We start from the raw sequence: 142,376 nt of genomic DNA on the forward strand, positions 1-142,376 counted from the left end.
GTGCCAGGAGGGATGTGGAGGCCATGGGTATATGAAACTCCACGCTCAATTATTCTGTAAATTTAAAACTAATTTTTTAAAAGTAAAAAACCTGTAGTTGGTCATTATGAAGTTTATTTGTCAAAATTGGAAGAGACAACATGTTTATTTAAATTTTTAGTTTGATTTATAACTTTTAAATATATATATACATATATGTATATATGTATATATATGTGTGTGTATATATATGTATATATGTGTGTGTGTGTGTGTGTGTGTGTGTGTGTATATATATATATATATATATATATATATATATATATATATGCATTCTTGCTTTAGGACCTGCTGGAGGTGGGCTTAGATTGTGTAGATGATCTTTTTGAAGAAAAGCAAGTTTGGAAGACTTGTTCCACCAGATGTCAGAATGTATATAAATTAGGGCAATGTGATAATAGTGCAGGGATAGGCAAGCAAATAAATGAAGTTGAATGGAAAGTATAGCAGTATGTCCAATACAGACCCTTGACCTATGATCAAGGTGTTATTACAGAGCAATGGGGAAGGTAGGCCTTTTCAATAAGTGGCTCTGGGCCAATTGTGTATCTACATGGAAAAAGGCTGAATTTGGTTCCCTATTTCACACTATCCACTAAGCATCAACTAGCAGGGCATTATAGCTAAATAAGAAAGGCAGAACTATAAATCCTTTAATAGATAAGATACGGGGATAGCTTCATGACTTGGTGATAAGGAATTTCTTTTTAAACGAAAACTTTAAATCACAAAACTCAAATTAAAAGTGTGATTTATTTTACTCTATTAAATTAAGAAATTTGTTCATCAAATTATACTATAATTAAAATAAAGAGACAAGCCACAGAATGGGAGAAAGTATTTGTAACATAGCTATGAAAGTTCTCTTATCCACAAGGTGAAAAGAGTTTTTGCAAATCAATATAAAAACGGGCAACCCAACAGGAAAGGGTCTATACAAGCAACTCATAATTGAGGAAATTCAGATGGTATATAAACATATGAAAAAGGGCTCTATTTTACTAGTAGTAGGGAAATTACCAATTAAAACCACAATAAGATGTTACTACACACCCAACAGATTGTCAAGCATTTTAAAGTGTGATGGAACTGTAAAAGGTGCACATTTATAGGAAACAGCTTGGCATTATCTAATGACATTAAGGATATGTACTCTCTATGACACAGAGGTGCAAATACATGTCTGTCTGAGCCATCCCTCAGGATAGGCTGGCTTCAGTTTAACCCATGCCAGTGCAGGGATTTCCCTAAATAGTTCAGTTGGTGTATATATCCTGAACCTCAGTAATCTGACCATTGAAAACCCATTTTTAACATTCACAAGCTAATAACAAGCACTAATTTTTCAATTGAAAAGACATTTTAAATGTTCATTATACAAATTAGCAAAGCCTCAAGTGTTGATCAGAGATAATATAGATGAACAACCAGAGTGAGGCCTTTCCGAACAAATGCTAGCTCACTGTCCTTGCTGTGGGAATTCTCAATTAGAACAACTTGTTCTAGGTGTCAATTAAAATCAACCCACCTATGTTGGTCAAAAGGTTCATACTTTCAGTTATGAATAAATTCTGAGAATCTAATGAACAGCATGGTGACTATGTTAATAATACTGTATTATATACTTGAAATTTCCTAAGAGAGTAAATCTTAAATGTTCTCACTATAAAAAAAAAAAGCCAACTCTGTGAGGTGATACATGTGTTAAATAGCTTGGTTGTGGTAATCATTTTGTAATGTATAGGTATATCGAATCATCAGGTTGTATATCTTAAATACATATAATTTTTATTTTGTCCGTTAGGCTTCAATAAGCTAGGGGAGAAAAAACCAACCCACCAATGGTAGACACTCTGATGTGGTACCTAGATCCCCCTTCAAGCAAGGACTTGTGGACCCAGCTGCTGGGAGCACTGGGAACGCAGTCCTCAGCCATCAGTCCCTTCAGAGAGCCTCCTTGCACAAGGCCATGCCCTCCCAGGGTGGTCCCCACCCAGTCATTGACCAATGCGGGATGGGGGTGGGGGCATAAAGGCCTGGCTACCTTCAGCCCAGCTTGGGAAATCTCTGATGGGCCAACCTATCTCCAGAGCTTTCCTGCGTGATCAGCCAAGGCTATACTAGGGACTGCACATAACAACTCGACGTGTCCCTCTGTCCAGTCTGGCCTCTCCACCTCCCCTCCACATGCACCGATACCAAGAACATTCCAGAAAACAGTCTGAACACTAAACTCCATCGTGGGGCCTGCTTATTAGAGAGCCCCACCTGCAATACCACCTTCCTATCTTGCTGCCTATGCTGTCAGGTTTTAAAGGAAATGACAAACATTGCAACTACCAGATCAGATGGATGAGTCTTTGGCTTCAAGGTATATGGTTTCAACAAACTTCTGTATATAACATAGCTAATATTATATAGCTAGAATACACCTCAAGTTGCAAAGCTTCGGCCTACTGTGAAACGTGTGCATTTTGAAGATATAAATGGAAAGAAATCCTTTAACTCAGCTTAGATTTCAACTAGTTTGTACGAATACTAAGGCACTCAGATTCTTGGATTAAACCTGAAAACCTGCCCATTAATTGTTAAAAAAAAAAAAAAAATAGAAGAAGAAGAAGAAAGAAAGAAAAAGAAAAAAACTGGTGATCTAGAAATGTAAGAATTTTATCTGAATTAAAACTTCATATTGAGGATGAAATGTTTTTTTACCATCTTAGCCTTTTTTGTTTCTTATACTTTAGTGTGACATAAATTTTAAGATTAATCTGAACAGAAACATTTGAACTCAGAGCAAAATATTTGCATCTTTTTACAATCTTGTGTTAGTTTCAGATGTATAGCAAAGTGATTCAGTTATACATATATACATATATATGTATATATATACACACATATATTCATATATATATTCTTTTTCAGATTCTTTTCCATTATAGGTTATTACAAGATACAGAATATAGTTCCCTGTGCTATACAGTAGGTCCTTATTGTTTATTTTATATATAGTAGTGTGTATCTGTTGATCCCAAACCCTTAATTTATACCTCCCCGCCCTGCATCTTTTTGAAATAGAAATTTTTAGTGCAGTATAAATGACTAAGTCTCTGTTGAAATCTTTCAACAGTGCCACTAGAGGGCCTGCACCTAAGGAAACACTTGGTATAGTAGAGGTTGCTAGGTTTAGCAATTGCTGGTTTTAAGAGCCTTAAAAACTTTAAGATAGAAAATAACTTGCGTGAAGAAAATGAGAAAGAGGGAGACAGAGAGAGAGAGGTAGACAGTGACAACAAAGCATTAGGTGTTGATGGGTTACAGGAAGGATCTTAGATGTCCTAGGGCCTAACAGTGCCAATACTGCTCTTCAGAATTAAGAAGTACCATTTCTCATGGGAACCTGAACTTTTAAAGAAAAAAGGTTAAAAGAAACTCACCCTTCTGTGGCATTCTTAAAAGCTTTGGCACCGTTTTTAGCATCAATTAAAATTCTTCTAGTATTACGATGCAAATTACATTGTTTTAGGAGCAAGGTTGGGAATAAAGGAGTGGACACAGGTTTAGAGAGCTAGGCTAGGCCCTGCTGGGAAGGGTGGGTCTAGGCCCCCTCATTCTGTCCCTGGCAAGTTCAGCCCCCTCATCCTTAGGACCAGGGAGGGAAGAAAGGGAGTCTGATTCTCCTTACTTGTTCCAACTTCTTTTTTACCAGCCTCTGCCTAGACTGTCTCCACCTTTGGGCACCTCACTCTACATTAATGCCTTAAGACATCTCTTTTTCCTTCTGCATTGGAAGAGGCTTCCCATGAGACAGAATGACCTTTAGACTGGAAAATTAGGCATTATCTATAAAATTGTACAGATTTTCAAGTGAGTGTGCATTTCTGAATGCCAAGAATTGTTATTTTTCAGTGATTTCTCAAGGGAACGCTGATAAGAAGATGTTTTGAATATTTTCCTTCTATGCCCTTTGCTAACATCATCTTTGCTCACATAGTTGTTGAGAACGTGAAACTGAGACAAAAATGTTGTGTAATCTAGAGGAAAGAAATGTTCCCAGATCCTTATCCTTGAACGAGAAATACGGTGTATTTAGCTTCTGGAGTTGCCATAACAAAATACCACAGACTGGGTGGCTTAAACAACAGAAATTTAATTCTCACAGTTCTGGAGGCTGGAAGTCCAAGATCAAGCTGCTCCCAAAGTAAATTTCATTCTGAGACCTCTTCTCTTGATTTGTAGGCGGCTGCCATCTCACTGTGTGCTCACATGACCTCTTCTTTGTGAAGGGGAGGGGAGTGAGAAGAAGAGTGGGAGGAAGGGAGGGAAAGAGGGAGAGAGAAGAGAGAGAGAGGGATAGAGAGAAAGAGAGAGAGGGAGATGGAGAGAGGGAGAGAGAAAGCTCGTGAGCACTTTTTGATGTCTCTTCTTTTAAGGACACTAATCCATCAGATCAGGGCTCCACCCTTATGACCTCACTTAACCGTAATTACTTCCTTAGAGGCCACATCTCTAAATATAGCCACACTGGGGGGTTAGCCACACATGTGAATTTTGAGGGGACGCAACATTCACTCCATAACATATGGTGAAGATGCCTTCATTCTCTTCCATAAATAACGAGCTGAATGTACTGGATGTACTTGTTCCCCATAAATATATTGGTAAAATCTCTTTAAATATTAAAGCTAAAGATGGAATTCCACAGCATAGTAAAATTTTTTCAGAAGGCTCAGAGAATATTCTCTCTATGCCTGAAGGTATTTATGTTTCCTATAAAATATCTGATTGACAGAAATATTGTGCTGAAGCATATTGTATACCTAGACCATTTCTATATTAAGCATTTAACTGCTAACCTAGAATTAAACCCAGGAATAACAGACAGGCCTTTTCAAGAGGAAGGATGCTGTGTGTAGCAAAACTTCTCCTGCCACTGTGAAAAAAAAAAACAAACCCCAAAAGTTTCAGGGAAACAGCAGCTTTTAAAGAGACTTTAGCCAGAGTTATATCATTATTTTGGGAAAAGCACCCAAGGTCTTGGTTTTGGGGATTGTGTGGAGTCATTAAGAAAAGGAGCAGGCACTTCTGCTTCCAGCCAAGATGAAGTAACAGGTAACAGATATAACCTCCCATCTGAAAGAACCAAAATAAATGAAACAATATAAATGACAGTGGACAATATAAATGAAACAATGGTTTTTTAAGACACTGGATATCAGGCAATGAAGGACAATGATCCCTGAGATATGGAAGATAAACAAGGTGAGACCTGTGATTGCCCCAGCTTACCGCCTTGAGAGAGTTTCCATGCCCAGCAAAGCGTCAGAGAATGAGATGAAGCCCAGTAGACTCCTTGAGTTGGGAAGATCTCCTGGTTGTGATAGTGTACTACAGTTTTGCAAGATGTTACCATTGGGGGAAATTTGGAAAAGGGTACATGGACTTCTCTGTATTATTTCCTACAACTGCATGTGAATCTACAATTATGTCAAGATGAAGTTTTAAAAAACTTTAACTTTAAAAATAAGAGAAATAAAGGTGCTTTCAGATATAGAAAAGCTGAAAGAATTAATCACTAGTAGACCTGCAGCAATGAGAAATGTTAAAGCATGTCCTTCAGGCAGAAAGCAAATGATAACAGATGGAAATCAGGACCTACCCAAAAAAATGATGAGGGACTTCCCTGGTGGTCCAGTGGTCAAGAGTCCGCCTTCCAATGCAGGGGATGCCGGTTCGATCCCTGGTTGGGGAACTAAGATCCCACATGCCACGGGGCAACTAAGCCCTCATGCCACAACTACTGGGCCCGCATGCCATAACTAGAGAGAAGTCTGCATGCAGCAATGAAAGATCCCACGTGCCACAACTAAGACCCGACACAGTCAAAAAATAAATAAATAAAATATTTAAAAAACCCCAAAGGAATGATGAACACTGGCTTTGGAAACTACATATGTAAATATATAAGATTTTGTATATTCAAATCTCTTTAAAAGAAAATTGCCTGTTTAAACAAAAATAATAATAATGCATTATGGGGTTTATAACATGTAAAAATATAATGCATGACAACAATAGTATAAACTTCAGGAGGGTAGAAATGGAAGTATACTATTGTAAGGTTCTTATACTATATATGAAGTGGTATATTGTAACTTGAATGTAGACTATGATAAGTTAAATATGCTTACTATGAAACCTAAAGCAACCACTAAAATAACAGTTATAGCTCATAAGTCCACAAAGGAGATAACATGGAATCATCATAAAAATATCAATCCAAAAGATGGTAGAAAAAGAGATAAAAGGGCACAAAGAACAGACGGGACAAACAGAAAATGAATAGCAAGATGATAGACTCGAACCTAACCATATCAATAATCACACTGAACATAAATGGTCTAAACATCCAAATTAAAAGGCACAGATTGTCAGATTGGATAAAAAGGCAAGACACTACTATATGCTTCCTACAAGAAACGCTTTAAATATAAAAACAGAAATAGGTTAAAAGTAAAAGTGTGGGAACAGATACACTGTGCTAATACTAGTGAACACTGGTGGAGTGACTATACAAATATCACACAATGTTGATTCCAGAGCAAAGAATATATCACAGAAAAGGTCATTTCATAATGAAAAGTAGCCAATTAATCAAGAGGACATAACAATCCTAAACATTTATGCACCTAATAACAGTGGATCAAGATACATGAAGCAAAAACTGATCGAACTGCAAGAAGAAATAGAGATTTCAATACCCTTCTTTCAAAAGCTGATGGGGGCTTCCCTGGTGGCGCAGTGGTTGAGAATCTGCCTGCCAATGCAGGGGACACGGGTTCGAGCCCTGGTCTGGGAAGATCCCACATGCCACGGAGCAACTGCGCCCGTGAGCCACAATTACTGAGCCTGCGCGTCTGGAACCTGTGCTCCACAAGAAGAGAGGCCCGCGCACCGCGATGAAGAGTGGCCCCCACTTGCCGCAACTAGAGAAAGCCCTCGCACAGAAACGAAGACCCAACACAGCCAAAAATAAATAAATAAAAATTAAAAAAATAATAAAAAAAAAAAAAAAAAAAAGCTGATGGAACAAGTAGGCAGAAAATTAACAGGGATATAGTAGATGTGAACAACACTGTATTATTCTGTTCAGGCTGCCATAACAAAAAAGCCTGGGTGGCTTAAACAACAGAAATTTATTTTCTCACAGTCCTGGGAGCTGGAAGTCCAAGATCAAGGTGTTGGCAGATTTGGTTTCTCCTCAGGCCTCTCTCCTTGGCTGCAGATGGCCACCTACTCACTGTGTCCTGACATGGTCTTTTCTCTGTGTGTGTGTGTGCTGCTGGTGACTCTCCCTCTTCTTAAAAGGACACCAGTCATACTGGATTAAGACCAACCCTTATGACCGGATTGAACTTTAATTACCTCTTTAAAGGCCCTGTCACCAGATATAGTCACTTTGGGGGTTAGGTCTTCAACGTATGATTGTGGGGGAACACAATTCAGTTTATAACAACACTACTAACCAGCTTGACCAGACTGACACTTATAGAACAATCCACCCAATAACAGCAGAATATATTCTTCTCAAGTGCACATGGAACATTTACCAATATAGACCATATTTGGGGCCATAAAACAAGTTTCAATAAATTTATAAAGATTAAAGTCATGCAAAGTATGTACTCTGACCAAAATGAAATTGAATTAGAAACCAATAACAGATGAATCCACTATCATAGTTTGAGTCTTCAACACCTTTCTCTCATAAATGGACAGATGCAGCAGGCAGAAACCAATAACAAAAAGATCCTTGGAAAATCCCCAAGCATTTGGAAACTAAATAACCCATGGATCAAAGAGAAATCAAGAGAAAAAATTTAAAAATCTTAGAATTTGTGGGATGCTGCTAAAGCAGTATTTAGGAGGAAATACCTATATTAGGAAAGAAGATCTCAATTCGATGAGCTTAGCTTCCACATCAAGCAACTAGAAAAAGAGGAGAAAATTAAATCCAAAGTAAGCAGACGGAAGGAATTAATAAAGATCAAAGCAGAACTCAGTGAAACAGAAAACTGAAAAACAATAGAGAAAATCAATGAAATCAAAAGCTGTCTTTTTGAGATCAATAAAATTGATAAACCTCTAGGTAGACTGACGAGGAAAAAAAGGCACCACTTACCAAAATCAGGAATGAAAGACGTGACATGACTACAGATTCTGAAGACATTAAAAAAGATAATTAGGGAATATTATGAACCACTTTATGGTAATAAATTTGACAACATGGATGAACTGGGCAAATTCCTTGAAAGACACAAATTACCAAGGCTCACTCCAGAAGATAATCTGAGTAGCCTTAAAGAAATTGAAATTGTAGTTTAAAATGTTTCTACAGAAAACCAAAAAACAGAAAACTCCAGGCCGTGGCTTTACTGGTGAATCTACCAAATATTAAGGAGGAAATAATAACAATTCTACACAAACTCTTCCCCCAAATTGGAGAGGTGGCAATACCTCCCAACTCATCCTATGAGGCCAGCATTATCCTCATACCAAAATCAGACAATGACATTACCAGAAAAGAAAACTACAGACCAATATCCCTCAGTAATATAGATATAAAATTTCTAAACAAAATTTTGGCAAATCGAATTCCATAATGTATTAAAATGATAATACATTGTGACCGAGTGGGATTTATCCCAGGAATGCAGAATTGGTTTAACATTTGAAAAGCAATTAATGTGATTCACCACAATTACCACAATGACAAAGTAAAAAAGAAAACCACATGATCATCTAAATAGATGCAGAAAAGCATTTCACAAAATCTGATACTCATTTTGACAAAAACCCCCAGAAAATTAGGATAACAGGGAACTTTATAGGGTATCTGGGAAAAGGAAAGGAAAGGGAAAAAAAGGAGCAGAGCTCCTCAAGCCCGTAGCCCTGGCTGGCGAAGCTGGGTACCTGCAGGCCACCAGGATTGCTAAAACATCTGTCAATGCTGGGAATGAGCCTTCTGAAATGAAACTAGCCTTCGTATTGGATTCTTTGAGATGTTTAATCTCTCGTAATCCTGTCAGCGTCCTTGAACTTGGATCATACATCAAGTTCTGCCAAGGGACATAGATCTTTGCTTTGATACTTTATTAATATCAGAGGTGATGATAGTGATGATAGGAATAGCTAACAGTTACTGCACAGCCACTATGCATCAGGCACTGTATAAAGTTTGATATAGATTAGTTCACAGAATCTTACAACCACCCTATGATGCAAGTATTTAAAAATATATATATTAAAGATAAGGAAACCGAGACATGGAGAAAGGAAACAATTCGTCCAAGGTCATACAGTTATATAGCAGGACATGGGGATACTCACACACTCTAACTAGACAAAAGGTCAACTCTTAAGACATTCTGGGTAACTTCAGAATTGATTTTCTCATACTACATGACGGTACACAACATGTATATGGGCAGCCCAGAAACCATGAGGAATTTTTATATATAAAAAGGACTAAATATAATACATATATAATATCAAGAATGATGTAGCAAAGACCATATGTGGGTCATTTATCCAGAAATAATGAAAATTTATTTGGGGCATATTTGTCTGAAATCTCATGTACAATGGTTTTACAAGTTGAATAAAAACTTATTGAATATGTGTGAAGTAAACCAACAGATATTAAACTTTTTTTTCACCTTTGATGGACCTGTGGGTCAGTGTACATGTGCTTGGAATAAATATGCTAACCTTGAGAAATTTTTTACCAAATGCATTTCTGATCAAAATCAAAAGCAAACATTTCAGAATCACTTCCTTTGGGGAAATTGCTTTTTGTTTGTTTAATTAAAAATTTAAAAATAATTGCTGAACATATTGAATTGCAATCCCTACCAAAGGAGCTACCAGGGAGGGCCAGAGGTGTGTGTCACTGTTCATGGCATTTCAAAGATGGTTCCACTGATCAGTGTGTAGGTTTATATTGATCCCTTTGTTTGACTATTAAATATTTTCATATTCGAGTTTTGCTTTATTTCTAAGAAATAAACATAGCCACCGAAGGATTTCCTCATCAGAGTAAACTTTAATAACAGAATTACAGGACCTGTTATTTGGTTTAATTATTTTTTTCTTTTTTCCCCCAGGTTTATTGAGAAATAGTTGACTTTTTTTTTTTTTTTAACTCATCTGGTCCTTGGGTTTGGAAACTGAAAATATACAAAACCGCACGTTTTATGAAAACATGGAAGTATCATATTTAACATATAAGGAACTTTTAAAAAAATTAATTTAAAACAAAAGAACCCTGTCTGTTGGTTTAATGGTACGTTTCTCATCCATTTGGATCACAGGGATAGCAAATTCAAATTATCACCCAATGCATTTTGTAAGACAGACTTTTTAATAAGGAATATTAATGTTACAGGTAGTGTTTCGGTTCACTTGCAAATTTCCCACACTTCTGACCCCTGGGTTGTATATTAAAAATGTCTTCAAGAAATATTCAGAAGTGGAAACTTCCACACTCTGCTTTAGATGGAACAATTACAGTTGCACTGGCACTCATCTAAGAGCAACATTAAAGCTGGTTTGCAGCAAGTCTCAGGCCCGCACCACCTCTCATTGGCTGGGACAGCCCAAAGACCACCTGGGCTCAGAGTGACTCCCTGTAGACCACTGCAGTGGCCTAGAGGAGCCGATAATTGAGGGCGCTGAGCCAGGACTTGGGACTCCCGGCTAAGTCTTGGTTTGTCACTCAGCAAAATGTGTATACGCAGTCCTCTCCCGCAGTCATCTCTCCTGTAATGGGTTGCTGAACGGGAGGCAGGGTGATGGGGTTTCAGAGGTGGCGTTAACCTGGCGGCCACAGGGGCGAGCCAGGGCAGTGGCCTTGGGAAATGGGAGTGGCAGGTTTCAGAGGGGAGCCTCAGGCACGCAGGACTGCTGGGGTAGATCCAAGATTCCTTAAGGAGGTGCCCCTGGCTTGCACCCTTGTTTAACATTTTTTGTTAACCAAACATTTATTCCTGGGGGTCCCTCACCTCTGTCCAGTAAGGGCAGCCTGAACCTCAATTTGCTCAGCTGTAAAATGGGTAGCCTTACAACAGCAGTCGGTGAACACTTCAGGTTTTGAATGTTTCTCAGAATTTAAAATCAACACTAACAAAAACCAACAATGAGTTTAAAATCTTTTAAAAGTTTTAAGTGGATAATTTCGAGGGTGATGTCAGAAAACCATAATCAGCTAGTTTGGGTTTTAATTTTTGTTTTAATACATGGTGCTTCTGATGATTTTAATGTGATGATGATGATTAAAAACCCAAATCCCTTTAATGGCCTTCATGGCTTGTCAGGTACCTGTGAGATATATGGCTGAAGTCGTGTTAGTTGGGATGGGTTTTGAGTGAGTCTATGAGTCTTTGGAGAGAACGGATCGCCTTTGAGTGAGCCTTGCCCCCCCCAATCCGCCCCCGCCCCATCCTTCCTCTTCCCCACACAGCACTGTGCAGTGAGCTTACCCTGGGATTTTGCTCATCTTTTTATAAACGTTGTGCAAAGGAGTCAGAAATCTGTCTTCAAATACTGTCTAGAAATTAAAGTTTTTAATCAAATTAAATAATATTTAAATGAATTGAAATTTAAAATACACTCTCCCCATCCATGAAATTATTGTTTCTCCTGGTGAGCATTTCGGAGCCCCTCACTGAGCTCCAGCTGGAGTTGTTCCTTACCCCACGTGGCGCTAAGGTGGCCGCCAGGGCTCCTGCACTGGGAGACAGGCATGCCTGGTCCAGGGATCCAATTTCAGAACAGAGAATTTGTTTTTTAAATCCTCTAATCAATAAGAATTCATAAGAAATCAAATGTTTAGAATTACGTTTGAAGCCATTTTTTGCCATGCATTTTAAAAATCAAGGTATATTTTACATACAATAAAATATGCCCATTTTCAGTATAGAGTTCAATGAATCTTGACAAATGCATAGAGAACGTCCCAATCAACCTCCAAAATTCCTTCATGCTCATCCCAATCATTCTCCCCCAAGACAACAACTAGTTTGATTTCCTTCACTACAGATTATTTTTCCTGGTTTAGAATTTCATACAAATGGAATAATTACAGTATTTCTATTTTGTGTCTGGCTTCTTTCACTCAACCTTGTGTTTATGAACTTCACAGACATATGAAGTAGTTTGTCCCTTTCATTTGCTAAGTAGTATTCCATGATCCCATTGTTGTGTTTCTTTGTCAATTCTTATGTTGCTGGACTCCTGGGATGTTTCCAGTTTTTTTGCTATCGTGAAGAAAGCTAATGTGAACATTTGAGCATAAGTTTTTTGTGTGGACATATTGCGGTAGCATGCTGTGGCTGGCTCACCAGAGCCAATTTTGCAAATCTCTTCTCAACTCTGGTTTTGTGACGTCATATTAGTACACAGTTTGAAATAAGCCATGATGGGAGTATTTACATCATAGTTGGCAATCGCTACAAATTAGAGCTTTCTTTCCCCGGAGAGCTGGTTGGTAAACATTTACCAGTACACCATTGGACATACGTTTTCTTTTTTTTTGGAGTGAATACCTAGGAGTGAGATTGCTGGATTGCATGGTATGTCTGTTTTACTTTATATGAAGCTGCCGAACTGTTTTCAAAGTGGTGTAACATTTTACACTCCCAATAGCAACATATGAATGTTCCAGTTGCTCCACATTCTCATGAATACGTGGTATTGCCAGTCTTTTTAATTTTAGCCATTGAATGAAGATCTGAATAGAAGAGGGGTGATGGGAAATGGAGGTTTTATGGCAGCCAAGTAAGCTGTACATTTGTCTCTCTCCTTATAGACAGAGAAAGTCCTCAGTAAATACAAGTTGAAGCATGTTGAGATCCCCTCACATAATGCCCTTTCCCTGATCTTTCCCATTTCATCTCAGAGGAATGCTGAGGCTCCTAATGGGAGAAGGTAATCACTTCAAACACAACAGGCCGCGTTCATACTGTTGGGGAATAATTAAAAATAAAATCTTGTGCCAGCCCAGTGAATTCGCTCCACAAAGGTAGAAAAGAATGAAATAGTTTTATTGTCGAATAAGCATTAAACCAGCTCGTGATGTGCATCACAAGCAATTCACTGAAGAGATTTCAGAGAAGGAAAGAAACCTCATCCTTTTATATAGCCAGGCAGATACAACCCATTGCATACATGTTAAGACAGATGATAACTTGCCCTCAAGAGAACTTGTGAGCACCATTTACTACACACAGGTCATCTCAAATTCCCTGGTAATCGGTGTAGCCATCTGCCTTTAGGCAAAGGAAGAATAAAACACATATCTCTTTGACAAGCAGGTGACAACTTGGAGCCAGCCGCCTAGGTCAAATTCCTAGGGTCGTGGAGATAGGGCGCTATCTCCGCTGACGTCATTCCTGAGTTGTAAAACTGGCAGGAGGCCTATTTAGCTTTTTTTTTAAAGAGTTACATATATCTTGAAGGTACGGAGAAAAAATTTACAAGTTTTCTGAAGGAAATACTCCAAGAAAAGGGAGGATGGAAAGTCTCTTTCACTGGTGACACCAGGAAAAATTCAACTTTTAAAAACTTTGTGTTTACCCTACAATATTTCCACACGCTTCCCTGCGTTATGCCCTACTCCAGGTCCACAATTTCCCCTGACCTTCTACTATTAGTCTTTCAAAATCCTTATCAACTCCATTCCTAAAGGAAGCCTCCCCAAACAGCAGGCCGCCACTCCTAGAGCCACAGCCACGGCCACACTAGAGACTCGCTGTTATCAAAGGCTATGACTACAGTCTCTTAGAATTGGAAAACTTTGCAGATATTTGGTCTGATTCTAACCCATTTCAAAGACGGTAAAACTGAGACAGGAAAATCCCAAATGGGTACTTAAGGCGCCGGGTCACTGGAGCAAAAAGGACGCTTAAGGATCCCCCGCCCAAATTCGGGGATCCCTAAAGTCAGCCCCAGGTGACCAAAAAAACAAACAAACAAAAAAACCCCTGCTTGATTCCACTATGGCACGATTGGGGTTAAAGCCCACGGAACGCAGGTCTCCTCCCGACTGCGCCTGCGCGAGTCAGGACGTGCGAATTTGCCCTAGACCCTGACGTTTCAGGCAGCCCCTCCTAATGCGGAACACGACCCACATTCCGCCGGTCCTGCCTTGACAGGCGTGACCCTAATCCAATAAGAATGGAGGGCTGAGTCCTCCGGAGCCAATAGCCAAAGTCCAAGGGGCGGTGGAGGCGGACTCTGTAAGGAAACAAGAAGACAGGCCCAAGATGGAGGCGGCGGCGGCTGTAGCGGCGTGACAGGTGAGGGCGGGCCCAGCAGGGTTAGGTTTCTGGAGCGACCGCTGGGCTCGGGTAGGGAGCCGGGACCGAAAGCTCAGCTCCAGGATGGCTGCGCCTGGGCCCCGACGCCCCCCGCCCGGAACCGGAGGAGTGGTTTGACCTGGGGTGAGACCATCGTCGACAACGCGGGGGGGGGTAGACTGGAATAGGGGTGCAAGGCTGCGGGGGATGGTTTCGCCCGTCGCGTGTGGCAGCGCGCCTGCGCAGAGCTGGAAGGCCCTCGGTGGGCGGGGCCGGGCCGAATGGGGCTTGGGTTGTGGTGCCTTGTCATGTGCAGTGCCTCTTAACCTCCTTAAGGTATCTGATGACCCTTGCTTACCGACAACGGGGAATGCGTGAAGACGTAGCTCACTTCTCGCTTTCCTTATTCTGGATCAATGTCTAGCCCACTAGGAGAATGTTTGAGGATTCCCCCATTCCTCCTCTTTAACCCTCCCCAGCCTCCTTCCATTATCACCAGTAATATGCCTGCGACCCTTTCATTAGTTGTCAGGGAGAATTTTGGAGCGCCCTCCGCCCCACCCGCGCTTTACCCCCATTTATCTCACCTCAGCCACGTCTGGTGATGCTCCATTACCCTCCTTTCCCCCATGACAGTGTCTGGTGACACCCGTTATCCACTCTTCTTCCCATTACAGTCCCTAGTGACCCCTATTACATCTCCCCTCAGCGTAGTGTCTACTGAGCCTCTATGAACTCCCCATCACAGTCTGGTGACTCCCATTAGCCACCTAACACAGTATCCGTGAACCTACCATCATTAGAGTTCAGGGCTTTGGGATGCCCACAGTGCCCTTACGAACACTGTTTGGTGCAATTCCCATTTCCCTCAAACTAAGGGCAGTATCTGATGATCCTCTGTTAGTTCCCCATCACCCTGTCTGTGACTCCCCCCGCAGCACAGTATCTGGTAACCCCCTTCGCCATTAGAAAGCCAGGGCAGGCTGTTCATGTCCATTACGTACCTGACAGGCCCCAGTGCAGTGCGTGCTGACTTCCCCGTTAGTCCCTAGCACGGAGACTTACGTGCTCCTGTGCCCTCCGGGACAGTGTGAGGTACCTCTCACTATGTCCTACCCCCCACCCCACCCTGCCCTATGCAGTGAATCCGAGACCTTGGCACTTAAGTGTGAGACAAACAACAGGAGCGGCTGAGCAGAGGAGGAACTGGATCCCTTGGGCTGTGTGGAAATTAGGCTACAAGGGGTGACGTGGAGCTGGGAGATTGAATTTTTGTCCCCTGCCACTTTGCTTCCAGACCATCATTATGGGACCTCTGAATTTTCCCTCTGTCTTCTAGGAGCCCCATGGCACCTGCCCAGCCCCACCTTAGCCCGTCTTGACAAAGTCCTAGGCTCCATGGAGCCACCACGGGGCCCCCCTGCCAACGGGGCTGAGCCGTCCCGGGCAGTGGGCACCGTCAAAGTGTACCTGCCCAACAAGCAACGCACGGTGGTGAGTCTGACGGGAGCAAAACTGGCAAGGGGTGGGCGTGGACCCAGTTGTAAATCTTGGATCAGAAAGGTGACAAGGGCTGGGAGAGTCAGCTGGGGACCCCACTGACTGCTGACTCCTCACACCTACACACACACAGGTGACTGTCCGGGATGGCATGAGTGTCTACGACTCTCTAGACAAGGCCCTCAAGGTGCGGGGTCTCAATCAGGATTGCTGTGTAGTCTACCGGCTCATCAAGGGGTAAGTGTGGCACCGCCACCTCCAACTGGGCGCACAGCCTTCCAGCCCCTCCTCAGAGTCATGCGACTCTCCACTCTGCTGTGCAGTCTCTGTTAGTCTTCCCTTCATTCAGTGAATCCGTGAGTGCATCCAGCTTTTGTCTCATTACTTCATTAGTTTATTGGCCTGTAAGGTCAGCAACTCATTTTCTTCTTGGACCCCAGATCCTCACCGTGCTCCGTCATGTCCTCCCAAAATTCATCTGTTTCATCTTTCACTGTTTTATCAATTTGTCAGCTCTCTCCTTCCCCCATTTCCTTGTTCTCTGTCTGCTGTGTGGGCCTCGCTGACCTTCCCTTTATTCCTCCGTTTTAGAGTTCCTTAACTTTTTTGTATTCAATTCACGCATTGCTTTTTATTTGTTATCTCAGTGCCTCACCAGCTGCTTTGTCGGGGGCTTGCTCAGGACTTCTAAGATTTAGTTGTTTCTTCAGTCTCATTTGCTGCTCGTCTTGTGGCTAAGAGCATGGACTCTTCGCACTGTCCTGCCACTCACAATCCCTTGTGGCTCTGGACAAGTCATTTCATCCCCCTGAGCCTCAGTTTCCCCATATGTAAAATGGGGGCAAGGATAGTACTAGTTCCTAGAGTTGCTGTACTAAGAATGAAACATGTCATCTATTATTGCATGGATGGCAGGCTTGGAGGGACTTTTGGGGGGTTCCCTTCTTCCTCATGGCCCCTGTCCACCCTCCCACTCACTCCCTTCCATGCCTTCTGCAGGCGAAAGACAGTCACCGCCTGGGACACAGCCATTGCCCCCCTGGATGGCGAGGAGCTCATTGTGGAGGTCCTCGAAGACGTCCCCCTGACCATGCACAATTTTGTGAGTGCAGGGTAGAAAGTGGGGGCAGACCATGGGTGTGGCGGGAGGGTCCCTGACCAGGCCTCAATCTTCTCTACTCTGTGACAGCAGGTACGGAAAACGTTCTTCAGCCTGGCCTTTTGTGACTTCTGCCTTAAGTTTCTGTTCCATGGCTTCCGCTGCCAAACCTGTGGATACAAGTTCCACCAGCATTGTTCCTCCAAGGTCCCCACAGTCTGTGTCGACATGAGTACCAACCGCCGACAGTGAGCCTGGCCTGGGGTGGGCAGGGGGATGGGGAGGACAGAGGCCCAGCCACAAGGCTCTTACAGACAGCTGACCCATGTTCCCTTGCTTTACACCCTGAATGCCCTCAAGGTTCTACCACAGTGTCCAGGATTTGTCCGGAGGCTCCAGACAGCATGAGGCTCCCTCGAACCGCCCCCTGAATGAGCCACTCACCCCTCAGGGTCCCAGGTAGGGAATGCCTTAGCTGAAGGGCTGCTGTCAGAAGAAAAAGATCTGGAGGCCTCCGTAGAGTACAAGCCATACTGAATTCATTTGTTTACTCCATGAACATTTATTTAGCACCTACAAGTGTGAGTAAGGGCATGGAGCTCTGGGGCCTTGGGTGAGTCCCCTGATCTCTCTGGGCCTTAGTTTTCTCTTTCTGTAAAGAGCGGATAATGACCACAGAGGGTTCTGGTGAGGATTAAATGAGTTAAGACATGTCCAATGCTTAGAACAAGATCTGGTATAGGATAAGTTCTTATTAATTATAATATATATCTATATATATGCATCTAACTACTTAGTTAATTCTTCCAGTATAACCATGCTCAAGCCTTTCCACTTTGAAATACATACTATTTTATCGTAAATTCCCTTTCACTTCTCCTTTATGTTAAGTATTATAATACTATAGTATTTCAATGTTGAAATATATTATTGCTCTAATATATCATGTTCATATGATATGCATTTTATATATCTATATATTTTATAATGTCAATATTTATATGATATATTTATGCTATTGTATTATGTGTTATGTTGATAATATTTTCATATAATGTAGAACATCAAACATTTTTATGTAATATATGAAATAGTAAAGTTAGAGCATTATGTTATTTTTAATTATGGGTATATGTGAATAAATTATCTATGAATTGCATTTCAGGATAGTGAAGGGACCATTAAGAAATATTTTTGTAACATTATATTTAGTATATATCATGTATAACAGATGTGTATGTGTAACATATAACATTATTATAATATGTGTAAACCATTGTAATTTTAATATAGGTAACATACTGTATGTTATATAACACATAATATATTTGAATAGTACATATAGTTATACAATATTATATATTGCTCTTCCCCCACTATCTGCATGGCTTGCTGTCCTTCCTTTAAGTCTTCGCTCAAATGTCACTTGCTCAGAGAAGCCTTTCCTGACATCACCAGGGACACACTTCCTGTCTCCTTATGTTGCTTTATTTTTTGCTTTATTGCACCTATCACCATTGGACATATTAAATATTCTTTGTTTTTTATTTCTCTTTTTTCCTGCTGCAGTCAGCCGCATGAGGGCAAGAACCTTTATTTGTTTTTTGTTTGTTTTTTTTTTAATTTTAAATTTTTAGTACAGTTCAAATCAGCATGCGTGTAGAACCTTTATTTGTTTCGTCCACAGTTTTATTTCCACTACCTAGAATGGTATCTGGCACATGGCAGGCACTCAGTCAGCGCTTCTTGAACAAATGCATAATAGTAATGACAGTGGACGTTTACTCTGTGTGAGCTAAACACACACTTAGGATGGGGCGGGGCGGGGCGTGGGCGGTGGTGGCAGCTCTTCTGGTTCTCTCATTCACTCGACAGTGATTTCACAGCCTTTCCCCTGCCAGCTCCTGCACCCAGCACCGCGACCCCAAGCACTTCCCCTTCCCTGCCCCGGCCAACGCCCCCCTCCAGCGCATCCGCTCCACATCCACCCCCAACGTCCACATGGTCAGCACCACAGCCCCCATGGACTCCGGCCTCATCCAGGTTGGTGTCGAGGCGGGAGGTCACGGGGGAGCACCGGGCAGAGGGGAGGGCCATTCCTGTTGTCTTCCATGTCCTCTCTCTGACGCCCAGCCCTCTGCTTCCAGCTCCCTGCCCAGAGTTTCAACACTGACGGTGAGCCCCCCGCTACCTGCACCCTGAGTCCCCCACCCCACCCCACCCGGCTCCACTCACATCCTCTCCGCAACTGCAGCTGCCGGGAATAGAGGTGGTGGCGATGGAACCCCCCGGGGGAGCCCCAGCCCGGCCAGCGTGTCCTCGGGGAGGAAGTCCCCACATTCCAAGTCCCCGTCAGAGCAGCGGGAGCGGAAGTCCTTGGCTGATGACAAGAAGAAAGTGGTGAGCTCCAGGGGGCACCTTTGGTGGGGGCACCGCAGGCCGAGCGAGGAGGGGTGTGGGCAGGCCCCTGAGATGCCGCCCTTGTGGCCCGCAGAAGAATCTGGGGTACCGGGACTCGGGCTATTACTGGGAGGTGCCACCCAGTGAGGTGCAGCTGCTGAAGAGGATCGGGACGGGCTCGTTTGGGACCGTGTTTCGTGGGCGGTGGCACGGCGATGTGGCCGTGAAGGTGCTCAAGGTGGCCCAACCCACAGCTGAGCAGGCCCAGGCCTTCAAGAACGAGATGCAGGTGCTCAGGTGAGATTGCTCGCGCGCAGGGATGGGGGCAGGGGCGGTGGGCACCGCCTTGGTGCCTCTCTGGGGAAAGGCCATACTGAAGGCACTTCCTGCACGTCCCCTGTGTATGTGTGGTGTTATAACCATAATGGTAAGTTTCTTCTCTATCAGAGAAGCCCCTTTCCCCTCTGGGAAAGGGGTACGTTTAGAGGACCTCTGGTCACATTGGTGTTTGTGTTTGTGTAAATACTGATATTAATTAATGGCTCTGCCTCCAAAATGTGGGTCTTTTCATTTGCCTGCTGTGAAATGGGTATCACTAATGTTACTGTGGTACTTACATCAATGGCATAATGTGAGTTAACTGCATCGCCAGGCAGCCTGGCGTCCTTCCCTCTCCTCTGCTTGTTCTGCATCATTAGTATATGTTTATTGTGTTGCCTTCTTGTTATTAATTATAACAATACCATACTTTAAAGAACAGTATTAGAACTATAATCAGAACCAGAATTTAATCATTGTTTGATTAATGATTGTGGTTGCTCTGCCTAATATATCATTCATACTATATTAACTCATTTGTGCTAAGAAACCCTGATGCTCCCTTTTTGCCACCCTAGTTCCTACCACTCCTGGGGTTGCCAGGGTGGGCTTTCCCCTCTGACAAGTGGGCACAATTATGTTGCAGAGTTGACGTTATCATAATTCCTTGTGCTGTTTTAATACTCATCCTCATAATGGATGCCACAGTAAGGAAATTTTCAGTCTCTGCTCGTCTCTATGAAATGACAGTGATTTGAGCAGGCTGTGAATTTGCGTTGTGTTCGTATTGAAACTATAACCTAACTGCTGTGAAGAATACTAACGTGCTGTGAGCAAAATTGCGGAGCGTTGTTGATGTTCTTTGCGTGTAAGTTACCATTGTAACTGCAGTTAATACTTCTATAAGGAGTGAAAGTTTTCTTCTAAATGAGGGTGGCTCCATTCATACAGAACAGAGTTTCTGTCAGGTAACCTAGGTACCCAGTGGCGATAACAGCAAGGACAGTGATATTTTCAGGGTGGTTGCTTGTGTTCAGCTGTTCTAATAAGCACCTTACAGGTTATTTACTCACATAGTCTTCCCAACACCCCTGTCAGGTAGCTCACAGAATTATCACAGTTTTGCAGTTGAGGAAAATGAGGCACAGAGAAGTTAAGTGTCTTCCCTGAGATTGTACAGTGAGTACCCAGGGAAGCCTGGATTGGAACTTAGGATCTAATTTGAGTCCAAATCCCAAGCTCTTTACCTCTAAGCCTCTCATGGTTAACAGGACATAGTCACACATCACTGATATTTTTACCCGGCATTTATCAATATTCTGTTGATATATCACTGATGAAGGTTGGCATTCCACTTTCTCATCTCATCTCAAATGGTCACAGGCTCAGGTCATGGTCAGGGTCAGAGGTATGGCAGGTATTGATGATTAAGACACTCCTGGTCAGTAGGGGGTGAGGGGTAATCCCTCCCTCCTGCTTTTGTTGGGAGACTTGGATGAGGAAGCCCAGGACATAAGCGCCCAGCGTGGAATCATAGCCCAGCAAACACATCTCACAAATTCATTGAATCTGGCCATAGTCTGGCCCTGAGCCTCCTGAAAGCCAGGGTGGGAATGATGGCAGAAGGCAGCAGTGAACAGCGCCATTCCCAGTGCTCAGAAAGTTGCTGTTTACCCTCCCTGCCCTGATACCTCCCGCCCTGCCTGCAGGAAGACACGTCACGTCAACATCTTGCTGTTCATGGGCTTCATGACCCGGCCGGGATTTGCCATCATCACACAGTGGTGCGAGGGCTCCAGTCTCTACCACCACCTGCACGTGGCCGACACACGCTTCGACATGGTCCAGCTCATTGACGTGGCCCGGCAGACTGCCCAGGGCATGGAGTGAGCGTCCTGGCCCGGGGACTAGGGAGGGGCTGGGGGATCTGGGGGTGGGGAGATGAGGTAGCCCTCAGACCATCTGACACCTGCTTGTACCCCAACAGCTACCTCCATGCCAAGAACATCATCCACCGAGATCTCAAGTCGAACAGTATCTACATGTTCCTCTCTAAGGGCTGGGCTGGGGTGGGGGGCATCAAACAGGATGAGGGCTTAGAGGGATGGCTCTTGTGGGAGGCTTTCTGGGGGCAAACAGGGAGGGGCACATGTGGCATTTCCCTTTGCCAGGTGCCAGAGCTGTGGCTGGGGAGGGGCCTTTAATGGGAGTCTCTTGGTCAGGAGTCAGGGTTTTGGCTGGTGCAGGTGCTGTTCTTCGGGACTCTGGTCAGGGTCTGAGGAGCGGCAGCTGTGGAGGGTGTCAGGGGAGCTCCTGACCAGTGTCACAGGCATGGTGAGTGTGGGTGCCATTAGAGGAGCTTCCTAGTCAGGAGGCACAGGAGGGCCAAGTGTAGGGGGCATTAATTGGAGCTCCCCACCCAAGTCAAGGTTGTGGCTAGTTTGTGTGACATTGCGGGGCTTCTGGTTGGGGTTAGAGGCATGACTGGTGTGGAGGTGTCAACGAGAGCCTCCCAGTCAGGGCGAGAAGCCCGGCTATTGGGAGTCCCTGTAGTGGCCCTTGACCCTGGCGGACATCTTCCTACATGAGGGGCTCACGGTGAAGATCGGGGACTTCGGCCTGGCCACAGTGAAGACGCGGTGGAGTGGGGCCCAGCCTTTGGAGCAGCCCTCGGGCTCTGTGCTCTGGATGGTGAGTTGGGCCAGGCTGGACTGGGGGCATATAGGGACATGGGCTGCTGGGCTAGGATGTGGGAGGCCGAGTGGGGCCGGGGGTGCCTGCACCCCGAGGTGTGGGTGTCTGGACTGCTCATGCTTCACCCCGTGTGGGTGGCTCTGAATTACACCCAGTGTGGCTGGTGGGCTCTGGGCCTATTGGCCAGTCATTTGCTGACCTCCACATTCCTCCTGCCTGGTCCGGCCTATTGAAGGCAGCTGAGGTGATCCGTATGCAGGACCCGAACCCCTACAGCTTCCAGTCGGATGTCTACGCCTATGGGGTTGTGCTCTACGAGCTCATGACCGGCTCGCTGCCTTACAGCCACATTGGCAGCCGTGACCAGGTGAGCCCCGTGCCTTACCTGCCATCTCCCAGGCCAAGGGATCCCCTCAGCCTCCAAACCTCAGATCTCCACCTTTGCACAGACCAAGAACACCACACTTCCCCCAGAAACCCCAAGTTTTCTGAGCTGAGGATTCCCAGATTCCTCTGGGTCTTCCGTACCCAGAATTCCCTCCTTCACCCACATCTACTCCTCTGGGTCCTCAAAGTCCAGAATCTCCTGAATCCCCTATACCCAGAATCCCCCTAGGCCCCCAAAAGCCCAGAAGCCCTCTGGACCCCTAGACACATACAGTCCTCTGGCCTAGGTACTCAAACTCTCCAAAGTCCCCAAAGACCAGAGTCCCATTTCTCCCAGAAACAATCCCTTTGTACTTCTGGAATCCTCACAGATACCTACAACCATTCAGGCCTTAGGTATCTGTCAGACTTCAGGGCCCTTGAATCCATAATATTCTAGGCCCCAGACATTTCTCCAGGTTCAAGGCCTGGAATCTCCCAGACCCTCAGAAACCCAGGATCCTCTAGGCTTCAGGTACCAGTAGTCTTTGGGTCTTGAGCACTCACAATCCTACAGACCACGTGGACCCATAGTCCTGTAGGCCCCAGACCTCTACAGAAATACAAGCTACTGAGGGCTGGAATCCTTTAGCTTCCTCCAGACCCAGAACTTCATGTTTCCCCCAGACTCAGTACTTTCTAGGCCCCTAAGCCCCCTAGAAACCTGTGGACCCTTAATCATCTGGGCCCCGGACACCTACAGTCCTTGACTCCCCCAAGCTTAAATCCTTCTGTTCTGTAAGCAGAGAATCCTTTTAAGTCCTCAGAGACCCAGAATCTCTAGATCCACAAGATAACCACAGTCCTCTGGGCCCCAATACCCAGAATGCCCCAGTTCTCCTAAAAGGAGCCCTCCAGGTCCCTCAAGACCCAGAATTCCCTGGGCTTCCCAGCCCAGACCCCCAGATCACCCCATTCCTGTCCTCCCTCCCAGATTATCTTTATGGTGGGCCGTGGCTATCTGTCCCCGGACCTCAGCAAAATCTCCAGCAACTGCCCCAAGGCCATGAGGCGCCTGCTGTCTGACTGCCTCAAGTTCCAGCGGGAGGAGCGGCCCCTCTTCCCACAGGTGGGCCGAGGAGGAGGGCTGGACACCCTGGGGAGGGAGCCTCTGAGGAGAAGGACTCTGAGGTGTGAATGTGAACTGTGTTGTGTTCAAGGCTCCGAGGTGTACAATGTGTGTGAGTGTGTGCTTCCCCATTAGGCTGGGGTCTGGGGGTGTCGGGGTGCCCACGCGGCTCTGGACACCCCTCCTCACCCGCCCCTGCCCCCAGATCCTGGCCACGATTGAGCTGCTGCAGCGGTCACTCCCCAAGATTGAGCGGAGTGCCTCCGAACCCTCCTTGCACCGTACCCAGGCTGATGAGTTGCCTGCCTGCCTACTCAGCGCAGCCCGCCTTGTGCCTTAGGCCCCACCCCCAGCCACCAGGGAGCCAATCTCAACCTGCCACGCCAAGGAGCCCTGCCCACCAACCAATCAATGTTCTGTCTCTGCCCCGTTACTGCCTCAGGATCCCCCATCCCTGCCCTGGGAGATGAGGGGGTGCCCATGTACTTTTCAAGTTCCTCTGGAATTGGGGGACCCTCGAAGACCGAGACCCCTGCCTCCTCCATAATTCGGTTTCCTCTTGGCTTTGGCGATACTTTTAAATTCGGGAGCTCCTCCATCTCCAACGGCTGGGATTTGTGGCAGGGATTCCACTCAGAACCTCTCTGGAATTTGTGCCTGATGTGCCTTCCACTGGATTTTGGGGTCCCCAGCACCCCATGTGGATTTGGGGGGTCCCCTCTGTCTCTCTCCCACCATTCAAGGACTCCCCTCTTTCTTCACCAAGAAGCACAGAATTCTGCTGGGCCTTTGCTTGTTTATTTTTCTTCCCGACTCTTCTCATGGGGTTCAGAGCCGCTGAGGGGTGAGGGTGAGTCCAGGCAAGGGTTGGAGGTTGAGGGGAGGTGCGGACCACACAAACAGCGCCACTGCACGCATCACCACAGGCGGCACGATGAACGAGGACCACATATGCCAAGCACGGCACGAGAGGAGGCCACGTCAGTCACAGACACAGACATCACTGCAAAGGTGGAGAAGTGGGGGACCACTGGCCTTCTGTGTGCAAAGGATTCTGGGAGGATGGGTGGAGTTTGCATATTTAAAGACAGCTGTCAGAGGCAGGAAAGTGGGGCAGGGGTCCCTGGGGAACTGCGGGGTCCTAGCAGTGGGAGGAGCTCCCAGTGTGTTGAGTGGGGTTGGTTGGGGTGGGGGGTGAAGGGAAATCCTTGGGGAGCTGGGTGGGGGCAGTTGAAGAGGTGGATCTCCAGAGATGTGAGATCCGTAGAAAGGGTCTCAAAGGTAGGGGTTTCTTAAGGATTTGGGAAATTTTGATAGGGAACAAGGTGTGCTTGAGAGATCTGGTACCAGGAGTGGGGTTTTCCAGGAATTTCAGGGCTCCGGGAGGGGTTGCCTGGTGTTTGGGAGCTTCCAGAAAGGAAAATGCATTCTGAGGGCACCAGGAGTGGAGGTCTTCAGGGATTTGGAGGTTCTAAGACTGAGAAGTAGGTCTCAGTTTTTGAAAGGACTTGGGAATTCTAAACATGAGAACTGGATTTAGGACCAGGAGTGAGGTTTCCCCAGGGACTTGGGCATTCTGAGGAGTGAGAAGAGGGATCTTGGAGATCCAGGAGAGGGCTTCTCAAGGGATGAGCTTCCAAAAGTGAGAGATAGATTCAGGGCCCAGACAGGGGTTGCCCAGGGATTTGGGGGCTCTCAGGGTGGGGTGTCAGTCGGAGAAGAGGCTGGCGAAAGACTTCCTCAGGCTGCGGATGGTCTCAGCTTTCACCTCGTCCTGGCTAAGGCTGGGCCTGGGCGGGGCTGGCTCTGGAAGGTTGAAGGCATTGGTCAGAGACTGGGATTTGCTAGAGAGAAACAAGGTGGAGGCGTGGGAGGAAGGGGGGGAGAGGAAGGGAGGAGGGGGAGAGAAACACAATGTTACCCCAGGCCCGGCCCCAGCCCTGCCCCTCTGGTCCTGGGGCTGTGCCTGTGACCCTCCCACCCCCCAGCACGGGCCTGGACCCTGAGGGAGTCTCAGGACGAATGGAGGAGCCCTGGGCCAGGCTGGGAGGACTTCGATCCAAGGTGAAGAAGCCTGGGATTGATGGGAAGAGTTCTGGGCTGAATCTTATAATTCTAGGCTAGATTGGGAGGAGTTTGATATATAGGTGACGATGGGCAGGGAGGTTTCCAGTCTAAGGGTGAGGAGTCCAGAAAAGGGGGGGGCGGTGCTTGGACCAAGGACAGGCTGGAAGGGGCAAATCTAAGGGGGAGCAGTTGGGTGGGGCAGGGAGGACTTCTGAGCTAAGAGAGGAGGTCTGGAATGGACCAGAAGAGGCAGAGAGGATGGTGTGATTTGGGAGGAGACTGAGATGGAGCAGAAGGGAGCCTAGACTTTAGGAAAAGCATGAGGACGACTGGGAAGAGTGAAGTGACATAGGAGGACTGTGGATGGGGCCAGGAGGAGTTTGCGGGTTCGGCTGAGGGGGAGTCAGGTTGGGCAGGAGGAGGATGAGTTTGGCAGGGAAGTACTGAAGGAGGGTCAGCAAGCCGCCTGGGGTGGGCCGAGAGGAGCTGGGCTGGGGGGCTTTCCCAGGACCTACTGGGAGGATTCTGCACTTCAAAGGGGGTTTCTCTGGGATGGAGGGCAGGAGCCTCTGTGAACTGGGAGGGGTCTGGCCCAGACTGGAACTGGAGAGAGAGCTCTCAGGACCCCTGTATAGGACCTGGGTCTGAGGAGCCTGGGAGCTGGGGCTGCCCTCCAGGTGCAGGAGCGCATTCTGTGAGCAGCAAGGCGAGGGCTGCTGTGGGGTCCCCTTACTTGAGCTGGGGGTGTGGGGGTCCCCCGGCAGCGGCGGTGGCAGGTGGTGGCACGTCCTGGCTGGGTTTCTGGGCCAGCTGTGGCTTGGTGGGACGTCCAGCGGGGCCCGAGCCACTGGGTCGAGGCTGCTGCGTGGTGGGTGGCCCAGTGCGGGGCATGGGACCCACCTGGCTGGCCTGGCGTGTGGGGCCGGCAGGGCCTGGGGGTTTCTGGGGTGGGCCCTGGCGCTGCTGACCACCCGGTGGAGCCCCTGAGGCCTTTGGCGGAGCCTGACCAGAGGCCGATGTCTGACGAGTAGCCTGTGGGGGGCCTGCCTGGCGCTGGGGAGAGGGGGAGGCCGGCGGGCGGGCTGCTGGAGGTGCCCCGGGGCCTCCCGCCACTGGCCGGGATTGGCGGCCTTGACCCTGGGGCAGCGGTGTGGCCTGGGACGCAGGCTGCTGGGGCGCTGATGTGGGACTCGGTAGGCGCTGGGGCAGGGGGCTGCCAGCTGGGGGTCCAAGGCCCGAAAGGTGCTGCTGACCCTGCGGGGTCGGGCGCTGCTGCAACGGGGGTCCCTGGCGTTGGGGGCCTGGGCCCGGCTGTGGAGGGCCGCCTGAGGGACAGAGAGAAAGTGCACACGTGAGAGCGAGCAAGTGAGAGGTGGGGGGCTGCCGGCGGGGTCGGGGCCCAGGAAGCTGGCCCCTCACTTACCCTGTGGCGGGGGTCGTTGCTGAGCTGGGGGCCCCGCGGGCTGCTGGGAGGTCTGGCGGCCCAAGGGCAGGGCCCCTGGGGACGGAGTCTGCGGCAGAGGAGTGGAGCAGGAGAGGTTAAAAATAGTTACCAGCCGGTGGAGCATCAGCCAATCAGAATGACATGGGTTCCCTGTGTGCTGGGTGTTGCCGCATTTGTGGCTGAGCTGAGGGGATGGCAGGTTGTGGGGTGCGGGACTCACTTCCAGGGGAGGGGTCAGGAGGCACTCAGGGAAGTCAGGGTAGCAGCTATTTATCATTTTTTAAAATAGTTGGTAACTGCTGCGACACATGTGCATCATGGCGATGCCCCTAGTCTGCTGATTATCAGCTCTGTGACACAGTATGACCAAGGGCTGGCCTGCCCGCCACTAGCCTCCAAGGGCCAGAGCCAGGGGCCTGACCTGGCTGTGGGAGCCCCTGCCGGGAGAGGCATCCCGCTGCCGCTGCCGGGGCAGGGCCTGGGCCATCTTGTTGACCACAAGCTCTACGATGAGTTGCTTGTCTTCATCCTGGTGGTCACCGATGAGCGGCATGGAGGAGCCCACCACCTGGGGGAGGAGAAGGGATCCAGTGAGGAGAGAAGCAGGAAGTGCATGGGAGGGTGACGATGACGAAGTGCTTTAAGTTGGGAAAAGGCATGACTGGCGGCTGCCCAGGAAACCAACTTCAGTATGAGAAGCACCGATTATGCAGTGTGGGGAAGGCTTACCTTTTACAAGATACCTTACAGCTTAGGACAGACTAGCAGGGGTGAGCTAATGAGGGCCTACCGGCCAAATCCGGCCCAGCACCTGTTTCTGTGCAGCCCCAGGCCCCGGAGCTAAGGATGGGTTTTACATTTTTTAATGATTGAAAAAAAATCAAAAGATTTCATGACGTGAAAATTATATGAAATTTAAATTTCATTGTCCATAAACCAAGTTTCGTGGGAACACAGCCACCCTTACTTTCTTGCCGTATCATCTGTGGCTGCTCTTGCAGAACTGAGGAGCTGCAGTAGCGACCGTATGGCCCACAAAGCCTAAAATACGCACCGTCTGGCCTCGACAGAAAACGTTTGCCAATCCCTGCTTTATAGTTTGCTCGGTGCTCTGTGTTTTACAAAGAATTTTGTGGTTTACATGGTACTTTACAGTTTACAAAGCTCCTTGCCCTTTACAAAGGACTGTTACATATATGGCGTGTTTAGACTTTGGAAAGTGCTTTGCAAAGGGCACCACTGTTTACAAGATGCTTTACCACGTATAAAGCGCTACCGTTTACCATGCACTCTGAATTTTCAAGGTATTTTACAGTTGGCAGATTGCTTTACTGTTTACCGGGGACACTGCTGCTTATAAAGAGCTTTAGAATTTTGAAAGCGCTTTGCTTCAATAACGAGGATTTCCCAGTTTACAGAGCTCCTCTTTAAAATAATTTTATGAAGCACTTTGCTGTTCACCAAGCAGTACCTTCCTAAGGTACTTTACAGTTTACAGAATGCTTTAGTATCAACCACCACTCTCTATAAAGTTCTTTGTAGCTTACAAAGTACTTTGCTGTTGGCCAAGTACAAATTCACAGAACACTTTAAAGATTACTAAGTGCTTGGTCATTCACCAGAATGTCTCAGTTCACAGAGGACGTTACAGCTTAACAAGTGTTTTGCGCTTCACTAAAGATGTCCAAGTCCACAGAGCAGTTTAGAATTTAGTAAGTATTTTGCCATTTGCCAGGGATGTCCCGGTTCACAAGGCACTTTACAGTTTTACATTTTGCCATTCGCTGAGGGCTTTCTAGGCCCTGGCGTGCTTCACAGTGTTGCTGCCCTGCACCTGCTCCCCGCTCTGTGCCCCCACCAAATTCTGGGGTGCTCCTACCTCAATGATGTGGTCCCTTCCGTCCTTGCCATGCAGCGCTTCCACTGCGCAGATGTCCAGTCCCCCAAAGATCTCTGAGCACGTGTCCACCCACAGCTTGTACCTGCCAGGACACAAGGCAAGGAAGCCCGTCAGTGCCTGGTCTGGGCGGCCACACTTCTACCCCCCACGCCCGAGTTCAGGCCGCCCACCTGTCAGACATGGCAATCTGCTCGAGCATCGCAGAGCCGGTGTTGGTCTTCCAGTTTCCTGACACTGACGTCCTCCTGGAGAGTAAGAGGAGACAGGAGAGAGGCTTGGGGGGCCTGGGCTGCACAAGGCAGGGCAGGGGACCCCTACCCAGGCCTTGGTCTCCTTACTCACATGTAGGCCTTGTAGTTCTGCCCAATCTTCTGGACGCGCACATCGTATTTGGCATCAATGAAGGGCTCGGCAGTGGCATATGTCTTGGTCAGTGCCACGACACTCGCGATGTCCTGGAAGTCGTGCTGGTTGTCCACCTTGACCTGTGGGAGTGGGGTGGGGAGCAGGGCCCGGTCAGGAGGGGGTGGCAGTCGGGGTGCCTTAGGGCAAATGACACAGGTGCGGTGAGTGCACAGAAATTCGGTGGACACCCCAAGGCACTCAAGCATGCATTAATTCTGGGTCTCCTGGTTTTTACATGTACACACAGACACCAAATTGGGTGTCTACAACTCTGTGAACACACAAAACCCGATTTTTAGACTTGTTTACTTTAAATGGTTAAGTTGTATGGTATGTGAATTATATCTCAATAAAGCTGTGGGAAAATTGTGTGTATATACAGTATATGCATGTGGGCACCCAGACAAAATCAATTGTACACACAATATATAAACATACAGAAGCATGGATGCACTCAAACATACAAATTACAAGTCTGCTTTCTACGGACACACAGACAAAATCAGATGGGTAGACAGCATACAGGACCCCAAGACCCTTGAATGTAAAAGATGATGTAGTGTGTGTTCAACACAGAGGCCTGCCTATATACAGACACAGTGCTGGATACACTAACAAAATTAACAGGACACACAAAACTGGCTGAACGCATGATAGAAAATTGGGCCACCAAAATGTAAGAATATGAGGAAAAATACAAATAGATAAACGACACAATTACACAGAATTATTGTGTGCACTGAATACACAATATACTTCTAACAGGCGTACCTTCTCGGAGATACTGTGGGTTCAGTTCTGGACCACCGCAATAAAGCGAAGGTCACAATAAAGCAAGTCACACAAATTTTTTGGTTTCCCAGTGCATATAAAAGTTACGCTTATACTGTAATCTGTTAAGTGTGCAATACATCTAAGTGTCTAAAAAAAATGTACATACCTTAATTAAAAAATACTTTATTGCTAAAAGATGCTAACCATCATCTGACAACCCAGGGTTGTCACGAACCTTCAATTTGTAAAAAAAAAATGTAGTATCTGTGAAGCGCAATAAAGCGAAGTGCAATAAAACGAGGTATGCCTGTACTTATATCCGCACGATGCCAGGAACATGCATCATTTACAAGCACGCACATACAAAGCCCACCCGGGGACTTACCTTACCCATCCCAGAGTGTGCGTGCCCCATCTTCACAACCACAGGGTACGTTGTGCTGCTGAGCTGGTAGGGTGGAAAGGGAGAGCATGGTCAGGGAAAAAGGGCTGACAGCCATGGCTGGGGGTGGTGCTGAGGGGAGCCCATCCAGCGGGAGCCACACTGAGAGCGATTTTCCCAGAAGAGGTGGGTCAGAGACAGCCAGCCAGCAGCTGGGGGTCACACAGTACCTCGGCGCCCAGAATTGAACCCAGAGCCCTGCCTGCCTGTCCCTCCCTCCACCACCCCCAAGTCCCAGACTTCCCGCCTCTGCTTTCCTGGGCAGAGGCATGGGATAGGGGTGGGGGACTTTTCCGGAAAAGGGAAAGTTTGTTTTTACAGTGAATGGATGATAGAGAAGTGATTGTGTGCATGGGCGTGCGTGGGGGTGTAGTGGCGAGCATGTAGCAACTGGACCCCTCAGCCAGGCCTTGTGTGTGTCTCCTCCACACACATATACAACCCAGAGACACACAAACCCTCAGAACTCAGATCTACACAGCCAAACCCAGAGCTTCCCACACATGCTGAGACCCACGCGATGGAAAGATCCACCACCATCACGGGTTCCGGAGCATGCCTTGCTGTGTGGCTGCACGGAGACCCTCACAGCCAGCCAGCCAGCCAGCCCAGCAGCACACACTCAACACTCGTAGACACGCAATCAACACTTTTGGGCAGAGACATACACACAGCCCTCCTCCTCTCACCCAAATCCACATAACAGAGGGACACGCAACACGAAGGTTATCCATGCAACACAGAGACGAACAACCCTCAGAGGCACAGCCACAGAATGCAGAGGCACACGCAACTCTGACAGGCACACACAACAGAACTGGGCACGTATTCAACACTGACAGATACACATGCAATGCTCCTAGGCATACGCACAACAAACAGAAGGACCCACACCACATGGACAGGTATACACACTTCTAGGTATTCACACTTCCAGGTATTCACAGAAGCACCGAGACCCACAACACAGAGACTCATACTCCTGGGCACACGCAAAGTGTATGCAGGGACGCACACACAAAAAACGTGCCTTGCCATATATACAGATGGAGAGGCATGCACACAACCAGAGACACCCAGAACCACATAAGTACATGGACAACACCCCGGGGTGTGTACATGCACACACACTCACATTCAGGCGTGGGGATACCTCAAGTTTCCCCCAACCCTGGGTGGAGTAGAGGGGACCTAGTTGGCCGACCCCAGCGCCACCATACACGGATGCACATGCAGGGCTTTGCCCTCCCTCCTCTGTGCCGACAGGGGTGACAGGGTAGAGGATGGCATTCCCGGAGGGGCTGCTGGGGCGGTGGCGGTTCCCAGTTCCCGACAGGCACAGGAAGTCCGCAGGGTCAGGGTGACCGATTGACCTTCAGGCCTCACCCTCCCTCTGCACGCCCCCCCAATTTCCTCATTTCCCAAATGACTGGCGTCATGATGGGGCGCTGAGAGGCACTGAGTTGTTACCAGGATGCTCTGATTAGCATTCCAGGGAAACCAGGCTGAAATGGCAGGTGACGTAACACAGGCACACACGCAGCTCACAGAGGTGATAGCACATCCACAATTCCATTTGCAACCCAGACCTGCTTTACAGGGGCAGGCACAACTCCAGAAGCAGCAGAAAACATAATGGGCTCAGGACTTCCCTGGTGCCACAGTGGTTAGTCATCCGCCTGCCGATGCAGGGGACACGGGTTTGAGCCCTGTTCCGGGAAGATCCCACATGCCGCGGAGCAGCTAAGCCCCGTGCGCCACAACTACTGAGCCTGCGCTCTAGAGCCCGCGAGCCACAACTACTGAGCCCACGTGCCACAACTACTGAGCCTGCGTGCCACAACTACTGAGCCTGCGTGCCACAACTGAAGCCCGTGCGCCTAGAGCCCGTGCTCTGCAACAAGAGAAGCTACTGCAATGAGAAGCCCCACGCACCACAACGAAGAGTAGCCGCCGCTCGCCGCAACTAGAGAAAGTCCGTGCGCAGCAGCGAAGATCCAATGCAGCCAAAAATAATAAATAAATAATACAATAAAAAAAAACCACCAACAAAAAAACCATACTGGGCTCAGGTACACTCAAGTACACACACACACCACAGAGGGGCACACACCACCTAAAGGCACACAGGCAACTCTCAGAGGCAGAGACACAGCAGGAAACTGTGTGCAAGCACACACGCACACCGCCCCCCGCCCCGAGGTTTTTAGGGTCTTTTCATAAACCTTCCTTGTTTTCTCTGGACCTGAGCCTGAACACAACACTGTGTATATGTGTATGCGTGTGCCCACACATGTGTGCATGCAGGGAGCTCTGAACACTGGGATCCCCTGGCCAACCCTAGGTTTGAATCTTGGCCTCTCCTCTTCCTAAGGCCATGTTCAACCCCAGGCAGGTCACTTAACCCTCTCTGGGCCTCAGTTTCCTGATCTGTATAAAGGGTACAATCAGGCCCAAGCACTCGGTGTGTGTGGGGACTGTCAGGTGTCTGCTGTGCACACCCAGCTGGACCCCACGCCCCCCACACCCATCCAGCTCGCCAGGTGGCCATACAGCCGGACACCCGTCCATGAAACCCCACCAGTTTCAAAACCTGCACAATAACCTGGGTCCACACAACCCCTCACATGTAGACAGTGGGCAAAACTCTGTGCTGACTCAGGTTTCAAAGTCATGATGCTGCAGCAGGACTTCCCCTGCCCTCACTTCTCCCTTCACCTCCACCACTGACTTAGCCCCCCCCCCCGTCTCATTCACTCTCATTCCCCACTTTCACAATCAGCTCCTCCAAATTCCTGGTTTACTTCTCTTCCCTCTTATGTGGTCCTGCCCGCCCCCCCAACAGAGTCATTTCTTCACTCTCCTTCCTGGGCAGACCACTTGACCCCTTTGTGTATCTCATTTTCCTCATTGGTATAATGAGAACATGAACAGTCTCTAACTCACAGATGTTGTGAGGAACACATTAGTTATTTCGGGCAAAATGCTTAGAACAGTATCTGGCACACAGGAAGCCTCCATCCTCAAAAGGTGTTGGGCACTATTATTATTATTGGTTTAATATCCCTAGGTTAGCCAATATTAATTAACAAGGAGGTTATCGGGATTGACTGACAGATAAAGTACTTCCAAAGATTTTAGAGCCGTGTTTGATACATAGTAATAGTAAGCACTTCGTAGTGCTGGTGGTAGTTTCTGTTTTGGTGGTAGTGTTGGTGGCGATGGTTGTGCTAGCCACTCTGAGTTAATCAAGCGTAATTAGCAAGGGGGTGATGGGGATTGGATGAGAGAACTACACAAAGGCTTCAGGGCACAGTACACAGTAAGCGCTCCATAAGTGGCTCCTATCATCACTACCATCATCATTATTATTATTGGCCTGTCCTCCCTGACCTAACCAAGGATGTTAATCGGCCCTCAGAGCCCTTTCCCAGGACGCCAGGGAAGATTCAAGCAGCATCTGGAAGCTGGTGGACAGAGATTGCCTCACGCTGATCCCCACCAGGGGCGTGGGAAGGTTGGTGGGGAAGGGGCAGGGCAGGATGGGAGGGGATCAGTTTTCTACTGAGTCACTGGCCTCTTTCACCACCATTCAACTCCCCCCACCCCAATGCTCATTCATTCACCAGCGACCTCCCCTCTTGCCAGGACTGTGCCCAGCGTGGGTTAACATCCTGGTGCCAGTTAGCCTAGGTTCAAATCCCAGCCATGCCCTGTGGTCCTGGGAAAGTTCTTCAATTCCTCTATGCCTCGTCTGGGAAATGGGAATAATACCGATAACCATCTCAGAGGCTTATCGTAAGCTTTAAATGAAATAAATTATGCCGAGTGCCGCCCGGTACACAGTTGGTGCTATATAAATGCTATTTGCCTGTGGTTTTTTTTTTTGAGAAGGGTTAAGACCCAGGCTCTGGCTCCATCCAGGTCACCTGAGTTCCAATCCCAGTTCTGCCACTTATTAACTGTGACCTTGGATAAATCACTTAACCTCTCCGTGCCTCAGTTTCCCCACCTTGTATCCTTCCTCCATTCACCTGCCCTATCTCCCTCCACTGCTTCTACTTGTTTGCTCTCTGCCGCTCACCGCCCCCCCCAAAACAGTAGGTGCACAAGAAATGCTTATTGAAGGAATGAACTAATTTGGGCTTTAGCCATGGGGATTTTCGGGGATGTGGGTGATCGGATAGATTTTGGAGACTTTAGGGAATTGCACTGGGTGGAATCCTGCCTGTAAGCCCTCCATGAGACCGCCTGGAGGGACTGGTGCCTGACGTGGAGATGGGGGAGGGGGGTGGTCAGGGCGAGGCTCAGGGGGAGGGAGAGGAGGAGGGTGCATCTCCTTTTCGGCAGCCCAGGGCCCGCCCCTTGGCCTCCGCGGATGGTGGGCGGATGAGTAATGCATCCAGGAAGCCTGGAGGCCTGTGGTTTCCTACCAGCTGCCACCCCGCCCCTCGCTTGGATATTTATCCTCCGCTGCTCCAGCCCTGCCGCCATCGCCGAAGACCCAGCGCCCAGAGAGGCTACACCAGAGGTAGGTAGGGGCTTGGGCGGCCCGCAGGGCCTGGAACTGGGCTGGAGCTTTCCTGCCTGATGATACTCGGCTGCTCAGCCTGGCCAGCGGGTACCGGGAGCCTAGGCTGGTCCAGGGGAAGAGGGTGGGGGGCTGGAACTGCTCTCCCAATCCCGACACTCCAAATTCCTTTGAACCCCTGGCATCCATCCTCAGCTCCCCGAAAGCCATGAGCCCTTAATGTCAGATGCCTCCCAAGCTGCCAACTCCTCTAAATTCCCTCCCTGTCCCCCAGCAACCCAAACCCCTGATGCTCCCTAAACTCCCCCAGCCTCCCAATCCCCAGCCTCCCAAATCCCTAAACTCAAAGCTTCCTCTGAACCCAAATCCCTCAGGCACTCCCACCCCCTTAAGCCCCCAAACTCCCTCAACTCCCTAAATCCCCAACCTCCTCCAAATTCCTCAACTTCCCTCAACTCCCCCACCTCCTCCACCTCTCAATATGCACAACCCCCAAACTCCCAACCTCCCCGAAAACTCCTCCAGCTCCCCAAAGCCCAAATTCCTCAGCCCCAACTCCTCAACCTTCCGACTTCTTCAACACTTAAATTCTCAGCCCCAGCCCCCTTATTCCCCAAACGCTACAGCCCCATAACTCCCCCACTCACCTAGTCCCCTAAATCCCTCAAACTCCACAACTCCTAAACTCTCCTGACTCCCTACCCCGCTAAACTCCCTTGGGCTCTCAAATCCCCAAGCCCCTTAAAATCCCCAAACTCCCCAACCCGGTGTGTGTGTGGGGTAGAATGGGGTGGGAGGCCTGCCCAGGTACATGGATTGGCTGAGCTGGGGGCCCTCTGAACCCTCCTCCCCACCCCCACAGAACGCACCATGGCCCCCTTTGCACCCCTGGCCTCTGGCATCCTGTTGCTGCTGTGGCTGACAGCCCCCAGCCGAGCCTGTACCTGCGTCCCACCCCACCCACAGACGGCCTTCTGCAGCTCCGACCTCGGTGAGTGTATCCACCCTGCCCACACACTCTGGGCTTCGGTTTCCCTCTCAGTCCAGTGGGGTTCACGATGGTGCCTACCTCTAGAACAATTCCACTCAGCCCCACACTGACTCTGCTTTAGCCGCTCTGCCATCCTCACACTTCCGTGATTACTCAAGGCCCAATCCCACCTCAGGGCCTTTGTACTGTCTACTTCCTCTGCCTGGTATACCCATCCCCCCAGGTATCCACATGGGTGGCTGCCTTAAATGTCACCTTCTCAGGGTGGCCTTCCCTGACCACCCTGTTCAAAACTTGAACCCCTGTCCCCTACTACTCCTGATCCCCCTCACCCAGCTCTGAAGTTCCCCATCACACTTAATACCGTCTAACTTCCTATATACTTAATTATTTTGCTTGTGTTTAGTCTCTCTTCTCCTGGCTAGAATGTGAGCTCCACAAGGAACGGATTTCTGTGTTTTGTTCACTGTTATGTCCCTGACACCAAGAACAGTGCCTGGCACAGAGCAGGCGCTGCAAAATATTTGTTGAGTGAACGAACACATGATGAATATGTGAAAGAGGCTTGAAGCAGTGCTTGGCTAAGAGTAGGCACCAACATACAGGTGAAGCAATTAACCAATGTATAAATCGCTAGGGTGCTGTCTGGCATCCAGCAATCCCTATTTAAGTATGTGCTTTGCTAGTATTACTATTGTGATTATTTTTATTGGCTCCTGCAGTCCCTTTGACTCGTTTTTTCCCCCTCTTCTCCTGCAGTCATCAGGGCCAAATTTGTGGGGACTGCAGAAGTCAACCGGACCTCCTTATACCAGCGTTACGAGATCAAGATGACCAAGGTATCCCTCCTGCCCCTTCCCCCGGCAGTTCCTAAAATCTTCCTCCCTGTCAAAATAAAAGCCTTTGGCCACCGGTTTGGCGGGGAAATTAGCTGTGATATCAGAGTGCTATACGACTTCAGGGAAGAACGTGGAGTGGGAGGATTATGTCAGTAAAAGATTCTTCCCCTCATCCATTGACAGATGTTCAAAGGGTTCAATGCCTTGGGGGATGCCTCTGACATCCGGTTCATCTACACCGCCGCCATGGAGAGCGTCTGCGGATACTTCCACAGGTCCCAGAACCGCAGTGAGGAGTTTCTCATAGCTGGTGAGGCCCCGCCCCATCGCCCTGTGCCACGACACCCCTCCGCTGCTGCCTGGCAACTGCAAGGGAGGGAGGAGAGGCTCTGTGGGAATGGTCCCAGTTGAAATGGGGACCGCCCCAATTTCAGCCTATCAGAAGGCTGGGGCTTTGCCCAGCGGGGTCTGTGGTCCTGGGAAACCAATCTGGCACCACTCTGTCCCTGGCCCAGCCAATCAGAATCTGCCTGTTGACCCCCCCCCCCCCCCGCCCCGCAGGACAACTGTCGAACGGGAACCTGTACATCACCACCTGCAGTTTCGTGGCTCCTTGGAACAGTCTGAGCTCCGCTCAGCGCCGGGGCTTCACCAAGACCTATGCTGCTGGCTGTGAGGAATGCACAGTGAGTGCCTGGAACTTGCCCGCCACCTGGAGAGCAGTCCTTGGGCTCGTCCCCAAACCATGGCTTGTTTTTCGTTCCCTCTGACTATTCCTTGTCCCTATGGCTGCTTCCCAAACCCTAGGGATGTCCCTGATCTCTCCTGCTGTTCCCTCAAATCTGAGACTGTTCCCCTGGACATTCTGCTTGTTCCTGGGAATTCACTGTTTCCTGGACTTTCTGGCTGCTTCCTGTCCCTCTGACTCCCCCTTGTGACTGCTCGGCCACTCTGACTGTTCCAAGACTGCTCCCTGATGGCCCTGAATGTCCTCTGACCCCAGTGACTATCTCTGAGCCCCACATCTCCTTATGCTTAAGTTTCGTGCCCACCGGTTGTTCCCTGCTACTGCCAGCTGTTCCCTATCCAATGGGACAGGTCCCCAGGAGGCCTGCCTGACTGTTCCCCCACCACCATTCTGGGAAGCTGATCCTTTCCCTGGACTGCTGTCACCTCCTCAAGCCCAATGACTGTTCCCCACGATGGGAGGGAGTGTTCTTGAGTCTGTACCCAGGTGGGGTGACAACAGGTCTCCCCAGCAGCTCCAAATTAAAAGCTGAGGAGCAGAAAGTTCTCCTCCGGAGGGGAGGTAGGGGCAGGAGGAGAAGCCCTCAGAGATGTGTCTCCCTCCCCTCCTCCAGGTGTTTCCCTGTTCATCCATCCCCTGCAAACTGCAGAGTGACACTCATTGCTTGTGGACGGACCAGCTCCTCACGGGCTCTGACAAGGGCTTCCAGAGCCGCCACCTTGCCTGCCTGCCCCGGGAGCCAGGGATGTGCACCTGGCAGTCCTTGCGGCCCCGGATGGCCTGAATCCTGCCCCTTCAGCGGAAGCTGAAGCCTGCACAGAGTTCACCCCCATTTCCACTCCCGCCTTTCTTTCTCCAAGACAATGAAATAAAGAACTACCACTCAGCAGGCAGTGTCCCTGTGTAGTGTCTGGGAACAAACCTATGTCAGACGACCTGGTGCGAGCACCCTGGGACCAATGCTGAGGGGGTGAGGGGTGTCAAATGCTTTTTATATTTTACATAAAATTTGAGGTATTGGTAATAATTCTCTACATTGGCATTAGTGCTGGCGCCTGCAACATCAGTAATGGTAATTTAACCTGCCTTATCAACCATGGCTTATTGGATAATCTCTCTACTCAATGCTTAAAAGCATTTTACCAGACTAATTTGTAATTCCTATTTGCATTGAGCTTTCTAGTTCATAAATTATCCCACTGCTGCCAAATCACTACCTCGCTGGCAAATTCCGCTATTCACAAATCCCTCCAGTTGACCAGCTCATTGACAGATGCCCTATCAATCAGTAAACGGCTCTCCTCCTTGCCTCGGGTGTGGTCCTGATGTCATCCAGGGAGGATATTTCACCCCATCCAAACCTGTGGGTGTTACTGTCCCCACCCTTAGGTTTTGTACTGTGAGTCTGACTTGAGTGAAAGAGGAGACTCCCAGGGGGCCCAGAGGCCCCCCATCAACATAACCGAGCCAGGGACTCTGGAAGAAAGGGTAGCCCTGGTCTCCCATCCACGGCCTGTGGGAGATTCCTTGGAAGTGTTCGTTTGGAGAAAAGGAGAGATGAGGAGAAGGTGTGATCTGGAAATCCCCAAGCTCTGCCCTTCTTCCCTCTCCCCTATGTCTCCTCCCCTCACTCCTTTGACCAACTCTGAAGCAGTGAAGTACATGTAGGGTTCAAAATCAGGACCAACCAGGCACGTTAGCACCACCCCCCCTTCCCCTACACAGCTGTCCCTTCACCAAAACTGAGGCCTCTAGACTCGAGCCTCACCTTTCTGCTTCATCCTCCCCCATGAAATCTGAGTGAGAGACCCTCCAAACACTCCCTTCCTCAGGCCTTCCTGCTCACACAGCCGGGCCCAGGCCCCTCTGGGCTCTTCCCAGTCCCTGGTGCCTACCCCTTACACTCCAAAGGTCCTGACTGAAGTGGGAACTGGGCTTTCAGATTGGTGCAAACATTCAGTGGAACACTCAAGTGTCCTGTTGACCTGAATCCTCTTTACATAGATCTTTGTTGAAGGAAAAGACCCCCAAATTCCCTCCCATCAGACTACCTACTGGTGCTACCAATAAGAACCCAGGTCTCCTCCAGGACATTCTGGGTCACCAAGCGTGGCCCCCTGGATCCTCTGTGGTCCCTGTCCTTTTGCACTCCTGGAAGGTTCTGCCAGGGTCTAAGGTATGTCCCAGGGATGTGTGGATTTTGAGCACCCAATGGCTGCTTGTGCAGATACGTCCAGCAACAATTTCTATGTCAGTATCTACATGTTGATATGCCCTGGGAGGATCTGAACCCTGTCCACCGAAAGGGGCAAATGGCAGCTTCCGCTGATGGGTACAAGTGTAAGGGAAGGACCTGGGCGCTGGTGGCCTTGTTGCTATTGGCTCAACTGCCTGCAAGAGTCTGGCAGCTCCTGACAGTTCACCATACCCTGTACTCTTACACTGTTCCCTGACGCCAGGGCTTCTTCCCTGAGCGCTCTGCTATTTTAACCCCTGGGAGGAAGGTGAAGGAGAAAGTGGCAGAAGAAGGATGGAGCCTGGTGTGGAGACGGTTCTCCTGCCGACCTGTCCACCTGCAGGTAGTGCCCTGGATCAGGACTCAACGCTTCACGGGGCTGACCGCCAGGCCCAACAGCAGCCCTCTTCACAGAATTTAGAACAACATACAAGGCCACCTCCCCCAGACCCCGGCAGGAGCTCCTGGCAGGAGATCTGTAGTCCTGGGGTCACTACATCCCTCATCACTCTTCTAGAAAATCCACTACAGTGAGTGAAGTGAGTTACCCCTCACCCCCACATTCCATGTGTCTGTGTGTCAATCTCTGCTTGGAAGAGCATCTCTGATGGCTGAGAGAAAGCACGAGGGGGTAGCAGTCCTGTGAGGTGTGCAGCATGGGGTCCAGCTCCATGGGTAGCCTGGGGGCTGGCCCTTCCCTCACCCGAGCCTCAGTACTTCTCCCTGAAAAATGGGTCTCACAGTTCCTACCCAGAATCCTTCCGAGGTCTGTGCTAGGGTTGGAGGATGATTTATGGGTGCATTCGTTCATTGGGTATTGGGGGGGGTCAAAACACATGAAACTCTCATAACAATAACTTCCTGTGTAAGATTACTGACAGTGATTTTAATTTCTAGACTGGCAGTGTAGTGTAGTGGTTAAGAGCCTAAACACTAGAGCCAGGTCATTTGCAGTCAAATCCTGCCCCTTCCATGTACTAGCTCTGAGACCTTGGGGAAATCACATTACCTCTTTATGCCTCAGTTTCCACATCTGTAAAATTGGTATAAAACAAATGCCTAACTCCTAGGGACAATGTAACTTTACATGTAAAGTGCCTGGAACTGTGTTAGGCACATAGCACTTACAAGTATTGGTTAGTAGTAGTAAGATAAATGTAATTTAATGTATAACTTTAGTAGTGATCATTCTTCTCACTAATGATTATTTACAATATTGAAAATCACGTTTAATGTCAGGAATGATAATTTACAATATTGGAAATAATGTATAATATCAGTAGTAATAATTGAATGCATCCTGGAAACCTTAGTTTAACTCGTGATCCTGATAATCTCCCCCACAGATGTTACAAATATTTAATATGCTCATTTGTTTTTTCTTATTACTATGATACTTTTACACTGCTTCCCAGTGTGCAAATCACCCCACTTAAAAATACCAACATTTAAAAAGACTTCTGAGGACAACCCCTCTCCCTAGGGATAACGTTCCCCACTATGAAGTCCTCACTGTGGACAAATCACCACATTTATAAATCTCTACTATTGCCAAAACTACAGGTGACAAATCTCTAAGCCCTTGGTAAATCTTTCCTTTGAAAAGTCCCCTCTCTTCACTGTACAAATACCTCTTTCACAAACACCCCACTAACAAATACCTCTGTTGAGCTACCCTCTTTATTCATAAATATCCCATTGACATATCTCCATTGAAGACCCCCCACATTGACAAATATCCCCATTCACAAATACCCAGCAGTAATCTATCACCCACTCATGGACCCCAGTGACAAATATCTCTCTTCATAATTACCCAATCCATTGGCATATCTCCTATGACCACTCAGTTGACAAATCTCTCTATTCATAAATACCTTTCTATGACATAATTCTCATTGACAACCTCTACTGACAAATCTTCCCATGTATTCTACTGGCATATCTCCCCATTCAGACATGCCCATCAAAATGCTCTCATTGTCAATCTTCCTATTCAGAAGTACCCACCATTGATATCTACCTCATTGATAAGCCGACTTTAAAATCTTTCCATTCATAAAACCCCATCCATCCATATAGCCCCTCTTGATTGACTCCCCCCATTGACACATTTCCCCATTCTTAGATATCTCTAGTTGGAAAATCTCCCTGCTGGAACAGCTGCCAATATATTACCCTATATGTTGAAACATCTCTCCACACCCCCCAATGACAGATGAAGAGGTAGATTTCTATATGAACAACTCTTCCTTTATATCAGTACTGACACCTACGTCTCACTCTCCAGCCTTGGACACTTCCTATGCCAGCAGTGGTGAAATCTGAAGACCAACCCCAGTTATACTGTAGAGCGCCCACCAAAGGAAATGATTAGGGCACAAGCTCTCTCTGGATGTAGGCATGAAGGTGGAGTTTAAAAAAGAGATTAGTTGAAAGTCTGCATGAGAAGCTGTGAGAACCCCAGACACACCCCAAATACTAATCCCCACTCCAATAGAAGGCTGAAGACATGATCTCTTATAAGAGTAAAACAGAGGGTTCAAATGGGCAGGAATGCCCAGGCCGCACCTCCCTGTTGTTGACTATTTATCCACCACTGAGCTTGGGCCTCCTGCTGAACCTTTGTGGAGAGCTACAGCTCTGATGAATGGAGGTGGGGCCATTGGTACCAGAGGCCCAGTCTCAGTGTCCTTTCCCCCCACCACACCATGGGGGCCTCCCCTGACCCCAGGCCCCTGGAAAGTAGTAGTGTTAATTAAATGTTCCCTGAATCTTCTCCTGATTGGGGGTGAGCTGGGCCAGGGAAAAGTCATGCTTCAACTCCCCCCACCCCCACTGTGTCTCCAGGTCCTTGCCATGAGTTCCGACTTCCTGCTGGCCCCTGCTTTGCTCCTGGCTCTGTCCCTGACCACCCTTGGGCTGGCCCTCACACTGTTTATTGTAACTCAGACGTGGGTAAGTCTGGGTAGACCTCAGGGAAGCCTCCGACGCAGGGACTCACAGTGAGGTTCCAGAGGGTGGATAAAGCCCCTTGAGGTGGTTGAACCTGGATGGTAGCTGCTCTGCAAACCCTTTTTTCCCAAGAGCCTTGGGGACAGGGAAAATCTTGAATGTTTGAACCCCAAGGGGTCCCCTGACACATTTCTCCCACCCTTAGTCCTTGTGGCTTAATTCCTGGGTCTTCTCACTGAGACCATGAGGCATTATGAGTTCAAGTAACCAGGGCACCCTGCTCACCTCTTCCCGGTACCCACCTCCCCACCAAAATACAAGCCCCTACCTTGCTCTGACTGAGGGAATAGGATGGGTCTTTGAGATCCAAAAGCTAATGATGCAATACTAAGACCCAGCCCCTCACCCCATAAATGCTCTTCAGTCCCAGTGTCCCTCTCTCTTTTCCCCCCTCACAGACAATCAACGTCCTGAAAGGGGTCCTGAAACTCTGGGTCATGAAAGTACCCAAATATAAAGAGCAATGTGGTTGTATCTATCTACACACCCACCAAGAACAGTGGTGGTGACATCCATGGGGAGAAGTTTTCTTCTAGGAATTCCTTATCTCAGGTCAGCCAGCCTGTCCCCACCCTGCATGGACTCCTCATCCTCAGACTTCCGCCTCTGTCCCAGCCCTGGAACAAAGTGCCCCTCCCTGGGGCATTCTTCTACCAAATACCCCCAACCTCAGGATACTGTGCTCCTGATTTCAGCCAACCACAGCAAATTCTGTCCCTGACCCATAATGTCCTGGATCTTTGGGACTGACCACCTGGGGATCACAATCTGTCCCAGCCAAATGACATCTGGTCACACTTTACTGACCATCAGGACATGGCATCCATCCCCTCTAGGCTCTTTGAGGGATGGGAACCTGCACTGAGTTGTGTAGCCTTGGAAGGGGCTCGGGGAGGAGTATATCAGGAGGTATCTTGAATATCTACAGGTAAGGATGCCCGGGGCCTTGAGTGTGCCCCTCAGGTATGCCTGCAGCCACAGCTCCAGCTCTGCCCTGTTCTTTCTGCTCCCTGTTCCTGTTTGCTGGGCCCTACTTCCTCTCCTGATCCCCTGCCCCTGCTCCTTCTCCGTGTTCTATCCCTGCCCCCGCTCCTGCGCCCTCTCCTCGCTCTCTTCTTTCCTCTCTGCTCCCCACTCCTCTTTGTTTCCTCGCTGTTTGCTATTCCCTTTCATGGGTCCCTGGCTCCCCTGCCTATCCTTAGCGTCTGTGGCCCTTCTCTTCCAGGAGCAGAAGCTATGAGGAGAAGCGAGTGGAGGAGTACCCTGCCCAACCACCCCCAGGTGCCTCCCTGCCACCCCCACAAAGCCACATACCTGAGTCTCAACCTTGCACAGTGTCCGTGGAGGGACCTCTGTTTATCTGAGCACTGGCAAGAAGAACATGAAGCCATGAACTTGGCTGTCTTCCCCGGTGACCTGATATCTGCTATTGAATCTTCTTGTACAACAGCCTCTGGCCTTGGACCCAGACTTCTATTCAGCCACAGTGGGCTGGGGACGCTTCACCTCCTTCAACATCACAAACAAATCTAAGCCCATCAACCTCCCCCCGCCACCCCTTCAAGCCTCCCTAAGACCACCAGCTTCTAACTGTGCTAGGGATCTGTCTGGTTTGTGTTGTGTTTCTTGATCTGGGTGCAGAAGACAGGAGTGTGTTCACTTTGTGAAAATTCAATGAGCTGTACTCTTATGATATGTCCCCTTTTCCGAACTTGTTATACCTCAATGAAATTGGCCCCTCAAAACAAAACCCCATAAGCTACAAGAATATACTGTACAGCACAGAGAATATAGCCAATATTTTATAATAACTGTAAATGGAGTATAATCAATAAAAATTGTGAATCACTATGTTGCACACCTGAAACTAATATAATATTGTAAGTCAACTCTACTTCAATAAAAAAATAATAAGTTAAAAAAAAGAAAGGGAAGAAAAAGAAACCCCCACCCTCTTGACATATCTCCCTCGCTCTTTACTTCAATTGCTCCCTCACTCCTGCTCTCTCTCTTTTCACACAATCCCCACATCCCTGACCCTGTTGATTCTCACCCCAAAGCACCCTCTCTTTCCTCATAGCACAGGGACCATGAATCCTGGGCCCAGAGAGGGGACTGGATCCAGAGAGACCTTGGTGTTGGACTCCACCCGTCACATCATGAACCCTCTGCAAGTATTTGCTGAGCCACAAATCACCTGGAGTGCAGGTAGCAAGGGAAGGGAAGTCCTTATGCCCATAGCACCCCACCCTCTAGGTCTGCATGACCAAGGTGATGTAAGTAGATCACCAGGCTAGGGAAGTCGGAGTGAAAAGAAGTCAAACTGTGCTACACAAGATCTTCCCTGTGCCCCACCCCTGACTGGTGACTATTTAGACACATTGAGCTGAGTATCCCTGAGGACTCCTGGTGGTCTCCAAACTGGATGGGAGTAGATGGGGTAGGGGGGCCAGAGTCCTGATATGTGTCTTCCAGCTTCAAAGTACGGGGTGGCGCAAGACTGCTCCCACAAATCCACGCCTAGCTTTTGCCCCTCCATGCTGCACAGTGGGGTTGGGGACAAAAGAGGAAATAGGGGAGGCAAGCTGGCCTGTGGGAAGTCTAATGCTTCTGCCACCACTCGCCACCATTACCCACCATTAACTTTGTCTTCTTCCTGGCCTCTGAAGTCCTGTTCTTTCTGTCCCTTGACAAAAATAGCCTCTGCACAGCTACAGACAGCCAGGAGGTGCATCTGCCCTACTAGATATCAGGAATTAATGAGAAAATATAGTTATTAAGACAGTACTTCACTGGAACAGGTATAGAGAAAGTGACCGACGGAGTAGAACAGAGAGTCCTGAACTTGCCCCACACGTATATAGGATTTTAGGATATGACGGAGGTGGCATAACAGATCAGTGGGGAAAAAAGCGTTGCCTATAAGGAAAAAGATGGAACTGGATCCCTACCTATCTCACACTGTATATGAAAATCAATTTCAAGGAACACATGTAATAAAGATGTTTGGAAGAGTGCTACTTGATTGCTACATTGAGAACAGCGTAATGTAAGTGAATGGATGTGATGACCACTCTGTAATGCATGTAGAGAAGCGTTAAAGAAAACATGTAATAAAGATGTTTGTAAGAATGCTAAAAAGAAACAGAAAAAGTAAATCAACTTCAGATGGATGAAGAACTTAAATGTCAAAAACAAAGCTTGCCACTTTTATCATCTACTAAATTTCCATATGTACATGGATCTAAATCTGGGTTTTTAATTTTTCTTCTTTTAGTCTGTTAGTCTATCTATTCATGTGTCAGCATCATATTGTTTAAATTAGAAAAGCTTCATAAAATGTTTGCTGGCAAATGCATTAAACTCCTTGTAGGCTGGTAGGGCTAGTCCCCTCTCATAGCTCTTCTTTTTCAGGGTTTTTCTGGCTATTCTTGCATGTTTGCTTTTCCATATGAACTCTACTATCAACTTGTCCAGCTCCAGATAACAGCTTATAGGTATATTTTGGGGGATCACATTATATATATAAATTAAAAATAGAGACCTAAGAAGGGGAACTGACATCTTTATGATGTTAATTAATCTTATCCACAAATAAGGAATGCCTTTCCAGTTGTGTAAGTCTACCTTTGAGTCTTTCAGGAGTGTTTTAAACTTTTCCTCATATAAGTTTGCACACCCCTTGCTAAACTTATCCTGAAATATTTTATCTTTTTTTTTGTTACCTTAAATGGGGTTTTCTCGTCTATCTGGTTATTTGTGTATATGAAAACTACTGATCTCTGTATGTTGATTTTATATTCTGCTATGTTATTAAGTTATTTTATTGTTTGAATTTGTTATTGGTTCTCTGGGGGATTTCCAGATATACTATCATATCATCTATTAATAGAGATATTTTTACATCCTCTTTACCCATTCTTGCATCTATAATTGCTTTGCCTAGTCTAACTGCATTGGTCTAATACCTCTAAGTATTGTACAATGTTGAAAAGGAATGGAGACAGTGGGCACCTTGCTTTGTTCCTGACCTTAGTGGAAATGCTTTCAATGTTGTCCTATTAAGTTGATAATAACTTTCGGATTGAGGTATACAAATTTGATTATGTTAAGAAGGCATGAGTTGATTTCTGTTTTTGAATGATTTTATCATAATGGGTGCTGAACTTTGTTAAAGGCTTTTAAAATATCTATGGAAATGATCATATTACTTTCTCCTCAGATCTGTTAATATGTTGTATTATATTAATACATTACCTATAACAAACCATCCTCGCATTCCAAGAAGGAAACTTACTTACACAGTTATGCTGTCTTATTTTCTTAATTTAGTTCTGGATTTGTTTGCTAATATTTTATTTAGGATTTTTGCATTGATATTTATGATTGAAAATGGTTTATGCTTTTCTTTTTGTGTTATCAATGTTATAATTGCTTTAGAAAAATAATGTGGAAGTTTCTCTTCATTTTCTGTTCTTTGTAACAATTTATGTGGCATTGGGATTAACTGGTCTCTAACAGTTTGGTAGAATTCCCCTGTGAAACCATCTGGGCCTGATGCTTTTTTAGGGGGTAGTTCCTTAATAACTTTATTTCTTTTATGGAAATTGGTCTGTTAAGCTCAAATGGGGTCGATTTTGGTAAACTGTGTTTCCCTAGAAAATTATCCATTTCCTGTAGGTTTAAAATTTTATCTGTGTATGCCTTTTTATATTTTAACTTTTGGAATCATGCTAACATACTACATTTAAATGCATAAAATTAAGTCAGTATAGATGGGAAAAAACCTAAAATTTAATATAAAGGGAAACAAACTATATTTGAAATAACATGAATAATATAACCATGTTGAATGACAAAATGAACTAAACCATGTAACATTTGAATACAGTACTTTGTATATCCTCATCTAAAGACATAAAAAGGGCAAACAAATCTCAAGCTATACCTTACTACAGTTGTTTTTCACAGTGGTAAGGGTGTTGAAATTCTAAAAATACTTTCTGTGTATTGTAGGATTGAGCAAATGAGTAAATATACTGATGATGTTGGAAGCTAGGGCTCTCAATGTTAGAGAAGAGAAATATAAATATAGAAAGGGGGAAGGCTAGAAGGAACCCTATGTTGTGTTGGATTAGAATTGAAAGTATCGGGGATCCCAGCTCAAAGAGAAGAAACTCCTCCCAATTCCCTGGTCCAACTGATTGCTGATCACCAGGATCCTGTGAGTTTCTGCCCAGAATGAAAAAAACAGTTTTCATCAGATACACCACACTAATACTGGTAGGAATGTTTCCCTCCTGCTGTTCCAGTGACTTGCTGATCTGCGCCCTTTCTCCTTCAGTGGAGCCAACCTGCACAGTGAGACAATGTGGTGAGGCACCTCCTGTGGATAAAAGGCATGTAAATCCAGACCCTTCTCCCTCCATTTTCCTGCGTGTGATCTTGAACCAGTCAAGGGTGCCCCTCTCTCCATGGCTTCTGTTCCTCTCAGGCTCACATCCCCCCTTCTCCCAGAGATGCAGGAAGGAGGAAAGTGTGTGAAGTAAACTCTGAAGAAGCCCCAGATGAAGTGACACAGCCAGGAAATTTCAGAGTAACAAAACTCTGGGGGAATTTCATGACATTGGAAACACAAAGGATCCAATGTGGAAGGCTGATCCAAACTTGGCAAGGAGGATGACAATTTACAAAGCATAGAAATAATGTTGGCTCCCTGTCATCAGGTATGCCATGAAAAGAAGGCAGTCACTGCTCACACTACTGTTCATAAGTTTATTATAAAGAAATAAAACAATTTAATTCTAAAAAAAAAAAAGTATCAGGGGAATTCCCTGGCAGTTCAGTGGTTAGGACTTGGCACTTTCACTGCTGGGCCCCAGGTTTGATCCCTGGTTGGGGAACTAAGATCTCACAAGCCGTATGGTGTAGCCAAAAAAAACCAAAAAAGTATCAGTATGAACACATTTCATATAATTTCATATATATGTATATATAAAATTTCATATGTATATATTTCATATATATATATAATGAAATTTCCTAAGCTCTGAGCAACGAGAGGATCTAGAAGCAAGGACATTCCAGTAGCAATGAGTACATCTAGCTCCCAGATCCTGGCTTTGAAATACCATTATCCTAGGGTTGTGAAAGAACAAGATATGCCTGGAGGTGATGTTGGCAGAAATGCCAGAGTAAGGGTCTATAAAAATCCTCTCCTCCATAAAAGCAATGAGAATATTAGTAAAAATTGTCACAATCAACTTTATCAGAACTCTGGAAACTGACCAGAGGTTTACAATAATTCAGGAAGCATTTATTGAAGAAAAAGGCTGAATCTCACTAAGAACAGTAAGTTTTGTGGCATTTGAACTTTTCCTGTTCCCATTCTCTTCTTCCCACTTCCACAACAGATTTTAAAATCAATACCCTTGCAATTCTGATGAAAACACAGCAGGCAGGCTAGCAGCCAATGGAGGAAGCAGAACAGGGTAGGAGTTCCTCTAAAGCCCCATTCCCAGAAACTATCTTTATTTGACCTGTATGGCACTTCCCCAGAAAACTCCATTCACCAGACTTGTCCATTTGACCTGACTCAGAATTCACCTGGTGTGAACAGTTTTTCTTGGGGGTGCTTTTCAAAAATAATCAGCAGCAATTGTTTAACACAGCAGCTGTTTGAGGCAACGATTAGAGTTAAGACAATCAACAAGCTGACCAAAACTTAACAGAAAAATCTGAGTAATAAGACGTTCATAGGAGGCTTTGAAAAGTTCTGACATATTCCTAGGAATCTAGAAAGCCATAAATACGCATAATGCTGTGTGCATGCCTAGGATCTCTGGCTGACCTTGAGGCTCTGCACAGGCAGGAAGTGAAGGCTAAGGCAAAGTTGTAAACAGCCTGCCTAAACATTGAAGGCATGCTCCAACATGCCCTCAGAGCCCATCAGCAAAGGCTGGGAGACTTACTAGATCCAAGTGTTTAAAGAAATATCTGTCCAATCATTAGTTGACCACTAAGCTAATAAAGCAGAGACTTCCATGACCATATATGACAAAGAATATAGACTTTACAGAATTAGTTCAGGAAAGTCCCTAAAAAACCCCCCAAAGAACAACAAAAGCAAACCCTGGGGAGGAGGGGGAATCTGATTTCCAGAGTTGCCACATTATATTATTTAAGATATTCAGTTTTCAACTAAAATTTATAAGACATGTGAAGAAACAATAAAGTATGACCCAAACACAGAAAAATAAAGCAGTCAATAGACACTGTCCCTGAGGAAGTCCAGATGTTGGAATTAATAGACTATAAATCAACTACTTGGAATATTTTCAAAGAACTAAAGGAAACCATGTCTAAAGAACCAAATGAAAGTATAAGAATGGTGTTCTAACAAATAGAAACTATCAGTAGAGATAAAAATTATAAAATAATAGAAATTCTGGAATTGAAAAACATAATAACTGAAATGAAAAATTCATTACAGGGGCTCAACAGTAGATTTGAGCTGGCAGAGGAAAGAATCAGCAAATTTGAAGATAGGTCGATTGAGATTATCCAATCTGAGGAGCAGAAAGAAAACAATAAACAAAATTACTGGAGCCTCAGAGGCCTGTGAAACACCACTAGCATGTCAACACACACATACTGGGAGTCCTAAAAGGAGAGAGAAAAGAGAAAAGTGAAATAAAGAATATTTGAAGGAATAATGGCTGAAAACCTCCCAAATCTGATGAAAAAGATTAATCTGTACATCCAAGAAGCTCACTGAACTTCAAATAGGATAAACTCATAGAGATCTACATCTAGGCGCATCATAAACAAACCTATAAAAGTGAAAGACAAAGAGAGACTCTTGAAAGTAGTAAGAGAGAAGTGACTTTTCACATACAAAGGATCCTCAGTAGGACTGACAGCTGATTTCTCATCAGAAACCTTGGAGGCCAGAAGGCAGTGGGACAACATATTCAAAGCACTGAAAGAAAAAGACTGTCAACTAAGAATTCTATATCCTTCAAAACTATATTTCAAAAATGAAGGAAAAGTTAAGACATTCACAGATAAGCAAAAACTTAGATAATTTGTCACTAGCACACTTCTCCTACAAGAAATACTAAGAGAGTCCTTCAGGCTGAAATGAAATGACACTAAACAGTAACTCACATTCACATGAAGAAATAAAGAGCACCTGTAAAGGTAACTACATAGATAAATATAAAAGACAGTGTGAATGCATTTTTTATTTGTAATGCTTTTTTCCTCCTATCTGATTTAAAAGATAACTGCATCAAGCAATAATTATAAATCTATATTCATGGGCATATGATGTGTAAAGATGTAATTTGTATGACAATAATAGCACAAAGGCAGAGTGAGGGAATAAAGCTATAAAAAGGCAAAGTTTTTTTTAATACTATTGAAATTAAATTGGTTTTAATTAAAATGAGAGTGGTATAAACTAAAATGTTAATTGTAATCCCCAGGGAAACTACAAAGAAAATAATTTTTTAAAAAACATGGAAAAAGAAACAGCAAGAGAATTAAAATGGCACACAGGAAAATATCTATTTAACACAAAAGTATGCATTAATGGAGGAATACAGGAACACAAAAGGCATAAGAAATATAGAAAACAAATAGCAAAGTTACAAGCATAAATTCTACCTTATCAGTAATTACATTAAATGTAAATTAATTAAACACACCAATTAAAAGGCAGAGATAGGCAAAATAGATGAAAAACATGACGTAATTATATGCTGTCTATAGGAGACACCCTTTAGATTCAAAGATACAAATAACTTGAAAGTAAATGAATGGAAAAAGATTTACCATGCAAATAGTAACCAAAAGAGAGCTGGAATGGCTATACTAACATCAGATAAAATAGACTTTAAAACAAAAATTGTTACTAGAGATAAAAAAGGACATTTTATACTGATAAAAGGGTCATTCCATCAAGAAGATATAACAATTATCAACATATATGCACCTAACAACGGAGCCCCAAATACATGAAACAAAAAAACAGGCAGAACTGAAGGGAAGAAATAGACAATTCAATAATAATTGTTGGGACTTCCCTGGTGGCACAGTGGTTAAGAATCTGCCTGCCAATACAGGGGACTCAGGTTCAATCCCTGGTCCAGGAAGATCCCACGTGCCGCGGAGCAACTAAGCTCGTGCGCCACAACTACTGAGCCTGTGCTCTAGAGCCCGTGAGCCACAACTACTGAGCCCATGCACTGCAACTACTGAAGCCCGTGTGCCTAGAGCCTGTGTTCTGCAACAAGAGAAGCCACTGCAATGAGAAGCCCACGCACCACAATGAAGAGTAGCCCCCGCTCGCTGCAAGTAGAGAAAGCCCATGCACAGCAACAAAGACCCAATGCAGCCAAAAAATAAAAAAAGCAAAAGAACAATAATTGTTAGAGATTTCAATACTTCACTTTAAATAATGGATAAAACAACTAGACAGAGGATAAACAAGGAAAGAGAAGACCCAAACAACACTGTAAACCAACTAGACCTAACAGACATCTATAGAACATTCCATCCTACAACAGCAGCATACATGTTCTTCTCAAGTGTACACAGAACGTTCTCTAGGACAGACTATATGTTAAGCCACAAAACAAATCTCAATAATGTAAAAGAGCTGAAACATACAAAGTATGTTCTCTGACCACAACTGAATGAAATTAGAAGCCAATAACAGAAGGAAATTTGGGAAATTCACAAATATGTGGAAAGTAAACAACACACTCCAAAATAACCAATGGGTCAAAGAAGAACTCACCATGAAAATTAGAAGATACTTTGAGATGAATGAAAATGAAGACAACATACAAAAATTGCTTATAGGGAAATTTTAGCCGTAAACTTCTACATTTAAAAAGAAGAAAGATATCAAATCAATAACCTAATCTTCTTAAGAAACTACACAAAAAACAAAAACAAACACCAGAGCAAGCAGAAAGAAAGAAGTAATAAAGATTAGAGTGGAAATAAATGAAGTTGAGAATAGAAAAACAATAGAGAAAATCAATGAAACCAAAAGTTGGTTCTTTGAGAAGATCAACAAAATAAGCAAACTTTTAGACTAAGGTTTTATTTTATTTATTTATTTATTTATTTAAACTAAGATTTAAAAAAAGAGAAAACTAATTACTAAAATCAGGAATGAAAGAGACGTAACTACTGACCTTAAAGAAATAAAAAGGATTATAAGAGAACACTATGAACAATTCTATGCCAACAAATTAGAAAACCTAGTTGAAATGGACAAATTTCTAGGAAGACACAAACTCCCAAAACTAATTCAAGAAGAAATGGAAAATCTTAATAGACCTACAATAAGTGAAGAGATTGAATTAGTATTTAAAAAAAAAAAAACTTCCTACAAAGAAATACCCAGGACCAGATGTCTTCACCAGTGAAGTATGCTGAACATTTAAAATAAAATTAACACTAGGGACTTTCCTGGAGGTCCAGTGGTTAAGACCCCACGCTTCCACTGCAGGGGGCACGGGTTTGATCCCTGGTCGGGGAATTAAGATCCCACATGCCGCATGGCACAGCAAAAAAATACAAAAATTTAAAAATTTAAAAATTAAAAATAAAATAAACACTAATCTTTCATTAACTCTTCCTACAAATAGAAGAGGAGGGAACACTGTCCATTTCATTCTATGAGGCTACTATTACCCTGATACCAAAACCAGACAAAGACATCATTAGAAAACTACAGATCAATATCCCTTATGATTATTGATACCATAATTTTCAACAAAATACTAACTGAATCCCATAGCATATAAAAAGGATTATATGTCAGACCAAGTGGGCTCTGGCCCAAGAATGCAAGTGTGGCTCAATTTGCATGAAAATCAATATGGTAACACACCATATTCATAGAATAAAGGACAAAAAGCCATATCATATCAAAAAACATAGAAAAAGCATTTGACAGAGTCCAGCATCCTTCCATGATAAAAACACTTCAACAAATCAAGAATAGAAGGGAACTTCGTCAACACTTAGGTAGCAGTTAATAAATGTCAGATGCACTGTTGTAACCACTTTATGTTCATTAAATAATTTAATTCTCACATTAACTCTATAAGGCAGGAACTATTATTACCCATATTTTACAGATGGGAAAACTGAGGCACAGAGCATTTAACTAACATTTCTTATGTTCGGAAGCTAATAAGTTGTGGAGTTAGGATTACAACACAGAAATTCTGACTACAGGGTCCATGTTCTTAACCATAGTCAGCTATACTATCTCTCAGTGAATGTAAAATAATAATAATGATAAACAAACTTGGTTTCCTAAGAACTAATGATTTGATCTTCATCTGTTAGTAAACTTAATTCATAGCACTGTTGACTTATATCAGTGACCATAATTTGTAATACTTGTAAGAATTTTTAATATTAGTACCAATGTTTATTTAAGTTGGTAAAGCTGGGTCAATATTGATATTTAATTGTAATTTAATTCATAAAACTGGTGATGATTATTTATATAAGTAAACATAATTTGTAACATTGTAAAAAACTTCTCAAATTAGTTATAAAACTTGATGGCATTGGTAATGGTGATTCAATTTCTTTTTTTTTTTCCAATTTCTATTTGTAACTAAAACCTGATTCATAACTGTGGTACTCATAACTTACACTAGTAAACATAACTTTAATGTTAGTAATTATTTATGATATCAATTGGATGTTAACCATATTAATAATGATTTCTGTTAGTAACTGTAGGATAGCTCAAAACATAGGTACTCATAATTTATATTAGTAATCTTAATTTGTAACATTGGCAGTAATTTGTAACAGTACTTTACAATGTTTGTACTAATAGTTTAATTTCTTTTAGTAATTATAACTTAATTCACAACATAGATACTAATCACTTATATTGATGATCTTAATTTGTAACACTGTAATAAATTGTAATCTTAGTTGTAATATTTGATGATATTAGTAATAATACAATTTTTATTATTAAGTATAATATAATTCAAAACAGGGACTTATAATTTATATTAGAGCATAATTTATAATATTGATAATAATTTGTAATAATAGTTATAATCTTCAATGGTACTAGTAATAATTATCAACTTCTATTAGGAACTATAATTTAATTCATAACATTGGTACTCACAATTTTTTATCAATAACAGGAATTTGTAATACTGGGTATAATTTATAATATTAGTGATTATATTTGTGGTAAAAGTAGCTGACAATCCAATTTTCTATTTGTATACAATCTAATTTTTAACACTGCTACTGATAATTTTTATTGGCAATCCTAATTTGAAACACTATTAACATTTTTATCAGGAGGAATATTTGGTAATGTTAGTAACAATGACTTGATTTGTATATGTAACATAATCTGATGTGCATCATTTTTTTTTTAAGTCTTTATTGAATTTGTTACAATATTGCTTCTGTTTTATGTTTTGGTATTTTGGCCGTGAGGCATGTGGGATCTTAGAATTATGCAACACTTCATGAATTTGCGTGTCATCCTTGCGCAGGGGCCATGCTAATCTTCTCTGAATCGTTCCAATTTTAGTATATGTGCTGCCGAAGCGAGCACCATAATCTGAATCATTACATTAATTCTGTTAATTTACATTAGAAATCAGTTTTTTAATACTGGCGAGAACAGATACTATAACAGGATCAATGATTTAATCACACTTGTAACTACATAAGTAAATTCCTGGTAGTAATAAACCCTATCACGAAGCAACGTCGCCCTCCATGTGCATGTGCCGGCTGCACTCTCTGATAGCATACCACTGGTAATACATCCATTGGCAGTACTATTGCAATAGGCATGATGCCTTTCCCTCCAGCTCACTCCCTTTCCCCAGACTCACCATCTCTTTGTGATTGGGGTAGAAGGTCTGATCGATTAGAGGGAATTCCTCTGTCCCCAGTTTCTTGTGCAGTCGAACCATCTGAGCGAACTACGAGAGTCAGGAGAGACGGGTCAGCAAGTCCCTTTACCTGGAGGGAGTCTCCAAGCTGGGACTCCAAGCTTCCAAACTTCCTCCGTTCCCCCAGATCACAGTGGTTTCAAGCTCCCGCATGCATGTATGAGCTGTTCCCTCTGCCAGTAGCACCCTTCCTGTCACTTACCACCCAGGGCTTGTCACAGAAGTTGTAGACAGAATGCAAAGAGTTAACGCTGGGGATTCCGGCATACTGCAGCCCAATGACCAAACTGCGGTAGTCTCCATTCCGTGCCATGCTGAAGGCATGCTGGCGGATCAGCACGAAGTCTGGTTTCAGAGACCTGGGGTGGCAAGGGTAGAGTGTAGATGGTCCTCCCAGAAGCTCCCCACCACCTTTAGAATAAAGGTCAAGTTTTGAAATCTCCACAGCTCCTAGAACTACACAGTGGTTTCTCACCTCAGCCACATACACAAGCTGTTCCCTCCACCACATGTGCCCTTCCTACCCTTTCCTCATCTGGTGGCCCTCTTAAGCCTTTCCTGCCTGCTCCTCTCCTCACCAAGGTGAGCTTGCAACTTGCCCGCTCAGCTCTCACAGCTCCCAGTCACAATCTCTCAGACTACTTCTGTCCACAAAGGATGCTGCCCAGAATAAATTCCAGCCTCAGGGCCTCTACATGGGCTATTCCCTCTGCCTGAAACGCCTCCTCCCTAGATTTCTACATGCACCACTCCTCCACCTCCTTCAGGTCTTTCCTCAAATGTCTCTCACACTACTGGTCTACCCCCAACCAAACAGCAGACCCTTCCCCAATCCCTTCACCAATCCCTACATCCCTTTGCTGATATTTTTTTCTTAGCACTTTGAATTTTCTTCTTTTTTTGTTTATTGTGTGTATCCCACAGGAGAATGTAAGCTTCATGAGAGCAGAGGGATTTTTTTTGTCTTTTTTGGGGTCTGTTTTGTTCACTGCCAGGACCTCAGCATGTACAACAGCTCCTGGCACACAATAGATACTCAGTAAATATTTGTTGAATGTAAAATGCTGAGAGCAGCACCTGGCATGCAGTAGATGCTCAAGAAATGTTTGTTGAATTAATATTTGGTTGGCCAAAAAGTTCGTTTGGATTTTTCTGTAAGATGTTATGGAAGAACACGAATGAATTTTTTGGCCAACCCAATAACTGAGAAGTTTGGCTTGTGGTCTTCTGGGATCCTTGGCTCTTCTCCAGAAGAGAAGCTATCTCCTTACATTCTGTGCCTAAGTTCTTTTTCTAAAAATTGGAATATAATTGGCATGCTATATGTCAATTATTGTATAAGTTTAAGGTGTATAACATGTTGATTTGATACATTTACATATTTATAATATGATTGCCATTGTAGCACTAGTTAGTACCTCTACCATGTCACACAATTATTTCTTTTTTCATGGTGGGAATAATTAAGATCTGGTCTTTTAGCAGGTTTGCTGATTATGATACAATATTGTTGTCTGTATCCACCGTACTGTGGATTAGATCTCTAGGATTTATTTATCTACCAGTTGCAAGTTTGTACTCTTAAACAACATCTCTCCTATTCTTCCACCCCACCCCCTAGCCTCTGGCAATCACCTTTCTACTCTCTGTCTCTATTAGTTTGGCTCTTTCAGATTCCACATATAAGTGATAGCATACAGTATTTCTCTTTCTCTGTCTGATTTATCTCACTTAGCATAATGTCCTCAAGATCCAACCATGTTGTCACAAATGGCAGGATGTCCTTCTTTCTCATGGCTGAATAACATCCCATGTGTGTGTGTGTGTATGTGTGTGTGTGTATCACTTCTTTATCCATTCATCTGTTGATGGATACTTAGGTTGGCTATTGCAATGTGCCTAAGTTCTTGCTCACAGAAGGATGAGAGGGGAGGTGGGGACTCTCCCTCAGCTCTAAGGGAGCCCTTATGCTTCCCCTATAACACCAAGGTAACCTTTTTACACTCACCGCACAACCTTCACCCCATTCCGAAGAACTTCCATGTCCACAGAGAATCCACCATTGGCATGAGCCACGAGGTTGAGATCAGAGAATTCAGCCTGGGAAGGAAAAAAAATCAGGGATTCACTCACATCACACAAAAAAGACCACTCAGTTTGCAGTCTGGACAGCTGACCCCCATGTCCACCTGCCCGAACTAACCTGTTCTACTTTAATGTCAATTTCTCCATGGATCTTTTTCCCTTTGAAGTATTTCGCCCTGAAGAGGAAAAGCAGAGCACATTCGTCAATGCTCCAATCTCAGGAAGACAAAACCCAGGCTGGTCCTTTGACCCCTTTGCCCCTCCAGTGCCACTAGAGAAACTATAATGTGATTTATAATTGTTGAAATACTTTGAAAAACCTGACAGTTCTTTGTGAACAATGAAGTCTGTTGTAATCCTTGTGGAGGTATGTAAGTGTCAAAGGACATTGCAAACTATAAAACAAGTTCTTAAAACACAGAGAGCAGGCATTTCCCAAAGTATGGTCTGCTTGTCACACTGCTATCTGAAAAGCTTTGCAAAACAAAGCTTTTGCAAAACAAGGAGTGCTTTGTAAAGTGTAACATACTTTGAAATTGCATGGAGGTTTGTAAATGGCAAAGAACCTTAGGGGATATATATATACGGAGTGTGCCCAGGTATGTGTCAGCGCCTGTGTCTGCTTGTGTGGCCTGAAGCATCTCTCTGCTCTCTAGCCCTTTCCCAAGGAAGAACACATTCACCATGTGTGGTTGTGCACTGAGAGGGACACAGCAGCCATGAGTGGGCAGCTGCATTAGAAAAGGAGGAGCAGATTGAGGGGTGCAGGCCGGTGGGGGGTTCTGTAGAAGCCAGAGTCAGCCATGATGAGGGTGGGGAGGAATGCAGCTGAGGATAAGGGGAAGCCACAGGAGGGGAGAGGCGTAGGAACAGCAGTAGACACATCACGAACTGCTAAGTCACTGTCCCTGGGCCCATTCCCAGATGGGCTTCTCCCCCAGGCCCAGGATTCCTTCCTGACAGGCTTCTCCACAGACAGAAGCTCATCCCCAATCAGGTTTCCCGTAGAAGAAGGCTGAGGGGAGGAGCCACTCTTGGGATTGCCTACATGCACACAATCAGGGTCTCTGATATACACAGCACAACCGGCCCTAGTGATTTCACTGACATACCCCTAAGACCCCAAGCACAGCTATTTTCTCCTCTGTCTCCCTCTTCCCTCCTACCCCCTACTCCATCACTGACACTGTCCCCTCACAGATGCTGGAAGAGAATCTCTTAGACCTGTGCATTTTTCATTTAGAAAATGATGATGATCACATGATATCACTTATATGTGGAATCTAAAAAAATGGTACAAATGAACTTATGTACAAAACAGAAATAGAATCACAGATGTAGAAAACAAACTTATGGTTACCAGGGGGAAAGGGGGGGAGGGATAAATTGGGAATTTGGGATTGACATATACACGCTACTATATATAAAATAGATAACTAGTAAGGACCTACTGTATAGCACAAGGAACTCTACTCAGTACTCTGTAATGACCTATATGGGAAAAGAATCTAAAAAAGAGTGGATATATGTATAACTGATTCACTTTGCTGTACACCTGAAACTAACACAACATTGTAAATCAACTATACTCCAATAAAAAATTTTAAAAATAAAAATAAAAAAATTAGATGAATGGAAAAATAAATAAATGAAAATGATGAGTATAGACTATATCACTTTTTTTTAAAAACTTTTTTGACCATAAATGTAGTGGATACTGTGGTGTTCTGCTCAGATCTCCTCTTCAGGGCCAATGCACCCTGAATATCAGCTGTTGAAAGATCACAGCTGTGTCCCCTTGGGAACTGTCTTCTGTCACAGGGAACTTCCTTGGCCAAGGTTATACTTACTTCTGGCAGCCCATGGCTGATATCTGGTCTATGAGTGAGTACAAAGGCCAGCCTCTTTGCCTCAATATAGGCTGACTCTGAAGGACCATCCTAGCTCTAGAGCTCCCCCTTAGGATCAGCTGAGGCCTTGGATGCAACCGCATTGTGGACCCACTTCTCCCTCTGCTCAACCTTGCCCTCCTTACAGGTGCTGATTCCAAAGGCACTCCCCAGTAAGCCTGTGCATGCAATTCTCTGCCTCAAAATCTGTTTTCAGAGACCCCAACCTAAAACAGTGGGCCAGAGAAGTCAAACTACAAAGAAGACTCTACTGCCTTTCTGGAGCTGGGCCACCCAGCAGCCAGCAGGCAATAAGGAAGCATCATTTGTGGGGGTGGACCACAATAGTCCCTGACGTGCTGTAGCAACACAAAGCGCCCTGTGATATGTCTGGGCTGTGGTGCAAGCAGGATGCCACTTGAACCGTATGATCTGGCAAACCCTATGATACTGGAGATGTCTGTAGTGAGAAAAGATGCAGTGTGGAGTTGATTCTCCTGAGTGGGAGAATTGTAGTGCAGGCCCATGGGGTTTTGAAGCAGCAGTAACTTTAACTGATGGTGGACTGTAATGAGATACTAGTGGAAGGGAATGCACTAGCTGGTGAAATATTCCTGGTACTAGAGAGGTGTGAGGGAAATGGTAACCAGACTTGGGTGACTATTCGCTAAACACCATTGATTCGCTGAAGAAAGATATGACATGCTCAGGGTGAATAATCACCAATTCAAAGCAAAATGTAAAAGGCAGAACCCTCCTTGGCTGTATTTAAGGAAACCCCAATCTTCTGCAACCAGAGGGCAGACAGAGGAGAAGATCAGACTTAGGACCTAACTGTAAGTGTAGTAGAACTTCAGAGAAGGTTGAATTCTCAGGCCCAGTACATCTCCTATGCCATGCTCAGGGCCCTAAAAGGACAGGAGTGGAGCCCTGAGATTGTGATGGGGATATCTGGGAAGATGCATGTAACACCTTGAACTTACAGATTCACCTGAACCCACTGGGTCTGCTGGAGTAGCCCATTCCTTGTTAGAATACAGACCTTCCCTCTGCTTGAAAATAATGCAGAGGCCTCGAACGAAGCATGTGTCTTATAAAACAATTCTCACCCCTTTCAGAATCAACTTCCCTTCCCCTCTCGGCAACCAGATCAATAACCAGGGTCAAATCCTAGCACAACCTCACTGGAGAGGTTCTAAGCTTGCAAAGGAAGGAAAGGAATGATACACAGAAGCTGAAGAATCTGGCTAACATGTATCAGCAGGAGCTGGGAAAGCATGCCTGAGACCGGATGCTGAGGACAGTGGACCAAGGGAGTGAAGCATGAACTTGGAGCACTCTCCCAGAACACAGAACTTAAAACCACGGCAAGGACTCTAGGAAATGTTGCTGATACAATTTTGGATGACTTGTGGAAGCTTGGAAAAAACAGTGGCCCACACCAAGTGAAGTAGAAATACCAGACTTCCATGGCAGATTGTGGAGGAAAGGATCAAAGGGCTCAGAGAAGCAGATGTGTTAGAGTAGATACACTACTTAAGTCTGGAAAACCAACCAGCTGACTATATTCTATGGGAGGGCCCAGAGGATATACCCGACTTACAAAATGAGGAATATGTTGGTGAGAGTGGCACCAGCCATGTTGAGAAGCACAGTGGACATAAGGTCATAAATGAAGTCCTGGCCCAGGTCCTGCTCACAGTGGGTACATTGGATCCACAGGTCCACCTAGTGGTCACTTCCCCAGCTCACAAATACATAGTTGGAATGGACATATCTGTAGTTTTCAGAACCCCTACATGAGTTCCTTGGCCTGCCGGGGCAGAGCTATGGTAGTGGGGAAGTTCAAATGGATGCCTCGGAAATTATACCCCCCTCCCCTGATCAAAACTGTAAATCAAAGACAATATTGTATCTATCCTAGGGGTGATGGTGGAAATTAGTGCTCCTCTGAAAGAGCTAAAGGACGCAGGGGTGTCAGTCCCATCATATCTCCACTGAATAAACCAGTTTGGGCCCTGAGGAGGCTGGATGGATCCTAAAGAATGTAGACTACTGCGAGCTCAACCAAGTAGTAGCCTTGATTGAAGCTGCTGTACTGGTCATGCTGTCATTGCTGGAGCAAATTAAAGGATCTCAGGTACGGCAGGTGGGCACTGATTTAGTGAATGACTTCCTTTCTATTCTGATCAGAAAAGAGGATCAGAGACATTTCACACTCACATGAGACTGACCACAATATACATTGATGGTCTTGCCATAGGGCTATGTTATCTTTCTCACCCTATGTCATCATATAGTCCAAGAGGACATGGACCATCTGTACATCCCAGAGAATATCACACTGGACTACTATATCGATTACACCATATTGACTGGCCAAGATGAGCAAGAGATGGTTAGCACATTGCCTTGATAAGACACATGCACTCCAGAGGGTGGGAGATAAACCCTGAAAAGACTCAGGGTCCTGCCCATTAGTGCGATTTTTAGGGATTCAGTGGGCCAAGGTATCCCAGGACAGCCCCTCCAAATAATCGCGCAAAGCATTGCATCTTGCACCTTCCACCATGAGGAAGGCCTCTTCAGGTTCAGGTGAGAGGTCTCTTTAGGTTCTGGAGGCAGCGTATTCCACACCTGGAAATACTGTTCCGATCCATATTTCAGGTGACACGTAAGGCTGCCAGCCCTGAGCAGGTCCAGGCCGTGGTGTGAGCAGTCCTGCCACTCAGGGCATATGATCTGGCAGATCCTACGATACTGGATAGTGGGGAAAATGCAGTGTGGAGCTTACGGGATGCCTGAGTGGGAGGCCTCTGTGGTTCTGGAGCAAGGCCATGCCATCTGCAGCAGAGAATTACACAGCTTTTGAGAAACAAATCCTGGTGCAGTACTGGGCCCTGAGAGAGACAGAATGCTTGACCGTGGGGTACCAAGGGACCACGTATCCTGGTGCCTATTATGAGCTGGGTCCTGCCAGGCCGACCAAGTAATGAAGTCAGGTGGGCCCAGGAGCCAGGATCGACCCCAGGCAGGACCATGCAAGCTGCTTGAGCAAGTAACCTGGATGCCCGTGTCATCCACACTGTGTGTTAGTGCCTCCCTCAGCTCACTAAGGGAACACCTTACAACCAGCAGATGAAGGAAGAAAAAGCCTAAGCTTGGTTCACAAATGGGTTGGCTTGGTACGTGGGTGGAAGCCAAAAATGGACAATGACGATGCTATAGCCCCACTCGGAGTGGTCTTGAAAAACAGTGGCAAAGCTCCCAATGGGCAGAGCTTTGGGCTGTGCACCTGGTCATCTATTTTGTGGGGAAAGAGAAGTGACCCAAGATTCGAATACATATTCACTGATGGGCAGTGGTAAATGGCTTGGCTGATTAGACAGAGGCCTTGAATGAACAATATTGGAAGATCAGGAAAAGGAGGTCTGGGACACCGAAGTGTGGGTGGACATACGGGAGTGGAGATGAAACGGAGTGAGGAGTGAAGATCTTTGTACTGTGTGTTAACACCCATCAGATAGCATCCACCCTGGAAGTGGCACTAAGCAACCAGGTAGACAGAATGACTCAGCCAAATGATGTCAGCCAGCTTCTAGAATCAGCCAGTGCCGGCAGATGGGCACACGTATGAAGTGGCAAGGGTAGCAGAGATAGAGGCAGCATGTGAGGCCTACGGCATTATTGCTGAATGTCCAACCTGCCAGCACCAGAGACCAATATTGAGTCCCTGACACAGCACCATCCCTCAAGAAGACCAACCGGCCACTCCATGGCGAACTGACTACACTGGGCTCCTTCCACTCTGGAAAGAGTAATGACTGATTTTGACTGGAATATTCTATATATGGGTTTGCCTTTCCTGACTACAGGACCTTAGCCAGCATCCCCGTCCAAGGGCTTACATAATATTTGATCCACCAGTATGGGATCCCACATAACATTGCATCAAACTGAAGGACACACTTTACAGCAAAGGAGGTGCAAAAGTAAGCCCACGACCATGGAATCAACTGATGACATTATATACCGCGCCACCCAGAAGCTGCTGGCCTGATAGAGTGATAGAACAACCTGGTGTAGCCACAGCTAAGACCTAAGCTTGGAGGTGATACCGTGCAGGAATGGGATACCATCCTCCAAAACACAGTGTACACGCTAAATCTGTTGTTTGTGCTGTGCTCTTTAGAGGTAGAATACACTGGTCTGGGGACTCGGAGGTGAAAGTAGGAGTGGCCTGGCTTACCATCAATCCCAGTGATCCACTTTTGGAATGTGTGCTTCCTGTTCCCTCAGGGTTCTGCAAGGTTAGAGGTCCTGGTTTTCCAAGGGGGAACACTGCTACCAGGGGACACAGCAAGAATCCCATTACCTTCTAAGCTTTGACTGCTACCTGGACGCTTCAGGTTTCTCATGCCAACGGAAAGGAAGACGAGTCACTGTCTAGGCAGGGGCACGTGATCTAATCATCAGGAGGAGATAGGGCTGCTGTTACACAGTGGGGGCAGGGAGGAATATGTTTGGCCCCCAGGCGATCTGCTTGGGCATCTGTCGGTACTCCTTGCTTAACATTGATGGCAAATGGACGAGTACAGCAGCCACAGCCTGAGGGGATGGGGACCAGGAGCTCAGGGATCCCTCAAGGATGAGGTAAGCCACTGAGACCAAGGGGGGTGCTAGCCGAGGGTGAGGGGAATCTAGAATGTGAGGGAGAGGAAGGAAACAATGCATCATTTACTTATGCCACATTTATCAACTATGGCAGTGGAGGCTGTAGTTTGTCCAACTAACTGTGCTCTTTCAAGTGTCCCCCAGAAAACAAGATCAATTAGAATCCTGGAGACGCTGTTCCCAGATGGGGTGAACTTACTTCTAAAAAGCAAGTGAATCTGAGCAGTCCAGGGGGTAGGCTGTGCGCTCCACCCAGATCTTCACACTCCTCCTTCTTGTCACATCTGTCCCCCAGCTTCTGGGAACACCTGCTGCTGAAGGCTCACAGTGCTGTCCGTCACTGGGAACTGCCCCCTGCAGCAGGGACTCACCTTCCGCAAGATTATGCCTCCTCCCAGAGGGCAGCCTGCAGCCAATGACTGACTGATGCAGGACTACAAAAGTCTGGCCACCCCATCTCAACTGGGACAACTCTGAAGGGTCATCCCAGCTCCAGAGCTCCCCCAGATGATCGGCTGGGACAACTGTTGTGAAGCATCACAGCTCAGCCTTTCCTTCTGCCAAATCCTGCTTCCCCCACTCCTCCCCTGCAACATGTGTTATTCCCAAGAGCTCTCTCTGATCAATCTGCACACAAATCTCAGAGTCTCAGGGTCTGCTTCCAGGAAAGTCTAAGAAAAGAAGCCACAAGAAGAAATATATAACCCACTATATACATATTTACATAATAACCCATCCTATATGTGTAATATATATTATATAAGACATATAATGTTGTACAGAAAATTTAATATAGGATGTCTTATACAACATATTGCATATTATATATTATGTGTTACAGTATCCAGAATGTGTATAAATATGCATATATTAGAATGAAAGTTTCAGGAAATAATTACCTTTAGTATTTGCAATGGAGTCTGATATTTCCTATTCTATTTTATTCCATTTCATGAAGAAAAACATACACATATATATGTATTATATACTATAAACTCATTATATAACAAATGTATTAGAGAATAGACATAATATATATGGTATACATTATTGATTACATTTCTTGTTGGAGTGACAGTTTCACTAAATAATAATTCCACTTACTATGTGCAATATACTCTGTTACTATTTTCATGTATCAATATGATCATTTATCATAGTTCTACTTTCATTTCATGAAGAAAATGAAATGCTGGTCACAAGCCAAGAGGTGACCCACAGCCGAAAAAACACTGGACTAAATTATCTGTAGAAAGAGGTGACGAGTCTCAACTCTGAGTCTGCAACTTTAAACCACACAGGGCTCAAGACCCAGGAAGGAATGAGAGTGGTGAGGTTTGGTGGGAAAGGCATCAGACTGTACTTAGGTGTACAATCCATTACAGAGTTTGCACAACTCCTCCTTTATTCCAGGCTGAAATCCCTAAGCTTGCGTGCTTCTGAATGTCTGCAAGTTGGTGATACAGAGGTCTCTATTCCTCACACTGAACCTGGTGTACACAGGCTCTCTCCCTTTGCCCATCCCACCCCACCTACAGCAGACACTAAAGAAATGGCTGCTAGGTTGACTGGAAGAGAAGACTGGAGTGGCTGCTGGGATAAAGGAGGGCTTTCGGGATACAGAAGTGGAAGGGAAGAATTGTTCACAGAATTCAGCAGATGCTCAATAAATGCTCGCTAGACAAGTTCGAAGAAAAAAGTGGAAAACACTGGAGTTGTGATTATGGAAAGGGGAAGGGTCTTGTCAGTAGTCAGTAGATAATTAATAAATGCTTGATGGAACGAGGGAAAAGGCAGCAAAGGACCTGCCTGGAGGGTCGAAGTGAAGGAGGGAAGTCTAAAGGAGGGTGGTTACCAATATACAGCAGGGGCTTCATTGAGGTTTGTTGACTTCAATAGAGCAAATTTAGCCAGGAAGATGGCATCTGTGTGAGTGGGTGTTAGTGAAGGAATTACAACACGTGTTCAATAAATGCTTTATGGATTGAGGGAGAGGAGAGTGGAGGAGTCTGCTGCAGGGATGGGAATGTCGTTGTTTGAACAGGACACAGTAAAAGAGTGATAAATGCTTTTTGGATTAATTGGGGGAAAAGGGCAGTTGGGAAGATGGCTGCTATGTGGGGGAGGGAACCTAGCCAGAAAACAGTAGGTACACATCATGAGCTTTCGATTGTGTCGTGTGAAAGGCAGGATGGAGACTGTCGAAGGGGGAGTTAGGGCTACAGGAGGGGGAGAAGAGGCACTGAATATGGGGTTCTCAGTAGTATACAGTAAGCGTTCATTAAAAGATTGTTGGGGCTGAGTGGAGGAGGAAGTATGGAGAATACAACTGGTGGTTGGGATTGGAAGGAAAGGGAACTGAGGAGGGTTCATCCTAGTATATAGTAGTGCTTAATAAATGCCTCCCATACTCTTACACATGGAAAGTATGCAATAAATATCTGTAGAATGAATAAATAGAGAGAGCTCTGAATAGAGACAAAGGCTTCTGGGTAAGGGCTCCTGGGGAGAGGGGTGACTAACCAGTAAAGAGCTGGTACTCAATAAATTCAGGCTGAAAGAGACCCCTGGAGAGAGAGCTCCTGAGACAAGGGCAGGAACTTCCAAGCTTGGCAAGAGGAAGTTGAGAATGGCTCTTATATAGTAGGTGCTCAGTAAGTGTTTACTGGCTTAAATAGAAAAAAGGCCCTTTGGGGTATAGACTTAAGATTGGGAGAGGGAATCCTAGCGATACTGAAGGGAGTGGGAAAAGGGTAACCTTTCTAAATTTGGTTCTAGATTTATTGAAGGAAAGGACACTGGGGAGAGGCTTTATGATTGGCATAGGTTATCCTAGGAGTAAAGAAGGGGAATCTACTTCCTACGCACAACAGGTACTGCATACGTGCTCACTGGACCCACTGGAAGAAAGGCACTTTGGGGAGGAGGTGTGACTATAGAACACACAGAAGGCACTCCATCAATGCTCACAGGAGCTATTAGAGGAAAAGGCCTTCGGGGGAAGGTGATTTAGAATCGAGCACCTGGCAGACAATGGCTAAATGCTCACTGGATCCATTAAAAGAAAAGGTCTTTGGGGAAGGGGGGTGGCTAGAGATGGGCATATCGTCACTGGATCCATTGGAGGAAAAGTCTTTGGGGGAAGGGGAATGGGGATACAGTAACTTGATTTATGTAAGCTTAATTCTCCATTCTTGGGAGGAAAGGCTTTTATGGAGAAGGCACAGAATCAGGCACACAGTGGGTGCGCCACAAATGCTCCAGGAGTGAGTTTTTAAAAAGGTCTTTGGAAAGAAAGATTGAAACGGTGCACGCAGTAAGTGCAGATATATGATCACTATTAATTGGAGACAAAGGCCTTTATGGAGAAGGTCTAAGGTTGGGTCATGCAGATGGTGCTCAGTATATACAGACTGAAGCCACTGGAGGAAAAGGCATTGGGAAAAGGGTCTGGGGTGAGGTAAACAGCAAGCACTCAATAAATGCTTGCTGAATACACTGAAGGAAAGAGCCTTTAGAGAAGGCTCACATCTTTAGATCAGGCAGTTGATAAATGCTAAGTGGGTCCACCAAAGGAAAGGTCTTTGAAGAAGTAGCTTGAGAATAGGGGTTAAGGGAGGCACTCAAATGAATGCTTTCTAGATCCGCTGTAGGAAAAGGATTTGGAGCAGAGAGTCTGAAGATGAGCCCCACACAGAAGGTTCAAAAATGCTCATAGAACTCATTTGAGGAAAATATGTTTGAGGAAGGGGCTTGGGGGTGGGGCATACACCAGGCACTTAATAAATGCTTCCTAGATCCTTTGGAGAAATAGGCTCTTAGAGAGGGGGACTGAGTTGGGGCACACAGAAGGCATTCAATAAAGGCTCACAGGATCCATTAAAGGCAACGCTTTGGGCGAGAATCTGGGATGGGATACATAGCAGGCACTCAATCAATGTTTAGTGAATAGTTTAAAAGGTTTTTGAGGTGAGGGCTGGGGTGCGGGCACATAGCGCACTCTGGATACATGCTCACAAGATCAGAGAAGGCCTTAGGGCAAGGACCGAGGGGGACAAGACACATATCAAGCTCTCAACGAATGTTCACAAAATTCACGTAAGCCAAAGGCCTTGAGGAAGGGCTCCCACTGAGGCACACTCCAGGTACTTGATAAATGCTCACAAGATCCATTAGAGGACAAGACCTTTGGGGCACGGGTTGGGGGTGCGGAGCACATCAGGCTCTTGATTGCTCGCAGGATATACTGAAGTCAAGGCTTTTGGGAAGGAGGCACACAGCAGGCGCCCGATAACTGCTCCCTGTATGGATCTAGAAGGTCTGGGTGGGGGCAGGGAGAAGGCAAGGGCGGGGCACACAGGAAGCGCTCCGCATAATAATTTAAAGGAAAAGGGTTTGGGCGAGGGGGCCAGGCACAGGGCACACAAGCGGCGCTAGATAATTGCTCATGATGGAACGATCTGGGGACCCAGAACCGCGGGGGGACGTCCGCAGCAGTGGCTTACCAGTCGGTGTGGGGCTCGTCGATTACCAGCAGCACCCTGGCGGCGGCGCCCCCACGGCCTGCGCCCCCAGAGCCGCCGCCCACTTGCTCGCTGAAGGTGGCGGCCGCGGCCGCCGTGGTCTGCTTGACCGCATTGGACAGCGACGAGAAGAAGCCACCGCCCCCCGAGGACCCGGGGCTAGGGGCAGCCGGAGAGGCCACGGGGGCTGCCGATGAGGCCCTCTCAGCAGTGGCGGTCGCAGGACCGGGCGTGGCTCCCGGGCTGGGGGCAGCGGGCGGCGGCGGGGGCGGCTGCGGGCGCTGCAGGTCTGTCATGTACCCATTTGGCAGATTGGCCATGAAGTTGCTGTCCGACAGGCGGCGCCGCAGGTAGTTCATGGCTGCGACGCGGGGCAGGGGGTCCTAGGAGCAGTCTGGTCAGGACCGCGGGGGCGGACCGCGCGGGGCCCAGGAGCACAGCTGTGCTCTCAGGCACGACGCGACTCTTCCGCTGCCCGCTGCAGACTGAGGCAGCGCTGAGTCGCCGCCGCCGCCGCAGCGCGGATGGTCGTGCCCGTGACCCCCTATTTCTCGCCCCGCGTGGTGCAGTCCGGCTGGGCCGGTGGCGGCGCGGACGCGACCAAGGCGACTGGGAAGGGGAGTTTGCGGAGGAGCGGCGAGTGACGTCAGCGCGCCTTCAGGGCTGGGGTGGCTGTGGCGCGCGCCGGCAGGCGGGGGCGAAGGCACTGTCCGCGGTGCTGAAGGCGTCATTGCGCAAGCGCCACGCCGCATCCTGTCTCCCCTCCCCCGCCTCCGATTGGGGATGCGCAATTTGGGGAGTGGGGGCGGGGTGGGTGTTTGTCCGGAGGGTCCGGGTGGGTGCGTCAGGCAAGCCCCCCACCTCGCCTCATCCTGGTCTTCACACGCACTCGCACTCACACGCAGGACCCTCCGCAGATACTCGGTTTCCAGTGTTGATATTCACCACAGGAGGCATTTGGGGGGGTGGGAACACCCAGAGACTCAAAAGTAGAGAAATAACCCCTTCACGGCGAGGGCTGGGGGTCACACGCAGTACTCCGCGAGATCAGTTTCCCACGTCCACATAGGCTCAGCTAGGCGGAGAGATGGATGTGGGGGTGGCGTAGACAGCATCAGACAGGGGGAGGTGGACACTTGTGGGGAGTACATACCCTTGCGCTGGGGAGGGGGCTGGAGGCACACAGGGAATGCCACATATGTGGAGAAATATAGACACACACAAAGTAAGGAAACATACGGAGGCATGTGCAGAGAGAGAACACACCGATCTAGGTATCTATACAGACACACATAAGCCCAGGGTAACACTCATGGGCATGCATGCATACACGCACGCAAATACGCCTACACACGCACACAGGCACCACTTGGACACACGGAGACCCAGGGAAACTCACATGAGCATGCACACCCAGACAAAACACACCCACAGACAATCATGGACAAACCTAGATCTCCACACAGACACATTTCCTGAAGCTCTAGCCTTGATGTGTGTTCACCTCCCCACCTCACCCCCCTTCACACACACTTGGCCTATAGGTCCTCATCCCTTTGCCCTGGACACAGCCAAAAACCACGATAACCATCAGTGCCCAAGGCCATCTTCCCCTGCACCAAAGAACTTTCCACTGACAGAGGCAGACCCATCCTAGGGTATGCAAACTGTAGGTGCCAAATAGTGTTTGCCACATGAGCAAATGATCCCTGTAGGTTGGGCAGAGGTGGGCTGTGGAAGCTCCCTGTAAGATCCTGGCTACAATGAAAACACAAATCCATTTAAAAATAATCATTTGTTGACTGATTGTACCCAACCCTCACTACAGTACTATGGGGCGGGTAATATGATTTCCATTTTACAGATGGAATCCACAAACTCCAATTCATTCCCAGAGGGTCATGTTCACTTTGTGATCCATACATTTTTTTTTCTTTTAAGAATGTGCCAGAAAGAGGTGTCAGTGTGGCTGGAACAAAGTGAGTGAGGGAGATTGTGGCAGGAGATGGGGTCAGAGAGGTTAGCAGGGACCAGATGGAGCAGGGCCTTGTGGGCCATCGTGAGCGATAATGGTGGACCAAGTGAGGTGGAAGAAGATATGGCAAGAAGTAGGCAGATTTGGAGTCCCTTGTGCCATCAGGATTTTCAAGTGAATCATCCAGTTATTCATTTGTATATTCTTCATTCATTAAATCTTTGGCCTGTTTAAACAAGGTCGTGGTGTGAGGTCTGGAGTCAGAGAGCCTGGGTTCAAACTGGGCCTCCACTATACTCTTGAGAAAGTGACTTAACAGCCTCTGAAACTTGGCTTCCTCATCTGTAAAAATGATCACCCGACCCAACTCTAAAAGGGTGGGGGTGGGGGAGTGCTGTGACTTCTGCCAGGAATGTCCTTTCCTTCTCTCTCTCAAGGATCGTCTTTGGCCTAGGTCTCCAGGAAGTCCCCTCTTCCCTTAGGCTCTCACAGTCCACTATCTCTGTTCCCTCCTCCATCGCAGCCAGCTTCAGCCCACTTGCAGGCCTCTGCTTTGGCCATTCCTTCCCCCTCTCATGGATGCCCTCTCTGGCATCCCATATCCCAGTGTTCCCCAAATGGGGAACTCTCCAGAAATTGGGTATCTCCCAACATTTTGAAGTATGTGCTCCCCAGTTTTTGCTCAGTAACACAAGCGAACAAGCTCTGCTGGGCCCGTGGTGCCCTCTCTGGGGGATGGGAGCAGCTGCAGGTCTACAGATCTTTCTGGCTCCTCTGGGAGTGAGAAGTTGGGCTCCTTAGGAATCTGTCTCCAGTCTGCCTCTTCCCAGTAGCCCCATTGCCAGGTTCCTAGTACTCATGTCCCCCAATGTCATTCCCTTTCTCCAGGTGGCTCATTTTCCAGAAATTAATTTTTTGGTAGACTGTTTTGCAGAAGAACGAAGATTCCCCCGACCCCCACCCCAGGAGTGTCTCAACTCCCTGAGGCAGAGGTAAGGCTCCTCTGTACTGGCTTCATCTTCTCCAGCAGGAAGGCACATACAGAAGGGGCTCCAAGAATGTGTTTCTTTGTTGTGCATTGGTGAGCAATGACTCTGAAACACACACACTTGACATATGTTCGTAATCAGTATTGTACCCATGTTTATAACTCACACATACATATTCATGCCACTTTAATGAGCATGCACACACACCCACACTCCTATAACTTACACATTGTTATGTGCACACGGTTGTAACTTCACACGCACTCCACATACACTCAATACATCCTTAATTCCTGCACAGACCCATAGGTCTGCATATCACACATTCACAGAGATATGTGCCTCATAACGCACACATGGAGCCAAATTTCCACTTTCTTATAAACACATATTTTTCTCATACCCTGGCAGTAGCACCGGAACCCCTCACTTAGGCTCATTCCTTCCAAGATAACCGAATATCCATCGATTTCATCTTCACCCCAATCCATCAACTGACTCATTTTACACAAGGGAAAATCGACCCAGAGAAGTGAGCGCCCTGACAGACTCCGGGTGTCAGATTTCCCATCTGAAGCCTCCCACACAGAGGTGCCCCTCCACTCACAGGACAAAGTCCTAAACTCTGCTCCTGACATGGTGTTTCAAAAATGTCCAGCCCACTACCTATCTGTGCCTGTTTCCTCCTTCGTAAAATGAGGATAATAATATTGACCTCATATGTTCATTGTGGATTAAATGAATTCATGCTATGGAAAGTCTTAAAACACTACCAGGCACACAGCCTGGCTTTGTTCCCTTCACTGTGGAGACACATATGGCTCTGACTCTTCTTCCCCATCCCCCGTGATGTCCAGCGCTATTGTTAGTATACAGTAGGCGTTGGTAAGTGTTGAATAAAATGTTCGAATGAAAGGATCACCCATTCTAGTCTGTTCCCTTGCTTAGATGTCCTCCCCTTCTACCAGCCCTCCTCCACCCGATGCCCAGACTTAGCTCTAGTATACAGTAGATGCTAATAAGTGTTGAATGAATGAACAAACGCTAAAGGAATGTGTCTGAGTGTCTTGGGGGCTCCTCCTGGCAGATGCTGACTCTAGCTTCTCTTTGCCCCTGTCCCAGCTCAAAGCACCTCGTAGGCACTTCCTCGGTCCGCCCCCCATCTCGCGGGAGCTATTTGTCGCCGATAATTGCAGCGTTGGAGCTGGGCTGTTGGGAGTGGGTGGGTGCAGGTGTTCGCTCCGTGGGGCGCCAACCCCTGCCAGGCCTCATTGCCGGATGACGCGGAATCCGCCAGCGGAGGGAGCTTTAGGATCGGGAAGATGGAAAACAAGCACTCTGGCCAATCAGAAAGTGCCTGCCAGGGAGGGTAGCCAATCAGGAAGCCCGTAATTCGTAAATCGGGACTCTGCAGAGGGACGTGCTGGGTGACCCGGGGCACTGCGGGGAAGGGGGGCAGACATCAGGGCTACGGCAGGGACGGACACTCGCCTTCGCTCCTGTCACACCGTGGCCACGGTGGAAAATATTCCACCACAGGCCACTGCGACTTTGCCTGTGCTGTGCTCTTTGACCTAGAAGATGCCATGGCCCCACTCCTGGGGAAGAGGCTGGTTTATTGAAGTCTGAGAGGTCAGGGGGTCAGAGTGGAAGAGAGAGGTGTTAGAGCTTCTCATCCTCAGGGTTCTTCGCAGGCAGGCGCGTGTAGACATGGCCGTTTCTCCTCCACCACCACCTTCTGCCCTTGCAGCACATCGCACAGTGCCGACGGTTTCCCCCAGAAGGTCACAGTCTTCTCACCCTGACCTTCGACCATGGTAACGGTGGGCCTGGTGCGTTAGGGGCGGGGGATGAAGGCGAGAAGCTCAGGGAAGGCAAGAATGCATTCAACAAACTCTTATTGAGTGCCTACTGTGTGCCCAACACTATTTTTTTTAAGCTGTGAGATATTGGGCAATTTCTTTATCTCCCCTGTACCCCAGTTTTCTTCATCTGAAAAATGGGAATACTAGTAATACCCACCTCACTGGGCTGAGTGAGGATAAATGAGTTGATTCAGGTAAAGTGCTCAGAGTCATGTCGGGTACACAGTAAGTGCTCAATAAATGCTGGTAACTATTTGTTGATATGAGCTACCTTCTCTCACCTCTAAAACCTTTTATTTATTTCCCCATTGCCCACTGGAAAAAACCCAAATGCCTTGCCCTGGCATTCAAGCCTTGTTGTTAGGTGCAAATCCCTGCCCCCAAGTCAATCTCTAGTTCTCTCTTCCACTTTATTCAAAGCCCCATGTCCAAAATGGTCTTTGCCTGGGTTATTTGTCCCACTAGGCAAGCTCTCCACTCACTCCCATTCCGATTCTCTCAATCAGTCCTTTCTCCATTCATTCCCTCCCTCTGTCAAGTCCTTCATGCCTCCATTCAACACCCCTAACTCATCTTCTGGACCCACTCTACACCCCACACCCAGAGACCAGATGGCAGGCTTTCCATGAGTTGGGAAGAGGCCACTTAATCTAGTAGTTTGATGCATGTGGAAATAAGGAAGGGGTCAGTGAGTGTTTTAACGCTCTCCAACACCTGGGCCACCCTGGCCACCTGGAAACACTTCGGGCGGCTGATCACCTGTGTCCGGGACTCTGCTCACACAGTTTACATGGTGGGAAAGCCTTCCCCAACCCCCTCCTGCCAGGGGAGGCCCAATCAGCTTCCTGGACCCAGATTGAGGTGGCAGTCCCTTTTCCACACACCAACCATTTCTCAGATGCCTTCTGTCAGGGCCCAGCGGACCTGGATCCCGTGGGGGAATCCATGGGATCTGCGTTCTGTGTGTCTGCAACTGTTTTGCCAAAAAGACCTTAGAGTGCTTTGGGGCACGGGTGACTGAGGGAATGAGAAAGTGAATGGAGGCATGAGTGACTAAACGAGCAAGTCAAAGCTTGGGTAACTGAGGGGCCAGAGCACATGGACACAGGAAGGACGGAGTGAATGGGAGAATGGCTGAGTGACTGGATGAGTCACTGAAGGGCACGGAGGCTACTGATTCTCCCCTCAACATCCTCTTTCTCAGCTTCTTCTTTAGTTGCTCCCCTCTTCCTACAGCTGCGAGATGGCACTCGGCCAGACAGGCACCTTGGACCCAGTGGTGGAAGCCCTGGTTGGGGGTGGCCAACTCTCCCACCCTGACTGCTGACGTATCAATATCATGACCCCTTCCAAGGCACACTGCCCCCTCACTCACGAGAATTTGGGGAGCGTGGCCTTGCAGAGGCGCTGGCGGGTGCGGATGGGGTTGGGTCCACACGGGGGCATGCACAGCCCCCAGGTACTCCACTCCGACCAGGAGCCTTTCCCTGCCATGAGGGGAGGGGTTCCCGAGTCAGAATTAGAGGTCTTGGTGGGGTGGTGAGAGAGAGGCTGCAGGGACATGCGGTCTGCGGCAGAGAGTCAGAAAGCCCCTGTCCCTGCACCGGCTGCCGCACCCTCACAGCATGGTCTCTGGGGGCACTCACAGGGGCAGCGCTGGATGTTGTAGCAGTGCCGGATATCCTGTTGTTCCCCGCTACATCGCTGTCCGTCAAACTTGCGGCCCTTGCAGAGCCTGGAGCGGGTCTGCTGGCCTGGGATCTCCTGGCAGCTGATGTGTTTTATGCTCCGGCGGATGCAGGTGCTCCACTCCCCCCAGAGCTCCCACTCTCCGTTCACTGCAGAGACAGGGGCAGCTGGGCTTGCACCAACGAAAGGAGCCAGCAAGGGGGTTCAGAGGAAGGAATGGGGGCTGGGAGAGAGGATGGGAATGATCAGATGTGGGAAAGGGGGATCAGAGTTGGAACCAAGGCATCGGAGCCAGGAATGGAGGAATCAGAGGCAGGAACAAGGCATTAACAGCGGGGACTGGGCAGCAGAGATGGGTGGGGGGCTTAGGCATGGAAATGGTGCATCTTGGGGTACTGACCGGGGCAGTGCACGGCCGTGTTGCAGATGTGGGTCCGGGTGGCATCACCGACACAGAAGGGGCCCCCGTGCTGGGGCACAGGGCGATCACATGTCCGTTGTTCCCGAGTCTGACCCAGGCCGCAGGTCACAGGGCAGGGGCTCACAGCGCCCCATGGCCCCCAGCCACCAGCCACTGTTGGGGAGGACAGGAGTGGGGAGAAAGGCCACCTCAATCTCCCCCTTCAGCCCCTAGACCCTTGAGACAGACTGCCCCCAAACGAAGAGCTCCATGGTCACATGGTCTCAGATCGCTGTCCCTTGAAATGGCAGAGCATCTGTGCCTAAATCAAGAGCAGAGTGTCAGAGGCCTCATCCCCGAGTACCTGGGCAGGGTGGCAGGCCGGTGCAGGCCCGCTGCTCAGAGGATGACCCTGGGCAGGGATTCCCAGGAGGCTGCGTGGAGGGCTCAGGTGCAGAGCATGTGCGGCTTCGTCTCTCCTCAGGTGCCTTGGGTCCACCGTGGCAGGTGCCTGAGCAGGGGCCCCAGGGGCCCCAAGCAGCCCAGGCCCCGTGTGCTGTGATGGGGTGGGGGTGGGGAGGTGCCAAGTGTGGTCATGCATGCTGCAGTCCTCCCACCCTGGAAGTTCCCTGCTGTAACCCCCAGACCCACGCTGGGTGCCCACATCATTGCCCTGTGGTTGCCCTTACTCACTGGGGCAGACCTGTTTGGTGTCACAGGCCTCTGACTCCTGTGCCTGTCCTGGGCAGTGGCCCCCACACTTGGGGGTGGGGCGATCACATGCTCGACGACGAATCCGGGTCCCTTTAGAGCAGGTGACAGAGCAAGATGCCCAGGGCCCCCAGTTGGACCAACCACCCATCTCTGTGGGAGAGAAAAGAGGGGGACAAGATGGAGGTGGTGGTGTCATTCAGGGGTCCAGGCTTCCTCATGTATCCCACATCAGCTAATCCTGTGCTCATTGTTTCTGCCACACCTGGCCCACCATCATTGCTCATCTGGACTATTGCAGTAGCCTTCACAGTGGTCCCTTTGCTTCACTACTCACCACATACAGTCTGTCGTTCTGACAGCGAGAGGGATCTGTCACAACCCAGGTCAGATCATGTTTTTCCGCCATCACTACATCAGTCAGAATAAAAGCCAACATCCTCACTGTGGCCCACAGGGATCAGTCCCCCTCTGACCTCACCTCCCACCACTCTCCTCCAGCCACGCCGGCCTCCTCCTCGACACCTCACAAACATGAAGCACACTCCCACCCTCAGGGCTTCTGCCCTGATAGTTCCCAGTGCCGGGTAACTGACGGTGCTCGCCACCTTGCTGCTCCTCCTCACCAGGACAGCACGGCTTGTCCTCACACGCCTGCAGCTGCCACTGGAGGGTCCCAGGCTCCACCTTCTCGGGGCATTGCCCGCCCCAGCCTATGCAGCGCCGGTGCCGCAGCTGGGAGCCCTCCATGCAGGTCACTGAGCAGGGGACCCACTCGGACCACGGTGACCATTGTGGGAGCCTGCAGAGAGAAGCACATGTCCCATCCTGGCACGCTCTGACAAGGATGGTGTATGGGACCACAGAGTGTGGGTAGGCACAGACAGGGGTGTGGGATAAATGTATGTGGAATGGAGTGATGAGAGTATCTACCTCTTAGTGATGTTGGGGAGGAGGTGGGCACACAACAAATACTTAAATATCATTTACCTTCATGATCAGGAACCTGGAGTTACCCTTTGAAGTCCCCCAAGGACAGTGCCAGGCACGCAGTAAACAAGTGCAAGGACTGGGGGCCCAGAACTGCTGTCAGAAGCCTACCAGGCCACAGCCATGCACGGTAGCGGGCAAACAGGAAGTGCATAATAAATAGGAGCCATCATCCCAATGAGCTCAGAGACCCCATCAGAAATACGCCAGATCCAAGCCCCTGCATGGCATAATGCTAAACAGGTGGGACCTGCTGACAACTAGGGACCCAGAGCTGCCTTCAAAAATCCCCAAGCGCCCCATCCCCATGGTGTATCTGGGATATATATAGTAAAGAGTTAGAAAATACGTCTGACATACAGAGAGGGCTCAGTACACGTAAGCTGGCATCACGATTAGGAGACTAGAGATACCCTCAGAAATCCTCTGGCTACCCACAACCTCTGCAATGCATCTGGTATGCCGGAAGTGCTCAATGAATATGAAGTGTCGTTATAATTAGGGACCTGCAGCTGCCCTCAGAATTGCCCAAACTCTCCCCCTCCAGCAATGTGTCTGTATACAGTAAGTGCTCCGTATGAGCTGTCATCAGCATCTGGGGACTTGAGCTACCTTCAGAAATACCTGAGCTGCACCCCACCCACAATGCTTCTGGTATGCAGGAAGCGCTCAATACATGTAAGCCATGGCAGTTCTCAACTCGGGATGATTTTTACCTGTCTGGAGACATTTTAGTTGTTGCAAGTTGCTACTGGCATCTAGTGGGAGGCCAGGGATGCTACAACACATCCTGCAACGCACAGGTCAGCCCTCACAACAAAGAATTTTCTGGCCCCAAATGTCAACAGAGCTGAGGCTGAGAGACCTGGAGCCATGGTCACGATCAGGGCCTTGGAGCCACGCTTGAGAATCTCAGAGAAGGCCAGAGCCCAAGTTCTGGGTCGTCCCGCAGACAGTCCTTTCTGCCTCCCCTCAAACCCCAGGCTCCCCCTAACCTGCACGCCATACAGAGCTTGCTGCCGGGCTCCTGGAAGGCGTAGTCAGCATTGAGACAGCAGTCTTCCGTGCTGACACCTCCCCCAAGGAGGCCCTTGCACTTGCCCGTGGATTCCTCATACTGGGTGAAGCAGAGTACAGGGTCTGAGCCTGTAACAGGGCGGGGGAGCACGGTCAGGGGTGTGGGGGGGCCCAGGCACCCCTGGCGGCCGGTCGGGCCCCCACCCACTCACCTGTGGCTGACAGGGTGAGCAGCAGCAGCGGCAGCGGTAGCAGCAGTAACCGGTGGGCCTGCGCTCGGGTGGGCATGCTGAGCACTGCACCCCTGCAGCCCCGCCAGAAAGGAGGCCCGGCTTTATGTGGGCTGATCTGCTCCTAGAGTCAGTGGGAAAGAGGAACCAGGGGCAGGAGGAACTAGGAGGGTGAAGGGCAGCGGTGGTGATGGGGGATGGCGGGGAGGGGAGGGTATCGTGCAGGTCTCTTCAGCTCCGACCTCTCCCTTGCCACCTCTGTCCCTGAGCTTCCTCCTCTCCTCTCCCCTCCCTACTTCCTGCCTCACGCTCGGTCCTGTTTTGTTTGTCACTGTGTCCCCAACACCCTAGGCCCCGCCCAGCAGCCCAGTGGCACTCAATCAATGCTCTTTGGACAAATTCTTACTGAAGGGGAAGTGGAGCCTGGAAGTTGGAAGCAAGATTGAACTCCCTCGCTGTGTGACCTTGAGCAAGTCACTTGAACCTCTCTCTGAGCCTCAGTTTCTCCACCTGTAAAATGCACGCCCTCTACCACAATGACAGGGCCAACCTCACAGGGGTGTTGAACAAGGGTGAAGTGAGCATGGCATGCTCAGCGTGTCCCTCCTCATGGGGTGGAGCGGGCATTGAGGTAATTACTTCATCCTCCATCCTGACTTCACCACCACCCTCCTCTTTCCTAAAAGTGAGGTTCATTGTGGTCAGCAATGTGGAGGGGAGGTCAGCACAAGGGAAGTGAGAAGGGGAAGTGGCAAGAGTATGGGGAGGAGAATTCAGAAGGACTGAACTGGGGATATCCACTGCCCCAGGGGCCAGCTGGGGTCACCCTCAGGGCCCGAGGAAGGGGGTGGTTGGCTTGGCCATGTTCCATCAAGTATCTTGGGTAGGTAATACCTGCCACCCCTCCCCACCCCACACACAGCCTACATCATAGGGCGTGTTGCGAAGACTGGGAGTTAAGATTTTTAAAAGTCCTTAGCCCAGTGCCTGGCATACAGCAGGCGCTGTTTGTTAAATACACTGATTCAGCATCTACTGAGCAACTATTGGGTGCCAGTCGTTCTGGGCATTGGCTGGAACAGACAACAAGACAGCCCAAAATCCTGGCCCTCAAGGGACTTCCGCTCTAAAAGAGGCAGACAATAAATGTCACCTCCCTCACAGAAGCCTTCCTCAGCTTTTTGTAGGGCACCTCTCATTCTCTAGCCCAGTGGCTCTCAAACGTATATGTGCATCAGAATCATCTGGAAGGTTTGTTGAATCCAGATTGCCAGGCCCCACCCCAGTTTCTGATTCTGTAGGTCCGGGGTGGGGCTCAAGAATGTGAATTTCTAACAACGTCCCAGGTGACACTGATCCTGCTGGTCGGGGACCACACTTTAAGATCCATCATTCTAGTTCCTGACCCTTTACTTTTCTTTGTGGATCTCATGTAGAAAAACTATTCTTCGTAACCCTTATCTTAATAATTAATTCCAATGCAGCCCATTTTCCATGCTCCACAGAGCCTTTTTTGTTTTTTTAAAATAAGTCCTAATGAGTGAAATTCCAGAGCCTGCTTTAAAAACAGGAATCTTTTTAATTAACAAAAAGGAGTCTAAGAATTAGGAAGGCAATGTCTCATTTCCCCTGCATCCAAGGAGGAACGCCATTCTGCAAATTAAAACAAGGTTGAAGGATTTGATTTGGTCAGGCGTTAAAACAGAACTTTCTCAAAAAAAAAAAAAAAAAAAACAGAACTTTCTCAAGAATACTGGTCTTGCTTTATGGGTGATAAGGTGTGTTGACATTCGTATCCGTTACAGATGTACTGTTTCCTGATAACATAAGCCTGTCTTTGAAAGTGTGCTTTGAACAAAGGGGTTTTGTTATGCTTCTAGGACTTCAGACATCAGTGCTGTTATCCTATGAAAACAAACTCCCCAAGAAACCTGTAATTCTGGTTGGCTGCTTTATCTAATCACCTGTTGCCCTGGTAATAATGTTATAATCGATACTTCCTTTGTTCCTAAACTGTATACCTACTCACTGGATTTCCTCGGGAAGGGGACTGTCACCACTTTCATCTTCTCCTACACGTTTGGGCAATAAAATGACTGCAGATTTCTTATTTAAACAAAGACTGAGTCTTATCTCATGTAATCACTGCAACACCACCTAATATGATGTATTTGTTTGTCTGTTGTCCTCACTAAAATGCCAGCTCCACAAAGGCAGGGATTTGTGTCTGGTTTGTTAACTGCTGTGTCTGGAGGTCCTGGATGGGCACCAGCAAACAGTAGGTGCTCAATAAACCTCTGCTGAATGAATAAATAAATGCAATAAACAGAGCTTTAGAGATTCTGATAAGCGTGAAGATGAATAATCTGGATTGGAGGTAAAAATGCGAGCATCACGGCAGGTAGAAGTAGTGTCTCAAGTGCCGGGACTGGACCAGACCACCTGGAGAGGCATTGGCTCGTGAGAAGAGGGAAGGGAAGCCCAGGCAAAGCCCCGGCGAACTCCAGCATTTCACGTTTTGGAGAACTGGGAGAAGCCAGCCCAGGGGCCTGAGGAGGAAGAGGACAGATGGAAGAGGGCCTTCCCCTAGGCCTGGCACATTCCATCCATGGGCTCTCACACACGAATTCAGCCTCATTTTCTCTTTTTCTTTTTTTTACGTATTTACACACACACTTCTGAATTTACAGTCTCTACTATAGTCTCTTGCAAACAAGCTCACATACATACTCAAATGCACAGCCTCTCTCAGCCACTCAGGGAGTCGTTTACTGTCACTGGCCCCCAGTCTTACTATGGTCTCCTTCGGCCAAGACCACAGTTACCCTCACGGGTCAGTTTTGCACATCCACACAGAGTCACGCCTTTTGATAGGATGTTTCCACCGTTCACTCGGGCCGTCATTTTCTCACATACACAAATGGTTAGTGATCTTAGCCACCACTGGTCTCTCTGGAAGTTTCTCGCGCACACACCCACACCCACAATCACTCTTTCTCCCACCTCTTCACACTCACACCCATTCTGCACACCCAGAGTCACTATGCTAAGAGTTTCACACGCATACACAATCGCACAGCGTCTCAAGACACCGTCTTAGTCGCCTAGTCTCACATTTCTTTGCAAGCAGCTTCCAACATGCCCAGTCCTTGCTCTACAGCCTTTAATAAAGTCTCTTGCAGTTTTACACAGACCCACACAGTTTCTCAGACACTCTCAGTCACTCGTTTTCTCAGACACTCTCAGTCACCCAATCAGTGTCACGGTCACTTGCCCTCACTCAGCCTCTGACATCCTGTCGTCACTAATTCACCAATGTTACTAGGCTCTCAGTAAGTCTCACACACACAGCCTCTCATGGCCCGTCTTAGTCGTTTACACCATCATCTGCTGCATCCAGCCAGCGTATCGTGTACCCTCAGACACAATTACAGCCTCAGCGGTTTCTCACACACACTGATCGCATGGTCTCTGTGTCTCATTTACTCTGTTTCATTTTCTCAGTTTTTCACCAGCATGTAGTCTCCGGTTTACAGTCTCTCATGAAACGTTTCACACTCTCACACGCTGCTCAGTCATCAGTTTTCTCTCAGGCGGCACTGACTTCCTTCTTTTTTACTCATCGCCTCTCACTCACAGTGAGGTGGTCTCTAGCTCACTTTCACTCACTCAGTCTCACCATCATTTTCTCTTACACTTTCAGAGTCCCTGAACCTGTGGGCTAGACTGGAGTAGTAACTGCAAATCAATCTGCCACTAGGCTGAAGTATACACACACACACACACACACACACACAATTACAGCCTCTCACACTCTTCCAGTCACGGCCACATTTTCTCAGTCTCTCACACAGTCTTTGCTAGTTTAGTCTTGCAGGAACAGTTTTCATACACACAATTGCGTATTCTGGTATCTTACGTCTCAGGCACCCATCTGGCCTCACAGCCATTTTCTCTCATACCATCAACCCCTCACGCATACGCTCCCATTACTTTAGTTGATCCAACAGCCTTGCGTGAACAGTTTCATGCACAAGCCATCTCCCAAACACTGAGTCACCTGCTTACTTACAGTGAAGTTCCTTACCTACGCACGGCCCCTGACGATCTCTATGGCACTTTCGTGCTTGTACAGGCTCTCACACGTTGTTTTGGTTACTCAGTCTGTTTTGCTCACCATCAGCCTGTCAACAGTGACTGATGCGCAGTCCCCACTTCCTTCTCGTAAACGTTATTTCACACACACCACCAGTTTCTCGTATAGTACCTTAATCACTCATTCAGTCTTACAGTGGTTTTCTGCCACCCAGCCACGATTTCTCACATAGCACAATGTCAAGTTTGCGGTTACAACTTCCACTCTCTCAACACATGGCTTCACAAACGAACGTGCGCAATCACAGCTTTCCATAGTTTTCTCTTTTTCACACACCTGGTTACCAATCTACAGTCTCTACCACTGTTTCGGACACACACCACTATGCTCTCTCGCCCTCACGATCAATCTCACACCCTCACCGCCTTTCACATAGAGTCACGCCTCTGCACACAGTTACTTCCAATGGCTTTAGGGGAAAAAAAAATGCTAGCAGCCTCCAGCATCACCTTTAAAAATATATATTTACAGGAACAATTCCCCATTCTCTGGGACTCTTAGAAAAAAAGATCCATTTTTGGGGAAGTAAAACAAACAGTGGAGACAGGTGTAGCACCGTCCCCCAAATCACCAACCCCCAGGTTCCCAGGCCCAGGCTGGGCCGGTGCTGACGGGAGGTGAACCCAGGAGTCCTTTGAACCCGCCCTTCTCCAGCCTGGAATTCACACAGGACAGGCTTTATGTCTCTCATTCCTCCCTCCCAACTCCAGGGACACTTAAAGGGTCCTTTGTACCCGCCCGCAGGAAATTGGGGGGCTGGGAGGGAGGGAGCTGAAAATACACGTTTGGTATCAAAAATAAACACTTGGGGGAGGCAGGAAGACCCCCCCCCCAATCCCTTCCTTCCCACCCACCCTATCTCAGATATAGGAAGAGATGCCTCCCTCTCCCCTATTGAAAAGCCCTGTTTAAAAATAGATTATACTATCAAAATGGCAGGGGGTGGGGGATAGGGAGACCTGGAGTACTGGTTGGAGGGGCCCCCCAGACGGGGACCACTCCCCAAAAAAAACCCTCCATTGGGAGGTAACAGGCAGGACCCCAGGAGTTTGGCAGACACAGGAATGGCTTCTCAGGGGAAGAAGAACAAAAGGGGCATTCCTCCCCGGCCATAAAAGGTGGTTGAAAAAGGACAAGCTGTCTGAGAGAAAGGCCGGGGAGGTGGAAATTCCCATTTCCAAGGGTGTGAGTCTTCCTTGGCCAAAACTCCCAAACCGTTAAACAGCACAAATTCTTCCTGGACCCTTGGGGAGGGCCAGGAATAATAAACTACAGCAATCTAGCTCCTCTACCCACACCCCAAAATGGAGACAGGGCTCCCTCAGCTCCCCAAGGGCAGCCTGAGAAATAAATAAAGGTCCTTCTCAAGCCAGACCCTGACTGTCTCATCTTGGGGAAAAAATGTGGAGATGGTGGAGATGGGGGAGATGCCCTCGCCAACCCCCCCTCCCCGAAAGAGTTGGGCCAGGCTCCTCCCAGTGGCCTTCAAAAAATAAATAAATAAACCGTCTCCACCACTGCAGTAGGAGACGTGTAAGAGCGGCCACTGGGGGACTGACCAAGAGAGAAGTTGTATGTTTTCTGTGGAAGGGTTACTGAGAGATCCTTTCTCCTAAGAATCCCCACCCAACCACAACCACAGCACGAGTCTGTCAGCTGAACTATGTTTCTCCTTGAGACGGCTGGCTGGAGAGAAGTTCAGGGCATGGATGGAGTGACCCCAGAAAGGGGTGGTGGTGGTGGTGGTGATAGTCATGGCTTCTGGGGCCCTGGGGAGAGCACCACGGGGGTTGAGAGGCCATCCACGCTGATGGAAGGGATGTGCACCTGGGCGCTGCCACTGGACGGAAACTGGGGACAGAAATAGGGAGAGGTCATGGATTGGGACCGTGCTAGGATCTCTCACCCTTTCCAAGATGGGGGGAGCTGATCCTACCTGGAAGGAGAGCTTGGCCGGGCTACGGGGTGCAATGGGACTCAGGGTGCTCCAGAAGTGAATGCTGGGGGGCAGCGAGCTGGGCGTCAGCAGCACCGGGGTCTGTGGGGAAGGGGTGGTCGGGGCGCAAGTGAGCAAGAGGGCAGGTGTGGGAAAACCAAAGGAACTTGGTTCCAGCCCCACCAGATTTCCCACTCATACTTCCGAGATCACTCCTCAAAAGTACACAGGCCTAGACCATAACTACTAAGGCCATGCCCCTGACAGCTCTCCAGCTTTACACAGACAACCCCTCCTAACTCTTGAGGGCCCACCCCAGCCTCATTGGGCAAGACCACCTACAAGACCCCACCCACATGTCGCTTTCAAACCTCACCATCCCAGTAGCTCAGGGTCAACTTCCAACTCTTATTCCCCACCTGCATACCTCACAGGAAACCCGCTAAGCAAATCCCAGACCCAAAAGCCCCGCTTAGGTTCCTCAAGCTATGCTCCAATCCAGAAAGAGTTCCTGCAGAAAGCCTCTCGGGCCCCTCAGTCCCTGCCCACAGAACTCCCCAGACCTGCCCTTCTTTTGGGGACCCGACCCCTCGGCACTGCAGGCTCGGTCGCCTTGTAGCAATCAAGCCCCGTCTCTCTGCGCAGCCAACCCCACTCGAAGGCTCCACCCTCCCACTCACTCAGAGGTAACCGCATTGGCCCTCGCAGTCGGTCTAACTCCTCCCACCCCCACCCCGCCCCAATCCCATTCATTCCAGGTGCCAGCCCCGACCCTTCGAAGGTTCTCACCAATGTGTGCGTAGGTAGCAGGGACGGCGTCAGCGCTGGGCCTGGCGCCTGCAGACCGGAACCAGTTCCCGATCCCGGAGTCCGTTCGGGTCCCGGCCCACCCAGCAAGCTCGGGCTGAGTGGAAGCTCCAGGTCCCGGGGCTTCCGGCCCTTCTGAGGCTGGGCGATCTCCGTGTTGGAAGTTGTGGAAGCCGCAAGGCCACCCACCGCCGCAGTTTCCATAACGACCGCGGGCAGCCGGGCTGGCACGCCCTCCGCGGGAGGGGCTTCTGGCTCGGCCTTGGGCTCAAAGGGCTCGGCCTTGACGGCTTCCAGGACAAACCCCGCCTCCCCAGTGGCTGCGGCTTCTAACTCTTCCTTGGGCTCTTCCACTTTGACTTCTGGGGGCAGTGGCCGGCCCAACCCAGGCTCCATATTTGGCTCTTCGGATTTAAGGTTTGGGGCCTCGGGTGGGGTCAGGATGACCTGGGAGAGGAACAAGTGCAGAGGGGGTGCCTAAGGATTGCTGGGGTAGTGAAGCCAATTATTTCCCTTGGAAAGCGGGACCTGGTAGTGGGAGCAGGTCCTCCAATAAGACGTGGGACTTTGCCAAGGAAGTGGGGCTCCTTCTGGAGTAGGTCCTCCTATCTGGGGGCAGGGGAGGGGTGAGACACCTGATAGCGGCACAGCTGCCTTTAGGGGCGGGACACCAGGAGATACCGCCCCCATTCACGAAAGCAGTGGTTCTCAGAAATTTGCTTTATGGACCAGCAGCATACGCCTCATCTGGAAACTTGTTAAAAATGCAAACTCTCAGACCCATCCACAGACCCACATAAACAGACATTCTGGGGGGTGGCCCCCCGAAATCTGTGGCTTAAAAAGCCCTCCAGGTGCTTTCTGATGAGTGCTAAAAGTGTGAGAACCAGTGCATTAAGCAAACACATTCAGGACACCTACTACATGTTGGGTGTACTGCTAATTGTCGTGTACTTAATTTCCTTCTTCCTTCCCAGGCTTTGCATAGCTTTCCTCCCCATCCCTTTCTCCAAGGGGACTTCTGTGTCCCTCCTTCCACTATATCTCCTTTAATAGGACGTTTATGTCCCCCTTCCTCCCAGCCCCCCTCCTCATTTGGGAATTGTACATCCCTCCTCTTGCTGACTTTCCGTGTTCTAGTCCTTACCTGCAGAGGCAGGCCGGCCTCCTCAGCCTCCAGGCAGGCCTCCAAGGGGCTTGGACTGGTGCTCCTGCTCCCCGAGGGGGGCACTGCTGCTCCTGCAGGGGCGGTGCTGGGGAGCACTGTGGAAGGCCGAAGATGAGAGGGCGGCTGTGGCTGCGGCTGCAGGGACTGGATGGTGAAGGTGGAATAGAGGCCCGAGCGCATGTAATCGTTCCGGCTGCTGCGCGCCAAGCCGCCCGGGCCTGCCACTCCTGCACCCTTGGGTGTGCCTGGCTTCCCAGAGGCAGTGTCCCCGGGGACGGCGTGTACAGCTGTGGTGCCCACATTTGCCACAGTGGAGGTGACAGACACCTCAGGCTGGGGCGGGCAGTCCTCAGTGGAGCACCCCGCGACCTCGGGGTAGGACACAAACTTGTAGACGAACTTCTGGCCACTCACTTTGCGGATGATGTTCTGGGAAGGGGGAGACAGGATAGAGGGTCTTAGAAGAAAGGGCCAGGGAGGGTGCGGATGGTGAGGGGGTGAAGGGGTGTTGTCTCCTATAGTGCCTTTCTTTCCTCGTGCCCCTCTCCTGTCCTTTTACATATACACCGTCCCACCTCAGTGTCTGCCTCCCCATAGGTTCCCCCTCCCAGCTTCTTTCACATCTCACCCATCTCTCAATTTGGGGTCTCCTCCCTTGTCCTCCAGTTTCTACCGCTCTCCCCCAACCTGATTCCCCTCTCTGTATTCTCCCCCAGCTTCTCCTCCTTTTCTGTCCCCCCCCCACCCATAATCCTTCCTTTAGTCTAATGCCCTCCAAGTCTCCCCTGTCACACTCTCTTCATCTCCCTCTGTCCAATTCCCCCACCCCCACCTCAAATACACACAGCCACACCCACGGGCTCCTCTCCACACTGGGGCCCACCTAGGGGAGTAGATCCAGGAGCAGGCTTTCCTCCTGGCTCCAGGAACCAGGAGTGTCTGTGGGCTAACAGGGCCAGGCCCTGGGGCTGGCTAACAGGGCCAGGCCCTGGGGCTGGCTGCCAGGACAGTTTTGGAGTCTAGTTTATGCAGTAAGACAGGAAAATGAAGTCACTGATAATAAATGTTGGAAAAGACTAAATGAATGTAGAAGAATGTGGTGATGAATTGTTAATAAACATGAATTATTACAGGATTATTTAAAGCTCTTGACACAGACGTGGAACAGGGCAAGGTCATCAGGGAGGACAGGATGGGGAGCCTCATTCTTAATACTGTTGGGGAGGTTTAAGCTGAGGCAATTGGAAAATGAAGTCACTGATAGCAACTAACAAGAATTTAAAATACTGGTATAAATATTGGGAGAATCTTAAGGCTGGCTTGGGTGGGTCACAGAGCACATTTGGGGTATTTCAGGACAGGTCTGGAGGGTCTCAGGGATATTCTGGTGGTCTCAGAGCACAGAGTGAGGCAGCCTCATTATTAATATTGTTTTAGAGGTTTGAGCTAAAGGATTAAAATATAAAAATGGAATAAATGCTATAAATGAGTTAAGGGTGTGAAGCACAGGTCCAGGGCTGTTCTGGGGGACAAGAGGCATCTGGAGGGCACTAGAGCACCCTGGGGACATCTTAAGTGTTGCTCATGTATCTCACAGGGTGGGTTTGTGTTTCTCAGAAAAGGAATGAAAAGGGAGATTCATTAATATTGTTTTGGAAGTTTCAAAGGGAGTTGAAAGGAAGGGGAATTGGATGAAGGCAGTCAAAACGTACACACTTTCAGTTATAAGAAAAATAAGTACTAGGGATGTAATGTACAACATGATAAATATGATCCACACTGCTGTACGTTATATATGAAAGTTGTTAAGAGGGTAAATCCTAAGAGTCCTCATCACAAGATTTTTTCTTCCTTTTTCTTTTATTTTGTATCTATATGAGATGATGGACGTTCACTAAACTTATCGTGATGAACATTTCTTGCTGTATGTAAGTCAAATCACTATGCTGTCACCTTAAACTTATACAGTGCTGTGTGTCAATTATATCACAATAAAACTGGAAGATGAAAAATATTGTTTTGGAAGTTTCAGGTAAAGAAATAAGAAACTGACGGGACCTCCCTGGTGGTCCAGTGGTTAAGACTCCGCGCTCCCAATGCAGGGGGCCCGGGTTCGACCCCTGGTCAGGGAATTAGATCCCGCATGCCGCAACTAACAGCCCGCATGCCACAACTAAAGATCCCACGTGCTGCAACTAAAGATCCCGCACGCAGCAACGAAGATCCTGCATGCCACAACTAAGACCCGGTGCAAGTTTATTAAAAATAAATAAATAAATAAATAAATACCTTTAAAAAAAAAGAAATAAGAAACTGAAATAACTGGTATAAATATGAGGGGGTTATCTAGCACTCGTTTGGGAGTCTGAAAGGATAAGATAAGGAAAATGTACAATTTTAGCTATAGGAATAAGATGATAAATTAAAATAATTGATATAAATATTGGAGTGGACCAGTGTTGCTCTGGGAATACAAGAGGATGGGGTGTGGAGCGGGCATTATACATGTTGTTTTGGAGGTCTTAGCTAACGGAATAAGAGATAAAAAGAATTGATAAAAACGTTGAGGGTCCTGGAGAATGAGGTAAGGAAAGGTTAGTATAATGCTGTCATGGAGGCTTTGATTCTAAGAATAAGGATATTCTAGAATTCTTATTCTGGGATAAGAGCAGATTATGAAATAACTGGGGGAGCCCAGGACTGGCCTAGGATGAGGAAGAGTCATTACTAAGAGTTTTCAAAAGTTTTGGCCAGAGGAATAAGGCAAGAAGATGAAATGTCGTGCGGGGCATGGTGGGACAGCAGGACTTTGGGGATCTCAGAGAGAGTGGAGTGAGTAGGGGGTCAGTGTAAATGGAGCTATGAAGGTTTTAGCCAAAGCTAAAATAAAATACAAGAAAATAAAACAACTGAGATAAATGCTTAGGGGCCCCCACGTTCGTGTAAGAGTACCAGAGGATGGGGTAAGAAATGGTAAATTTTAATATCGTTTTCAAAGTTAGAGCTCTATCAATTTAGTCAAGAAAATGACATAACTGATTTAAATGTTTGGCACAGGCCAGGGGGTGGGGTTCCTGGCCCTAGTCTCAGACACCTTACCTTATCATAGTAGTACCGCAAGGCCCGGCTGAGCTTGTCATAATTCATGTTGGTCTTATTCTTGCGCAGCCCCCAGAGCCGGGCCACCTCCTCAGCATCCACCAGCTTGAACTCACCGCCATCCCGGGAGGTCCAGGAGATGATGTGGCCATTGCCTTGCTCTCTCAACAGCTGCAGCAGAAACTGCCACAGCGTCACAGAAGGGTCCATTGCTGGGGGAGCGCTCACGCCATCCCAGGGGTACCTGGAGGGCAGAAAGCTCAGAGCTGAGAGGTTGCAGACACAGGAAGGGGAAGAGGTCAGCAGGAGGAGGATTCCTTTCTTGCCATCTTGCCTCCACCTCTGTCCCCAACTGCCACCACCATTCCCTGAACGCCCTCAGCCTGGCTTTGGATGACTCCTGTAATGCGATGAGACTTCTGGGGATGCTAGGATAGCGTGAATGTCTTCTGCGTGTGGGAAAAATGTGAACCTCTGGAGGCCAGAGGGCAGACTGTGATATGCAGAATAATGCCCCTCACCCAAAGATGTCCACATCCTAATTTCTGGAACCTGTGAGTATATTATGTTACCTGGCAAAAAGAACTTTGCAGGTGAATTTAAGGTTATGGGCCTTAAGCTAGAGACTATTTGGGTGAGCTCAATCTCATCACATGAACTTTTTTTTGTGGTTACAATATACCCTTGTTGCTTATTTATTTTATACAGATCCTACAACCTCAAGGAATTGAATTCTGCCAGCAACCTAAACGAACAGGAAATGGATCATCCCCTGGAGCTTCTGGAAAGGAATACAGCCCTGCCGACACCTGGATTTTAGCCTGGTGAGACCTGTGCTGGCCTTCGGACCTCCAGAACTCTAAGAGAATAATTTGTGTTTTAAGCAGTTAAAAGTTTGTTATAATTTGTTACAGCACGAATAGAAAACTAGAATAAGGCCCCTCACCCGAACATTTTCATTTGCATCTTCTACCACATCAAATATTAAGTTTTCCAGGAGGTTCCTTCTGCCAGCTCCTCGCAAAGGCTGTTCACTTCATGCTGGGTTCCCTTCCTCTGCCTAGAAGTCTTCTCCATCGTTCAGTTCCCAGCCCCAAGGGCCTTGCCTTTATGAAAATTCCTGACACTGAATGTCTGCTCTCTTCTGTCTCTCTACCCCACGCTCCTCTGACCCGTCTCTGTCCCTCTGTGTTCTCCTTCTTGACAACAGTAATAATGAACATTTATTGAGTGCTAAATACATGCCAGGCATTGTGCCAATCAGAGGCAATATGGCCTACTGGACAATCAGCCCCTCCAGAGCCAGACCGCCAGGGCTGGAATCCTGGTTCTGCTACTTATTAGCAGTGTGACACTGGGCATGTTCTTTAACCTCTTGTGCCTCAATTTTCCCATCTGTAAAATAGGGATAATAATAATACCACCTAGCTCATAGGGTTATCGTACAGATTAAATATACTATGCCTGGGGTATGATAAGCTCTTATGAAATATTAGTTTCTAATTTGTTCATAATTCCTTATCTGCTATGCCAAAACCTGATCTGAAACAAAATAAGGCCTTTTGTGGTCTTCACTGATCCTCACTTGGTGTGACTGTTCATACATCTTGCTGCAGAAATCTGAATATGGCTGATTACAGAGCCCACTAAGGGTGTTACGTAACATCTTGTATGTATACCTTGTCACCTTTCTAAAATCTGAAAAATTCAAAATTGTGAAACACATCTGGCCCCAAGGGTTTTAGATAAGGGCATGTAGACCTGGATTGCTATTTCTATAGCTATTGACTCATTTCTCTCTCATCACAACTTTGAGAAATAGGTACTCTTATTATCTCTAATTTACAGATGAGGAAGCAGAGGCACAAAATGTCTAAATGACATGCACAGGCCATACAGCCCTAAGTGGCAGAGCCAGGATTTGGACGCAGGCAGCCAAGTTCCAGGTGTCTGATCTTTTCAACCATTAGACTAAACTGCCCCTTGCACTGACTGCTCCCTCAGCATGTCGAGCAGAGAACAGGACCCTCCCGCCCCCCCTCAACCCCATAACTGCTCCCTTTGCTGAGTGTGAATTGGAAATAAACATGAGGTTCCTTTTCCTTAAGGAATGAGCTTTCATCAATCAACTGTTCACCCAGCTGGGACTGTTGGGTTAAGAATAAGACCTTCCAAATCGGAAGGTTTCAAAGAACCTCCCTCTATTATTTATAGCTTGAGTCTTTAATCTGTAATGAAATACAGTCTGATCCTCTTATGTCTGAGCTGTTTCGAAGTTCATTCTGCAGACACAATTTTAGGCAATTATGTAAGTCACAAGGCCACGAAGTGTCCAGATCAGAGTCCCATGATCAGAGACCTTGCTGGGTTTATTTGGAAGGCCTGTTTGTTTCAGAGGCACAAAGAGACCAGTGTGACTCCTGGTGGCGACAACAGGCAATTTTACCAGTTCCTCTTTCAGTAGCCACAGAATCTTTTACTTAAGGTGAAACCTGACGGTTGGCTTCAAGCCTCAGCAGCACATGGGGTTTTGTATTTTGTTTATTATCACATCTCCCATGTGACCCCTAATAAGAGTTCTAGTCATATGCCTCACTCAGATGTGTTTACTTCTCTTTATTTCGTTCATTTAGCAAGCATTTTTGGAGGGCCTACTGTGGGCCAGGTGTTGGGGATACAGCAGTGAATACAACAGTCAAAAATCCCTGCTCTGGCGGAATTCACATTTTAGTGGGGAAGACAGACAAGAAACAAGATAAACAAGAATATGTCAGAGGGTGATAAGAGCTCCGGGGGGGGGGGGGGGAAACGAAGCAGGGAAGGAGTTCTTATTTTTGAAAGGGTAGTCACAAGGAGGTGATATTTGAGGAAAAACCTAAGAGAGGTGAAGGCATCAGGTCTGTGACAACCTGGGGAGCAGCCATCCAGGCAGAGGAAATAGCCAGGGTGAAAGGCCCTGAGGCTGGAGAGCCTGTCAGGTCAGAGGAAGGGAAAGGAGTCTGGCGTGGTCGGAGAGAAGGCAGTGAGGGGAAAGTATCAGGAGATGAGAACAGAGGGGCAGCAGGGGCCAGACTAAGTAAGGCTTTTTCGGGCCCTGGAAGGGCTTTGACATTGACTCTGAGTGAGACAGGAGCCATGAGAAGGCTGTGAATAGAGGGGTGACAGGCTGTGATTTGGATTTTAACAGGATCCCTCTGGCTGTCGTGAGGAGAACCAACTGTACGGGCTGAAGAGGCTACTGCAATAGTCCACGTAAGAGATGGTGGTGGCAGCAGTGGAACTGGCGAGAAGTGGCTGAGTTCTGGATAAAATCTGAAGACAGAGCGAACAGGATTTGCTGGCAGATAGGATGGGGGTGGGGTGGGGTAAGAGAGGTGCCAAAGGTGATTCTAGGTTTGTGGCCTGATCACCTGAGATGGCAGCACTGCGGGAGAGCAGGTTTTGAGGGGAGATCGGGAGGTCAGTTTTGGAGATGGTCAGTCTCAGAGGCCCTGTGAGATACCTACGTGTATGCCAGGAATAATAATACTAATCAAAAAAATAGGAACCAGTCACAGAGCCCTTACTGTGTACTGCAAACCATTTTAGTCACTTAACTCATTCAATCCTCAAACCAACACTATGGGTGGGCATTATTATTACCTTCCCATTTTCCAGATGAGGAAATGGAGGCACAGAGAAGTTAAGTAACTTGCCTAAGGTCACACAGCTGGAAATTAGCAGAGCCAGGGTTCAAACCCAGGCAGTTTGGCACTAGGCAGTGATCCTGGCCACCTTGCTCCATCAGCTCTCTATAGAGCAAAACAGAAGGGTAAGATCCTACAGGGGGACAGGGATGCTATTTTACACAGGGTGAGCAGGGAGGGCTTCCCTGAGGAAGTGACATTTAAGCAGAGATCTGAAGGAGGGGAGATAGCAAGCCATGCTGACATCTGTGGGAAGGGTGCTTCAAGCACAGGGAACAGTGTGCACAAAGGCTCTGAGGTGGGCCCAAGCTTGGCATGGGCACCCTGAGTTAATCCAGTTCCCATCTCTGAGAATATGTATGTGCTGTTCTCCCTGCCAGGAGTGCCCTTCCCCCTTCCCCACACATGATGAACCCTTTATTACACACATCATCAAGTTCTGGTATCTCCCAGGCAGAATTAATTCTTCCTCTGTGTGATCCAATGTGCCGAATAACCTGTCTGCCCTTGCAGATCTGTTCTTCTCTCTGGGTCTCCAGCCTCATACTCCTGTCCTGTTCTAGCTGTGTGACCTTGAGCAAGTTACTCAACCTCTCTGGCTCTGTTTCTGTACCTGTAAAATGGGGGATATGTCACCCTCAAAGTAAAGTATCTGCAAGATACACCTACTCTCAAAGGCTTTTGTGAGGATTAAAGGTCAGTATATGTAAAGGACTTAGAAAAGTTATCTCTGGGACATAGCAGACACTCAAATGTTACGATTAGCTGGCTTGACACTCTACTCCCTCCCCAGCCCCTCCCCCACAATCTTATGTATCAGCATGGCCTCACTATCTGGCTCCCCCCACCTTTCTGACCTTGCCTCCTACCTCTCCCTCCACTCTGCTCCAGCCACTCTGGCCTCCTTCATGGCCCTTGAACATGCCAGGCACAATCCCACCTCAGGGCCTTGGCACCGGCTATTCCTTCTGCCTGGTACACTCTTTCCCTAGGCATTATGGCTCCCTTCCTGAACTCCTTCAGGCCTTAATTCAAGAAGCACCTTCTAAGTGAGGCCTGCCCTGTGCCTAAGATTTCAACCACCCTGATACTCTATTCCTACCTTCCCTACTTCACTTTTCCTCCTTAGCACTTGCCTAACATACTAACTAATTAGACTTATTTATATAGTCTGCACTCTTAGCAAATGTCTGCTCCACAAAGGCAGGAATTTCTGCCTGTTTTGTTCCCTCCCATATCCCCAGCACCCAGAATGCCTGGTGCTCTGTAGGTGCTCTGTAAGTGTTTGTTGAATGAACAGTCCCGACTAACCAGCCTCTTTTAACTAGCTCTCTTGTGCCCTCTTCATCTCCATCTGCCCCCCACCCTCATTTGTCTGATATTATATTTTTCCCATTCATTCGTGCAATAAATTCTTATCAAGTACTGGATAAGAATTTTAGGTGCTGGAGACCCAGCAGTGAATAAGCAGACAAAAAGAGTCCCTCATGGGACTCCCATTCTAACCGGGAAAGACAATAAATATGACAAACTGGTAAACTATACAGTGTGCCTGACAGTGATAAAGGGCAAAGACACAAATAAAGCAGAGAAGGGGGTCTAAGTCTTGCTGGGTGTGCAGGTTCAGATGGTCAGGGACGGGTTGACATTTGAACAGAGCCCTGAAAGGATCCACACAGAGATGGGGGTAGAGCGTTCTGGGCAGAAAAAATAGCCAAGGCAAAGGCCCCAAGGCTGGGTCGCACCTGGTGTTTTTGAGAATGAGTTAGGAGGCCAATGTGGCTGGAACAGAGTTGGGGGGGCGGTGCGTAGGAGGTAAGGCCAGAGAAGTTCCTTGTTTTATTAACTCACAGGTATTCTTTCTTTACATTGGAGGGTATTCTAGTTCTGATTCCCCCATTTAACCAGTGAGGAAAGAGGTGCAGAGAGAAAGTGGTTAAACCACTAAGGTCACATAGCTGCTGGGATCGGGGGTGGATGGGTGCTGAGACAAGGTGTGGAATGGAGACAGCTCTGCAGGCAGAGGGAACAGCAAAAACAAAAGCGTGGAGATGGGAACTAATTTGGTTTTTAAGGAGTGGGGCCTCGCGTGAGGTGAGATGAAACGAGAGAGGAAAGCCTCAAAAATTATCCTATGTTCTGAGGGGCAACCTAACCTGGTACGTACTGATCACCTCTGTGTAAGGTATTTAACCTCCCTATGCCAAACTTCCCTCAGTACCTAGCTCATAGGGTGGATTAAATGAGCTCATTAACATACAGCATTTTGCCTGGTACACAGTAGGTGCTCAATAAGTGTTAGCTCCTATTGGCATTATCACTATCACTAATGTATTCATTTACTGGAGGGAGGCAGGATGTCTTAGTGGTTAAGAGTGTGTATGAGAGGGTGTGTTCTAGAGTAAAAAAGTCCTGGGTTCAACAAGCACACAGGATGATCCACTATTAAGAAGGAGGGAGGGTGGCAGGGAAGGCCACAGACTGATCCACCACAAGGAAAGGAGGAGGGAAATATAAAGCACACAGGCTGACCCTCCTGGAGGGATTACAAAGCACTGGACTCACAGGAGGGTATACTGGAGGGGTGTGAATGCAATCACATGGGTGGCAGGAAGGCCAATGAACAGATCCACTGCAAAGGTGTGTGTGTGTGTGTGTAAAGGCTCACCTTATTTACTAGGGGCAAGGAGAGCAAAAAAGCACATTGACTCCTGCACAATAGTGGAGAGGGAGAAAAGCCACCCCACAGACTGATTAAAAGGAGAGGGGGACAAGGCCATGGACTGGGCTACTGAAAATGGGGAGATATAAAGCACTAAACTGACCCACTATTAAAAGGAAGGGAGAAGCCCAAGGACTGGACTGACAGTCTACAAAAAAGGGAGGACAGGGCAATGTGCTGATAAGCAGGAGGACGTGAAAACAAGCATGTAGACTGATCCACTGTAAAATGGTGTGTGTGTGTGTGTGTGTGTGTGTGTGTGTGTGTTTGATAAAGCCATGGACTGATGCATTGGGGGACTGGAGGCAGGAATACAAATTCACAGATTAACTCACTGTTGGGGGGGGGGTACAACGCTACGGATTGACTCACTACAGAAACAGTAGGGATGAAAAAACAAGGCCACAGACGGGGCCCCTGAAAGTTGAGGACAGGAGAATACAAACACTCAGACGCACCTACTGTCAAGGAGGTGGACATTGCCGGAGACTGGTTCCCTATAAGCGGGGATCTGGGGCAAGACCACGGCCGAGTCTACTGTAAGGTGGGGTGGGGAGAAATACAAGCACGCAGACCGACCCATTATAAAACAGGAAGGGGGGTTAAGCCACGGGGCAAAGGGCCAAAGGGAGGGGACAATGGCACAGGTAGGTCCACCAGCCGAGGTGGTGGTGATGGGGAGTCGAACACCAGCAGGCCACGGGCCAAGCCACATCCCCCCCCGCGCGGGGGCGGGAAGGATACGTAGGGTCACGGACCGGGCCCTCCACCCTCCAGGCCCTGGGCTCACCTGTGTGTAGCGCAGCGGCGGTGTTGGCAGCTCCGGGGGGCGGGGGCTCCATGCGCGGCCCCACCGCCCCCCAGGCCCGGGCTCCGAGGCGGCGGTGGCGGCAGCGGTGGCGGCGGCAGCACCTAGAAGCCGCCCCTGCGTTTCCCCACTGCTCACGTGGGCCCATGAAGGAGGAGCCGAACGTTCCGCTGCTCGCTGATTGGCCAAAGCACCGTGGATCGACGGCGCGGCTTCCAGGGCTGGGGAGGCGGGCCTTGCTCCACAGAGCTATGTTGTGATTGGCCCGAGGGGAACTGATGGACCGCAGATGGCCACCTGGGTTCCGAGGGGGCGTGCTCGGCCCCTCCAGTGCTCCACGCTGATTGGTTCAAGACAGATGGCTAGGGCATGGGCGACAGGCAAGGTTCGGGGGACGCCTGCCTCGCACTGATTGGCCTATATGGGATTGATGGAAGACAGCCAGCGTCCGAGGATAGGGGTGGTTAGGCCCTGCTGTCTGCTGATTGGCGGCCGAAGGACTCTTAGCTGCCAGAACCCCTAACGGGGCGGTGCCAAACTCTACGCAGCTCAGCGGAAGCGGGACTTGTATAGAAGTACACAGGCGTAGCAGCCCGCAGGGAGGAGGTCTGGCAAGGGTTCTGCGTAGGCGGGCAGGGTAACTCTGTAGTGATTGGCTAGAAAAGACGACTTTAGAACCGAGCAGCTGCCAGACAAGAGAAGGAGTGTTGAGTGGCGGAAACTAAATGCCTACGAGGGCGGGTCGAGCTGCAGCCAGTAATAAAGCGGTGGAACCAGGCTCTGCATCGATTGGCGGAAGCTGGACTCAACCTATAATAGGGGCTGGACCAGGGAGGGCGGGATCAGCCCTAGGCCCATTGCTGGTAGCTGGAACTATTGATAATTAGAAGCTGGGGCAAGGCCAAGGTTGGGCCTAGACGGGTGTGGGTGTAATTTAAGGTACCTGAGAAACGATTGGGGTGTGGGAGAAGGGTAAACCCTAGGGCCAGGAGTGAAAGGCTGCCTTGGGGAACAAACCTCCACCCTGAATTGGCCCATTCTCTAAGGTAATTCAAAGACTATTGTACAGGAAAAGAAATGGAAGGGTCAGGTGGGGGCCCAGGTTGTCAAGGCGATGGTATAGAGGGCAAAGCGGAAAGTCAAGTGGCACATTCTGCCAGGGGACACGCTGAAGGCGGGACTTCAGTGGTTTTTAAAGGTTCCACACAGACTGGATCTCTGGGCCTCCTAGTAACTTTGTGCTTTAGAAATAGGGCACTTTCGCAAACTGCAGGGGTTAAGGGTGGAAAGAAGGGCCATATGACTCAAAGACATTCAGGCTCTTTAATGTCAGGGGAGGTAGGAAGAAGTCAATGGTGAGGCTCCGGGAAATTCTGCAGGCCTTGTAGTTCTCTAAGCCCCTGAAAAAGAGAACAGAAAAGACTGAACGGAGCCTGGGTCCAGGCCCCACCCCAGGCTTGCTCAGAACTCCCTTCCCTCCGAGCCAGCTCGGCTCCAATTTGACTCCAGTTTAGAGGGAAAGATGGTACTTCCCATCTCTGGCTCTCTCTCTTCCTCAGGTCACCGCCGTAAACATTTGGAAATAGAGTCTGGGAATGGGGTGAGTTGCTCTCACCTCTAGCAACATGTGGATATGGGCCTTGATATTCATGGAGTCCTTGGTGAGGCTGTTGCTGAGCCTGGAGAAAAGAAACAAGAAAGGGCGAAGTGGGCCCCACTTATGATCATGAGGATGATGCTTCTTCATCATTTCAGGAACTACCTACATCCTGGATGACTCCCACACGGCAGGTGGTAGGACATCCTATTACCTGACCTGCTCCTATGCAGAGATGCCTGGCTGCCATCTGCACGGCACAGATTCAGAGACATTTATTGAACGCCTACTCTATGCCGGGTCGTTTTAGGTACTGGGGAGATAGCAGCAAACACAACAAACAAAAATCTCGGCGTCGTGGAGCTCAAATTCTCATTAAGAGGGACAGTGATGGAATAAAACATGGAGTATGTCAGATGGTTATAAGTACAATGAAAAAATTAAATGATAAGAGAGGATAAGGAGTGCAGGCATGGGGGCTGTAATTCTAATTAGAGTGCTTAGGGATGGCTTCACTGAGAAGCATTTGAGTAAAGACTTAAAATGAAGAGGCGAATCATGTGAATACACGGAGGATGAGTGTTCCAGACACATGCAGAGCAAATGCAGAGGCTCTGAGGTGGGAGTGTACCTGGCATGTCTGAGGCACAGCAAAGAGGCCAGCATGGGTGGAGAAGAATAAGCGAAGGGGGGTTGTAGGAGGTGAGGTCACAGAGGGAAGTGGGGGAGACAGATCATGTAAAAGCTGCCAGGCCATGGTAAGGACTCTGGCTTTTACTCTAAGTGAGATGGGAGCCAGGGGAGGATTGTGATCAGAGAAGGGATGTGAAACAACTAGGGTTTAAGAGGATCCATCTGGCTGCTGTGCGGAGAACTGACTAGGGATAAGGACAGCTAGTGTGTAAGAGGAAGCCCAGTGAGGAGGCTATTGAAATAGTCCAGGTGAGAGATGCAGACTCACACCACAGCGGCAGCAGTTGAGGTGATGAGAAATGATTGGATTTGGGATATATTTTGAAGGTAGAGTCAACAGGATTTACCAAAGGAGGATGCTGGGTGCGAGAGAGAGGACTTAAGGAAGACACCAAGGCCTAAGCAACTGGGAAGCTGGAGTTGCCTGAAACCACTCTAGCTCTGGACTGTTGAGTTATGTGAACTAGTCAATTCCTTATATCTATGCCAACTGGGACCAGTCTCACCCAAAAGAATCCTAATTGATACAAAGGATCAAGGAAGGCCTTTCTGAAGAATGAGTAGGAGTTAAACAGTAGGACGGTCTTTTCCACAAAAAGTCCAAGAGGCAGGAGAGAGCTTTCTGAGGAGCTGTCAGGAGACCAGTGTTAGAAACTAAGCGAATGGTGGAAGGAAAGTGGCACAGGATAAGATCCAAGAGGTAGGAAGGGGCTAGATCATGCAGGGTCTTGATATCATGATAGGAATGTGGATTTTATTGGCTGAGCTATCTGTCAGTGTAGGAGCGTTTTAAGGAAACGAAATACTGTTAAGAATAGTAGAAGGCAACAACATAGGATGTCAAATTGGGAAAAAATAGTATGAACCCATTTATATATCACTATCTCCCAAATTTATATTTTCAATCCAGCCCTCTCTCCCGAACTCCAGCCTTGGGAGTTTTAACTACATCTTCAGAAAATCTATTTCAGTGTTTAATGAGCACCTCACACTTAACAGGTCCTAGACTGAACTCCTGATCTTTCCCTCCAAATCTGCTCCTCCCTTATCTTCTCCAGCTCATAAAATGGCAATTCCATCCTCCTAGTTGCTCAGCCAAAAACCTGGACTCCTCTCTTTTTCTCACACCCCACATCCAATCAAGCATTCTATTTAAAATTGCAACTGCTCCCTCAGAGGCAATGTTTCTAATCTCCAATCCTTGTTGTTCTCTGCAACACTGTCAACCTGTGACATACTACATCCTTCACTTATTTGTTTACTGTCTGTCTTCCCTGACTAGAATGTAAGCTGCGTAAGGGCAGAGATTTGGTCTGCTTTGTTTCCCGCTGTATCCTCAGGAACAAAAACAGTATGTGGCACATAGTAGGCACTCAATGTACAAGCTTAGTCTGTGAAAGGTTTCAACGCTTAAAAAAAAAAGGAGAAAAGTATAAAGTTCACCAAATGCTAGTTGTAACACAAAAGGGATATGTTTAATTTATTGCTACTGATTAATATGTAAGGCAGTGTTAATAGTCATATGGTTATTCGTTTCTTCTATAATCATGTCTGCTTATGGGTATGGATGTGTACTCCTTTCTCTGTAATCAGAAAGAATGTACACAGAGACCTGATCCGCCCACTCCTCAAACAAAGAAACAGACTGAGAACAGGAAGGACTGATAGGCCATTTTGGTTAAATAAAATAACCTGAAAGAAAGTTACTTTAAAGTGTGTCCGGAATAACCAAGTATTTTAAAGAAGAGAGCGAGCTACACAGACTCAAATCTTCATCTCCTAGAAAGATTCAATTACTACGGAGTCCTATTAATTATCATAAAGTAGTAAGAGATTCACATTTCTCATCACACTAATAGACCAGGTCAATAAATCAAAAAGACCAGACAGGGGGCAGGCAATGACAAATACCTCATTTTGGGGAAAGACATCAAGTCTCATAAAATTAAAACCTATTTGAAAGGCTCAGGAATCCTGTGACATAACAAGGAAGGCTTTGTCATAAAAAATTGGACTTGGTCTAAATGGCCACCAAGTTCAGAACTGCATTGGCCTATGAAACCAGGTCCCTCGACCAAACTATTCACCAACTGGCCTGATCAGTAAGACTTAGAAATCCCAGCGGGTCTGAGGCTCATTTGGGTCTACGGACACTGAAATCCTGAAAAGGTTTGAAAAGAGGAGAATTACTGAAGCCTAAGGGAGGCAACTCTGGAAGAAATGAATGTAGGAATAAAGAGAAATATAACCTAGAAGGAATCTTAGATCGGTGGGGTTCACACTTGTGAGATGTTGTTAATCTAAGTGTATTTGCTCAGCGTCCCCTCACTCACTCCATCTGAGTGAGTGAATGCTCACCATTCTCGGCAGTTCCTCCTAACATGGCAGGCACACTGGTTGCCTTGCCAGGAATGCTCTTCCCCAGACAGCCCTATGGCTTGTTCACTCAACCAAGTGACTCAAATGTCACTTCCTCTGGGAGGCCTTCCCTAGCCACATTTCAGACCTCCTGTCCACACTTCCAATTCCCGTCCCCTGCACAGAACCTTAAACTCAACTGGAGCCCATCCTTTATCCCCACATTACCTCCCCATCACCACCAACAGAGATCTGCTTCAATCCCCACTTACATCTATTTCCAGCATATGCTTTTAAATTCATTCAACAAACAGAGTGCCTACTATATGCTATGTGCTATTCTAGTGACTTGGGATATAGAGAAAATCTCTCCCTTTGCAAAGCTTATATCCTAATGCGAGGAGGCAATGAACATTGTAAAGAAGTAAATTACACAGTAAACATTAGGAGGTCATAAGTGCTAGGGAAAAAAAGAAAAAGTAGAACAAGGGAGGGGAATCAGGAGTGCCAGGGGTTGCAATTTTAAAGTTAGGTTACAGAAAGCCTCATTGAGGAAGTGACATTTAAGCAAGACTTATATTGAATAAGGAGAAAGGAAGCAATGCAGGTACCTGGGGAAAGAAGAGCCCCTGCAATCACGCTGAGGTGGGATCATTCTGAGGGTGTTTAAAGAAGCCTGTGAAGGTTAGTGTGGTGAGAGCACAGTGAACGAGCAGGAAAATTAGCAGGAGGTGAAGTCAGAGGTAATTTGTTTTATTGTTTCTGATTTATAGGCCGAGACCTCCAGGATCTGGTCAAAACTGTGCTAATGTGTAACAGTTATAGTCCTTCTAGAAGGTAAGCCTTCAAGGAACTCTTCTGTCTTGTTCCCTGCTGCCTCCCCACCACCAAGCACAGAGCCTGGCACACAGCAGATGCCCAATAAATTTTTGTGTGAGTGAACAATAGAAGACCATTTATCAGTGCTTATTACGTTCTACACCTGGGGCTAAGCTTTGCATCCCCACTTTCCTCAGCCCTAGCCCTGAGGGGGAGGGGAGATGGGTTCCTAAGTATCATCCCAGGTAGCCATGGGGAAAGGGGGAAGAAGGGTGTTGCAAATGGTGGTGTTTTTTAGGCACTATCCTCATGCAATGGACTTACTCTGTGAGGAGACTGCTCTTACGATCAATGAACCTGAGAGCTTCTGCCAGTGTCAACTCCAGGAAAAAACCATATCCAAGGGCCACATAGATCCGTGAAGTGTCTGGGCTAAGGAAACAGTGGTTAGAGGAAGCGGGGAAGTCCTTATCACTGTTTAGCACACCACACAGTTTGAGATTTTTTTTACTCCCCTCTCCCCCGCCTTCCCCAAATTGAAGCTCTGGGTGGGCAGAGATTTTGTCCTATCTTATTTACTGTCACATCTCCAGCACCTAGCAGTATCTGGTACATAGCAAATACTCAAAAAAAATTTTTGTTGAATGAAGGAAAGGGGAAGCTGAACCCTGTGGGCTCAGAGGGGCGGGTAGACACTCACACCACTGTGTCAACGAAGAAGTTACAGCCCAAATCCACCTGCATATATAACTCCGAGTGATTAGCTTCCTGTGGGGCCGGGGAGAAAGAGGTAGGGATCAGTGGTCAATTTTTAGGTTAGGTGACAGGTTTGGGTCTGGGGTATCTCCTCTCTTCCCCCTCCTTTGCCCACAAAAAGATGGTACCTAACCCTGGCATCTTTACCTGGAGTCGCTCAATGACATTTCTCAGTTGAAGGTATTTGGCCAGCTGCTCATATACCTTGTCGCGATGGTCCAACACCTTTCTGATGGGACAAGAGTAAAATGGTGACCAAGAGGAAGTCCTGTCTCTCTTGGAATACTGCATATCATGACCCTCTGAGACTCTCATGTCACCATGCCCTAAAGAGGTGTTTTAGTGCAGAAGTCAAGATTTGAACTCTGGGTCAGACTACTTCGGTTTGAATCCGGGCTTTCCATTTTACTAGCTGTGTGACTTTGGCAAGTGAGTAACCTTTTTGGAACTCAATTTCCCCATCTTTAAAATAGGAATAACGAGTATTACCTCACAGAGTCATTAGGAGGATTAAATGAGTTTACTATAAAGCATTTAGAATAGTGCCTGCCAAACAAGAAGCTCTATATATGTGTTAGCTATTATTTATTAGTATTATTACACTCTACTCCCAATGCCTCCCTCCAATCAGGATACCCCATTCTCACCCTAGAAAAAAATCCTCCATCCCTTTTAGGATGCTCATAATCCTAGACCTGAAAACTCTACTTCCTGCTCAGATTAATAATGATAGGAATAATAATTTTTCATACTCATTGAGCCTCTAGTATCCAAGTTAAATCCTTTACAAGGACTGAACACGTTGAAAACTCAAAACCACCACATGAGGAAGGTTGCATTAACTTCCCCATTTCACAGATGAGAAAACTGAGGCACAGAAACTCGAGGCGAGGTACAACGTGTTCACACGGAAAGCGAAAAGGCCAAGCCAGGATTCGAACCTGAAAACTCGCTCGTAACCCTCAAGCGCCATCTGAGCCCGCGCATGCGCGGACACACCCTCCATTAAGGCCGCCATGTCTTCTCTTCCCCACCCCCCCCCCCCCCCCCCCGCCCCGCCGTCGCGCCCCGGATATCGCCCCTCCTACCCCCTCGAATGGCGCGCGGGGCCGGGTTCCGAACGCCTCACCCACCAATCAGAAGGCTACGCTCTGACTTCGAACGCCCCGCTCACCACGTGCACCGCTCCAAGCGCTCCGCCCCCTATTCTGTCACTCACCTCAGGTCCCGCTGCAGCACGTCAGAGATGAAAGCCTCGTAGCGCAGCACTTTTTCCGCGGTGGCCTCCACCGCCCGCCGTTTAGGGGGCGTCGCCATGATGGGCTCCTGAGGAATGAGGAGGGGGAAGACCACGATAACCACTCAGTTTGCCCTCAAGCACAGTACATCTGCACCCTCTCAACGTTAGGAGTGGGGTCTTCCGGCTCAAGCTGGGGGTTCAGCCTTCTGCCCCTCCCAACTCTGGGACCCGGTCACACAGGGACACCCAAACGCGGCCGTTACCTGAGAGCCGCCGGCAAAAAGAAGGGTTGGTAAGAACCTTAGCTTCCGGGTGGCGCGGGTAAATGACGTACAACGAGGGCGCTGGCCAACCAAATATCCAGGTGGCGTGGGGTGGTCCTGAACGGAAGAAAACGCCTGAGAGAAGAGAAGGGCGGGGCTTTACAAAATCCGATGAGATTAAGGAAGGCTGCAGAGCGTGGGAACCGGGACTAAGCGCGGAGCCTATGAGGACTGCGCGTGGTTGGTGGGGGTGGGGTTTAATGGGTTTTGGCGGGTTCCAGAGGAGGCGGGACGCACAGGTGGAAGTAGAGAGAGTAAAGCGTTTAGTATTTAAAAGTAAGAGCTTCACAGGGAGATCAGCTCGGTGCTTTGTGACCACCTGGAGGGGTGGGATGGGGGGGGAGGGAGACAGACGCAAGAGGAGATCTGGGGATATATGTATACCTATAGCTGATTCACTTTGTTATACAGCAGAAACTAACACACCATTGTAAAGCAATTATACGCCAATAAAGATGTTGAAAATAAATAAATAAATAAATAAACAAATAAATAAGTCCGAGCTTCAGAAGCAGACGGGCTAGAATCGATCATGGATCTGGTTTGTAAAAAGGAAAGTACATCCTTGTATCGCCCTGGATTTTGATTTTTCACACGGGAAGTTTGGGTTTGACTCCCGATAATGGAAATGAATGTGAGCATTAAAAAAACGTTTTTAAAAGGAGACAGTTTTTCTAAAATGCACCTTTGATGACTCCAGCTCTGTGGCCCACAGTCTAACTGGGGTTCAAGCAGAGATTGACAATGCACTATGTCTAATCACGTCATTTAATAGGGGCGTCAAATGGAGGGTCGCTGAAGTCCTCTGCCCAAGATAGGTTATCTTGTAGCTGAAATAGTTCCTATGTTTTTATCTAAATGTGTAAGCTTATTATTAGTTTATTTCTAAGCGCTCAAATTACCGAATGGATTTATTTCCCATGTTAAATTTTCAAATAATAGCATCTAACCCAGTAAGTCCAGGTCTGAGCCTGGAGGAGAACCTGGATGCTGGATCCCCCAAATGATATTCCCACCTGCAGGGCCTAGAGCACCCACCCTTATCAGGGAAGTCTCCCCAGATAATTTGCGGGTTTACGTGTCTTTTAAGCAAGCTTTGTTTCAAATACTCAAAACCTGAGCAAGTCAAGCTTTTCTTTGCCCTTAGAACAAGATGATTGCAAAGGAAATATTGTGAGTTAAAAAATTTTTTTGGTAAATCTTCTCATGTTACATATGATTACAATTACATTTAGTTTGATCAAAACAGACACTAGGTAGTTAGACAAATATTATCGAGTTAATCTATACCATTTTCTTGTGAAGAAAAGGTGTTACATTTATTATCTTTATTTAACGTGGAGAGCACAGAGTTCTGATGAGCTGGAGATGGGTTTGTGCAAGTCTATTAACTTACATTCCACAAAAAACATTTTTTTTTTCTTTTTAAAAAGGTTTCCAACTTTATTTTTTACATTTCAAACCTACAGAAAAGTGGGCACTGAACACCCATATAGCCTTCACTTAGATTCACCAAATGTTAATATTTGATAGCATTTGCTTTCTCTCGTTTCAGACCACGCTATAATTGTTGACATGGCTGCATAGCATTCTGTCTTTTGGATGGCCTCAGATTTCTGAGCCAGTCTTCTGTTCCTCGATGTTTGGATGTGTCCAGTTCTTTTCATTGTTATAATCCAGGATAAGTTAACAGTCTTTGCTTTCAAAATTTTGTGTGCTACCATGTTTATTTTCTTGTGACAAATTTCTAGGACTGTAATTTATTGATCTAAGGGAGGCTTGTATTGTAAAGCAAGTGTTAAGTGACAATTGTACACCTACTCCCAGTAACAAACTTCCTCATCGAAATTTTACATCGAGGTCAGCAGACTGTGGCCCCCAGTTTGCTGACCCTTGTTTTCCTACTGCCTGCAAGCTAAGAATACTATTTACAATTTTTAAAGGCTTGAAAAAAAGTAAAAAGAAGAATACTTTGTGACATGTGAAAATTATATGAAATTCAAATTTTAGTGTCCAGTAGTAAAGTTTTAAACATAGCCACACTCATTCATTTGCTTTGATGAAAGAAATTTTCACACATTGAGGTATGGGGAAGTCATTCTGGCTTATACATGAGTTAACCTGAATTTTATGCTTACTAAAACAAAACAGCCTGTTTGTGGCTTATCAAACTTACACTGTACATCTGCTTTAATTATTAAAGAAAAGGGCGCATTGACTAGAAGTAAAGAATATCCATGTTAAAGATAAAGATTAAATGCCTCCCTTCCTGGGACGCCAATGCTGGTACTCCTTCAATGATAAGACTCCCTCCCCCGGTGCTAAGGCCATACTGACTTGCTCTGCACGTTCTGATCTGTTTTTTTTTTTTTTAACTTTTAAGGAATGTATCCCTGACCTGTTTGATGTTCTTTGTTCTGACAAGATACAAAACTCGGCTGAAAACCAAGCTTCTCCGGAGCAGTTCCTCAGAGTTATCTAAGATGCTGTCTTCTGGGCTATAGTCCTCAGTTTGGCTCAGTTTTACTCTTTTCTATTCTTATTCCTATCATAGATTGTTTATTGATTATTTCTGTCGACAACTTATTGTCTGTGGCTGCTTTCATGCTGTGTTAACCAAGAATTCCAAGAACGGAGGCGTGGTTGAAATAAAGAGGCATTTATTTGGGGTTTGTTAGGACTAGTCCAGGAGACACAGACCCAAGAAGCACTTGAATTGTGTTCTGCAGGACTACAAAATGGGGGAATTTTATAAAGGCAAAAAAACACCACAAGGTTACATAAATTGTCAAGAATTAGGATTGCAGCTGGTAAGAAGTGAGTGTGCTTGTTAAGCAAGCACTGGCTGGGGTTCAAAATGATTACATAGATGCCAAGGGGGGACTTTGAAACTACAAGGTTGCAACTAGCAGCTGCTAGCAGATATTGTTTTGAAAAGGGCCACTGGTGTCCTTGAGTTTGATACAGTTCAGAGAAAATTCAAGTTCTCAGTGGTGCAGGGATGTGTCTGAGACCAGATCCCCAACAGCTGCCCGACTCCATTTTTTGTATGTCTGAACTGTGATTACTCCATTATAATTTCAATTTGTCATCACTACAATGGCAGAGTTGAGTAGTTGCCAAAGAGACCATATGGCCTGAAAATTCTAAAGAATTTACTATCTGGCCCGTTACAGAAAAGGTTTGCCAATCCTAGCTCTACACAATCATGTCAGTCACCAGTACATAGGTTGGGACTATAATAAGCACATGGGCCTCCCTGGCTTCAGCTTGTGACTTCTTACTGGCTTATGGGTGGGCGTTTTCAGGCTTCTGGGAGATATGAGGCTCTTATATCTCTATTTATATTTTCTCTTCCTCCGGTCCAACCTCCTATCCCCTAACCTCCCCCAGCTCTGACTTAGAGATCTCTGCCTTTGCCTTTACCCAAGAAGAGTAAGAAATAACTGAGGCCCAGATGAGTTATAGCTCATTTGTTCATTCACTACCTACTTTATTTTCCACTGGATATTTGGAACCTGATAAAAATACATCCCATTAAATTGAAAAGTAAAGGTAAGATCACAGAAAATATGATTAACAAGTAAAAGATTAACATCAAAGAAGATTGGGAAGTATGTATGAAATTCACATCTGTGCATAGCTGTGAATTTGTCTCTGATCTTCCCACAGCCATAGCAAAAAGGAAATTGGGTTAGTTATGTCGATGAAAATAATCATTAAACAATCTAAATATAATAGGAATAGAAAAGAGTTTTATTTGAGCCAAATTGAGGACTCTAGCCTGGAAGGCAGTCTCTCTCAGATAACTCTGAGGAACTGCTCCAGAGAAGCTTGGTTTTATATCTTGTCAGAAGAAAGAACATCAAACAAGTCAGGGATACTTCCTTCAAAGTTAAAAAAAAACAGACCAGCACATACAGAGCGAGTCAGTACGGCTTTGACACCTGTTAAGGGCGTCTTAAACATTGGCGTACAACCATTGGCAACCCAGGAAGGGAGGCATTTAATCTTTAACATGGACATTTTTTACTGCTGGTCAATGCACCCTTTTCCTTAATAATTAAAGCATATGCACAATGTAAGTTTGATAGGCCACAGGCAGTTTTAGTTAGCATAAAATTCAAGTTAACTTATGTATATGCCAGAATGACTTCCCTATACCTCAATATGTGAAAATTTCTTTTTCTTTTTTAACATCTTTATTGGAGTATAATTGCTTTACAATGTTGTGTTAGTTTCTGCTGTATAACAAAGTGAATCAGCTATATGTATACATATATCCCCACATCCCCTCCCTCTTGCATCTCCCTCCCACCCTCCCTATCCCACCCCTCTAGGTGGTCACAAAGCACCGAGCTGATCTCCCTGTGCTATACAGCTGCTTCCCACTAGCTAGCTATTTTACATTTGGTAGTGTATATATGTCAATGCTACTCTTTCACTTTGTCCCAGCTTGCCCTTCCCCCTCCCCGTGTCCTCAAGTCCTTCCTCTACCTCTGCGTCTTTATTCCTGTCCTGCCCCTAAGTTCAACAGAACCATTTTTTAGAGTCCATATATATGTGTTAGCACATGGTATTTGTTTTTCTCTTTCTGACTTAAAACCATAATTCAAAAAGAGACATGTACCATAATGTTCATTGCAGCACTATTTACAATAGCCAGGACATGGAAGCAAACTAAGTGTCCATCAACAGATGAATGGATAAAGAAGATGTGGCACATATATACAATGCAATATTACTCGGCCATAAAAAGAAACAAAACTGAGTTATTTGTAGTGAGGTGGATAGACCTAGAGTCTGTCATACAGAGTGAAGTAAGTCAGAATGTGAAAATTTCTTTCATCAGATATGTGATTTGTATTGTTTATGAGGGAAAAACATACCAGTTCATCAGCAGAAGGAAATATTTCATGGCACTCAGCAGGAAACTATAAAATTAGAACTCTCCTTCACCTCCTACACTAAAATGAATTCCAGATGGATTAAAGATTTAAATGTAAAAATAAAACTATGAGCATGCTAGAAGGAAAAAAATGGAAGAATCTTTTATTATTCTCTCAGAGTGAAGTCCTTTCTAATCATGACATAAAATTCTCAAGTCATGAGAGAATATATTGATACATTGTGTACATAAAATTAATGTATGCATGATTAACTTAAAAAGCCTTAAAGCCAAATGACAAATGTGAAGAAAAATTTGCAAGAGATAGAAGAGATACAATCAATGGCTAGTTTACTTAATATATAAAGAGCGCTTACAAATCAATATAAAAGGCCAATAATTTAAAAGGAACTAGACAGAGACAATTCATAGATATACAAATCACTTTTATTTATTTATTTATTTATCTATAATTTTATTTATTTATTTATTTATTTGGCTGTGCCAGGTCTTAGTTGTGGCACACGAGATCTTCAATCTTTGTTGCAGCATGCGGGATCTTTAGTTGCAGCATGCAGGATCTTTAGTTGTGGCATGCAAACTTTTAGTTGCGGCATGCATGTGGGATCTAGTTCCCTGACCAGAGATTGAACCTGGGGCCCCTGCAATTGGGAGCACGGAGCCTTAGCCACTAGACCACCAGGGAAGTCCCACAAATCACTTTTAAATACATGAAAATGTGTTCATCCTAAATCATAATAGAGAAATGCAAGATAAAGATATGAAATGCTGTTTTTCATCTATCAGGTTGGAAAAGACCAGAAAGATTTGTAATACAGTTGACCCTTGAACAACAGGATTAAGGTTTGATCTGCATGGGTCCAATAAATATATTGGAAAATTTTTTGGAGATTTGTGACAATTTGAAAAAACTTGCAGATGAAACATGTAGCCTAGAAATATTGAAAAAATTAAGAAAAAGGTATATCATGAATGTGTAAAGTATATGTAGATACTAGTCTATCCCTACATAGGCATAAGATGAGTGATATAAATATAAAATTAATAGTGTTAGTTTTCTTACTGTTTTATAACTTTGCTTTCAAAGAATAACATTACCATACAGTATTCCTCTCTCCTTTCTCTCTCTCTCTCTCTCAGTTGGAGAAACTGAGTATCAGCCTATAATCACAGGTAACTGTTCGTTTTTTAACAGTAAACTTGTTTCTAAATTGGGAGATTGGGATTGACATATACACACTACTATATATAAAATAGATAACTAATAAGAACCTACTGTATAGCACAGGGAACTCTAGTCAATACTCTGTAATGGCCTATATGGGAATAGAATCTAAAAAAGAATGGATATATGTATATGTATAATTGATTCACTTTGCTGTACAGCAGAAACTAACACAACATTGTAAATCAACTATACTCCAATAAAAATTAATTTAAAATTTTTTAAAAAGTAAAAATAAAAAAGTAACAGTGTTTCTAATATTGTATTATGAATATGACAAATACTGTATGCCATAAAAATTTTATAATGATTCATTTATTAGTGTATAGGCTAGGCTACTGTGAAACAATTGTATCAATTATACTAGCCTATCATAAAGCAATCATATTGTGCTTCTTCACTATCAATGCATGAAACATTATAACTATAAATAAATATGAATATCTTTTTCACATTATCTTTTCATTTTTGATGTCTAGTGTTAGTAATACAGATAACATCTACAGTGTTCTGTTTTTAATGTTTATTTATTTATTTGGCTGCACCGGGTCTTAGTTGTGGTGTGCGGGATCTTTAGTTGCAGCATGTGGGATCTAGTTCCCTGACTAGGGATCGAACCCAGGCCCCCTGCATTGGGAACGTGCAGTCTTAGCCACTGGACCACCAGGGAAGTCCCTACAGTGCTTTGTATCATATAAGGCAATATTGATGTAGGTACTGACAGACGATTCATCTTGTAAACAGATGACTTGAACTTATCAATAAATACAGTACAGTACTATAAATGTATTTTCTCTTTCTTATGATTTTATTAATATCATTTTCTTTTCTCTAGCTTACTTTATTGTAATGATACAGTATATAATACATATAACATACAAAATATGTGTTTATCAACTGTTTACCTTATCAGTAAGGCTTCTGGTCAACAGTAGGCTATTAGTAGGTAAGTTTTAGGGAAGTCAAAAGTTATACGTGGATTCTTATGGGGAGCACCCCAACCCTTGTGTTCTTCAAGGGTCAGCTATATACTGTTGGTGTCACAGCTTAAGTTCTCTGGGAAGTAGATACTGAGATGGAGTTAGAAGTGCAGGTTTATTGGGCAGTAACACCTGTGAAAGAAAAAGGGGGGAAGGAGGATTGGGCAGGATTGGAAGCTGTCAGACCATGATGCCAGCCTGACAAAGTTGCAGCTAGCCCAACGAGGAGCTCCAGAGCAAAGATTACCTGTTAGAGGAGTCCTGCCTCACACTTTGAACCACCTCATTGCTCAGTAATTGGCTGGGGATAGTGGGACCTTGGCGCTAAAGCTGAGGTGAACCGCAGCAGAGCTAACAACTGGAGACTCTCAAGTAACCATACCTCTCGAAGCTGGGCAATGAGTCCTTTCCTGAAGAGGAGTCTGACAGGCTCATCTCCACGTTGGCCGCAGTTGACAGCTATGTGGGAAAGCAAATATTGTTACATGCTGTTTGGGAAGTAAACAGAGGAATATATATATATTTGAATTTTTAAAATTTTGTTTATTGTAAAATATACCTAAGATAAAATTGACCATTTTAACTATTTTTAAGTGTACTTCAGTAGCATTAAGTACATTCACACTGTTCTGCAACCATCACCACCATCCATTTCCAGAACTTTTTCATCTAGAATATCTTTAACTAGTTTAAAGTACACCTAACTCTTTGATCCAGAAATTCCACTTCTAGGAATTTATCCTACAGGTATATTAGCACCATTATGTATTGAAGTACAACCAGAACATGCATGGCAGCATCGTGTGTATTAGCAAAATATTAGAAACAACCTAAATGTCCATCAATGGTGGACGGGTCTAATTAAGGTACATCTGTACAAGAGAACATGAACTATTCACCAGAAAGTTATAATCCAGGACCTGTATGTACCCAACAACATGGCCTCAAAATAATAAAGTTTAAAAATAAAATTCTAAAACTTCTTTTACGATTTCTTGTAAGCCAGACAGACCACCCAGCAAAGATTCTCTTAGTCTTTGTTTCTCTAGAAATGTATTTTGTCTTCATTAAATTTTTGAAATTTTAAAATAATTGTAGGTTCACTAGAATTTGCACAAATAGCACAGAGAGGTCCTGTGCACTTTCATCCAGTTTCCTGCAATGGTTAAATCTTACATAACTATAGTACAATATTGAACAAAGGAGACTGACATCAGTATGATGTGTGTATATAGATAGTTCTATGCTGTTTTATTACATGTGCAGATTCAATAACCTCTACAACAATCAGGATACAAAAATATTCTCTCACTGAAATTATCTGCCTCATGCTACCCTTTCATAGTCGCACCCCCCTTCTCCCTAATATCTCTTAACTCCTGGCAACCACTAATCTGTTTTCCATTTCTATAATTTTGTCATTTCGAGAATGTTTTATAAATGGAATTATACAGTATGTGTCCTTTTGAGATTTATTTTTTTTCTCTCAGCATAATGCCCTGGAGATCCATCCAAGTTGTTGCAGGTATCAATAGTTCCTTCTTTTTGTTGCCAAGTAGTATTCCATGGTATGGATGTATTACAGGGTGTTTAACCATTCACCTATTGAGGGACATTTAGGTTGTTTCCAATTTTTGTTTTTGTTTTTTAAAATTAATTTTTATTGGAGTATAGTTGCTTTACAATGTTGTGTTAGCTTCTACTGCACAGCCATACATATACATATACATATATCCCCTCCCTTTTGGATTTCCCTCCTATTTAGGACACCACAGGGCATTAAGTAGAGTTCCCTGTGCTATACAGTATGTTCCCCTCAGTTGTCTATTTTATCCATATTATCAATAGTGTAAAGAAATATGCACCATTAAAAAAAAAATAGTGTATATGTGTCAATCCCAATCTCCCAATTCCTCCCATCCCATCCCTTTCCCCCTTGGTATCCATACATTTGTTCTTTACATCTGTGTCCAATTTTTGGCTATTACCAATAAGGTTGCTATGAACAATTGTGTACAGATTTTTGTGTGGATTTAAGTTTTTATGTCTCTAGGTTAAATGTCCAGGAATGCTATTGTTGAGTTGCATGGTAGTGATGTTCAATTTCTTTAAGAAACTGCCAAACTATTTTCCAGAGTGGCTGTAACATTTTATAGTCCCACCAGCAATGTATGAGTGACCCAGTTTATCTGCATCCTCTCTAGCATTTGGTGTTGTCACTATTTTAAAAATTTTAGCCATTCTAATAGGTGTGTAGTGATATCTCATTGTGGCCTTAGTTTGCATTTCCCTGATAGCTGAAGATGTGGAACCTCTTTTCCTGTGCTTGTTTGTCATTCGTATATCCTCTCTCGTGAAATGTCTTTTCACATCCTTTGCTCATTTTCTAATTGGCTTGGTTTTTGTTTTGTTTTTTTTTAAACTTTTGAGTTTTCAGAGTTCTTTACATACTCTAGATACAAATCCTTTGTCATACATATGGTTTGCAAACATTTTCTCCATCTGTCTTTTTGTCCTCTTAATGGGGTCTTCTGCGGAGCAAAAGGTTTTAATTTTTGAAGTCCAAGTTATTGATTATTTTTCTTTTTGGATCATGCTTTTGGTGTTATATCTTCACAAGCCTAGCTCCCAAAGATTTTCTCCTATATTTTATTCTAAAAGTTTTGTAGTGTTATGTTTTACACTTAAGTTTACAACGCTTTAAAAAACAGCTTTATTGAGATATAATTCATATGCAATAAAATCCACACATTTGAAGTGTACAATTCAATGGTTTTTAGTATATTCACAGAGTTGTGCAACATCACCACAATTTAATTTTCAAACATTTTCATCACCCCAAATTGAACTCCTGTGCCCATTCTTCAGTCCACTCCAGCCCTAAGCAACCACAAATTTATTTCCTGTTTCTGTAGAGATGCATATTCTAGACATTTCATATAAATGGAAACATACAATATGTGAGCTTTTGTATCTGGCTTCTTTCATTTAGCATGATGTTTTCAAGGTTCATTCATTTAACATTTATTTATATTTTATTGTAACATTTATTTGTATTTTATTCCTTTTTATGTAACATTTATTTGTATTTTATTTGTATTTATTTGTAACATTTATTTTGTATTTTGTTCCTTTTTATGGCTGAATAATATTCCATTGTGTGTATATACCACATTTTCCCCTATTTTGCCAGTAGAGTAAAATGTAAAGTCCTTACCTCCATTTAAGTCCCTTTATCCTCCTCCTTTTATAATATTAAGTATTGCCTCTACACACATTGAAAACCACATCAAACAATGTTATAATTTTTGCTTCAACCATCAAACATGATTTAGAAAACTCAAGAGAAATCAACTCTATTTTATTTACCCCTGTATTACTCCTTCAGTTGTTCTGACTTCCATTCTGGTGCTCCAAGATTCCTTTTTTCATTACTTTTCTGTTACAAGGATTTCCTTTAGCCATACTTTCAAAGTAGGTCTGCTGGTGACAAATTCTCTAAGATATTTTCATCTGAGAATGCCTTGATTTCCCTTTTATTCCTAAAGGGTATTTTTGCCGGTTAAAGACTTCTTGGTTGACATGTTTTTTTACTTCATCACTTGAAAAATGTTATGCCAATTCCTTCTGGTCTCCATGTTTTCTGATGAGAGATTCACTGTCATCCAAATTGTTTTCCCACACGTATAAAGTATTGTTTCTCTCTCTTTACTTTCAAGAATTTTTGTGTTTAGTTTTTCAGAAGTTTGACAATGATGTGTCCAGGCATGGGTTTCTTTAGATTTATTCTGTTTAGAGTTTGCTCAGCCTCTTGAATCTGTAGGTTTATATTTTTCACCAAATATGACAAAATTTCGGGCATTACTTTTTCAAATACTTTTTCAGCCCTGCCCTCTTTTGCCTCTCCTTCCAGGACTTCGATGATACAAATGTTGGAGTTTATGTTCTACTGGTCCCTGAGGCTCTACTCATTGTTTTCAATCTATTTTTTCTCTGATGTTCAGATTAGGTATTTTCTATTGTTCTATTTTCGGGTTCACTGATTCTTTCCTCTGTCCTCTCCATTCTGTTTTTGAACCCATCCATTGAGTTTTTTTTAACTCAGTTATTGTATTTTTCAGTTATAAAATTTCTGTTTGGTTTTTCTCTGTATCTTGTGTTTCTTTGCTTATGCTTAGATTCTCTGTTTTTTCATTTGTTTCAAGTGTGTTTGTAACTGAAGCATTTTTATGATGGCTGCTTTAAAATCCTTGTCAGATAATTCTAACATCTATATTGTCTTGGTGTTGGCATCTGTTGTTTGTTTTTTTCATTCAACATAGGATTTTCCTCATTCTTGGTATTATGAGTGATTTTCCATTGCATCCTTCACTTGTGGGTATTATGATATGAGACACCGTGCTGACAGCAAAAAGGGAGTATTGCCTCATTACTGCCAGGTAGTGGTCAAAGTCCCAGTTCCCCCCATAGCCTCTGTTGATACCCTGGTGGGGGTACCTCATTATTGCTGGGTAGAGGTGGGAGTTAATACTACCCACTAGGCCTTTGCTGACACTGCCCTGGCTAGGAAGGGGTCAGGGTCTCATTGCTGCTTCCCACGTGGCCTCCACTGACACCAGTGGGTAGGATCTTTATTACTGCTGGATGTGGAAGTCCAGGGTCCTTACGGAGTGTCTAGGTGTCTGGGGCATCACAAGGGGTGTAGCCTCATTACTGCAGGGCGGGAATGAAAATCTTGGCTTCCCATTCAGCCTTCTCTGAAACTACAATGGCACGAATGGGCAGAGATAGTTTGCCTTCATTTTAAAGCACATATTTGACATAGAGTTATTGCTTGACAGTGTTTTTCTTTCAGCACTTTTAATATTATTCTATTGCCTTCTGCCCTGCATTGTTTCTGATGACATGTCAGCTTTAATTGTATTGTGATTCCTTTTTTGTGTGATTTTTTTTTCTTGTCAGTTTCTAGGTTTTCTCTTTGTCTTTCAACAATTTAACTATGGTGTGTTTAGGTGTGGGTCTGTTTGTGTTTTCCCTTCTTGGAGTTTGTTGACCTTGTTGGATGAGTAGGTTAATGCTTTTCATCAAATTTAGGAAGTAAGTGGACATTATTTTTCAAATATTTTTTTCTTCCCTATTCATTCTCTTCTCTTTCTGAGACTCCTATTACAGGTATGTTTGTACATTTGATGTTGTCCTATAGGTCTCTGAGGCTCTCTTCATTTTTCATCATTCTTTTTTTCCTGTTCTTCAAGTTGGACAACCTCTATTGATCTACAAATTCACTGATTCTTTTTTCTACCAGGTCAAATCTGCTTTTGAGATCCTATAGTGAAATTTTCATTTCAGTTATTGTACTTTTCAACTCCAAAATTTTCATTTGGTACTTTTAAAAATAATTATCTTTCTTCATGGATATTCTTTATTTGATGAGTCATTGCCATCATACTTACCTTTAATTCTCTAAACATAGTTTCTTTTATTTATATTTATAATAGCTGTTTTGAAGTCTTTGTCTACTAAGTGCAACATATGGGCCCCTTCATACACAGCTTCTACTGAATGCTTTTTTCCTGTGTATAGGTCATACTTTTCTGTTTTCTTGCATATTTCATAATTTTTTGTTGTTTTTGGGGGGAGGTGTGAAAACAGGATATTTTAGATAATATATTGTAACAACTCTGGATTCTGAACCCCCCAACCTCTAAGGCAGCAGTCCCCAGCCTTTTTGCCACCAGGGACCGGGTTTCATGGAAGACAATTTTTCCACCGAAAGGGGGGTATGGTTCAGGTGGTAATGCGAGTGATGGGGAGCGATGGGGAACAGCAGATGAAGCTTCTCTCACTCGCCCGCCACTCACCTCCTGCTGTGTGGCCTGGTGCCTAACAGGCTGCGGACCCGGGGGTTGGGGACCCCTGCTCTAAGGGGTGTTTTTGTTTGTTTTGTGACTTGCTTGGACTATTTCTAAAGAGTGTTCTTCCTCAGTGTCTGGCTGCTTTTATTTCTGCCCAGTGTTTAAAAACATTGTTTTTATATATTTAAGCCTGGCCTTGTTAGGGTAGTCCCTGGGTCAGCATAGCTTAGTTGTCAGTCAATGATTGGTCAGAGATTATACTTAGACACCTTGAGGCAGTAAGGCGACTACCCTTTTTTGATGGATCTGTGTGTAGCTTGGGGGAATGCATTAAAAGTGCAGCTATTTTCCAAGTATCTCCTGGCTTTTACTGTCTACATTTACAGTGTTTTATGTTCAACCAGGGTTGAGTACCTTGCTAGGGCTGGCTCCAGTTTTTCCTGAAGATGCATGAAGATTTGCTCATGTGCACGGTTCTTCTAGATCACTTGGTAATTAGGATCTTATCAAGGCCTGTCTTGTCTGTGTCATTCCCTGGATCTCCCTGTTAAATTTATGACTGACTTGTTGGTTTATTGCTTGCCCCAATCAGTATTGAGGCCTCAGGCTAGCTGTGATGTTGACCTTTCCTGATTGTTAGCCACTGAGATCACTGATGTTTTTGATAATGCCCCTGGGCATGAAATTTTCCTCACTCTGCTCTAAAAAAAGTCAGCCGCCTCCTGCAGCAGAGCTGCTTGTCCTTGGGGACTGTTCTTTCCTAGTGAAACTTCTGTGTCTCAGAGCTGGAGGGGGCAGGAACAGCTCCAGGTTAAAACATTACAGACTCCCATCATTCTTACTGAGATTCAAGTAGATTTTCTCGAATAAGCACTTTTCAATTTGTTGTATAATTTTGGTCCATTTCCAGAGTCTTTAACTGGTTGTTTTTTGACAATTTTGTCCACTTTTGTAGCTGCTTTTTGGGGAAAGGATTTGCCAAGCTCCTCACTTAGCCATTCTAGAAGTCTCTCCATTCCTGAAACTAGATTTTTTGATTGCATCATTTAATAAGTGTTAGTATGCTTAATGAAAATTTGTGCCAGTATAAATTAACAGTTTTGATACAAAAGACTTATGCATGCTGTGACTTAGACTCTTAATCAGTTCCAAAAATGCTTAGTCACCATGCAGAGTCTGCATTTTTATATGTTTATTCATATATATGTGATGCTTGTGACACATGAGAATGAAGAGATATTGCATTATTCCCCAAAATGGGTGACAAAAGTTTGAAGTATCAATAAATGAGTAATATTATTACTCTCCTTATTAATGGTGCCTTTATTTCAGGGACTAGTTTTTTTGTCTTTTTTTCACATGTTAGCTCTGTTTAAGATTCTTTTCTCACTTCTAGGGGAAAAATGTGTTTCTCCTTTACTATCCCTCGTAGCAGAGGAAATATTGCCTCCTTGCCATGGACATTTCAGTTCATACATTGACGTGCTCAATCAGATGGTGTCTAAAGTATGTATTAATACTTACATAAAGAAACTAGATATCACTTTAAGCTTCCTCTGCTACTCCTTTCTTTTTTTTTAAACTTTTATTGGAGTATAGTTGATTTACAGTGTTGTGTTAGTTTCAGGTGTACAGCAAAGTGAATCAGTTATACATGTACATATATCCACTCTTTTTTAGATTCTTTTCCCATATAGGCCATTATAGAGTACTGAGTAGAGTTCCCTGTGCTATACAATAGGTCCTTATTAGTTATCTATTTTATATATTGTACTACTTATTTCTTAAGCTGTTACCTTAGATTAGGTAATAGGAATAATTTTGTAGTTTTATTTTTCTGTAACCAACTGGAAGAATGATTGATGTCACATTCTAATATGTTCTGAAAATTTAAAGACTTTAATTTAAAATTGTGGTTTCTAAGATGATTTCATCTAAAGTGATTCTCCTAGTATCACAGAGTGAAAACAAGTTCTAAAGAAGGTGAATGTTATTTATTTATTTATTTATTTTGCTGCACCGCACAGCTTGTGGGATCTTAGTTCCCAACCAGGGATGAACGCGGGCCCTCAGTAGTGACAGCGAGGAGTCCTAACCATTGGACTGCCAGGGAATTCCCAGTGAATGTCATTCTTGTTATTACAAGTATCTGGTTCAGATTTTTCTTATCCATCTTAAGAATATTTTTAATTCAGAGAAGACTAATTTTAGAATCTTAAGTCTGTTTCCCTTTAAATATTATATAATATTTATTCAACAAGTTTAAGTTCTGAAAATGCCTTGATAAACATAAATTGTAGATAATATCTCAATTTATGGTCTTACAAATGAATTGTAATTTGTTTATTTTTTTGTTATTTTGTCATCTGTAATGGTTATACACAAATACTTCTTTGAGTTATTTTTATTTTTGTTTTTGTTAGTTATGTTTGAAACTAAGCACTGTGAAAAATTATCAATCCACTAAAAATTGCTTTAAAAAAAGTCTGCCAGTACTTCCCTGGTGGCGCAAATGGTTAAGAATCCGCCTGCCAATGTAGGGGACACGGGTTCATTTTTCTTTGTATTTAATTTTTGTCAATTTGATTACTATGTGTCTCTGAATGTTTCTCCTTGGGTTTATCCTGCCTGGGACTCTCTGTGCTTCCTGGACTTGGGTGGCTATTTTCTTTCGCAAGTTAGGTAAGTTTTCTCTTCAAATATTTTCTCGGGTCCTTTCTCTCTCTCTTCTCCTTCTGGGACCCCTATAATGCGAATGTTGTTGCATTTAATGTTGTCTCAGAGGTCTCTTAGGCTGTCTTCATTTCTTTTCATTCTTTTTTCTTTATTCTGTTCTGTGGCAGTGAATTCCACCATTCTGTCTCCCGGGTCACTTATCCATCCTTCTGCCTCAGTTATTCTGCTACTGATTCCTTCTAGTGTATTTTTCATTTCAGTTATTGTATAACCCATCTCTGTTTGTTTGTTCTTTCATTCTTATAGGTCTTTGTTAAACATTTCTTGCATCTTCTCGATCTTTGCCTTCATTCTTTTTCTGAGGTCCTGGATCATCTTCACTATCATTATTCTGAATTTTTTTTCTGGAAGGTTGCCTATCTTCACTTCATTTAGTTGTTTTTCTGGGGTTTTATCTTGTTCCTTCATCTGGTAGAAAGCCCTCTGCCTTTTGATCTTGTCTATCTTTCTGTGAATGTGGTTTTTGTTCCACAGGCTGCAGGATTGTAGTTCTTCTTGCTTTTGCTGTGTGCCCTCTGGTGGATGAGGCTATCTACGTTGTGTACTTTCTATTGCCATATATTCCTGTTGACTGACAATGTCTGTCATCCTGCCTTTAATAATGCTAAGATTGATATGCAGATTCAGGTAGTATCAACTACGTTTTGAATTAATGCATAATTGTTTACAATATTCTGTAAGTCTTTTAAAGTGACTGTTGTCTATTTTTGGGATGCCTTTTCTCTCCTTTCTTTATTAATTCGTTTTGTGACATTTGCTTTCTGAAATATTTCAAAGAATCAGAATGAGCTTTTTTCTCTAAAATAGTTTTATTATGGATATTTTCAAACATACTTTAAAGTGAAGAAAAGAGTAAAATGACTCCACCTTGTACTTACCACCCAGCTTCAACAAGTATCAACCTTTTGCCAGTATTTGAACTGAGGTTTTTGTTTTTTCTTTTTAACTTTTAATTCGGAATAATTTTAGATTTACAGAAAAGTTGCAAAGATAGTGTGAAGAGTTTTTGTATAACTCTCGCCCAATTTTCCCCATTATTAAGATTTTACATTTCCATGGTTTATTTGTCAAAAACAGAGAAACCACCAGTGATACATTGCTGTTAAGTAAAACTCCAAACTTTTTTTGGATTTCATCAGTCTTTTCCATTAATGTTCTTTTTCTGATCTAGAATCCAGTCTAGGCACCACGTTGCGTTTAATTGTCATGTTTCTCCAATCTCTTCTAGTCTATGACAGTTTCTCACTCCCTCCTTGTTTTTCATGACCTTGACAGTCTTGAGGAGTATTGGCCAGGTATTCTATAGAATGTCCCCCAATCTGGATATGTCTGATGTTTTTATCTTGATTAGATTGTAGTATGGATATAGAGAGGGATGACAATAGAACATATTTTTGGCTTGGGGACTCTTTAGACCCTCATTGCCCTGCCTCTTTACATCTTGGGCGAAGACCTAAGTTCTGTCCTCTACAGATGAAGGGGGCCAAGAACTATTTGATTACAGCACCTCCTGGTTAGGGTAAGTTGAAGTAGACCAACATCAGAAATCTCTCCCGAGATTTTGCAAAACCATGACATTCTAGTTCTTTCTAATGCTTTGGGGGTTTCAGTAACAGTTTTTTTAAAAATTTTGGGCTGCGTTGGGTCTTCATTGCTGCACGTGGGCTTTCTCTAGTCGCAGTGAGTGGGGGCTACTCTTTGTTGTGGTGCTCGGGCTTCTCACTGCGGTGGCTTCTCTTGTTGTGAAGCACAGGTCTAGGCACGTGGGCTTCACTAGTTGCAGCATGTGGGCTCAGTAGCTGTGGCTCGTGGGCTCTAGAGCGCAGGCTCAGTAGCTGTGGTGCATGGGCTTAGTTGCTCCGTGCAGCATGTGGGATCTTCCCGGACCAGGGATCAAACATGTGTCCCCTGCGTTAGCAGGCAGCTCCTTAACCACTAATAACATTTTTTTGAGCAAACCAGGTCTCAATTTATAGTGCTCTGTGAAATAGTTATTTACCTTTCTGCTCAGAAAGATAATTATTTATCTTATCTGGCTCAAAATCAGTCGTGCTTCTCAATACAAATACTTTTGGCTGTGTGCATGTCTTTGGCATGTTTTTCCAACAGAACTTAACATCATCCAATGTATAATTTATTTTTAGTTTAATCTCTGCCTTCCACCAGTAGATTGTAAATTCTCCATGTGTGCTGTGATTTGTGATTGTTCACTGATGAATCCTCAGTGCCTCAGTGTAGCAAGTTCTGAATTTAATAAATGAGCAAGTGGAGGTAAAGGCCTGAATGCAGGCAGTGGGGCCTGAAACACAGGTGTTTTGCCAGCAGGAGGAGCTCCAGGACATCGGAATGGAATAGACCATTTCATCTGCTAGTAATTTATGGTCACCAGTAGAGTTCTACCCTAGTGTTTCTCCAATTCAACCATGCACCGGAAACCCCTGAGCATCTTGTTCAGGATAATGCTCATCTTCACATAGGAGGTCTGAGTTGGGGCTCAAGATTCTTCACTTATAACAAGTTCCCAGGTCATGCTGCTAGTCCACACACCACACATGAACTAGCAACATTGTATAACCATCTCCTAGTTATGTTAAGGAATCATAACATTCCCAATAATTCCAAAACTTTAAGGTTCTTTTTATAGAAATGTAGTGGTTAGGAGAGTTTAGCCTTTGGAGACAGACAGACCTGCATTCAAATCCTAACTCAGCCACTTTCCCGCTGGGCATGTTAATAACCCTGTCTGTCTTAGGTTAATAATCATCTTTGTGCCTAAGTTTCCTCAGCTATTAAGTGGGAGGAATAATATGTACTTGGCAGAATTATGAGTTAAATGGACAAATGCAGGTAAAGTTCTCAGGACAATCTCCAGCACACAGTGAGTCCTCAGTAAATGGCACTTAAAAATTAATATGAATATAGTAGAGCACTTTACATTTTAAAAGACTTTCCCACGTGTGGCCTGGTCCACTGCCATGAGATAGCTAATGATTTAGGTTGCATTACTGTTGGTTGATGATTGGTGATAATACAGGACTCCAGGTTCCACTGGATCAAGGGGGAATGAAGTTGACCTGGCCAGCTATATTCTCAAGCTGGAACTGTTAATCTCTTCCTCATGGGCAGCAAGGCCCAGAGTCCTCTTTTCTTTTTTTACTCCAGTTTTATTGATATATAGTTGACATACAGCACTGTACAAGTTTAAGGTGTACAGCATAATGATTTAACTTACATACATCATGAAATGATTACCACAATAAGTTTTTTAAAATTTTTATTGAATATAGTTGATATACATATATATATTCTTTTTCAGATTCTTTTCCATTATAGGTTATTATAAGATATTGAATATAGTTCCCTGTGCTATACAGTAGGTCCTTGTTGTTTATCTATTTTATATATAGTAGTGTGCATATGTTAATCCCAAACTCCTAATTTATCCCTCCCTCCCTTTCACCTTTGGCAACCATAAGTTTGTTTTCTATGTCTGTGAGTCTATAAATAAGTTCATTTGTATCATTTTTTTTTAGATTCCACATATAAGTAATATCATATGATATTTGTCTTTCCCTTTATGATTTACTTCACTTAGTATGATAATCTCTAGATCCATCCATGTCGCTGCTAATGGCATTATTTCATTCTTTTTTTATGACTGAGTAGTATTCCATTGTATATATATACCACGTCTTCTTTATCCATTCATCTGTTGATGGACATTTAGGTTGTTTCCATGTCTTGGCTATTGTGAATACTGCTGCTATGAACATTGGGGTGCATGTATCTTTTTGTATTATAGTTTTGTCCGGGTATATGCCCAGGAGTGGGATTGCTGGATCATATGGCAACTCCATTTTTAGTTTCTTGAGGAACCTCCATACTGTTTTCCATAGTGGCTGTACCAATTTACATTCCCATCAACAGTGTAGGAGTGTTCCCTTTTCTCCACACCCTCTCTGGCATTTATTATTTGTAGACTTTTTAATGATGGCCATTCTGACTGGTGTGAAGTGATACCTCATTGTAGTTTTGATTTGCATTTCTCTAATAATTAGAGATGTTGCGCATCTTTTCATGTGCTGATTGGCTGTCTGTGTGTCTTCTTTGGAGAAATGTCTATTTAGGTCTTCTGCCCATTTTTTGATTTTGGGGGTTTTTTTGTTGTTGTTATTGAGTTCTATGAGCTGTTTGTGTATTTTGGAATTTAAGCCCTTGTCAGTCGCATTGTTTGCAAATATTTTCTCCCAGTCTGTAAGTTCTTTTCACTTTGTTTATGGTTTCATTTACTGTGCAAAAGCTCTTAAGTTTTATTAGGTCCCATTTGTTTACTTTTGCTTTTATTTCCATTACTCTAACAGATGGATCCAAAAACATGTTGCTGCGATTGATTACCACAATAAGCTTAGTGAATATCTATCATTTCATATAGATACAAAATAAAAGAAAAAGAAAAAAGTTTTTTCCTTGTGATAAGAACTCAGGATTTACTCTCTTAACAACTTTTTTTTTTTTAGGCCATGCCACGTGGCTTGTAGGCTCTTAGTTCACCAACCAGTGATTGAACCTGGGCTCTTGGCAGTGAAAGCACAGAGTCCTAACCACTGGACGGCCAGGGAATTCCCAACAATTTTCATATATAACACACAGCATTGTTAATTATCTTAATCATGTTGTACATTACATCCCTAGTATTTATCATACAACTGGAAATTTGTACCTTTTGACACCTTCATCCAATTCCCTCTCCCCCTGCCCGCCATCCAGAGTCCTCTTTTCTGGTGCTGGGTGAGACATGACTACCCTGAATTCTTATGACAGCAGTGTGTAAATGTGTAAGGAGAGAGGAGGAGCTCAAAATTAGTGTATGTGGAAGCATCCAGGCTTGTGACTGTGAAATGTAAGAAGCCTGTATTCTCTTGGTTCCACTGTCTCAGTAGCCTGCCTGTCTCCTGAAAGAGACACAAGGGGAGAAAATAATGGCTCTGGGTTGATGACAAATTCTTCACAGGTGAGTAGGAATTTCATTCGTTTTCAAAAAGCAGACACCAGGTAGACATTTCTCCTTCGCCTGGCTAGGAGTTTCCTAACACAGACTGCAGCAATAACTGCCTGGATTCCTGATCATGTTTTGTCAGGTCTCTGGGCTGCTTGTGGGTAGGGGGGACTACACAGAAATGCTCCCATTCAACTCTTCGCCAGGGCTGACATGCCCTCCCCTGGGCATCACATTCTGCTGAGTGCTACGGTGGACACTACAGAATGAGATAAAATGTCTTTGCCTCAAGAGATCCATGTTCTCACTGGGGAAATAATTTTTCAGTTATTGAGTGTTTTGCTCATGCCTACATTGTTCTTGGGACTCTGCTCAGTGTTGGAGAAAGAGAGGAATCAGTTTGGAAGAACTCTACTATTAGAAATATAAGCTAAGGCATGTGTTAGAGGTGCTATTAGAGTCATGAGACTGGATATGGTTGCTTTGGGAGTGAGTGTGGACACTGAGCCTTAAGGGTAGAAGACCCATCTCGATTTCCTGTGAATGTGGTCCTCATACCACAGGGCTATCACCTCATTCGTCCTCATATGAACATTAAAGGATACGGTATCTCACTAAGACAGAATCTGTGTGATTTTACTGAAATCAGCAGTCTTCAGGTATGTGGCTATGGACTTCCCCTGGGGAGGAGTGGGATCTGTTGGACCTCACTCAGCATACCTTATACAGAGATGTGATGCTGAAGAACTACAGCAATCTGGTGACAATATGCACAAATGGCATCATTCCTTCGCTTAGTCATTTATGAGGCAAGTATTTCTTAAGCACGTATTCTGTTCCAGGATGTGGGCTGGGGACTGGGAAAACACCAGTACGTGAGACAAAAATGATCCTTGCCATCATGAGGCTTATTGTCTAATGACTTCCCAACGAAAATGAAGACCTGTACTTTTCACTGACTTTTTATTTCCTCCATGGTTAAAATGCTTGGGATTCCTTAAATATGTATCTAAGCTTGGGCATGAGTTTCAGATCAGAGATCCTCAGTATATTAGAGGCACAGAATGGATATTTGTGTTTGGGATCCTTTTGAAAGACTTTTATTTGATTGATGAGAGATTTGGTATGCTCATTTGCTGCTCTCACATTCACACTTGCCTATCTTTAGAATCCTTGAGGGTGAAAATGTTGGCAGCTGTTTCATGGAAGGTCTTATTTTCTATACAGTCATCCCACTTCATGTACTCTTTCCCACGAATGGACATTAACCATGCAAACTCAGCATACAAATCCCAGAGAAAGACCTATTTATCTTCTTTAAATTTAACATTTTAGCAAATTCCCTGGCAGTTCAGTGGTTAGGACTCTGCACTTAATATGGGCTCTTAATTTCTCTCCACTGGGGATTTCTTTCTTTCTTTTTAATTTTTAAAATAAATTTATTTATTTATTTTTGGCTGCATTGGGTCTTCGTTGTTGCACGTGAGCTTTCTCTAGTGCGGCGAGCGGGGACTACTCTTCGTTGTGGTGTGCTGGTTTCTCATTGCAGTGGCTTGTCATGTTGCTGACCACAGGCTCTAGGCGCTCGGGCTTCAGTAGTTGTGGCGCACGGGCTGACTTGCTCTGTGGCATGTGGGATCTTCCCGGACCAAGGATCGAACCCGTGTCCCCTGCATTGGCAGGCAGATTCCTAACAACTGCGCCACCAGGGAAGTCCCTCCACTGGGGATTTCTGATAATAACTTCTTTTTGTCAACATCCGTCTCAATTGTCATAGAATTATTGTTAGCAAATTAACTAAACGTCTACACCTTATCCCTGTAATTGGCAACATGTTCATATAGCCAAGGTTCTCAAAGTATGTCTTTGCTCATGATTGCATTCTTTTCTAATTAAGGGTCTGTATTTTGAATTTGGAAGAAAGCTGTATTGGCTGTACTGACTTTTTTGTACATTACATCCCCATGACTTATTTATTTTATAAGTAGAAGTTTGTACCTTTTGACCCCCCATGTTGACTTTCTAAACCTTTATTCTGGCGTTTCTTTCTCCACATTTTAAATATTTGTCAAGTTTGTTTCTGAGTGGGAGTTTACTTAAACACCCAGGGTCAACTTTTCAGTGGGAGATGTTTGGGGGAACAGCCATGCAATGACCTGAACTGTCATGGTAAGAGTCACAAGGGATGATTCTTTGTCCTTTACATTAAGAGAATATTGAAAAGGCCCTGAATTAGAAAAGCCATGTGTGGAAGGCTAAATAATAGCACCCCCAAAGATATCCAGGTCCTAATCCCTGGAGCCTGTGAATGTTACCTTACATGGCAAAAAAGACTTTGCAGATGTGATTAAGCTAAGGATCTTGAGATAGAGAGACTATGCTGGACTATCCAGGTGGGCCCTAAATGTAATCACGAGTGTCCTTATACAAGGGAAGCTGAGAGAGTTTTGACTACAGAAGAGAAGGCAATGTGATGAGAGAATCAGGCTTTGAAGATGGAGGAAAGACCCATACTCAAGGAATACAGGTGACCACTACAAGCTGAAAAAGGTAAGGAAACAGATTCTTTCCTCAGAGCTTCCAGAAAGAACCAGCCCTGCCAACACCTTGACATTAGCCCAGTGAAACTGATTTCAGATTTTGACCTCCAGAACTGTGAGATAAAAAATTTGTGTTGTTTTAAGCCACTAAATTTGTAGTAACTTGTTAAAGAGGTAACAGGAAACTAATATGCAATCTAAGAACTGGGAAAGTCATTTAGGCAAGTGGAATTCACACAGGAGAAAGCAGTATCTCAGGAAAGATACTATAAATATTATTAACTTAGCTCAAAACATGTTTTTTCACTGGGAATTCATACATACATATTTCCATTAATTTGACTCAGATATTGAGTGTTTATAAAATAATTCAGCCTTAAACAATTATCAGAAAATCTCCATATGAAGATAATGAGCATGATAGAGCCTTATTGCAGAAGAGTCACCCTTTCAACTTGAAAAAGAAAAAAACTTAAGGCAGGAACCATATACACCCACAGGAAATCATTAAAAAATATAATGTCCACTGTATACATAACAGAAGGGGAGAATTCCAATGAAGGTAATGAATAGAAGAATTTCTTCAGTCATAGCTCATCTCTTCATCAACAGGAGAGAGTGTATTCTGGAGAGAAACCCAATGAATATAATATTTCTTTTGAAATTTCCAACATGAGGGCTAGCCTTACTCAGCACAGGAGAATACATACCAGGGTGAAGATCTATGAATGCAATGACTTTGGGAACGCCTTCAGGGATCTCCCTTCTCTTAGGAAGCATGTGAAAACTTACACTGGAGAGGGACTTCCCTGGTGGTGCAGTGGTTAAGAATCCACCTGCCAGTGCAGGGGACACGGGTTTGATCCCTGGTCCAGGAAGATCCCACATGCCGCGCAGCAACTAAACCCGTGTGCCACAACTACTGAGCCTGCACTCTAGAGCCTGCGAGCCACAACTACTGAGCCCATGCACCACAACTACTGAAGCCTGCGCGCCTAGAGCCTGTGCTCCGCAACAAGAGAAGCCACTGCAATGAGAAGCCCGCACATCGCAATGAAGAGCAGCCCCCACTAGAGAAAGCCCACGCACAGCAACAAAGACCCAACACAGCCAAAAATAAATAAATTTATTTTAAAAATTTATAAAAAAAAATCCTTACACTGGAGAGAAATCCTTTGGATGAATTCTGTGTGGAAAGACCTTTGGTGTAAGTATATCCATTAAGGCATACATGAGAATTCACAAAAGGGCAAATGGTATGAGTGAAATCAATGTGGGAAAGCCTCCAGCACAGACTCTTACCTTAAACAGCAGAAGAGAATATATAATGAGGAGAAACTCTATGAAAGTTATACTGAAAATGCCTCTAGTTGTTCTACTTCCCTTAGGAGTCACATGAAGATTGCACTGGAGAAAAATCTTATGAGTATAATCAATGTAGAAAAGACTTCAGTCTGAGAGCTCAGGATAATACATATTGGGGAGAAACCTCTATGAATGCAAGTGATGGAAGAAATTTTCACATATTGAGGTATGTGGAAGTTGTTCCGGCTTATACATGATTTAACTTAAATTTATATTAATTATTACAGCCTGTTTTGTGGCCTGTCAAACATACATTGTATATCTGTTTTAACCATTAAAGAAAAGAATGCATTTAAAAATCAAAATGGAGTAACTGTGGTTCAGGAATCCAAAATGAAGCTAAGTGGCCACTGTGGATGTGGTTTCAGACACATTCCTGCATCACTGAGAACTTGAATTTTCTGAACTGTGTCAGACTCAAGGACACCACCAGCCGTTCTCAAAATAATATCCTGCTAGCAGCTGCCAGCTGCAACCTTATGGTCTCAAGGTCTCTTGTAACTATGCAACCATTTCAGACCCCAACAAATCCTTACTTAACAAGCACGCTTAGTTCTTGCTAGCTCCAATCCTAATTCTTAACAAACAACTTATGAAATTTTGTGTTTTTTGCCTTTATAACACCCCCTTCCCCCATTTTGTAGTCCTGTGGAACACAATTCAGTGCTTCTTGTATCTGTGTCTCCCAGGCTATTGTCCTCAGTTTGGCTCAAATGAAACTCTTTTCTATTCCTATTACAGATTGTTTATTGATTCTTTCTGTCCACACAAGTTCTGTGGGAAAGCCTTTGGTGATTATCCTTCCTTTAGGAAACATGTGAGGACTCATGCTGGAGGGAAACTGTGGATGTTTTCACTTACTGTGCATAAAGGAAGTTAAAATGGGAGCGAGACTTTATAAATGTTATGGATATGTAATTGCCTTTGTCAGTGTCTCATCTTCAGAGTGGACCACTAAAGTCATTAATTTTTGTTCTTTTGCAATGTAAACTTTTAAGACTATAAGTGTCCCTTTAAGTAAGTCCTTCATTACATCACACAAGTCTTATATAGCATTTGCATTAAGAGTTCATTATAAATATCGTCAAATCTTCATAATGGCAATTTAAGTGATCCATGGATTATTTACGGGTATTTGATGTAATATTAGTATGTGGCTATTTCAATAACATTTTTGTTTTGTAACATCGAATTTTGTACAAAGAACACTGCCTTTATTAAATTGATTCTTTGATATTTGTTGGGACTTGTTTTCTGTCATAGCTGAAAGTAGCAAATACTTCTAGCTACTTATTATCCATTCTCCCCTTCTTCTGTGCTTAGGAAACCCTGATTTTTCTTAGCTTAGTAACGTGTACTATAAAATATAATCTATATCCCAGCCATTTCTTTGCAGCCTAAAATCCATAGTCCTGGCCAGTGGGAAGTTGGCATAATCACTGGGTGGTAAAAGAATCTAAAAAAAAAAAGTGGATATATGTATATGTATAACTGATTCACTTCGCTGTACACCTGAAACTAACACAACATTGTAAATGAACTATACTCCAATAAAAATTTTTTTAGAAAATCACTGGGTGGTGCTTCAAAGAAACTCCTGAAAAGGGAAGTGTGTCATCAGGCTTACTCTCTTCACAATTTTCTCTTTGCCTCTTCCCATTGTTCCTGTCAGGAAAGTAGGCACAATGCCTAGGGTTGGAGGAGCCCTTTTATAGCCACAAGGATTATCTTAGTCTGCTCAGGCTGCTATAACAAAATACCATAAACTGGGTGGCTTATAAACAGCAGATATTTATTTCTCACAGTTCTGGAGGCTAAAAGATCAGGGTGCCAGCACATTGGGTTCTGGTGAGGGCCCTCTTCTGGGTTGCAGACTGTCAACCTCTAGTTGTATACCCACATGGTTGAGAGTGGACCAGAAGAAGCAAACTCTCTTGTGACACTTATAAGGCCACTAATCCCATTCATGAGTGCTCCACCCTATGACCTCATCTAATCCTAGTTACCTCCCAAAGGCCCCACTTCCTAATACCATCACATTGGGAGGTAGGGTTTCAATATACAACTTTTGGGAGGACGCAAATATTTGGTCCATGACAAGGATTAAAACTACAGGCTAAAGATGGAGTTACAAAAAACACATCTTGGCTCCACAATGCCATCTTTGAGTGGTTGCATCAATCCTAGACTGCCTATTTCTGCACTTCTTGTGACATGATAAAAGTAAACTTGCTTTCAGTTTAAGTCACCATTTTGTGTGTAGGATGGTGTCTATCACAGCTGAATAAAACCCTGGAGTAGATTAAAAAAAATTATCCATGTGTGGTTGAAAAAAATGTATATTCTATAATTTTATTATAAATTTTCATATATATGTCTATTAGATTGTGCTTGTTAAATGTGTTTTCAAGTATGATATGTACTATTGAATTTTAATTTCAACCTGTCACTTGCTGCTAGACATGTTGCAATCTTCTTTTATGATTATGGATTGTTATATTATCCTTGTAATCTTGATATCTTTTTCTCTTTTTTTTTTCCTGAGGCCGTGTTACTAAGTACAAAGAAGTTTGGACATTTAATTTCTTTCTGGTTAATTGTTCCTTTTATTCTTATGTAGCAATCATCTTTTTGCACTAACAGTGAATTTTCATTCATTCATCTTGCCCTTATGGTGCTTACATTATAGTGCCGGGGGTGGGGTGGGGTGGGGTGGGAGAAGATGGATGATAAACCAGTAAATGCAGTGAAAGAGCATGCAGAGGGAGATAGAGAGTGGGGAGGTTGAGGTTTATATTCTGTAGAGGATGGGCAAGGAAAACCTCCCAGTTAAGGGATTTGAAAAGAGACCAAAGTGAATTGAGAGAGCAAAGTTTCTGAAGCTGGGCTAGGGTGGTCCAGCAATTGCAAGGAGGACAGTGAGCCTGAAGTTGAGCAAATAAAGGCAAGGGTGGAAGGAGGTAAAATCAGAGATGTAGCAGGTCCTCATCATATAAGGCCTTATAAGTTACTGTAAGAACTTTGCCTTTTAACTCTCAGTGAGGTGGGGATCCATTAGAGGGTTCTGAGCAGAGATATCAATGATATCACTTATGGTTTTAAAGGATCATTATGGCTATTATGTTTAGAATCAACTGTAGAGGGATGAAGGCAGAAGCAGGAAGACCAGTTAGGAGGCTGTTATGAAATCCAGGTGAGAGATAATAGTGGTTTGGACTAGGGTGGCAGTAGTTGTCAGATTCTGGATATATTTTTAAGATAGAACTGACAATATTTTCTGATGGGTTGGATGTGGTATGTGAGAGAAAAAAAGAAGTAAAAAATGACACAAAAGTAGCAGCTAAGTATTTCTGACATGAGCAAATCAGAATATCATAGTTTCTAGTTCCTCAGGGGGAAAGGCTGTGAGAACAGTAGGCATGGGTGGCAGCGGTGAGGAGAAAGGAGTTTGGTTGTTAACATGTTAAATTAGACATGCCTAGATGGCATCTAAGTGGAGGATGTCTGTGTGCAGTTTTCCATGAGTCTGGATGTAGAGGTAAAGCTATAGATATAAATTTGAATGTCTTGGGCCTATAAATGGTACTCAAAGCCATGAGACTAGATGTTATCACCTAGAGAGTGAGTATAGATAGGAAAGAGACGAGATCTGGGGACTGAGCCCTGGGGTACTTCAATTTTTACAGCTTGGGGAGATGAGGAGTAACATGCAAAGGAGACTGAGAGAGTGGAGAAATAAGAAAATCATATCTAGGAAATTAGTGATTAACGTGTTTCAAGAAGAGACGGATCAACTTTATCAAATACTGATAAGTCAGGTAAGATGAGGAATTAGCGTTGGATTGAAAATTGTGAAGGTCATTGGTGACTTTGTCTAAGTAGTGATAGGGGCAAAATCTTGATTGGAGTGGATTAGAGAGAAAGTGGAAGGACAGGAATTGGAGACAGGAAAGACAGCATTTCTTTTTGCCCTTAATGTCTGTTTTGTCCAGTATCAATATAACTATATCAGCTTTTTTGTTATTGTTTATTTGGTACATCTCCATTCTTTTTTATTGTGGTAAAATATACATAACATAAAATTTGCCATTTTAACCATGTTTACTTTTTCCATTCTTTTACTTTCAATCTTTCTGGGAATTTAGGTTTTTATTGTGCCTTTTGTAAACAGGTGAAAAGTCAGGCTGGATTTAAAATTTTCTAGTCTTTTGTACTATTTTGATATAGGTAAAAATATTCACAGACATTTATGTAGTTATGGATGCTTAATAGTTCAAATAGCCTTTAGAAGACTAGACATGAACAACTTACAAGTCAGAGCAGGAAAAATGGAATGATAGAAAATTGAGAACAAAAAAACTTTGGTCTTAAAAAAGAGCTAGAAAGCAAGAAAAATAAACAAACAAAAATAGAAAAAGGGACTTCCCTGGTGGCGCAGTGGTTGAGAATCTGCCTGCTAATGCAGGGGACACGGGTTCGAGCCCTGGTCTGGGAAGATCCCACATGCCGCAGAGCAGCTAGGCCTGTGAGCCACAATTACTGAGCCTGTGCATCTGGAGCCTGTGCTCTGCAACAAGAGAGGCTGCGGTAGTGAGAGGCCCGCGCACCGCGATGAAGATTGGCCCCCGCTTGCCACAACTAGAGAAAGCCCTCGCACAGAAACGAAGACCCAACACAGCCATAAATAAATAAATAAATAAATAAAAATTAAAAAAAAAACAAAAAAACAAAGGGTGAAACTTTAAAAAAAAAAATAGAAAAGGGACTTCCCTGGTCGTGCAGTGGTTAAGAATCTGCCTGCCAATGCAGGGGTCACTGGTTTGATCCCTGGTCCGGGAAGATCCCATATGCCATGGAGCAACTAAGCCCGTGCACCACAACTACTGAGCCTGTGCTCTAGAGCCCACGAGCCACAACTACTGAGCCCTCGCGCCACAGCTACTGAAGCCCGTGTGCCCTAGAGCACAAGCACCACAACTGCTGAGCCCACGCACTCCAGGGCCCACGTGCTGCAGCTACTGAGCCCACGTGCTGCAACTACTGAAGCCCACATGCCTAGAGCCCGTGCTCCGCAACAAGAGAAGCCACCACAATGAGAAGCCCGTGCACTGCAATGAAGAGTAGCCCCCGCTCACCACAACAAGAGGAAGCCCGCGTGCAGCAACGGAGACTGAATGCAACCAAAAATAAAATTTAAAAAAAATATAGAAAAAATAAGACAAATAGAAAACATGCAATAAGATGGTAGAAATAAATGCAAGTATGTTAATAATCACAATAAATATAATAGAAGAAATTCGCCAGCTAAAAGATTAAATTTTGTCACTGGGATAAAAAATGCAAGTTACCATCTGTTTATAGGAGACATCTAAAACATAAGGACAGAAAAGGTGGAAAGTCAAAGGATGGTGTGGTTATAGTAATAGCAGACAATACAGACTTTAAGGCCAAAAATACTAAAAATAAAGAGAATAACTACATAATGATAAAAAGTTCAATTCACTAAGAAGTTTTAATTCTAAAATCATATGCATTAATATGTAATAGTCTCTTGTGGTTGCCAAGGGGAAGGTGGTGGGGAAGGGAAGTATTGGGAGTTTGGGATTAACAGATGCAAACTATTATATATAGGATGAATAAACAACAAGGTCCTACTGTATAACACAGGGAACCATATTCAATATCCTGTGATAAACCATAATAGAAAAGAATATGAAAAAGAATATATATATGTATAACCGAGTCACTTTGCTGTACAGCAGAAATTAACACATTGTAAATCAACTGTACTTCAATAAAATTTTTTAAAAATGAAAAAAATAGTCTCAAGACATACAAGACAGAAGTTGATACTACTACTAGGGAAAAAGAAAAGAAATCTACTGTATATCATACATTACTGCTCTCAACTATCGCTTGTACTTGGCTAGGATGTTGGGGGACAACTCAGACGAGATGTCTCTACTGAGCACCTTCAGCTATCACTCCAGCGCTGAGAGATATTTGACTCTACCACAGAATTTATGCGAATTCAGACATGTTAATCTAATCTCTCTAAGCTATAGTTTTCTTTTCTTTTTTTAAACTTTTAATTTTATTTATTTATTTGTTTATTTCAGTTTCCTCATCTTTTATTATTTATTTATTTATTTAAACGTCTTTATTGCAGTATAATTGCTTTACATACAATGGTGTGTTAGTTTCTGCTTTATAACAAAGTGAATCAGCTATACATATACATATATCCCCATATCTCCTCCCTCTTGCTTCTCCCTCCCACCCTCCCTATCCCACCCCTCTATGTGGTCACAAAGCACCAAGCTGATTTCCCTGTGCTATGCGGCTGCTTCCCACTAGCTATCTATCTTACATTTGGTAGTATATATTAGTCCATGCCACTCTCTCACTTCGTCCCAGCTTACCCTTCCCCCTCCCTGTGTCCTCAAGTCCATTCTCTACATCTGCGTCATTACATTATTCCTGTCCTGCCCCTAGGTTCTTCATAACCATTTTTTTTTTAGATTCCATATATATGTGTTAGCATACGATACTTGTTTTTCTCTTTCTGACTTACTTCACTCTGTATGACAGACTCTAGGTCCATCCACCTCACTACAAATAACTCAGTTTCATTTCCTTTTATGGCTGAGTAATATTCCATTGTATGTATGTGCCACATCTTCTTTATCCATTCATCTGTCGATGGACACTTAGGTTGCTTCCATGTCCTGGCTACTGTAAATAGTGCTGCAATGAACATTGTGGTACATGACTCTTTTTGAATTATGGTTTTCTCAGGATATATGCCCAGTAGTGGGATTGCTGGGTCATATGGTAGTTCTATTTTTATAAACTTTTAATTTTATATTGGAGTACAGTTGATTAACAATGTTGTGTTAGCTTCAGGTGTACAGAAAAGTGATCAGTTATAAGCTATAGTTTTCTCATCAGTAAAATGGCAATAAAAATCTTTATCCCTTGGGGATATAGTTGGGAATAAACTATATAGTGCATGTGTTGGAAAGTTTATTTCTGCCCATCACTTCCATAGCTGGTTCTGCCTAGATGAAGTGCCAAGGTTCAGTGGGATCTCCCTTCCAAAATCCCATTACCCTTCTAGGCTCTCAGCAGGTCACTGTTATTCTGTGAGGGGCTTATGAGTGCCCTGGGCCATGGAAAACAGAGCTGTCACATGAAGTTTTCATAATATGTGCAACAGAGATGACATATTTATCATAGCAGAATGTGGACACTATGTTCATTTGTGGCCAATTATGTAGGATGAGGTACTCCAAGTGTTTTCTCTCTTCCTCATTGCCACCCCAAGAGTTATGTCCCATAAGCTCTGGGAAAGACTGAACATAATTATGCCCTAATTGGGATCTGGAATGCTCATGCCTAGGTCCTCTGCCTCTTTGTCATTTCCTAACATTTTCTATTCTCATCAGCTGAACATGTAACTGGACCTAGGATCTCTCCCTGTCCAACCTACCCATAATATATCACAGAAAAGCCCTGCTTTGTGGGGTGCAGAAATCCCTTCACTTTGACACCTTGTTGAGGGGACTTGTTCTGGAAAGCTCTCACTCTCCTTTCCTGAAGTTGGTAAAAATTTTTTTTAAAACCCTGTCGAAACTTGTTTATTAGTTTGTTTATCTTTCTAGCTCCCCTGTATTATCCATGAGGACCATGGCCAGCTTCACAACCACATTCCTTTCCAAGTTGCATTTTCTTTCTCTTTCAGTGACTTTGGGCTTCCTGTTTTTCCTCCCAACCATCTATAATGCAAGAAAGAAGTCAAGGATGGATTTATAATGCATCTGGTAAATCTTAGAATTCATTCGTAATAGGGCAAAACAGGAAACAGTCCAAATATCCATCAGCTGGTGAATGGATAAACAAATTGTGATACATCCATACAATGGCTAATTACTCAGCAATAAAAAGAAGCAAAAGTGCTGACATACAATACAGATGAGTTTCAAAAGCGTTATGCTGAGTGAAAGAAGCCAGACACAAAAGACCATACTGTGTGACCCCATATATCTAAACTCCATATCACTCTATAACTCCATATGCATGCCTCTGTACTGTATGTTTACCTGAAACTCTAGAACAGGCAAATCTAGTCCATGGTGCCATAAAGAAGGTCAGTGGTTACCTCAGGTTGGAGGTGGTGTATAGACCAGAAGTATCATGAGGGAGACTTCTGGGGACTATTCTATATTCTGATTTGAATGAGTTGTCAAAACTCATCAAATTGTACACTTAATATGTGAGCACATTATATACCTTACTGTGTATATTATCTCTCAATAAAAGAAAAGTTTTTTAAAAAACAACAAAACTTAGAACACAGGATTTACCTCAGAATAATACCAACCCACACCTTTTCCAAGAGGCATAGGTCTGTTTTTCCCAAGCATATTGATGCTTTCACAGATTCTGATTTTCTAACGTTTGCACCCATGAGATCTTCCTCTGTGGTCCTCTCCCTGCCTGAAGTCTCACCTGAAGGCGTTGGGGACTGAGTGATAGCTGCCTGAGTAGAGGGGATGGATCCATTTTGTTTGATGCTGTCTTCCTCACACCTCAACAATGCCTGGACCAGGGTTAGTGCCATAAATATGTGCTGAATGAATGACACTGGAAAGCCTCCTACAGTAACTGAGAGGACATTTCATCTCATGAACTTTTTAAGGTGCATGGTTCCCCACAACTTACTTGGTTTGTGTGCAAGAAAAATCCTCACTCAAGGAGGGAGGGCTGCAATAGGGTGGAACAGTGGGAGCTGTTTGTCAGTCTCTTCCCATGATCTCCATCTCCGTTGGTTCCCAGCAGATCTTTTCCCAAGAGTCAGTATCCAGCAGATTTTACATAGATGTGCATACAAATAACTATCTTGCTGGTACAAACAGATCCAAAATAAACATTCCCACAGTATTTCTGATTATTTTCTTTATTGGGGTATAATTTACATACAATAAAATCCTACCATCTTAGGGTATATAAGGTGTTGAGTTTTCACAAATATATAGACCCATGTAACCTCAACCCCTACCAAGATATTTCTATCACTCCAGAAAGTTTCATCATGATCTCTTCCCAGTCAATCCTCCCCACCCAGTAGTAACCATTATTCTGACTTCTATCACAATAGATTAGCTTTGCTTTTCTAAAACTTCAAGTAAATGGAATCATACAGAATGTACTCTTTTCTTTGTGGCTTCTTTTACACAGCATATTGCTTTTGAGATTCCTCCATGCTGTTGCACGTATCAGTTTTTTGTTCCTTTTTATTGCTGAATAGTATTTCATTGTATGGATGTACCAGAGGTTGTTAACCTAGTCACCTGTTGTTGGATAGTTTGGAGCTATTATGAATAATGTTGCTATGCATATCCATGAAGGGCAATGAGTTGGTTTCTGAAATGAAAGTCATAACATCCTTCAGGAAAGGTCAGTGTTTGGCTGCTCCATAGTTTTGGTTTTAGAAACTATGTGGGTCAGTAAATGGCAGTCTGGGAAGATGGATGATTGGAAACCTGCTGGGGGTGTGGCACTGGTGTGCCTGTGTTGGGCATTATTCAAGGTTCCTGTGGTCATCACTGTGGATTAGTGATGTGAAGAGCCTGGTCATGCCAGTGATTGGGGGACTTTGAAGTGTCCACTGGCAGTCCCTGTAGTTCAGCCATGGGTGGCTTCTGCTGGTCAGTGAATGATTGGCAGCCAGAGGAATCAGGGGCATGGTCCCAGGGATTTGGGACCTCACGTGACCAGAGATCAACTTTCCTGAGTTCGTCAATCACAGGAGGACCTGGTGCACACCTGGTTTTCAGTGTCTAAGAAGGGGGTGGGGAGGGTGAGTTTGAGTTTTCATCTATGTCAGAAGAGGGAGGGCCAGGTAGGTTGCCCTGGATGTGCACTGAAACATGCAGAAGCTCAGTTTATGCACACAAGATGTTGTCCCCCCTCAGCCTGAGCACTTTGAAGACAATGGAAAATAGGAATATTGTTTATTGGGAGCCAACCCTGCATGGGGTTCAGAATCGCAGAGTGACAGGGACTTCCCTGGTGATCCAGTGGTTAAGACTCCACGCTCCCAATGCAGGGGGCATGGGTTTGATCCCTGGTCGGGGAAGATCCCACACGCCGCATGGCACGGCCAAAAAAAAAAAAAAAAAGAATCACAGAGTGACTGAGTATGGGCACTTTGGAGTCAGCTGACCTTGGCTTAAGTATTTCCTGGTCCTTCTACTTGCTAGCAGTGTGACCTTGGGCAACCGACTTCACCTCACTGTGCTTCAGCTGCTTCTACTGTCAAATGGTCCTAATGATAATCATTGTCATGTAGCTGACAAGGTTGCAGTGAAAATTAAATGAGGTACCTGATATTGATCACCAGGGCCTCAGGACAGGGGCAGGTGTGTCACAGGAGGAGCAAATTCCAGACTTGGTGTCCCTGAGACAGGTCACCATCCTCCTGCTGCGTGAGCACCACGTGGCTGGTGTCCCACATCCAGAGCCCTTCCTGTTTCAGTGGAAAATGTGATGCAGCTGATGGAGGAAAGGTGGGATGGGAGGGTCAGCCCCACAGCCTAGAGGAGGGGGAGGCAGCTTCCTGCAGGGTGTCTGCGAGCGAGGTCTGGGTGGGGGTGACCACCGGCCCCAGTCAGGGAGACGCTACCCCCTGATGCCCCACACAGACCCTTCAGTCCTCACTGGCTCTGTGCACATGCTCAGTTGATCCCCACCAAAGCTGCTTTCCCCTCAGCACAATACTGTTAATTAAGCTATAGACCTAATTCAAATTTCACCATTTTTTCCACTAGTGTTCTTTTTGTTTCAAGATCTTCTCCAACCTTTGACTGTTCCTCTGTCTATCCTTGTCTTTAATGACCTTGACACTTTTGAAAAGTACAGTTCAGGTATTTTGTAGAATGTCTCTCAATTCAGGTTTGTCTGTTGTTTTCTCATGATTAGATTTAGGTTTTGCATTTTAGCAAGAATGCCACAGAAATGTCCTCAGTGCACTTCTTGAGGAGGTACGTGATGTCGATGTTAACCTTGATCATTTGGTTAAGGTAATATCTGCTGGTTTCTCCATTGTAAAGTTTCAATTTTTCGCATTGTACTTAATAAATACCTTGGGGAAGATACTTTGAGACTATGCAAATATTCTGTTTCTATTCAATCTTTTGCCCACTAATTTTAGCATCTATCAGTGGATCTTGCCTACAACAATTATTACCGTGGTGTTTGCCCAATAGTGGTTTTGTATTTCCTTCATTCCTTCTACATTTATTAATTGGGATTATTCTCTAAGAAAGAGCTGTCCCTCCCCTCTCACTTATTTATTGGTTTTTTTATTCACTTTTTAATTTAAATCAGTATGGACTCATGGATATTTATTTTATTCTCTGGGTTATCCTCCAATACAGTAGCCCCTCCTTATCCGCAGTTTAGTTTTCCACAGTTTCAGTTACCCATGGTCAAATGTGGTCCAAAAATATTAAATGGAATATTCCAGAAACCAACAATTTATAAGTTTTAAAACTGTGTGCCATTCTGAGTAGTGTGATTAAATCTCCCGCCACCCCGCTTCGTCCTGCCTGGGGCTGTGAATCATCCCTTCATCCAGTGTATCCCACCCGTTTCTTGCAATATAGCAGTGATTGTGTTCAAGTAACCATTATTTTACTTAATAATGGCCCCAAAGTGCAGGAGTAGTGATGCTGGCAGTTTGGCTATTCTCTACTGTGCCTAATTTATAAATTAAACTTTATCATAGGTATGTATATGTATAGGGAAAAATAGTATGTATAAGGTTCGGTACAATATGTGGTTTCAGGCATCCATTGGGGATCTTGGAACATATCCCCCATGGATAAGGGGGGAGCTACTGAACTAGCATTATTTATTGTGTTGTTCACATTGTCCCAGCTGTGGCCATTGGGAGCTCCTTCAGGTTGGCTCCTGTATCCTTTTTTTATTGTTTAAATAAACTTTTAAAAATCTACAATAGCTTTTGATTTATAGAAAAGTCTCAAAGATAGTTTTCCCCATTGTTAACATCCTACATTGCTATGGTATGTTTGTCACAACTAAGGAACCAACATTGGTACATTACTGTTAACTAAACTACACACTTTATTCGCATTTCTTTGGTTTTAAACTAATGTCTTTTTTCTGTTCCAGGATCTCATCCAGGACACCATATTACATTTATTCATCATGTCTCTTTGGCTTCCCCTAGACTGTGACAGTTTCTCAAACTTTCCTTGTTTGTGATGACCT

At 45.2% G+C, this 142,376-nt stretch overlaps 6 protein-coding genes and 1 non-coding gene across 14 annotated transcripts; 2 read left to right on the plus strand and 5 right to left on the minus strand.

The window, feature by feature from the left end:
- The first annotated feature begins 14,231 nt into the window (after nt 1-14,231).
- On the plus strand, nt 14,232-24,684 carry ARAF (A-Raf proto-oncogene, serine/threonine kinase). Of its 7 annotated transcripts, none has more exons than XM_061179239.1 (16): nt 14,232-14,393; nt 15,733-15,887; nt 16,027-16,130; nt 16,893-16,995; nt 17,083-17,240; nt 17,353-17,451; nt 18,879-19,035; nt 19,140-19,167; nt 19,247-19,392; nt 19,487-19,689; nt 21,420-21,596; nt 21,698-21,744; nt 22,283-22,401; nt 22,640-22,771; nt 23,765-23,899; nt 24,105-24,684. In XM_061179239.1, exons 2-16 carry the CDS (start codon nt 15,792-15,794, stop codon nt 24,237-24,239), a joined length of 1,839 nt encoding a protein of 612 aa, XP_061035222.1. In that variant the 5' UTR covers nt 14,232-14,393; nt 15,733-15,791; the 3' UTR covers nt 24,240-24,684. The 7 variants fall into 7 exon arrangements, with proteins under 7 accessions (XP_061035222.1, XP_061035224.1, XP_061035225.1 ...); XM_061179241.1 differs by having other exon boundaries at nt 18,894-19,035; XM_061179242.1 differs by having other exon boundaries at nt 14,235-14,393; nt 17,086-17,240; nt 18,894-19,035.
- Nucleotides 24,685-24,690: 6 nt separating this feature from the next.
- On the minus strand, nt 24,691-69,883 carry SYN1 (synapsin I). 2 transcript variants are annotated; one of them, XM_061179237.1, is made up of 13 exons: nt 69,422-69,883; nt 58,472-58,529; nt 58,277-58,368; nt 56,471-56,627; nt 56,209-56,298; nt 30,875-30,937; nt 29,653-29,795; nt 29,481-29,555; nt 29,290-29,392; nt 27,832-27,978; nt 27,390-27,477; nt 26,700-27,291; nt 24,691-25,743 (listed from the first exon to the last, which is right to left on the minus strand). In XM_061179237.1, exons 1-13 carry the CDS (start codon nt 69,796-69,798, stop codon nt 25,608-25,610), a joined length of 2,121 nt encoding a protein of 706 aa, XP_061035220.1. In that variant the 5' UTR covers nt 69,799-69,883; the 3' UTR covers nt 24,691-25,607. The 2 variants fall into 2 exon arrangements, with proteins under 2 accessions (XP_061035220.1, XP_061035221.1); XM_061179238.1 differs by having other exon boundaries at nt 25,611-25,705.
- Nucleotides 35,354-38,926, plus strand: TIMP1 (TIMP metallopeptidase inhibitor 1). The gene is made up of 6 exons (XM_061178506.1): nt 35,354-35,462; nt 36,325-36,453; nt 37,213-37,292; nt 37,476-37,602; nt 37,854-37,978; nt 38,654-38,926. The coding sequence occupies exons 2-6, from the start codon at nt 36,333-36,335 to the stop codon at nt 38,822-38,824; spliced, it is 624 nt and encodes a 207-aa protein (XP_061034489.1). The 5' UTR covers nt 35,354-35,462; nt 36,325-36,332; the 3' UTR covers nt 38,825-38,926.
- LOC133082847 (U6 spliceosomal RNA) lies at nt 55,816-55,922 on the minus strand. Its single transcript, XR_009699063.1, has one exon. It is a non-coding gene; the product is annotated as a U6 spliceosomal RNA (small nuclear RNA).
- A 4,133-nt stretch (nt 69,884-74,016) lies between the features above and the next one.
- Nucleotides 74,017-79,452, minus strand: CFP (complement factor properdin). The gene is made up of 9 exons (XM_061178814.1): nt 79,288-79,452; nt 79,054-79,204; nt 77,695-77,870; nt 77,051-77,221; nt 76,722-76,913; nt 76,358-76,531; nt 75,915-76,106; nt 75,644-75,755; nt 74,017-74,232 (listed from the first exon to the last, which is right to left on the minus strand). The coding sequence occupies exons 1-9, from the start codon at nt 79,361-79,363 to the stop codon at nt 74,082-74,084; spliced, it is 1,395 nt and encodes a 464-aa protein (XP_061034797.1). The 5' UTR covers nt 79,364-79,452; the 3' UTR covers nt 74,017-74,081.
- A 4,454-nt stretch (nt 79,453-83,906) lies between these two features.
- On the minus strand, nt 83,907-97,826 carry ELK1 (ETS transcription factor ELK1). The gene is made up of 6 exons (XM_061178357.1): nt 97,670-97,826; nt 90,472-90,715; nt 87,352-87,801; nt 86,187-86,651; nt 85,398-85,499; nt 83,907-85,312 (listed from the first exon to the last, which is right to left on the minus strand). The coding sequence occupies exons 2-6, from the start codon at nt 90,679-90,681 to the stop codon at nt 85,214-85,216; spliced, it is 1,326 nt and encodes a 441-aa protein (XP_061034340.1). The 5' UTR covers nt 90,682-90,715; nt 97,670-97,826; the 3' UTR covers nt 83,907-85,213.
- Nucleotides 97,827-98,991: 1,165 nt separating this feature from the next.
- Nucleotides 98,992-105,469, minus strand: UXT (ubiquitously expressed prefoldin like chaperone). The gene is made up of 7 exons (XM_061178805.1): nt 105,414-105,469; nt 105,130-105,236; nt 104,058-104,139; nt 103,855-103,922; nt 103,479-103,586; nt 99,303-99,366; nt 98,992-99,087 (listed from the first exon to the last, which is right to left on the minus strand). The coding sequence occupies exons 2-7, from the start codon at nt 105,225-105,227 to the stop codon at nt 99,037-99,039; spliced, it is 471 nt and encodes a 156-aa protein (XP_061034788.1). The 5' UTR covers nt 105,228-105,236; nt 105,414-105,469; the 3' UTR covers nt 98,992-99,036.
- Nucleotides 105,470-142,376: the final 36,907 nt, after the last annotated feature.

The sequence above is a fragment of the Eubalaena glacialis genome, chromosome X (genome assembly GCF_028564815.1).
Source record: "Eubalaena glacialis isolate mEubGla1 chromosome X, mEubGla1.1.hap2.+ XY, whole genome shotgun sequence".
In the NCBI taxonomy this organism is placed as follows: domain Eukaryota; kingdom Metazoa; phylum Chordata; class Mammalia; order Artiodactyla; family Balaenidae; genus Eubalaena; species Eubalaena glacialis.

Coding starts and splice junctions, on each gene's coding strand:
- SYN1 (XM_061179237.1), bottom strand. CDS start 69,798: ATGAACTACCTGCGGCGCCGCCTGTCGGACAGCAACTTCATGGCCAAT. Junction 58,369..58,471: donor TTGACATTAAAGTAGAACAG/GTTAGTTCGGGC, acceptor TTTCCTTCCCAG/GCTGAATTCTCTGATCTCAA. Junction 56,628..58,276: donor AATGGGGTGAAGGTTGTGCG/GTGAGTGTAAAA, acceptor TTGCCACCCCAG/GTCTCTGAAACCAGACTTCG.
- ARAF (XM_061179239.1), top strand. CDS start 15,792: ATGGAGCCACCACGGGGCCCCCCTGCCAACGGGGCTGAGCCGTCCCGG. Junction 19,036..19,139: donor TGGACTCCGGCCTCATCCAG/GTTGGTGTCGAG, acceptor CTCTGCTTCCAG/CTCCCTGCCCAGAGTTTCAA. Junction 19,168..19,246: donor CCAGAGTTTCAACACTGACG/GTGAGCCCCCCG, acceptor CCGCAACTGCAG/CTGCCGGGAATAGAGGTGGT.
- UXT (XM_061178805.1), bottom strand. CDS start 105,227: ATGGCGACGCCCCCTAAACGGCGGGCGGTGGAGGCCACCGCGGAAAAA. Junction 103,587..103,854: donor TTCTTCGTTGACACAGTGGT/GTGAGTGTCTAC, acceptor CTGTTTCCTTAG/CCCAGACACTTCACGGATCT. Junction 99,367..103,478: donor AAGAGCAGTCTCCTCACAGA/GTAAGTCCATTG, acceptor TCTTTTCTCCAG/GCTCAGCAACAGCCTCACCA.
- TIMP1 (XM_061178506.1), top strand. CDS start 36,333: ATGGCCCCCTTTGCACCCCTGGCCTCTGGCATCCTGTTGCTGCTGTGG. Junction 37,293..37,475: donor ACGAGATCAAGATGACCAAG/GTATCCCTCCTG, acceptor ATCCATTGACAG/ATGTTCAAAGGGTTCAATGC. Junction 37,603..37,853: donor TGAGGAGTTTCTCATAGCTG/GTGAGGCCCCGC, acceptor CCCGCCCCGCAG/GACAACTGTCGAACGGGAAC.
- CFP (XM_061178814.1), bottom strand. CDS start 79,363: ATGCCCACCCGAGCGCAGGCCCACCGGTTACTGCTGCTACCGCTGCCG. Junction 76,532..76,721: donor CGGCCTGCCACCCTGCCCAG/GTACTCGGGGAT, acceptor CCTCCCCAACAG/TGGCTGGTGGCTGGGGGCCA. Junction 76,107..76,357: donor CACGGCCGTGCACTGCCCCG/GTCAGTACCCCA, acceptor CTGTCTCTGCAG/TGAACGGAGAGTGGGAGCTC.
- ELK1 (XM_061178357.1), bottom strand. CDS start 90,681: ATGGACCCTTCTGTGACGCTGTGGCAGTTTCTGCTGCAGCTGTTGAGA. Junction 86,652..87,351: donor AGGCCGGCCTGCCTCTGCAG/GTAAGGACTAGA, acceptor TTCCTCTCCCAG/GTCATCCTGACCCCACCCGA. Junction 85,313..85,397: donor CGGCCAAGCTCTCCTTCCAG/GTAGGATCAGCT, acceptor TTCTGTCCCCAG/TTTCCGTCCAGTGGCAGCGC.